General features: G+C 46.1%; 2 protein-coding genes across 2 annotated transcripts; one reads left to right on the top strand and one right to left on the bottom strand.

Annotated features, from left to right (window-relative positions):
* Window positions 1-2,394: 2,394 nt before the first annotated feature.
* LOC141058155 (uncharacterized) lies at window positions 2,395-17,176 on the bottom strand. The gene is made up of 3 exons (XM_073554301.1): window positions 16,579-17,176; window positions 16,228-16,337; window positions 2,395-2,520 (listed from the first exon to the last, which is right to left on the bottom strand). Exons 1-3 carry the CDS (start codon window positions 17,129-17,131, stop codon window positions 2,395-2,397), a joined length of 789 nt encoding a protein of 262 aa, XP_073410402.1. The 5' UTR covers window positions 17,132-17,176.
* A 41,010-nt stretch (window positions 17,177-58,186) lies between these two features.
* LOC141058429 (transmembrane protein 272-like) lies at window positions 58,187-130,175 on the top strand. Its single transcript, XM_073554681.1, has 6 exons — window positions 58,187-58,323; window positions 58,579-58,614; window positions 62,316-62,375; window positions 111,923-112,099; window positions 114,277-114,431; window positions 122,848-130,175. The coding sequence occupies exons 2-6, from the start codon at window positions 58,593-58,595 to the stop codon at window positions 122,872-122,874; spliced, it is 441 nt and encodes a 146-aa protein (XP_073410782.1). The 5' UTR covers window positions 58,187-58,323; window positions 58,579-58,592; the 3' UTR covers window positions 122,875-130,175.
* Window positions 130,176-144,179: the final 14,004 nt, after the last annotated feature.

The raw sequence follows: 144,179 nt of genomic DNA, 5'->3' as shown, positions 1-144,179 counted from the left end.
CAGAGAACCTTGAACCAGTCTGTCTCAGAGTCCTCCAAGTGATCATGAGCAAACTGTAGACGAGCCTTGACATGACGCTTTGAAAGTAAAGGTACCTTACGGGCTCGTCTGGAACGGAGACCATTGCGGTGGAGTACGTTACTTATGGTATTGACTGAACCCAATGTCCCCACTGCCATGAGATCTTCCCGGAGCTCCTTCCTTGTTGTCCTTGGGTTAGCCTCGACTCTTCGGACAAGCCTGGCCTCGGCATGGGAGGAAACTTTCAAAGGCTGTCCAGGCCGTGGAAGGCTAACAGTAGTTCCATAAGCCTTCCACTTCCGGATGATGCTCCCAACAGTGGAGACAGGTAGGCCCAACTCCTTGGAAAGGGTTTTGTACCCCTTGCCAGCCTTGTGACCCTCCACGATCTTGTCTCTGATGGCCTTGGAATGCTCCTTTGTCTTTCCCATGTTGACCATGTATGAGTGCTGTTCACAAGTTTGGGGAGGGTCTTAAATAGTCAGAAAAGGCTGGAAAAAGATAATTAATCCAAACATGTGAAGCTAATTGTTCTTTGTGCCTGAAATACTTCTTAATACTTTAGGGGAACCATACAGAATTCTGGTGGTGTGAGGGGTTGAATAATAAATGACCCTCTGAATAAACTTTTCACAATTTAAAAAAAAATTACACAAAGAAATAACATTCTTTTTTGCTGCAGTGCATTTCACACTTCCAGGCTGATCTACAGTCCAAATGTCACAATGCCAAGTTAATTCCGAATGTGTAAACCTGCTAAATCTGCAGGGGGTTGAATACTACTTGTAGGCACTGTATCATTGCTTTCTACCGCTCCATTGGGGATTCTGTCCGGATCTCATGTTCCTGGGATTCAGACGGAACCCCTAGACTTACAGGAGTATAAAAAGAAGTGTGAATGGGGCCTAAATCTGTGCAGAAACGTGTTTCTACAGAAAGGGATAAGGAGCTGCATATACAACTATATATTGGAATTTTCAAAAATGGAGGGAGCACTCAATGGGTCCAAATGAAAAATTGTGGTGTTTTGGGCACCCATCTAGGTGCAACGTTGCCGTTTCCCAACTGAAGCTTGATAAAGGTCTCAGTTGGGAAACTTGGACATTGCGCCTAGATGGGTGCCCAAAACACCACAATTTTTCACTTTGACCTTTCGAGTGCTGCTTCCATTTTTGCTTTTTCTTTATAAAGTATTTTCTTTGCTACTGCCCTACGACTGATCACACAACTGACTGAAGACTATATAGTATTGTTATATAGGGCAATAAGTTGTAGTCTTCTATTGAGTGTAGACGTTGTAGTCTTCTATTGAGAGTATACAATATGTTGAGAGTCTTCTCAACGTATACCTCCAACGTATGTCGTATACATTGAGCACGATCGTAGAGATTGAGGTCTTTAACCAATGGTCGTGGCATTCTGATTAGTCCAGGAAATACTCGATACTACTTATCATCTACATGCTTTTTTCACTGGTCTCTTGGGAATTATTGCTTGATATTGGAATATTTGGTCATTCCAGTCATCACTTTTCTTTACTTAATGTTGGCATTTAGTTTTTACAATTTTACATCATTCATGTGTCCTATCCTACTAAGTGCAGGCTAAGAATATTCACTAGGAAAGTGCTTGATGCATTGCTGATATTCGTTGATTAGAGTAGATACAGGCTTAAAGCTAAGGGTAAGGTGACTGACGTTTCTAGAAAATCTGGAATAATTCGTATAGGAAGCCTTAGAAAGGAGTAGAAGCTGCCATCGTTTAATCTGATAAAACTGGATTTTAAGTCAAAGGCAGCACAAAACATTACAATATTCAATATAATGACTGTATAAAACATCGGTGAAATGTTATTTACAAAATATTGAAGGATTTGGGAGGTCGCATATTGACTTTTAATTGCTATATATGCATGCAGATTTTATCGCGAGGGGAAGTCAGTTTTGTTTTTTGCCTATTTTTGCGCCAAAGTGTTGCACAATGTTAGATAACTTTAGTTTGTCTTTAAATCTAACTTTTCCGTCTTCAATTTTTATGTCACGCACTACTGGAGTGAAATTTGGCATCTTTTAAAAAAGACTTTTTAAAAAGTCCCTATTTCCAAATCCTAAATGGAAATAAGATTTACAAGGGCAAGTTTGTCCGCGGAGTGGCCTCCTACCCGGGCACCTCTACCAGTTGGTGATACTTTATTGCAACTTATAATTCTGGCTTCGATCTATTTGCCTTGCCCACGTTAATATCCACTTTTTAAAAGTTTGGAGAGCGGCGTAAAAGTCTCAAAAAGTTGCACGGTTTTCAGCAAAACTTTCCAAATCTGATGCAAAAGTTGGAATAATTTCTCCCCTTTGAGTCGAAATATTGACCGGTCCTTCAAGCATTTTCATCTGACAGTGAGTCCATCTGGCCAAAAAAAACTTTTGCACCCTTGTTTTCTAAGTCTGTGTATGAATTAGACACCTTTTGGGCTAGAAATCCTTTTTGTTCTAGGTTTGCGGACTGCAGAATGAGTTAACAATGAATGTGTCAGTGAATTTGTTCTGATGGCAGAGATTATACCTCTTACTTCTCTTCATTTGAACTTTGTTTTAAGCTGATTTATGACTGCATCAAAATTCTACTTTCATCCGGTCACATATTACTGACGGATTCACTATTATTAGGGTATGTGCACACAGAGTTTTGAGGCGGTTATAAACCACAATATTTTTTTTTTATGCGGAAAACGCTTCCTGAAAATTTCCTGATTTAGGGTATTTGCGAACTTAGTCTTTTTTTTCTGATCAGAAACAGAGTGGAAATTTGAGAGTTTTGATATTTGGAGTATTTCTATTCCAAATATTCCTCGAGGTCCCCCATGTTGCTAAGTTTTTGGAAGAGTTTTTTCTTTTCCTTTTGAAGAGCATTGGTATTGTTTTTCTTCCTGTTGCATTCTTTGCAGTCTTTTAATTGGAAAGAGCCTAGTTTGGAGAAGTTTCCTTCAGAATCCTCTTCAAAGAAGTGACTTTTTTCCCACTTTTTCAGGAAAAAAAACTTCCATAGTTCTCACATGAACAGCAAAGTGGATTTCCCATAGAATTGAATTGAGTTTTTGACGCAGTTTTTGAGAATAATTTTTTGGAGAGGATCCGCTCAAAAAAAAAAAAAACACCTCCTCCACAACATAAAATTATTGTGAACACAGCCTAATTGTTTCATCACCAAAATAAGAAAACTAATTCTCCATACGTTCATGTTTCAGAGTGAATTTCACTGTGCGTTCCAGTAAAATAATCATTGGCGAATTACATAAGAGCTTCTGTGACTCAATCCCCACAGCTGAGATAAGTCTGACATATCCTGATATCTGTATATACTTTTGAGGTTCACGCTCTCAGGTAGCCACTTGGATACACGTGGGATTCATATATCAAACAAAACAGCATGTAGTTTATTGTCCATCATAAACTTTACAGCTCGTTCAGTATCAATGGATAACATAAACAGTCCTTTTCTTCAGGCAAAATGAAACAACATAAATGTAGCAGCCTCACCAACGATATTCCCAGCAGCAGCTCACATTTGCATTAAATGTGTTCACCAAACACCTTTCGTTGTCTCCAGCACACTTCTCTTTGCAGAGTAGACTAACCAGCAGCTCTGCCTTTCTCCAGTCTCTACTTCTGAACTAACCCAGCTGCTGTTATTAGACCTGTAAAGCCAGGTTTGGATAATATATGTACTACGCTGGAGTGTGTATATGACATATCCTACACTCTAGTGCTCAGGAGGAGAAGCGCAGTCATGTATAACGAAGGCATGTTAGTGGTAACAGCGTATAGTAATTTTGCCTGCAGTCACTGTTTTGGGGGCACTAATACATTTAAGAAAATGGTATGCAAAAAATTAGGAGTGTCCTCTACTTCTCACATGTGCCTGTTCCTAGATAGGGCCAAAATCTAGTAACCTGTCATAAGCATACATCAACTATGTACAAGTCAGTTGATTCTCGTTCACATGGGCCGTCAAAAACTGCATAGGGGAGAACGATTGTTACTGCGATCATCCTGTCCCTCTAAAGCATTATTTAGTCGGAAGACCATTCCCCACTTTCGTGGGCAATGTGCTGCCAACAACTTTGATTTTTATGCCATTCATGAAAAAACTATCTGATCCCATGACAAAGAATTATTTTACTCGGAGATTCGCTGTATTTTTTCCACGGGCTGTTAATTGGGAACATATAAAATTGTCTTATCAGACTGCACAAAACTGAATCCCGTATGGGAAAAAAAATGGCCGCTCTAGCTTTAAATATTATTTGCCAAAAATGTATCTATGACGTATAGACTGTTAGACACAAGTCACTGTTTATCGGCGCCTTCACCAATGTGATCGAATGCTTTCTTGTGATGTGAAATACAAAGTACCAAATGATCTTCTCCATTACATAAGAATTCTAGTTTCTAAATTGTGCTCTATGAAAGAATTATTTTAATGAAATAAATGTACATTTGTTTTAATGTCGTTGTCCTTTATTTCATCATATTGTGTCAGTAGAAATAACGGTCGGCCGAAAGCGTTCCTGACTCCCGTATGCCCAAGAATGTTCGATTGAATGCTCCTTTGTTCTCTACAAGAGAGCCGCTGCCAGAGGACACTTATTCCTGGCAAACACAAGCATCACCTGTTGACATTTAACAGGACAGATCCTAACTCTACTACATAATCTGTATGAAAGTTTAAAAAGAAAAAGGGCTACATAGGCTAAGTAGTTTAATAAAAGACAAATGTGGACATATTAACCCCTTCACCCCCAAGGGTGGTTTGCACGTTCATGACCGGGCCAATTTTTACAATTCTGACCACTGTACCTTTATGAGGTCATAACTCTGGAACGCTTCCATGGATCCAGGTGATTCTGACATTGTTTTCTCGTGACATATTGTACTTCATGTTAGTGGTAAAATTTCATTCAAATAACTTGCGTTTATTTGTGAGAAAAATGGAAATTTGGCGAAACTTTTGAAAATTTCGCGATTTTCCAACTTTGAATTTTTATGCCCTTAAATCACAGAGATACGGCACACAAAAAACTTGATAACTAACATTTCCCACATGTTTACTTTACATCAGCACAATTTTGGAACCAAAATTTTTTTTTGTTAGGAAGTTATAAGGGTTAAAAGTTGACCAGCGATTTCTCATTTTTACAACACCATTTTATTTTTAGGACCACATCACATTTGAAGCCACTTTGAGGGGTCTATATGATAGAAAATACCCAAAAGTGACACCATTCTAAAAATTGCACCCCTTAAGGTGCTCAAAACCACATTCAAGAAGTTTATTAACCCTTTAGGTGCGTCACAGGAATTTTTTTGAATATTTAAAAAAAAATGAACATCTAACTTTTTTTCATAAAAAAAATACTTCAGGTTCAATTTTTTTTATTTTACCAAGGGTAACAGGAGAAATTGAACTGCAAAAGTTATTGTGCAATTTGTCCTGAGTACGCAGATACCTGATATGTGGGGGGGAACGACTGTTTCGGCGCATGGCAGAGCTCAGAAGGGAAGGAGCGCCGTTTGACTTTTTCAATGCAAAATTGGCTGGAATTCAGATTGGACGCCATGTCACGTTTGGAGAGTCCCTGATGTACCTAAACAGTGGAAACCCCCTACAAGTGACCCCATTTTGGAAACTAGACCCCCCAAGGAACTTATCTAGATATGTGGTGAGAACTTTGAACCCACAAGGGCTTTACAGAAGTTTATAACGTACAGCGGTACAATTAAAAAATCATATTTTTTCCACAAAAATGATCTTTTCACCCCAATTTTTATTTTCCCAAGGGTAACAGGACCCTAAAAGTTATTGTGCAATTTGTCCTGAGTACGCTGATACCCCACATGTGGGGGTAAACCACTATTTGGGCGCATGGCAGAGCTCGGAAGGGAAGCAGCGCCATTTGACGTTTTTGGCTGGAATTGAGATCGGACACCATGTCGCGTTTGGAAAACCCCTGATGTACCAAAACAGTGGAACCCCCCCCCACAAATGACACCATTTTGGAAACTAGACCCCCTAAGGAACTTATCTAGATGTGTGGTGAGCACTTTGACCCCCCCAGTGCTTCACAGAAGTTTATAACACCCGGACGTGAAAATAAAAAATTCGTATTTTTTCCACAAACATGATCTTTTAATCACCATTTTTTTATTTTCCCAAGGGTACCAGGAGAAATTGAACCCCAAAAGTTGTTGTCCAATTTGTCCTGAGTATGCTGATACCCCATATGTGGGAGAAAACAACTGTATGGGCACACGTCGGGGCTCGGAAGGGAAGTAGTGACATTTTGGAATGCAGACTTTGATGGAATGGTCTGCGGGTGTCATGTTGCCTTTGGAGAGCCCCTAATGTGCCTAAACAGTGGAAACCCCCCACAAATGACACCATTTTGTATACTAGACCCCCCAAGGAACTTATCTAGATGTGTGGTGAGCACTTTGAACCCCCCAGTGCTTCACAGAAGTTTACAACGCCCGGGCGTGAAAATAAAAAAATTCGTATTTTTTCCACAAACATGATCTTTTAGTCACCATTTTTATATTTTCCCAAGGGTACCAGGAGAAATTGGACCCCAAAAGTTGTTGTCCAATTTGTCCTGAGTATGCTGATACCCCATATGTGGGAGAAAACTACTGTATGGGCACACGTCGGGGCTCGGAAGGGAAGTAGTGACGTTTTGGAATGCAGACTTTGATGGAATGGTCTGCGGGTGTCATGTTGCCTTTGGAGAGCCCCTAATGTACCTAAACAGTGGAAACCCCCACAAATGACACCATTTTGTATACTAGACCCCCCAAGGAACTTATCTAGATGTGTGGTGAGCACTTTGAACCCCCCAGTGCTTCACAGAAGTTTACAACGCCCGGGCGTGAAAATAAATTTTTTTTATTTTTTCCACAAACATGATCTTTTAGTCACCATTTTTTTTATTTTCCCAAGGGTACCAGGAGAAATTGGACCCCAAAAGTTGTTGTCCAATTTGTCCTGAGTATGCTGATACCCCATATGTGGGAGAAAACTACTGTATGGGCACACGTCGGGGCTCGGAAGGGAAGTAGTGACGTTTTGGAATGCAGACTTTGATGGAATGGTCTGCGGGTGTCATGTTGCCTTTGGAGAGCCCCTAATGTACCTAAACAGTGGAAACCCCCCACAAATGACCCCATTTTGAAAACTAGACCCACTAAGGAACGTATCTAGATGTGAGGTGAGCACTTTGAACCCCCAAGGGCTTCACAGAAGTTTATAATGCCAGGGCATGAAAATAAAAAAATCGTATTTTTTCCACAAACATGATCAATTAATCCCCAATTTTTTCATTTTCCCAAGGGTAACAGGAGAAATTGGACCCCAAAAGTTGTTGTCCAATTTGTCCTGAGTACGCTGACACCCCATATGTGAGAGAAAACTACTGTATGGACACACGTCGGGGCTCGGAAGGGAAGCAGTGACGTTTTGGAATGCAGACTTTGATGGAATGGTCTGCGGGTGTCATGTTGCCTTTGGAGAGCCCCTAATGTACCTAAACAGTGGAAACCCCCACAAATGACACCATTTTGTATACTAGACCCCCCAAGGAACTTATCTAGATGTGTGATGAGCACTTTGAACCCCCCAGTGCTTCACAGAAGTTTACAATGCCCGGGCGTGAAAATAAAAAATTTTTATTTTTTCCACAAACATGATCTTTTAGTCACCATTTTTTTATTTTCCCAAGGGTACCAGGAGAAATTGGACCCCAAAAGTTGTTGTCCAATTTGTCCTGAGTATGCTGATACCCCATATGTGCGAGAAAACTACTGTATGGGCACACGTCGGGGCTCGGAAGGGAAGTAGTGACGTTTTGGAATGCAGACTTTGATGGAATTGTCTGCGGGTGTCATGTTGCCTTTGGAGAGCCCCTAATGTACCTAAACAGTGGAAACCCCCCACAAATGACCCCATTTTGAAAACTAGACCCACTAAGGAACGTATCTAGATGTGAGGTGAGCACTTTGAACCCCCAAGGGCTTCACAGAAGTTTATAATGCCAGGGCATGAAAATAAAAAAATCGTATTTTTTCCACAAACATGATCAATTAGTCCCCAATTTTTTCATTTTCCCAAGGGTAACAGGAGAAATTGGACCCCAAAAGTTGTTGTCCAATTTGTCCTGAGTACGCTGACACCCCATATGTGGGAGAAAACTACTGTATGGACACACGTCGGGGCTCGGAAGGGAAGCAGTGACGTTTTGGAATGCAGACTTTGATGGAATGGTCTGCGGGTGTCATGTGCGTTTGGAGAGCCCCTGATGTACCTAAACTATTGAAACTCCCCACAAATGACCCCATTTTGGACACTAGACCCCCCACGGAACTTATCTAGATGTGTGGTGAGCACTTTGAACCCCCAAGTGCTTCACAGAAGTTTATAACACTCGGACGTGAAAATAAAAAAATCATTTTTTTCCACAAAAATGATATTTTTGCCCCCAATTTTTTTATTTTCCTAAGGGTAACAGGAGAAATTGGACCCCAAAAATTGTTTTGCAATTTGTCCTGAGTAGGCTGATACCCTACATGTGGGGGTAAAACACTGTTTGGGCGCATAGCAGAGCTTGGAAGGGAAGGAGCACCATTTGACTTTTTCAACTCAGAATTGGCTGCAATTGAGATCAGACGCCATGTTGCATTTGGAGAGCCCCTGATGTGCCCAAACAGTGGAAACCCCCAATTCTAACTCCAACCCGAACCCCAACACGCCCCTAACCCTAACCCTAGCCCTAACCCTAGCCCTAACCCTAACCCTAGCCCTAACCCTAACCCTAGCCCTAACCCTAACCCTACCCTAACCCTAACCCTACCCCAACACACCCCTAGCCCTAACCCTAGCCCTAACCCTAATGGAAAAATGGAAATAAATATATTTTTTTAATTTTATTATTTTTCCCTAACTAAGGGGGTGATAACGGGCGGTTTGATTTACTATTTATGGCGGTTTTTATGTTTGGCGGCTGTCGCACGCTAAAAGACGCTTTTTATTGTAAAAATAGTTTTTGCATCACCACATATTGAGAGCTATAATTTTTCCGTATTTTGACCCACTGAGTCATGTGAGGTCTTATTTTTTGTGGGACAAGTTGACGTTTTTATTGGTACCATTTTCGGGCACGTGAAATTTTTTGATCGCTTTTTATTCCGATTTTTGGGACGCAGAATGAACAAAAACCAGCGTTTCATGAATTTCTTTTGGGGGGGGTGCGTTTACACCATTCCGCGTGCGGTAAAATTGATAAAGCAGTTTTATTCTTCGGGTCAGTACGGTTACAGCGATACCTCATTTAGGTCGTTTTTTATGTTTTTGTCGGTTTTATGCAATGAAAACTACTTTATATAAAAAATAATTATTTTTGCATCGCTTTATTCAGCGAGCTATAACTTTTTTATTTTTTCGCTGATTATGCTGTGTGGCGGCTCGTTTTTTGCGGGACAAGATGACGTTTTCAGCGGTACCATGGCTATTTATATGCATCTTTTTGATCGCGCGTTATTACACTTTTTGTTTGGCAGTATGATAATAAATCATTATTTTTTGCTTCGTTTTTTATTTTTATTTTTTAAGGGGTTCGCTAAAGGGGTTAACTAATGGGACAGTTTTATAGGGCGGGTCGTTACGGACGCGGCGATACCTAATATGTGTACTTTTATTGTTTGTTTTTTTTATTATTTCCAAAAAATGGATTTATTGGGGGAATATTTTTTTTTTTTTTCTAATTTATTTGGCGATTTTTTTTTAATTATTTTTACACTTTTTTTTATTTTTTTTTTTACTTTATTAAATAGTCCCAGGTGGGACATCACTGTCCTGTGACAGATCGCTGATCTGTCACATCACAGATCACTGTGACAGATCAGTGATCTGACACAGGCACTGCAGAAGGCTTCCTCATGCCTGCGCTTTGCAGGCACTGAGGAAGCCAGCTTCCGCAGGCCCCCGAAGGCCCCCGTCGCCATCTTGGATTCGGGAGCCTGGAGGGAGGGAGTCCCCCGCAGCAGCGCTGCACATTGCGCTGCCGTGGGGGGCTCAGGGAAGCAAGGAGGGAGCCCCCTCCCTGCCGATGCTTCCCTTTAACCCCCGGTACACCGCGATCGTGTTTGATCGCGGTGTGCAAGGGGTTATCGTGTCGGGGGCGGTCCGTGACCGCCCCTGACACATTGTGCCGGGTGTCAGCTGTGATAATCAGCTGACACCCGGCCGCGATCAGCGGCGCTCACCACGTGGGCGCCGCTGATCGCGCCGACGTACTATCCCGTCCCCGGTCATACGGGCCCGGGTACCGTGGACGGGATAGTACGTCGGATGGCAGGAAGGGGTTAAAGGGGATCTGTCAGTTGTTCTAAGAGCAGTATGATGTGAGGGCAAAGTCCCTGATTCCAGGGATGTATCACTTTGCTCAGCAGCTAGCTGAAGTTTCAATACAATCAGTGTTTTAGCAGCAAGAGATTATCTCTGCAGGACTAGGTGTCACATTCCAGGAAGTCCAGCTAATCTGTGTAACCGCACCCCCACCACTGATTGGCAGTTTGCTAATAATGTAGACAGGAAACTGCTAATCAGTGGTGTGGGCGAGGTTATACACAGCTCAGCATTTTGACTTCTGCTATATCTATAGCAGAGAAAACATGGATTTTATCACAGCAGCCCAGTAAGTGACAAATTGCTGGAATCAGGGTCTCAGCCCTTACATTATGCTGCTGTCAGGTTACATAGAAAACACCTGACAGATTCCCTTTAAGTAGAAAAGTGCTCATCTTGCTTGATAAAATGAGGGTATATGCAGAACTAATCCCCAAATTTCTAGGCATTGGTTGCCAGCATTGCATCAGACATACAGATCCAAATAGGCAAATCCCAGTGACTCAGGTGAGTCACAAAATGGACAAAAATTTAAAACCCATGTTTAACCCATTAATTGGTTAAATCCCGCTGTCAAAGCTGACAGCGAGCATTTAAATAGCACTTTCGGCCGCAGGGCCGGAAGTGAGCACATCACCGACCCCCGTCACGTGATCTGGGGTCGGCGACGCGTAGCCCTGACAACCAGAGGTCTCATAGGTTGCAGGTCTTTATGGTTGCAGGTCTTTATGGTTGCAGGCAGATCGCATTAAGCGCCGCCCGCTGGCCGGCGCTCAAAGCACAGCAGTAAATCTGCTACTTATGGGCGATCTGCTCATCGCCCATATGTAGCAGAGCCGATCGAATTGTGCCATGTGCCATGCCAAAAGTAAAAAAAAAAAGTTTAAAAATCAAAAATCTAAACGATCAATCCCCCCCCTTTCGCCCCAATAAAAATAAAACAATAAAAAAACCCACACATACACATATTAGCTATCGCCGCGTTCAGAATGGCCCGATCTATCAATAGAAAAAAAGCATTAACCCGATTGCTAAACGGCGTAGCGAGAAAAAAATTCAAAACGCCAGAATTACGGTTTTTTGGTCGCCGCGACATTGCATTAAAATGCAATAACGGGCGATCAAAAGAACGTATTTGCACAAAAGTAGTATCATTAAAAATGTCAGCCCGGCATGCAAAAAATAAGCCCTCACCTGACCCCAGATCACGGAAAATGAAGACGCTACGGGTCTCAGAAAATTGTGCAATTTTTTGGGGTTTTTTTAAGCAAAATTTTTAATTTTTTTTCACCACTTAGATAAAAGACAACATAGACATGTTTGGTGTCTATGAACTCGTAATAGGTATAAACTTAGCACTCAACTTAAGTGTAATCAAAGGAGATTTATTGTAGTATGAAAGTAAAACGTTTCGGTCAATTAATGACCTTCAGTTACGTGTTTATAATAGATCTCTTGCAATAGGATGTGAACCTATAAAGTAGCTCCGTGTGCTCAGGATCCTGCATCTGGAAGCACGTTTGCCCCTGCTCCACACCATACTAAGCTTACCAACCCAGTCTGAGGACAGTCTGTCCCTATATTGAGCACACCGAGCTACTTTATAGGTTCACATCCTATTGCAAGAGATCTATTATAAACACGTAACTGAAGAAGGTCATTAATTGACCGAAACGTTTTACCTTCATACTACAATAAATCTCCTTTGATTACACTTAAGTTGAGTGATAAGTTTATACCTATTATCTATATGGTTTGGGAACCTAACTTCAGCACCTCCCTCTAGTTGTGCTCACGGTGTTTTGTTTTATGAACTCGTAATGACCTGGAGAATCATAATAGCAGGTTAGATTTAGCATCTAGTGAACCTAGCAAAAAACAAGTGTGGGATTGCACTTTTTTTGCATTTTCACAGCACTTGGAATTTTTTTCCCGTTTTCGAGTACAGGACATGGTAAAAACTAATGGTGTTGTTTAAAAGTACAACTCGTCCCGCAAAAAGTAAGCCCTCACATGGCCATATTGATGAAAAAATAAAAAAGTTATGGCTCTGGAAAGAAGGAGCGAAAAATCGAAAAAAGCTCTGGGAGTGAAGGGGTTAAGGTTCCTAAGAGCACAGTGGCCTACATAATCCTTAAATGGAAGAAGTTTGGGACCACCTGAAGTTTTCCTAGACCTGGCCGCCAGCCAAACCGCGCAATCGTGGGAGAAGAGCCTTGGTGAGAGAGGTAATAATATTTATTTTTATATAGCGCTAACATATTCCGCAGCGCTTTACAGTTTGCACACATTATTATCACTGTCCCCAATGGGGCTCACAATCTAAATTCCCTGTCTTTGGAATGTGGGAGGAAACCGGAGTACCCGGAGGAAACCCACACAAACACTGGGAGAACATACAAACTCCTTGCAGATGTTGTCCTTGGTGGGATTCGAACCCAGGACTCCAGCGCTGCAAGGCAGCAGTGCCAACCACTGAGCCACCGTGCTGCCCATGAGGGGTAAAGAAGAACCCCAAGATCACTGTGGCTGAGCTCCACAGATGCAGTAGGGAGATGGAGGAAAGTTCCACAAAGTCAACTATCACTGCAGCCCTCCACCAGTCAGGCCTTTATGGCAGAGTGGCCCGACGGAAGCCTCTCCTCAGTGCAAGACATATGAAAGCCCGCATAGAGTTTGCTAAAAGAACAAATGAAGGACTCCCAGACTATGAGAAATAAGATTCTCTGGTCTGACGAGACCAAGATAGAACTTTGGTGATAATTCTAAGCGGTATGTGTGGAGAAAACCAGGCACTGCTCATCACCTGCCCAATACAATCCCAACAGTGAAACATGGTGGTGGCAGCATCATGCTATGTGGGTGTTTTTCAGCTGCAGGGACAGGACGACTGGTTGCAAGTGAAGGAAACAAGAATGCGGCCAAGTACAGAGATATCCTGGATGAAAACCTCTTCCAGAGTACGCTGGGACCTCAGACGTGGCCGAAGGTTCACCTTCCAACAAGACAATGGCCCTAAGAACACAACTAAAATAACAAAGGCGTGGCTTCAGAACAACTCTGTGACCATTCTTGACTGGCCGAGCCAGAGCCCTGACCTAAACCCAATTGAGCATCTCTGGAGAGACCTGAAAATGGCTGTCCACCAACGTTCACCATCCAACCTGACAGAACTGGAGAGGATCTGCAAGGTAGAATGGCAGAGGATCCCCAAATCCAGGTGAAAAACTTGTTGCATCATTCCCAAGAAGACTCATAGCTGTACTAGCTCAAAAGGTGCTTCTACTCAATACTGAGCAAAGGGTCTGAATACTTATAATCATGGGATAATTCAGTTTTTCTTTTTTAATAAATTTGCAAAATTTTCTACATTTCCATTTTTTTCCGGCAAGATGGGGTGCAGAGTGTACATTAATGAGAAAAAAATGAACTTTGAATTTACAAAATGTCTGCAATGAAACAAAGATTGAAAAATGTAAGGGGGTCTGAATACTTTATGCATCCACTGTATACAGAGAACTGGGTGGGCACTAGGGTGACCACAAAAAATCGACGTCGGAATTTTGTCCGTCTGGACCCCACAAAACGATTCCCCTTTCCAGATATTGAGATAGCCAAAATTTGAGCTCGATCAAACGACGTTAACCCGTGCCGCTCGTCGCTCAAAGTTTGAAAAAATCCAAATTTTTGGCCAAAAAGCTGACATATGGAGCCATAACTCCAGAACGGTAAATAATAAAAACACTCTTAATATCTCAAAAGAAAGCTAATGTTCTTCAAAATTTATATTTTATACATAATTGATGTTATTTTAAGTCAAACTGAGTTACAAGAGCTTTTAGCCCCAAGAACGTGACCTGGTACCACTAGGAGCAATGGAGCATACTTCGTATATTTTGTTATTAAGTGATAAATTTTGTTTTTTTTTGGTATATTTTTGAGTTTAAAGTAGAAATATAACAAAAAACAAGTAATACTGATAAGTCTAATGACATTTTTTATTTTAAAATAAAAAAATGAGGTATATAATACATGCAAAACAGACACAGAAAAGATACAGACGTAGTACCTACATGAGTTGATAATTTTACATAGTTATCTAATCTATTCTAGAGCTTTTGTTAAAGTAGTTTTTGAAACGTCAGAATATAATGCTCGGCATTTGCTTACAACTTGCAGGACATATTGCTTTTGTTCTTCATCTTTTGTCAGAAGGTCGTTAAAGTCGGTTATTAATTTAACACCACGCTCAGCCATATCATTAACTACTTTTAATGTTTTGACAATTTTCAATCCTTCTTGGAAGTCATTATTTTGAGGCCAGGTGTTTGGATTTTGTCTTAGGAAATCTGTTTTTATATTAAATCGGTCAAAGAATGTAAATGTTTCTTTGGTAAGTAAATTTACCAATCCTCCATCAACTACCTCTTTTAATTTTTCTTTCCTAACTTTTGGATTTACAACCCTAGCGTGCTCTGATGGTTCATCTGTGCTACTGAGCAATTTATTAGCCATTAACAACTTTTCATCGTCTGTAATGGTGGGATCAAAAAACGATAATCCCACCAACTCTGCATTCAAATACCACAAATGGTTCGAAAATTTGGTCAGGGCTATTTCTGCAATGTCGTTGTCACATTCTTTATAGTCTAACAGACTATGCAAAATACCTAAATCTTGCTTAGGCGCAAGATGAGCTTTTGGAGCATTGAACAAAGCTTTACAATAAATTTTAACTAGGAAAACAGAAATGGCACGCACAGAACTTTCTTCTTCTTTAGACATCTTAAATTGACGACGAAAAATGAACATTTTTAAGCAGTAAATAGCCTTTGCCATCCACCTAGCGTGATGAATGGCTCCTGGAGTTCTAAAACCCACAACATTGCCGTCTAGTGATCCAACAAATACGAGAACCAACTGCAACAGTTCCTTGTAGTCATCTCTGGGGTGGCTCTCAGTTAATTTGGTCTCGAATTCAGCAGTAACATTTGCAATTACTTCTGGAGTTAGCTGCTTTTGTATTAGATTGTCACTGATACCTGTGTCGTATTTTCCTTTGTCTATCTTGGGCCACGCAGTGAGGAATCTTTTGAAAATGTCTCGATGAGGTCCAGTGGTTGATCCCATTTTTGTGTCGAATACGCCTCTTAACACAATTTCCAAGATATGGTGACGGCAAGCTAGGTGTAGCAATTCTCTTCCTAACATTTGCTCCAATAGGACGCATGCTACTTTGAGTCTTCCCGTGTTCGATGCTGCAGTGTCGAAGCACATCGCCTTGACGGTGTTGGGAAGACCCCATTCCTGTAGGCAGTCATATACGGCTACGGCTTGCTCTTCTCCAGAGCTGCTTGCTGTTACAGGAACTCCCAGCAGCTGTTCCTTTTCGCCATATGAAATAGCAATAGCTATTCGCTCACATTGCTCATGTTTTAAAACACCCGGTAAAAGTTTACCATCCCAATGGACAACCACGGGCTCTTTTTCAGGAATGTTTACTTTATCTAAAAAATTTTTAGTATATTGTTCTCTGAACATTTGCCTTCTAGAATGCAATAAAGTTTTCGAGACTTTGTACTCAAGAGGGTCAAGGTTTAGTGCTTCTAGAGTAGCTATTAAAATTCTCGTGGCATTTCTGTCGGATACCTTACATCGATCTAACACAATGGATAATTTCATGTTTAAAATCTCTTTAACGCCCCTTGCAAATGAAACTTTCATCCTCTTGCTCTCAGATGGTCCTGGATCTTCTGCAGCTTCTTCAGGGATGTCCATTTCCTCCAAGCTCTCAAGTTCCTGGTAGATGATGTCCTCTTCAGTATCTTCTTCTTTTCCTTCTTCGAGCTTGTCTTCATCATCCGTCTCTAAGAAGCAACAAAAGAAAGAGATAAAAAAGACTATAAAAACTTGTCGTTTTAGCAGAATAGTAATAATACATAGGTACTAAATTACCTACTTCTAATTATCAATAGGTATTATTTTAAGAATATAAACTCAATCATAAAGATGCCAAATCATGTACAATTTTCTTTAAATTATAATGAAACTATTTACTTATTTGTTTATCTACTTTTTAGAAGAATAATAATAATAAAATAAACTCACCAATATCAAAAGTTTCTTCTTGGATTTGTCGGTTCATTTTTGCAAGTTCCTTTTGCGCCTTGATTTCTTCAGCTCGAGACAACTTGAGATCCACTCCAGCCATGGAACCTGGGCGGCCCTTCTGCCTCTGTTTCACGAGAAATGCCTTATCTTCTTCCAATTTCATCAGAGCCAAGGCATCTTGTTGAGCAATATCAAAGAGATCATTCAACTTTTCAACAAACTGTTTAAATTTGTTCTTGGCCGTTTCCGATGTTTTCTTCCGGTCTTTTTGAAGACTTCTCCACTCGGCGTGAAGTTTTTCCAGCTTAGTAATTGCATCTTGCTCATGTTTAGTCGGGATTCGAGCTTTCCCCCAAAAAATGAACACTTCTCGTATGGTCAGTTTTGCTGATTCTCTTACAGTTAATTTCACAGTACGTAAATTATAAAATAAAGCACATAAGACTTGACGATTTGAGGGTAGTTTACAACCGGTGATCTGGTGAATGGGATAGCCCACAAGAAATAATTTATCCTTGTTCCGGCTTTGTACACCTGATGTGAATGCCATTTCAGAGTCCAATAGGTAAATAACAGTTAACTAGAAAAACGAAACAAAATATATTACAAACTTTAATTTCAATAAAAAATGTCATTAGACTTATCAGTATTACTTGTTTTTTTGTTATATTTCTACTTTAAACTCAAAAATATACCAAAAAAAAACAAAATTTATCACTTAATAAGAAAATATACGAAGCATGCTCCATTGCTCCTAGTGGTACCAGGTCACGTTCTTGGGGCTAAAAGCTGTTGTAAGGCCGGTTTCACATTAGCGCTTTTTAAGCGCACGCACGGCCGTGGGTAGCTCCGCCCCCGAGCCGGCTCTCTGCCCGGCGTGCCCGCCCCTTGCTTGTAGCGCCGCCTCCTATCGCACAGCGGCGCCTGCGATCGGCGCACCCTATCTTTAGCATAGGGTGCGCAGATCGTGCGCAGGCCGTGCGCTAGTTGCGCTTTGACCTGCGCTGCGCACTTTTGACGGTGCGCCGTGCGCGCCAAAATCAAACTTCGGATTTTGGCGCGCACGGCGCACCGTCAAAAGTGCGCAGCGCAGGTCAAAGCGCAACTAGCGCACGGCCTGCGCACGATCTGCGCACCCTATGCTAAAGATAGGGTGCGCCGATCGCAGGCGCCGCTGTGCGATAGGAGGCGGCGCTACAAGCAAGGGGCGGGCACGCCGGGCAGAGAGTCGGCTCGGGGGCGGAGCTACCCCCGGCCGTGCGTGCGCTTAAAAAGCGCTAATGTGAAACCGGCCTAACTCAGTTTGACTTAAAATAACAATTATGTATAAAATATAAATTTTGAAGAACAACATTAGCTTTCTTTTGAGATATTAAGCGTGTTTTTATTATTTACCGTTCTGGAGTTATGGCTCCATATGTCAGCTTTTTGTCCAAAAATTTGGATTTTTTCAAACTTTGAGCAACGAGCGGCACGGGTTAACGTTGTTTGATCGAGCTCAAATTTTGGCTATCTCAATATCTGGAAAGGGGAATCGTTTTGTGGGGTCCAGACGAACAAGATTCCGACATTTTTTTCCCCCCATAAGAGATCCGGTCACCCTAGTGGGCACTCAGTGGACATTATCTATCTATATAAAATTGAATGTGTGTGTATCACCAACCAATCACTAAGCATCTTTAATTTCACCAGAGCTGTTTGTGATTGGTTGCTATGAGCAACAGTTTTCCCACTCAACGACAACACCTCAGCAGACACTGACCAGGTGGGAGAAATCTATCATCCCCAGGAACATAAGCTCCCAGCCATTGTTTGCCCCCAGAAAGGAGCAGAGAGCACATGACAGAAATGAATCCCCCCCCTCCCTGCCCATATACTCATCACACATCCTCCATCCCATAGGCACATCTTCCCTCTTAAAGGGATCTCCAGTAAGGAAGTTAGGGCAAATCCCTCAGCGCTCTTATTCTGACCCCAAGCCTCTCTTAAAGGGATCATTGGTGTGGAAGTCAGGGTAAATCCATCCAGCGCTTTGGCTTTGACCCCAGGCCTCTCTTAAAGGGATCCCCGATATGGAAGTTAGGACCGTTCCACTCAGTGCTGTGGTTCTGACCCCAGGGCCTCTTAAAGGGATCATTGGTATGGAAGTTAGGGCAAATCCACTCTGATTCTGACCCCAGGCCACTCTTAAAGGGATCCCCGGTAAAATGAGGGCAAATCCACTCTGTGCTTTGGTACTGCCCCAGGCCTCTCGTAAAGAGATCTCGAGTATGGAAGTCAGGGTAAATCCCTCAGTGCTCTGATTCTCACCCCAGGCTTCTATTAAAGGGATCATTGGTATGGAAGTCAGGGCAAATCCACTCAGCGTTCTGGTTCTGACCCCAGGCCTCTCTTAAAGGGATCCCCGGTATGGAAGTTTGGACCGTTCCACTCAGCGCTCTGGTTCTGACCCCAGGCTGATGGGATGATGTGGGATATTAGGGGTAGTAGTCTGGTGGCTCTGGCTGATGGGATGATGTGGGATATTAGAGGTAGTGAGAATGCCTTGGCGTGGCGGGGTGGCTCAAAAAATTGAACAATTGTTTGCTAAATGTCTCATTTTGAAATACAGTTAGAAATCAAAATGTGCATATGCATGTTATGTATTGCGTTCTGACGATAGGCAGTGCTGGCTTCTCTCTCTTTTTTATTAGAAGTAGTAGTCCGGTGGCTCTGGCTGACAGGTTGATGTGGGATATTAGGGGTAGTGTAGTAGTCCGGTGGCTCTGACGGGATGATGTGGGATATTTAGTGGTAGTAGTCCGGTGACTCTGGCTGACAAGGTGATGTTGGATATTAGGGGTAGTTGTCCGGTTGCTCTGGCTGACGGGATAATGTGGGATATTAGGGGTAGTAGTCCGGTAGTTCTGAGTGACGGGATGATGTGGGATATTGGCTATGCGGAGTGGGCAGAGCTCTACACTCACAAAGGCGGAGGTAGCGGTCCTGCTGCTGGGGTTGTGGCCCTCCTACGGCCCCCTCCACGTCTCTTGGTGTACTGGCCTGTCTCCTGGTAGCGCCTCCAGTCTCTGGACACTACGCTGACAGACACAGCAAACCTGAGCTCGCATTGATGTGCCATCCTGGATGAGCTGCACTCCCTGAGCCACTTGTGTGGGTTGTAGAGTCCGTCTCATGCTACCACGAGTGTGAAAGCACAGCCAACATTTAAAATTGACCAAAACATCAGCCAGAAAGCATTGGTACTGAGATGTGGTCTGTGGTCCCCACCTGCAGAACCACTCCTTTATTGAGGGTGCCTTGATATTTGCCAATAATTTCCATTTGTTGTCTATTCCATTTGCACAACAGCATGTGAAATTGATTGTCAATCAGTGTTGCTTCCTAAGTGGACAGTTTGATTTCACAGAAGTTTGATTCACTTGTAGTTATAGTCTGTTGTTTAAGTGTTCCCTTTATTTTCTTGAGCTGTGTATGTACCAGCCTGTTTTTTAAGCCTGTTATTTCTGCTGCTTTAATGCAGCGACCAGAGATAAGCAGGGCAGGGGTGGGCCACCGCAACTTGAGGGCCACTGCCTTGTGATTGCCCCCCAGACTGAAAAGTGCCAGCCAGCCCCTGATAACAGGTTCCCTTTAAGGTTATTAGTGTTGCTAGTGCTCAGTTGACATATGGAGTGGAAGCTGGCACTTGTTAGTGGAGGCAAATAATCAAAAGTCAGTTTACTTTTGGTCCCTTTAAAAACAGGGTGGTACATGTTAAGGAGCTGAAACTCCTAAACCCTTCATCCAATTTTAATGTGGATACCCTCAAATGAAAGCTGAAAGTCTGAACTTCAACTGCATCTTAATTGTTTTGTTTAAAATTCATTGTAATGTCTAGAACCAAAATTAGAAAAATGTTGTCTGTCCAAATATATATGGACCTAACTGTAAATGTATCAACTTACGACCAAGCGATATAATCTGCTGGTCGCCTCCGCACACATTAGATGTTGGTTCGATTCCTTCTAAATTGGCAAATTTTAACAATTTTTTATCTAAAGTGTATGAAGGTTATTTACACGGGCCGGTGATGAAGCTCTCGTAACTAGAGTTGAGCGATACCGTCCGATACTTCAAAGTATCGTATCGGATGGTATCGGCCGATCTTTAAAAAAAGTATCGGTATCGCCGATTCCGATACCGGAAGTCCCATTCAAGTCTATGGGACTTCCGGTATCGGAATAAGAAAAACCCTTTCCTGCCCTTGTACAGCCTCTCTGGGGTCTGTACGGGCCTTTCGGGGGGCTGTGCCGGCCTGCCAGGGGGTCTGTGCAGGCTCCGGTGGTCTGTGCCGGCCTGCCGGTGGTCTGTGCAGGCTCCGGGGGGCTGTGCCGGCCTGCCGGGGGGCTGTGCCGGCCTGCCGGGGGGCTGTGCCGGCTCCGGGGGGCTGTGCCGGCCTGCCGGGGGGCTGTGCAGGCTCCGGGGGTCTGTGCAGGCATCGTCCGATGGGACTACAAGTCCCATCGGGCGATGCCTGCTACCATGACAGTGATTGACACATTAGCCAATGATGGGACAGTAGTAGTCCCATCATCCGGCTAATGTGTTAAATGTAAAAAAAAAAAAAAAAAAAAAAAATTACATGCTACATACATACAACATGCATACTACATACATGCTACATTCATACTACATACTACATACATGCTACATACATACTACATATATACTACATGCATGCTACATACATACTGCATGCTACATACATACCACATACATACTACATACATACTACATATATACTACATGCATGCTACATACATACTACATGCTACATACATACCACATACATACTACATATATACTACATGCATGCTACATACATACTACATGCTACATACATACCACATATATACTACATACATACTACATATATACTGCATGCTACATACATACTACATATATACTACATGCATGCTACATACATACTACATGCTACATACATACCACATACATACTACATACATACTACATACATACTACATATATACTACATGCTACATACATACTACATATATACTACATGCATGCTACATACATACTACATGCTACATGCATGCTACATACATACTACATACATACTACATGCTACATACATACCACATATATACTACATACATACAATACATTCATACAATACATACATAGACATACAGTACATATAACATAGAGTAACATACTTACCAATACTTGTCACATTGTTCCCCGAAGCCATTGTCGTCTACGGAATAAATATTAACATAACAAACCACAAAAATACTCACCCACGATCCGAAGCAGTCCACGAGTGTGTCCCACGACGATCTTGGGTAGAGAACTGCAGCATCAGATGATGCTGCCGTTCTCTACGGGCTGCAGGAATCCAATGACGGAAGGTAGGTATCCTTCCGCACTGTATTCCTCCGCCACTTAAAAAAAAAAAGTCCCTAGTCTCACTTTATGCCATTGCTGTGTGGGAATTTCCCACACAGCAATGGCATAAAGTGAGACTAGGGACTTTTTTTTTTAAGTGGCGGAGGAATACAGTGCGGAAGGATACCTACCTTCCATCATTGGATTCCTGCAGCCCGTAGAGAACGGCAGCATCATCTGATGCTGCAGTTCTCTACCCAAGATCGTCGTGGGACACACTCGTGGACTGCTTCGGATCGTGGGTGAGTATTTTTGTGGTTTGTTATGTTAATATTTATTCCGTAGACGACAATGGCTTCGGGGAACAATGTGACAAGTATTGGTAAGTATGTTACTCTATGTTATATGTACTGTATGTCTATGTATGTATTGTATGAATGTATTGTATGTATGTAGTATATATGTGGTATGTATGTAGCATGTAGTATGTATGTAGTATGTATGTAGCATGCATGTAGCATGTAGTATGTATGTAGCATGCATGTAGTATATATGTAGTATGTATGTAGCATGCATGTAGTATATATGTAGTATGTATGTAGCATGTAGTATGTATGTAGCATGCATGTAGTATATATGTAGTATGTATGTGGTATGTATGTAGCATGCAGTATGTATGTAGCATGCATGTAGTATATATGTAGTATGTATGTAGCATGCATGTAGTATATATGTAGTATGTATGTAGCATGTAGTATGTATGTAGCATGCATGTAGTATATATGTAGTATGTATGTGGTATGTATGTAGCATGCAGTATGTATGTAGCATGCATGTAGTATGTATGTAGTATGTATGTAGTATGTATGTAGCATGCAGTATGTATGTAGTATGTATGTAGTATATATGTAGTATGTATGTAGCATGCATGTAGTATGTATGTAGCATGTATGTAGTATATATGTAGTATGTATGTAGCATGTAGTATGCATGTAGTATTTTTTTTTTTTTTTTAACATTTAACACATTAGCTGGATGATGGGACTACTACTGTCCCATCATTGGCTAATGTGTCAATCACTGTCATGGTAGCAGGCATCGCCCGATGGGACTTGTAGTCCCATCGGACGATGCTTGCACAGACCCCCGGACATCAGCACAGCCCCCCGGCAGGCCGGCACAGCCCCCCGGCAGGCCGGTACAGACCCCCACAGGGTGCACAGACCACCGGCAGGCCGGCACAGCCCCCCGGCAGGCCGGCAGAGACCCCGGGCAGTCCACACAGCCCCCCGGCAGGCCGGCACAGCCCCCCGGCAGGCCGGCAGAGACCCCCGGAAGGCCCGAAATGACGGCGCATCATGATGCGCACACACCGCGCATCATGATGACGTCAGGCCGTCAATCAACTGAACTTCCGATTCCGATGCCGAATTCCGATATTGAAAAAATATCGGAAGTCGGTATCGGAATTCCGATACAGCAAGTATCGGCCGATACCCGATACTTGCGGTATCGGAATGCTCAACACTACTCGTAACTAATCATTGCCTAGTGTAAACATGCCAAGTGACCAGCCGACCTAAAAAGCATACTCTCATTTCTAGGGTAATTGTATCCTTTATTTGCGCATAGAATTTATTGTGGGCAGCACATCCCCTTGTATAAACAAGAATCGTGCTGCCGACAATAATGCAAATTTTTGTTTCCAGACACTTTGCACAGATACTATAATTGAGATATTTATCATCCATAGGCGCCAGATACCTATGCAAGAAAAAAATTCCAAAACTCCTAGCACTTCGCTAAGTAATTAAGTGGAAACTTAGGGGGGGAAATCTTTGCATTCTTTTCCATTTACCGAAAACAGAATGACTGTTGATGTTTTCACTTTATGTAACTGAGCTTTTCCAGGCTATGGGGAGGATGTTGCCGTAAGAGAACTCTGTTTTTCCTCTCTTCATTATACTATCATTCTCCTCCCACGTCGCCACTATATCCTTGTGACGTCAGGTGTGCCGCCGAAATTCCCGCACCTGCGCTGTCGCTGCTCTTCAGTGTTCCACCCTTCTATGGGCATTGGCTTGACGTAGCTTCTGTGCGGGTATCGGAGGGTCACTGGTACTTCCACTCCTAGTGATTTTATTAAACTGGGGCATCGGCAATTACATTCTAACTCGGCAGGGAAGAAGTTGAGAGTGCACCTTTTCTGCGTGCCTGAGATCACTGGGAGCGGACGATCCAGTTACTTGCCAGTGCAGAAGCTACATAAATCCAATGCCCATAGAGGGGAACACTGAAGAGGAGCGAAGGCAGTAGGAATATGCAGGAGCGGGATTTCTAACCTCGCACTTGACGTTACAGGGACAGAGTGACAATGTGGAAGGAGAAAGATAGGATAATGAAGCGAGGAGGCAGCGTTGTCTTCCTGGCTAGGTCCAACCCATAGCCTGAAAGAGCTTATTTGCATAAAGTAATAAAAGCTGATTTTTCCATCATCATCCATGAGTCATACAGGTGTCCCTTTTTTCAGCAGTCTATAAACTGTACACCCATATTAATAGGTCAGATATCTCAGATACGGTAACATATTCCCTTTAATCTTCATAATCCAGTACTCGTAAATGTCCAGCAATGGCAAAGTTTCAGGTTGTCCAGTATTGGACAAGTGGGTCAGATGGTGTGGGTTTTTTTTCTTTACTTATACTGCATACTTCTGGTCAAATTCTGACTAGACTTGTGTGCTGCACTTACATTATATCATACCTCCCAACTTTTGAAGAAGGGAAAGAGGGGTTGCGACGCCGCTGCAAATTTTTGACCACGCCCTAACCATACCCATTTTACAACTAGTCACACCCATGCCCATGCCCAACCACACCCATTTAGCACTGTTGATCACACTGACTGGTACTGAGGGCACAGTGGCTGGCATTATGGGCACAATGGCTGGTACTCTGGGCACACTGACTGGTACTAAGGAAAAGAAAATGAAAACAGAGAGAGAGAAAAAAGAAAACAGAGAAATAAAGAACAGAGAGAAAGAAGAAAGAACAGAGAGAGAATCAAAGAGGGGAAAGAAAGAACAGAGAGCAAAATAAAGAACAGACAGAGAAAGAAAAAACAGAGAGAAAGGGGAAAGAAAGAAAACAGAAAAATAAAGAGGGGAAATAAAGAAAGAACAGTGAAAAAGAAAGAAAGAACACAGAGAGAAAGAAAGAGGGGAAAGAAAGAACAGAGAGAGATCAGATAGAAAGAAAGAACAGAGAAAGAAAGGGGAAAGAAAGAACAGAGAGAGAGAGAAAAAAAGGGGAAAGAAAGAACAGAGAGAGGGAAAGAAAGAAAGAACAGAGAGAGAAAGAAAGGGGAAAGAAAGAAAGAACAGAGAGCAAGAAAGAGGGGAAAGAAAGAACAGAGAAAAAGAAAGAAAGAACAGAGAGCGAAAGAAAGAGGGGACAGAAAAAAAGAACAGAGAAGGAAAGAGGGGAAAGAAAGAACAGAGAGAGAAAAGATAGAAAGAAAAAACAGAGAAAGAGAAAGGAAGAACAGAGAGAGAAACAAGGAGGGGAAAGAAAGAAAAAACAGAGCGAAAGAAAACAGAGAGAAAGGGGAAAGAGAGAACAGAGAGAGAGTGGGGAAAAAAAACAGAGAGAGAAAGAGGGGAAAGAAAGAACAGAGAGAAAGAGGACAGAAAAAAAGAACAGAGGTAGAGTGAAAGAACGAAAGAACAGAGAGCGAAAGAAAGAGGGGAAAGAAAGAATAGAGAGCAAGAAAGAGAAAAAAAAAAAGAGAGAAAGAAAGAAGGGAAAGAAAGAACAGAGCGATAGAGAAAGAAAGTGAGGAAAGAAAACAGAGAGAGAAAGAAAGAGAAAGAAAAGAAAAAAAGAAAGAACAGAGAGAGAAAGAGAGTAAACAAAGAAAGAGAGATAGAAAGAAAGTGGGGGAAGAACAGAGACAGAGAAAGAATATAAACTATAGGAAGAGAGCGCAATAGGGTCTTATCTGGGTAAACTTTGAAGAAAGATAAGATAAATATACTCACCCTTTGCAGGAGAGATTTACACATATAAAGTCAAAGGTCAGCCTGCTGCACGTCCAGGGCTCCACTACGTGGCCGCCGAAAACATCAGTTTTATAAGGATTAAATTTTTGGACTTTGTGCGCTGCTTGACAAATTACCACATCCAAGTTATGTCAAAGGTTTAAACATTTATATTTCCCAACGCGTTTCGAAGTGTACAACACTTCTTCCTCAGGGGATGACATCCCCTGAGGAAGAAGTGTTGTACACTTCGAAACGCGTTGGGAAATAAATGGATAAACCTTTGACATAACTTGGATATGGTAATTTGTCAAGCAGTGCACAAAGTCCAAAAATTTAATCCTTATACAGAGACAGAGAAAGAACAGAGAGAAAGAAAGAAGTAAAGAAAGAAAGAGGGGGAAAGAAGAACAGAGAGAGAAAGAAAGAACAGAGAGATAGGGGAAAAAAGAAAGATTAGAGAGAAAGAAAGAACAGAGAAAGAGAAAGAAAAAGAGAAGGAAAGAAAGAAAGAAAGATTCTGTAAAGATACTATAGCAGCCCGGCTCCTATTGTAATGCTCACCTGAGCCTCTCGGTGCAGGACATATCATGATCCGCTCACATGGCCGGCATCCCCGATTCCAAGGCGATCCTGCTATCCGCGCAGTCGGAGGAGGACATGGTGATGGATCTGAAGCATTCCTGTTTCCGTCACAATCTCCTCATGAAATTACCTAATTTCCGGTCAGCTTCCAGCACATCACTTCCGGTGGACCGTCATGTGCGAGTTTTAAAGTGCTCTTCGGGGCTCCGCCGTGTACTCCTGTGTCCGTGGGAAAAGCCCGCTTTGCATGCCTCGTACACACTTGGCTCCGCTCCGTACATCCTGTACACATATGTCTCCACTCCGTACACACACGGCTCGCTCCTCATACCCCATACACACGCGGCTCCGCTCCGTACACCAAGTACACACACAACTCCGCTCCATACACCTCATACACCCGCGGCTCCGCTCCGTACACCTCGTACACACTCGGCTCAGCTCCGTACACCTCGTACACATGCGGCTCCATTCCGTACACCTTGTATACACGCGGCTCCGCTCCATAAACCTCGTACACACACAGCTATACTCCGTACACCTCGTACACACTCGGCTCTGCTCCGTACACCTCGAACACACAGCTCTGCTACATCCACACTGTAAACCCCTCCTGACCCCACACAGAAACTTCACCTCATCCAGCAACATGACAACCAGCACAGCAGAGTCCTGCAGATATGGAGGCCCCCGATCATGTGACCCCTGACTCCTTCCCTCCTGTGTCCTCATCACAGTTCCTGTTCGTGCAGCCACAGAACAGCCCAGCCACATCATTGCAGGCTGTGGTGGCTCTCTGGGAGGGCGAGGATGGGGTCGGTGCAGGGCCGGCATTAGGGGCAGGCAGACAAGGCAGCTGCCTAGGGGCCCCCAGCTAGCGGCACATCATGCAGCCACTATGGGGCCCCTGTGAGGCAGGGGGCCCGCTTGCCCCCAGTGCTGACTCCCCCCGCCGCCACATTGACCTGTAGGTAGAGTTCACAGCAATGATGGAGGAGAGAGCGTCAGCCAAAGCTCCCTCTCCCATCATTCCCCGCTCTGCCTCTGACAGCGGGTGCGCAATGATGTCATCGTGCTCTCACTGTGTACCAGGCAGAGCAGGAGACAGGAGCCGGGAGCAGCGCAGGCCCGAGGAGAAGGTGAGGAGTGTTTTTTTTTATGCAACAGTGAATACTGTACCATGGTGCTGTGCTGGAGGGGGCTGTATACTGCTGTGCTGTGGGGGGAGCTGTATACCATGGTGCTGTGCTGGGGGAGGGGCTGTATACCATGGTGCTGTGCTGTGCAGGGGGAGCTGTATGCCATAGTGCTGTGCTGTGGGGGAGGGGGGCTGTATATTATGGTGCTGTGCTGGGGGAGGGGGGCTGTATACCATGGTGCTGTGCTAGGGGGGCTGTATACCATGGTGCTGTATACCATGGTGCTGTGCTGGGGGGAGCTGTATACCATGGTGCGGTGCTGGGGGGAGGGGGGGCTGTATACCATGGTGCTGTGCTGGGGGGGGAGGGGGACTCTATACCTTGGTGCTGTGATGTATACCATGGTGCTGTGCTGTGCTGTATACATTATATTCTATGGGGGAGGCTGTTATATAATATGGGGTGCTACATTATATTCTATGGGGAGTTGGGCTGTATTATATTCTATTCGGGGCTACATTATATTCAATGGGGGGCTGTATTATATTTATTATATTCTTTGGGGGTTATTGCATCATACTCTGAGGGGGCTACATTATACTATATGAGGAGGCTGCATTGTGTTCTATGGGGGGCTAGATTATATTGTATGGGGGGCTACATTATACTTTGAGGGGGCTACATTATATTCTATTAGGGCTGCATTATACAATATGAGGAGGGCTACATTGTATTCTATGAAGAAGCTACATTTTACTATATAAGGGGCTGCATTATATTCTATGGGGGGCTGCATTATACCCTGAGGGGGCTGTCATATATTCAATGGAGAGGCTGCATTATATTCTATGGGGAGTTACATTATATTCTGTGGGGTGGCTGCAATATGCTCTAACGGGTGGCTGCATTATACTATAAGAGGGGGGCTGCATTATATTCTATGGGGGTTACATTATATTGTATGGCGGGGCTGCATTATACTGGGTGGTTGCATTATGCTCTATGGGGTGGCTGCATTACACTATATGTGGGCTGCATTATACTGTATCGAGGACTATGGGGAATACATTAAACTATGTGAAGAACTATGGGGTGCATTATATTATGGGAAGTGAATTGTACTACATGGATGACTGACGGTGTATTATACTATAAGGAGAACTATGATGAGTGTATTATACTATATGGAGGACTGAGCAGTGTATTTTAATATATGGAGGACTGAGGAGTGTATTTTACTATATGGAGGACAGAGCAGTGTATCTTAATATATGGATGACTATGAGGAGTGAATTATATTATATGGAGAACTGAGTTTATTTTAATATATGGAGGACTATGGGGCACATTATATGGAGGACTATGGGGTGTAAACTGTAGATGTGCTGCTGATAACATGATACTGCATAGGGACAGATTGATCCATTAGTGATTGTTCTGTCCCCATTATTCTTTCTCAGATGGTGGAAAAAGGCCGGGAAACAAGTGTTGAACGACATAAATATTGTCAATCACACTCATTTAGCGTCCTGAACTCAGCGCATGTAACTACAACCGAAATGCTTCTGTGTGGTGTGCAATATGTTAGCATTTGGGCCCCATTTTAAACTTTGCCTAGGGCCCCACTTAGCCTAAGGACGTGGTCACATTGCGTTTAGCAGTCCGTTAGACGACCTGCGTTACACCGCGGTATAATGCGGTGTAACACAGTCCGTTAACGCTGCCATTGACCCCATTATGTGGCGCATCGCGACGCATGCCGTAAAGTGGCACACGTTTGCGATGTGCCGTTATTCACTGACGGAGCCTCGGACGCGGGCTGCGTCTGAGGCTCCATCACCGCTAGCGCTGATGAATCATCAGCGCTAGCGGGTAGAGCATAACACGATCGCGTTATGTTATACCGATAACGCAGCCCATCAACGCTATGCGTTGAACGCGCTGTATTAACGCAATCTGAACCTAGCCCAAAACCGGCCCTGGGTCGGTGCATGGAGGGGCGTGGCGGCTCAGTGCAGTGCGGGAAAAATAACGTCATGAGGAGGATGCGGGTGGGGGGTGTCAAAAACGGGACTGTCCCATGAGAATCAAAGAATGAAGAAAAGGAATGAAGAAAAAGAATGAACATAATAACTTATAGACCCAAAGATATGGAGAGGTATTATAGATTTCTTATGCATGTTGGATATGAAATGAGCATTAATTATAAGTAGACAATTAGGAAATGAACAAATATCACATATATACAGGTGTATACTATATTCCCTGAGCTTTAAAGGTGGGGAATGAACATGAAATACATGTAGATAATAGGGGAATGAACACATATCCCATATAAACAGGTGTATATTATATTCCCTGAGCTTTAGAGGTGGGGAATGAAGATATATGTAGATAATAGAGGAATGATCACATATCCCATATATACAGGTGTATATTATATTCCCTGTGCTTTATAGGTGGGGAATAAATATGATATATGTAGATAATAGGGGAATGAACACATATCCTATATAAACAGGTGTATATTATATTCCCTGAGCTTTGTAGGTGGGGAATGAAGATATATGTAGATAATAGGAGAATGATCACATATCCCATATATACAGGTGTATATTATTTTCCCTGAGCTTTGTAGGTGGGGAATGAAGATGAAATACATGTAGATAATAGAGGAGTGAACACATGTCCCATATAAACAGGTGTATATTATATTCCCTGAGCTTTGTAGGTGGTGAATGAACATGGAATATATGTAGATAATAGGAGAATGAACACATGTCCCATATCAACAGGTGTATATTATATTCCCTGATCTTTATAGGTGGGGAATGAATATGAAATATATGTAGATAATAGGAGAATGAACACATATTTACAGGTGTATATTATATTCCCTGAGCTTTATAGGTGGGGAATGAACATGGAATATACGTAGATAATATGGGAATGAACACATATCCCATATAAACAGTTGTATATTATAATCCCTGTGCTTTATAGGTGGGGAATGAACATGAAATATACGTAGATAATAGAGGAATGATCACATGTCCCATATCAACAGGTGTATATTATATTCCCTGAGCTTTATAGGTGGGGAATGAACATGGAATATACGTAGATAATATGGGAATGAACACATATCCAATATAAACAGTTGTATATTATAATCCCTGTGCTTTATAGGTGGGGAATGAACATGAAATATACGTAGATAATAGAGGAATGATCACATATCCCATATATACAGGTGTATATTATAATCCCTGAGCTTTATAGGTGGGGAATGAACATGAAATATACGTAGATAATAGAGGAATGAACACATATCCCATATATACAGGTGTATATTATATTCCCTGAGCTTTATAGGTGGGGAATGAACATAAAATATTTGTAGATAATAGGAGAATGAACACATGTCCCATATCAACAGGTGTATATTATATTCCCTGATCTTTATAGGTGGGGAATGAATATGAAATATATGTAGATAATAGGAGAATGAACACATATTTACAGGTGTATATTATATTCCCTGAGCTTTATAGGTGGGGAATGAACATGGAATATACGTAGAAAATATGGGAATGAACACATATCCCATATAAACTGGTGTATATTATAATCCCTGTGCTTTATAGGTGGGGAATGAACATGAAATATACGTAGATAATAGAGGAATGAACACATATTCCATATATACAGGTGTATTCAAACTAAAGGAACAAGAGAGCGCAATAGGGTCTTATCCGGGTTATTTCAGGAGAAATAAATTAAAATTTACTCACCCTTTTTAGGAGAGGTTCAAGCATGTGGGATCAGTAATCTGCTTGCTGCACGTCCAAAGGTCAGCTCTGCGACCGCTTGAAACATCAAATTTCGGAATAAATTCTTGGACTTTTTGTGCGCTGCCAGATAAATTCACTAGTCCGGTTTATGAGAAAGATTAATCCATTTATTTCCCAACGCGTTTTGAAATGTAAACCATTTCTTCTTCAGGGGATGACATGTATGATCAGATAGAACTGTCACAGAATATATACACCAAGAATTCAAAAAACGGCGCAAAAGGGTCACATGTCATCTAGTGCAAATGTCAGAGTTCAAAGTACCACAAATGAACTATTATATTAGTTAGTTAATATAAATTCATTAAAAACATATTATTTTTATTATTTCATAGATAAAAAAGGAAGAAAGAAGGAAAGAAGGAAGAAGATAAAAAAACGAAAAAATGGGGATGTATATAAAACGAACTCTTGGCATCTGGGAAAAAAATAGCACATAAAGTGTCTTAGACCACTATCCCAAGGTCAGGTCATAACTGACAAGGGAGAAGAAAAAGACTTGAAGAATGAATAAAAAATGTTTAAAAAATAATCAAATTACTATTAAAATTATATATATAATTTGTATGACAATAAAAGAAACTTACTTTTGTTTTGTAAAAATAAAAATAAAAATGTGTATGAATCACCATTAATTAATAAAAACATCAATGTGACCAATTGTAAAGATGTGGCCGAAAGAAATCAATCACTGCGATCGATTATAAGAAATTCACACGCCACTCGAGAGGGGGTGTTAATTTCATTCACAATTCATCTGAGTGCTTGATGGGAAATGTACAAAGACATCGACTATGGAGAGTTCAAGTGGCGCTTAAATGAAGAAACCAGGATCGCTCCCCGTGATGTTTCAATACGAAGAGAGAAAATGAAGGAGGAAAAGGGGAGACCGCTCATTTATAACATAATAAAACTGATATCTTTTTCTTGAAACACAATAGTATAAAAATATATAAAAAGAGATGTGCACAATAAATATTATAAAAAGTATATAAAAAAATTAGTTAAACCACATTACAGTATTACAAAGTCGCATACAAAAAAGGGGTTAACCATAAAAGATACAACAGAAATCAATCTAAATGACATATATATAAATAATTAAAAATTATTCACATGGAAAATTATTAAATTTATCTTATTTTAAAGAAAAACCTCTGTAATTTCGTTTAATCCATATGGCTTAAGTGTATTCAACCTATAAATCCAAAAAACCTCTTTTCTATTTAGTTGCCTATTCTGTCAGGAATGTTAGCAGGAATATGTTCAATTGGACTAATTTTTAGTCCACTCAGATCCTTATTATGTTTAATAGCGAAATGTCTAGAGAGACCGTGTTGTAAAAAACCCCTCTTAATGTTATATCTATGTGAATTAACCCTTAGGTGTAAGGGTTGGGTTGTTCTTCCAACATACTGTTTTTTGCATCCACATTCGATTAAATATATAACGAATTCCGTGGTACAGTTCAAATAATTTTTTATAGGAAAGATTTCATTGGTGATATATGATTTTACAGATTTTTCTCTGTGTGTAATAATATTACAACAGAGACAATTCCTCCTTCCACATTTATAAATCCCTCTTAAGGGGGCATGAATAGGATTCAATATAGATTCAGTTTTTAGTCGACTAGGGGCCACCAATCCCTTAATAGTTGGTGCCCTTCTAAAAGTTATTCCTGGATTGCTAGGTAAAAATTTCTGTAAAATAGGATCACTCAAAAGTATATGCCAATTATTACATAAAATTTTGCGTATTCTTGTATGTTCAGCACAATATTGGGTGATAAAATTAGTCATGAATTTTTTATTATCTGGTTTAACTATTTTTTGTTCATTGATGAGTGTGTCTTGTGATATATTGGCACACCTATTGTAGGCACTTTTGATTAGATTATTAGGGTATTTTTTATCAATAAACCTATTTTTTAGAATATCAGCTTGGTCCTTAAAGTCCTCAAAACTAGAACAATTTTTTCTAATCCTTCTAAATTGATTCTCTGGAATATTCCTCAGCCATTTTCCAAAATGTCCACTATTGAAAGGAATATAACTATTAATATCAACATTTTTAAAAAAGGTTTTAGTTAAAATAATATTGTCCTTAATAAAAACAGTTATATCTAAAAAGTTGATACTATTCTGTTCATATACTGAGGAGAATGATAAACCCCAATTATTAGTATTAATATCATGAATAAAATTATCAACGTTACTATCAGAGTTATCCCAAATAAAAAAAAGGTCATCAATGAATCTCTTGTACATGATCAAATTATTGCACCACTTAGAATTAAAAATATAAAAATCTTCGAAAACCCCCATAAAAATATTTGCATAGGTTGGTGCGACCTTTGAACCCATCGCGGTCCCGAGCTTCTGATGGTATAAATGTCCATCAAATGTAAAATAATTATTTCTCAGAATAAAATCCATACCTTTCAATAAAAACTTCTTTTGATCTTTAGACAACCTATTGTCTCTTATTAGAATTTTATTAAAACAGGCTAAACCCAAATTGTGTGGTATATTTGAATATAATGAAGATACATCCATAGTGAGTAGTAAATAGCTCGATTTCCATTCGAATTGTTGTAAAAATTGAATAAGATGAGTGGAGTCTCTAATGTAACTTTTTAAAAGCGGAACATTGGTAACCATAATCCTATCAATGTAGTGGGATAGGTTACTCGTTAGTGAGCCTATACCTGAGATAATCGATCTCCCTGGGGGGTTTATTAAGTTCTTATGAATTTTTGGTAGATGATAAAAGAAAGGAATTCGTGGATTCTGAATAGTGAGGAATTTTAGTTCCTTTTTATTAAAGATGGTAACTTAATTAATATATTAATAGTTATATTCCTTTCAATAGTGGACATTTTGGAAAATGGCTGAGGAATATTCCAGAGAATCAATTTAGAAGGATTAGAAAAAATTGTTCTAGTTTTGAGGACTTTAAGGACCAAGCTGATATTCTAAAAAATAGGTTTATTGATAAAAAATACCCTAATAATCTAATCAAAAGTGCCTACAATAGGTGTGCCAATATATCACAAGACACACTCATCAATGAACAAAAAATAGTTAAACCAGATAATAAAAAATTCATGACAAATTTTATCACCCAATATTGTGCTGAACATACAAGAATACGCAAAATTTTATGTAATAATTGGCATATACTTTTGAGTGATCCTATTTTACAGAAATTTTTACCTAGCAATCCAGGAATAACTTTTAGAAGGGCACCAACTATTAAGGGATTGGTGGCCCCTAGTCGACTAAAAACTGAATCTATATTGAATCCTATTCATGCCCCCTTAAGAGGGATTTATAAATGTGGAAGGAGGAATTGTCTCTGTTGTAATATTATTACACACAGAGAAAAATCTGTAAAATCATATATCACCAATGAAATCTTTCCTATAAAAAATTATTTGAACTGTACCACGGAATTCGTTATATATTTAATCGAATGTGGATGCAAAAAACAGTATGTTGGAAGAACAACCCAACCCTTACACCTAAGGGTTAATTCACATAGATATAACATTAAGAGGGGTTTTTTACAACACGGTCTCTCTAGACATTTCGCTATTAAACATAATAAGGATCTGAGTGGAGTAAAAATTAGTCCAATTGAACATATTCCTGCTAACATTCCTGACAGAATAGGCAACTAAATAGAAAAGAGGTTTTTTGGATTTATAGGTTGAATACACTTAAGCCATATGGATTAAACGAAATTACAGAGGTTTTTCTTTAAAATAAGATAAATTTAATAATTTTCCTTGTGAATAATTTTTAATTATTTATATATATGTCATTTAGATTGATTTCTGTTGTATCTTTTATGGTTAACCCCTTTTTTGTATGCGACTTTGTAATACTGTAATGTGGTTTAACTAATTTTTTTATATACTTTTTATAATATTTATTGTGCACATCTCTTTTTATATATTTTTATACTATTGTGTTTCAAGAAAAAGATATCAGTTTTATTATGTTATAAATGAGCGGTCTCCCCTTTTCCTCCTTCATTTTCTCTCTTCGTATTGAAACATCACGGGGAGCGATCCTGGTTTCTTCATTTAAGCGCCACTTGAACTCTCCATAGTCGATGTCTTTGTACATTTCCCATCAAGCACTCTGATGAATTGTGAATGAAATTAACACCCCCTCTCGAGTGGCGTGTGAATTTCTTATAATCGATCGCAGTGATTGATTTCTTTCGGCCACATCTTTACAATTGGTCACATTGATGTTTTTATTAATTAACGGTGATTCATGCACATTTTTATTTTTATTTTTACAAAACAAAAGTAAGTTTCTTTTATTGTCATACAAATTATATATATAATTTTAATAGTAATTTGATTATTTTTTAAACATTTTTTATTCATTCTTCAAGTCTTTTTCTTCTCCCTTGTCAGTTATGACCTGACCTTGGGATAGTGGTCTAAGACACTTTATGTGCTATTTTTTTCCCAGATGCCAAGAGTTCGTTTTATATACATCCCCATTTTTTCGTTTTTTTATCTTCTTCCTTCTTTCCTTCTTTCTTCCTTTTTTATCTATGAAATAATAAAAATAATATGTTTTTAATGAATTTATATTAACTAACTAATATAATAGTTCATTTGTGGTACTTTGAACTCTGACATTTGCACTAGATGACATGTGACCCTTTTGCGCCGTTTTTTGAATTCTTGGTGTATATATTCTGTGACAGTTCTATCTGATCATACATGTCATCCCCTGAAGAAGAAATGGTTTACATTTCAAAACGCGTTGGGAAATAAATGGATTAATCTTTCTCATAAACCGGACTAGTGAATTTATCTGGCAGCGCACAAAAAGTCCAAGAATTTATTCCGAAATTTGATATATACAGGTGTATATTATATTCCCTGAGCTTTATAGGTGGGGAATGAATATGAAATATATGTAGATAATAGGAGAATGAACACATGTCCCATATCAACAGGTGTATATTATATTCCCTGAGCTTTATAGGTGGGGAATGAATATGAAATATATGTAGATAATAGGAGAATGAACACATATTTACAGGTGTATATTATATTCCCTGAGCTTTATAGATGGGGAATGAACATGGAATATACGTAGATAATATGGGAATGAACACATATCCCATATAAACAGGTGTATATTATATTCCCTGTGCTTTACAGGTGGGGAATGAACATGATATATATGTAGATAATAGAGGAATGAACACATATCCCATATATACAGTTGTGGCCAAAAGTATTTACACCCCTGCAATTTTGTCAGATAATACTCAGTTTCTTCCTGAAAATGATTGCAAACACACATTCTTCAATGTAGTACACACAAGGACACAGGACAGAGGTTGAGTCAACTTTAATCCATGTCAACTGGCTGCAAGTGTGATTTAGTTATTGCCAACACCTGTTAGGTGCCACAGGTAAGTTACAGGTGCTGTTAATTACACAAATTAGAGAAGCATCACATGATTTTTCGAACAGTGCCAATACTTTTGTCCACCCTCTTTTTTATGTTTCGGTGTGGAATTATATCCAATTTGGCTTTAGGACAATTCTTTTTGTGTTTTTTCATTTAAGACAAATTAAATGAAGATAATAGTACCAAAGAATTTGTGTTTGCAATCATTTTCAGGAAGAAACTGATTATTATCTGACAGAATTGCAGGGGTGTCAATACTTTTGGCCACAACTGTATGGCCGCATTTAAAAAATCCCCTATATGAGAGCCATGTAGAATTTTGTGAGAAAAGTATTACTGGTTACCATACTAGGGGATAATTTATCTGCCAAAGTAGGAGCCCGCTTGGCTATATATTGAACTCTGTTATTCTGTAGGACATTGCAGAGTTTTTTATCCTTGTATAAGAGTGGCACATATTTCTTAATAATATTTGTGATGGTGTGATACTGTGGAGAGAATTCTGTAGAGAAAACTATATTACCACATTGTCTTCCTGAAAATTGTGCTCCTTTATTTTTGTTAGATTCTAAAAGTACTTTCCAGTCCATTTTTTCAACAATTTTTTTGCCCTTTGTAAGCTCCAATTAGGATATCCCCTAGATTGCAACCTAGATAGAGTTTTTTTTCGCTTCTGTTTCAAACAATTCAGGTCTAGAACAATTTCTCTTAACCCTAATCATTTCTCCTACGGGTATATTCTTAGTTACATGTATTGGGTGATATGATGAGGCCTCTAAGATGGAATTTGAATCCGTTTCTTTCCTATATGGATAAATTTCAATGGTCTCATTGTTGCCCACTAAAGTCACATCAAGATAGTTAATTTTATTTTTTTCGTGGCAGAAAGTGAAAGACAAATTGAAAGGATTATCATTCAGATAATTAACAAAGTTTGTAACTTCCGTGTCACTACCTTTCCAGATAAAAATCTGCTCATCTATATACTGTCCATAAAAATAAATTTTATCTTTCAAAATATTGTTTTCATTAAAGATAAATTTTTCCTAAAAAACTGACACTACCAAATTGGCTAGCGAGGGGGAAATTTTCCCCCACATACTAACTCCCCGTTTCTGTGAGTAATATTTGCCATCAAATTTGAAATAGTTGTGCGTCAATAGATAATATATGGCTGACAGTAGAAAAATTCTCAAATTTACAGGGTATGAGCTGTGTTTTGACATGTAGCTCTGTAATATTTCCATAGCAATGTGGTGGGGAATAGATGGATATAGTGCTACTATGTCACATGTCAACCATGAATAGTTGGAATTCCAGGAAAGTTCAGTTATATCTGTGATAAGGGCTTTAGTGTCTTTAATATACCCTGGTAGCTGCCTAACAAGTGGTTGCAAATGAAAATCTTTCTCCACTACGCTATAATTTTTCTCGGGATGAGTTTCCTGCTTAGGTAGGTGACCGGATGTTCCTCCCCGTCCACTTCCTGCGACAAGACCACTCCTAGGCCTACGTTAGATACATCTGTCTGTACAATTAAGCATTTCTGGAAGTCGGGGCTAATGAGGAAGAACTGTCCGCACAGCGCCACATTCATGGATTGGTACGTTTCCTCCGCCTGGGGGTTCCACCGAACAATGACCGACTTTTTCCCCTTGAGGAGATCAGTTAGGGGTGTTGTTCTCCCTGAAAACTTAGATATGAACCTCCGGTAATACCAGATAATACCGAGAAACGCTCTCACCTGTTTGGTGGTCACAGGTCGGGGCTAGTTCTAAATGGCACACTTCTTGGGATTCACCATCAAGCCCACGGCTCTAAGCAAATCTACTACCGCTTGCACCTGGGATAAGTGGGTATGCCAGTCAGTACTAAAGATGATAATGTCATCCAAATACGCTGATGCATACTTCCAATGGGGTTCCAGCACTGTGTCCATTAGCCCCTGGAATGTGGCTGGGGCCCCATGTAGTCCAAAGGGCAGGACAATATGATGGTACAGTCCCTCCGGTGTTATGAATGCCATATTTTCCTTTGCAGACTCCGTAAGAAGCACCTGCCAATAACCCTTGGTCAGATCGAGCGTGGTAAGATACTGAGCCTGACCCAGTCGCTCAATCAGCTCGTCCACCCTGGGCATTGGGGAGAGGTCAAACTTTGACACTTCATTTAACTTACAGAAGTCATTACAGAACCATAACGACCCGTCCGGCTTTGAGATTAGCACAATCGGACGAGCCGAGTCACCCCGGGATTACTCAATTATATCCTGCAGGAGCATTTGTTTACCTCATTCGCGATGGCTTGTCTCCAGACTTCGGGCACACGGTTTGGTTTCATTCGTACCCTTACGTGAGGCTCGGTGACAATGTCATGCTGGATGACAGCAGTACGACCAGGTAGACCCGAAAATACATCAGGATTCCCTTCTATGAATTTCCGCACCTCTCGCCACTCCTATTTTTACCTCTCCCTCTGCCTCTGTCCGGGCCGATATCAGAGGGTCCCCAGAGGGTATTTTGGGAGTCACCTGCGTAAGCATACATTTCCCATCCTTCCATGCTTTAAACAGATTCACGTGATACAATTGTCCGGGCTTTCTTTTTGTGGGCTGGTAAACTTGGTAGTTTACTTCGCCCAGTTTATCCCAAACGTCATACGGCCCTTGCCACCTGGCCATGAGCTTGCTTTCGGCAGTAGGCACCAAAATCAACACCCGATCTCCTACATTAAAGGAGTAAACTGCGGCCTTTTTGCTATACACGTGGCTCTGTACTGCCTAAGCATCCAGTAAATGCTCCTTCACTGTAGGCCTGACCGCCGCGATTCAGTCCTGCATGTTGGCTACGTGCTCATTTACAATCTTATGCGGCATAGGTTCCTGCTCCCACATCTTTTTGGCTACGTCAAGCAGACCCCTAGGATGCCTGCCATATAGTAGCTCAAAAGGTGAAAACCCCGTGGAAGCCTGCATTACCTCCCTAATGGCGAACATCAAGTAGGGCACCAACATGTCCCAATCCCTTCCATCCTTAGATACTACCTTCTTCAACATGGATTTTAAGGTTTTGCTGAAGCGCCCGACTAACCCATCGGTCTGGGGGTGATTCACCGATGTGCGCAACTATTTTATTTTTAGAAGATTCCACAGTTCCTTTGTCACCTTGGACATAAAAGGAGTCCCTTGATCAGTGAGGATCTTCTTTGGTAGCCCAAGGCAACAGAACAATGCAAACTCCCAGGTGATAAGTTTAGCTGAGGTGTGCCACAGCGGAATGGTCTCCTGGTACCGGGTGGCATCACCTACAACCACCAGTAAGTGTTAGTTTCCCCTGGCAGATTTTACTATCGGCCCCACGAAATCCATTGCAATCCACTCAAAGAGTACCTCTATGATGGGCAGAGGTACCAAGGGAATCCGGTAGTTCGTGATGGGTGAGGTCAGTTGGAACTCTGGACACGTGTCACAGTACCTCTGGACCCCTGCTTAGACACCAGGCAAAAAAAAAAACGCTGCAGAATGCGTTCCTGCGTCTTTTTGGCCCCCAAGTGCCCTCTCAGCATGTGGGTGTGAGCCATTTATAGCACTGAGCGATGGTAGGGTTGAGGCACTACCAGCTGTTCTACCACCTCATCCCGGATTTTGTCATACAATAGGTCTTGGTTGACAGCCATGCGGGGAAAGACCGTTTCTGCACCCGGTTGCTGAGCCACTCCATTAACCTCTATCACCCTTTCTCTTGCCCGATCAAGTGTGGGATTCTGGAGCTGAGCTATCTCGAACTTACCAGGGGACACTTCCAGCTAGGGTATCAGTGAGGTCTCCTCCACCTCTCCTACCAATACCTCTAAGGGAAACCTATCGAGGTTACACTTTAACCCTATGTCGGCGACCCCTACGGCAGGTATCAATGACTCGGGATCTTCGGGTTCTGCGTCCGGAATATCATATATCTTGGGAGGGTTAACTCTGGTCTCCCACAGGGACCAGAACAGGGGTAAGTCTCTTCCCAATATAGTCCCATATGGAAGAGTCTTCTCCACTCCCACCACATGACTTATCTCACCACACGGGGTGGAAAACGTAACCTTCACGGTTGGGTACTCTTGGAGATCCCCATGTATGCATACCACCCCCACTTTCCATCCATTGAGGCTTTCCACAGCAACCAGGGACCTGTGTACCAAAGTCACTAAGCTCCCCGAGTCCAAGAGAGCGTCCGTCTGATACCCATAAATGAGTACCTTGCGCAGCTGGGCTTCGGTACTGGCAGGGTCTGTAGCTGCAATGCATACTGGCTGGGCATACATAGATACATGGCGGGTATACCCACAGTTAATAGGTTCTGCTTTCAGGGGGCAGTTGGCAGCCACATGTCCAGGCAGTTGGCAGCCACATGTCCAGGCCCTTGGTATCGCCAACACTTAATAACTGCGACACGAGGAGACCTTGGGGCTGATTTAGGGGACATGGGTCTGTTGTCACTCTCCTTCCGGGAAATCCCCTCAGTACAGGCACAGTCCGTATTGGCCCCAGTGGTGAGTCATGGACTTTTCCCAGACCCCGAGGGTTTGTGGGGCCTTTTGCAACCGCCGAAGTGGAGCAGTGTCCCGTTTAAAGTCCTGAGTGGCTGTATACCGCTCCATTAGTCCAATCACCTGGTCCAGAGTGCCTGGGTCTCCTTGCCCCATCCAATGCTGTATGGCTGTTGGCAGAGCCCTCACCAGTCGGTTGACCACCACCATCTTTACCATCTGGAAGGGACTTAAGGTCTCAGGCTGAAGCCATTTTTTAACCAACTGCAGCAAGTCATATGCCTGAGACGTGGCAGGACGGGACTCCACAAAAGTCCACTGGAATACCTGTTGAGCCCGTACATAAGTATTAACCCCCAGTCGGGCAAGGATCTCACCTTTTAGCTTCCCATAGTCCAGGGCATCATCCCGACTGAGGTCCTGGTAGGCCTTTTGGGCATTTCCTGTCAGGATTGGGGCTACGACTTTAGCCCACTGGGAAAACGGCAAGCTCTACCGCTCTGCTGTGTGCTTGAACACAGTAAAGAAAGCCTCCATATCATCCTCAGGACTCATCTTCCTCAGTGCCGAACAGATTTTGTACCGGGCCTCAGAACGGATTGAGGTCGTTGGTGAGGACGTCTCTCGCAGAGCTGCAATCCGTTGCAGAATCAAATCTTGGTTTGCTGCTGCTCCTGTAGCTACTGCTGAAGACACACTTGCAACTTCTGCTGTGGCACTTGAGAAACAGCCAACTGTCTTAGTATTTCCTCCATCTTGTCAGCCGGCTTGAGCTGCAGCGCTGCAGGCCTAATAACTTACATGCAGCACGCTTTGTGGTATGCCTCAGTTCACACTGCCCGCATTCTCCAACCATTTGTAGTACAGCGGGGATGGTTTTAGTGTGACAGACAGTGACCACAGGAACAGTTCACAGCAAACGTGCCTTAATGTTCACACTCACATAAGGTACATAAATTATTATTATTATTATTATTTATTGTTATAGCGCCATTTATTCCATGGCGCTTTACATGTGAGGAGGGGTATACATAAAAACAAGTACAATAATCTTAAACAATACAAGTCATAACTGGTACAGGAGGAGAGAGGACCCTGCCCGCGAGGGCTCACAATCTTCAAGGGATGGGTGATAATACAGTAGGCGAGGGTAGAGCTGGTCGTGCAGCGGTTTGGTCGATCGGTGGTTACTGCAGGTTATAGGCTTGTCGGAAGAGGTGGGTCTTCAGGCTCTTTTTGAAGGTTTCGATGGTAGGTGAGAGTCTGATATGATGTGGTAGAGAGTTCCAGAGTAGGGGTGATGCGCGAGAGAAATCTTGTATGCGATTGTGGGAAGAGGAGATAAGAGGGGAGTAGAGTAAATCAGATAGATATGATTTGCCTAGTAAATAGGTACTTCCAAAAATCACATAGAAAACCGAAGAAAAAACTGGAAGCTTTTTACCATAAAATTAATCCAAAATTTATTTAAATCAATATATGCAACAATGCAAAAAAATGTAGAAAGAGGGGACAACAAATACAAAAAACCGCCGCAGAAAATTCATAGTGTAGATAGACAGAGTATATTCATTGCACAAAATATCATATAAAGGCCCAATAGTAAAATAGACAATGATTTTAAGGTGCAAAAAAATGCCTCCTGATCATATATTTATAGGCCTAAAGAGGAATGGCTGTGGATTATAACACTGGATTTCCCTTAGTATGGTATATAAGGTGCAAATGCAACAATAGAAGAGATTCTCATAGATCAATGAAATGCATATGCAACAATAGGAGAAATTCTCAAAAAAATAAAACAATAAAGTGCACGTGCAATAATGAGAGAAATTCTCAGAAAGGAATCAATTGAGGGGTTAATCTCCTTTTCTTAGAAATGTTTATATCAAATTTAAATAAAGTGCATATGCAAAAAAAGGTGGGAGAATATCCCAAAGGTATCCAGTGCAACATTAATTAAGGGTTTAATCCCTTATAGAAATGCTAATGCAGAAACAAACATTAGTAACTCAAAGAGTTAATGTGCTAAACTGAAAATCTATGTCTATACCTGAGAGCAGCAGGCACCCCAACGCGCGTTTCGCACTTGGATTTGTCCAGGGGAGGTGTATGTTGTCCCCTCTTTCTACATTTTTTTGCATTGTTGCATATATTGATTTAAATAAATTTTGGATTAATTTTATGGTAAAAAGCTTCCAGTTTTTTCTTCGGTTTTCACAAAAGGTACAGCATATGGCAACCTCCGGATCGCAGCCGGGAAACAACAACAGTTTGTGGGAGTCGGCTTGCCGAGGGCGACGACATCACCGTATCACACTGTGGGGTGTCAGTAGTTCACTCCTTTGGCTCTATGCTATCTCACACAGATGGAGCTCTGCAAATAATAATAATAATTTTATTTCTATTGTGCCGAGATATTCCGCAGCACTTTATATTTTAGAGGGGTTACAATCTATGAGGAAAAAGGGGAGACACGAAAGGTGGATGGTAACAATTGCTTTTGATGTTCGGACCAGCCAAAGTGTAAGAATCGGGAGTTCATGTAACGCTGCATGAACCGGTTATCAGCCTAAGTATGTAACAATACAGACACAGAGGGCTATTAAATGCATAAATCATGTGAGAACATGATGCAAGGAACCTGGTTATGGTAAAAAAATGTTGAATGGGCAACACAAGGATAGTTAGGTTAGTGCATTGAGATAGTAGGCCAGTCTGAACAAATGCGTTTTTAGGGCACACTTAAAACTGTGGGGATTGGGAATTAATCGTATTAACCTGGGTAGTGCATTCCAAAGAATTGACGCAGCACGTGAAGTGTCTTGGAGATGAGAGTGGGAGGTTCTGATTATTGAGGATGTTAACCTCAGGTCATTAGCAGAACTGAGCAACAAATATGAACCTAGCACCGGCCATGGACACCGCATCTGGAGGCACGTTTGCCCCTCTCCTATATACTGACAAGCTCATTACCTTAGAGAGATCATTCTCCTCAATGCCTAAAGCACCATCGTCCTTTCTGATAGATGCCTATAAGCTCTACACAATCTATATACCACACGTAACTGAAGAAGGTCACATTGACCGAAACGTCTTTTTTCGTGTACTACAATAAACCGCCTTACAAATACCTTTAAGTTGAGTGCTAGGTTCATATTTGTTGCTTTAACGGTTTGGGAACCTAACCTTAGCACCATCTTTAGTTGTGCTCACGGTGTTCTTTCTATTAGCAGAACTGAGGAAACGGGTAGGGTGGTAGACTGAGACAAGATGTAGGGTGGTGCTGAGCCATGGAGTGTTTTGTGGGTGAGGGTAATAAGTTTGTACTGGATTCTGGAGTGGATGGGTAACCAGTATAATGACTGGCACAAGGGAGAGGCATCTGTGTAAAGGTTGGTGAGGAATACGATCCTGGCTGCAGCATTCAAGACAGATTGGAGAGGGGTGAGTTTGGTAAGAGGGAGACCGATTAGTAGAGAGTTGCATAGTCCAGATGAGAATGAATAAGAGAAACAGTAAGAGTTTTTGCAGAGTCGAAAGTAAGAAAGGATCGAATTCTAGAAATGTTTTTGAGGTGCAGATAACAAGGGCGAGCCAGTGATCTGATGTGGGGTGTGAATGAAAGTTTGGAATCAAGTATGACCCCAAGACAGCGGGCATGTTGCTGTGGAGTAATGGTGGAGTCACACATGGAAATGGCAATGTCGTGCATAGGTAGGTTAGTAGAGGGAGGAAACACAAGGAGTTCAGTTTTTGACAGGTTCAATTTCAGATATAGTGAGGACATGATGTTAGAGACAGAAAAAGACAATAACTGGTGTTTTCTAAAAAGGCAGGCGTGATATCAGAAGAAGACGTGTATAATTGGGTGTCATCAGCATAGAGATGGTACTGGAAACCAAATCTACTGATTGTATACTGCCCCTATTGGTCAAACAAAGAGAAGAGAAGGGGGCCTAGAACCGATCCTTGAGGAACTCCAAAAGTAAGGGGAAGATGAGAGGAGGAGCCAGTGGTCATTTCTCTATTATCTACATATATATCATGTTCATTTTTCAATTATAAAGCTCAGGGAGTATAATATTCACCTGTTTATATGGGATATGTGTTCATTCCCCTCATATCTACAGAAATAATGCCTGAAAAATAACTCCCTGCTATAGATGCTTCATTATTATTATTGCGATGCTTCACTATTACTATCAATCTGACAATCGATCTGCTTCATCCTCAGGTATGTGTCCTGACTGCAATACCTTCATCACCCATCTCTCCTAAACCCCAATTAATCACCCCTGTATCTGTTCCTATCAATGCTTTATCTGTCCTTTTAGATCTGACCATTTGCATTTTTTGTTTTGTTTTTTTCTGAGTTCTAATTAATTGTCCCTTCTGTCTGTCCAGTCTCTCTACTGCTGCTCCCTCCTTCTGATCACACCTGGCTTGTTTGATGTGCAATTGACTTCTTATGAATTCAGACTCAGAGGTCTGTCATGACCTCAGTCCGTCATTCCAAGGATGTCTTCTAAGGATAAAATCTGAAATATGCCTGAATGCCTGAAGTGACCAGAAGGTACGACTAAATGCTGCGTTTAAATGTACTAAATTTCTTTTGCCTTCTAAATTACTCTCACCATGCTGACATACGCTCTAACAGTTTTGGTTTATTTAACCCTCACTCTCCTTCACTATCCGCAAACCCCAGCATCCGCTAACCAAATAATAATCTCTCCTTCCCTCTTGCCTCCCCACCTGACCTCCTCTGCTGACCTGCTCCTCAACCTCAGAGCTCTCCTAATAAAATACAAAACAAGCCACCGACTCTCCTTCTCCCACATGCTCTCCCTCTCTCTGCTTCTCACTGCTGGCGACATATCTCCCAACCCTGGACCCCCACAGCTCATACCTCCCATTACTACCCCTTCAATCGTTCCCAAACCATCACAAACATCAGAAACCTTTCCCACCTCAAATCTGTGCCCCTGTCAACCACCACCCTGCTCCCACTCTCTGGATCACTCTGGAATGCTCACTCCATCTGCAATAAACTCCATGTGATTCACAACCTCTTTACCTCTTGTAACTTTTCCTTCCTTGGCCTCACCGAAACATGGCTGACACCCTCCGATTCCGTCTCCACTGCTGCGCTATGTTACATCGGCCTCCACTTCACCCACACTCCTCGCTCTGGCAAAAGACATGGCGGGGGAGTGGGCCTTCTCCTTTCTTCCAACTGCAGCTTCAACACAATCCCACCTCTTCCCTCCCTTATCCTCCCCTCTTTTGAAGTCCACTCTGTCCGCATCTATTCTCCCTCCAACCTTCAAGTGGCCATCATATACCGACCTCTGGGCCCGACCACTGCCTTCATTGACCAATTCTCTACCTGGCTCCTTCACTTTCTCTCTGCTGACTTTCCCACCATCATCATGGGTGACTTCAACATCCCCATTGACACCCACCAGTGGGCAGCCTCCAAACTCCTGTCCCTTACTTCATCCTTTGGACTTACTCAGTGGTCCTCCTCAGCCACCCATGCAGACGGACATACACTATACCTGGTCTTCACCCGCTCTGCTCTTTTTCTAACTTCACCACCTCCCCTCTCCCTCTATCTGACCACTATCTACTCACTTTCTTATCCCTGTCCTCCTCACCTGTCACCCATGTCCAGCAGCATGCGCACCCCCCGCAGAAACCTCGCACATCTAGACACTCGCACACTCTTTGACTCTATTCTACCACTGTCCTCCATAGCTTCACTCCACGACACTGCCACTAGTTTCTACAATGCCACTCTTGCATCAGCCATCGACTCAGTCTCCCCTGTCATGCATAACAGAGTGCGACGAATCAATAGACATCCCTGGCACAATAACACCACTAAAAAGCTTCGGCAAGCATCCAGAATTGCAGAACGGCGCTGGAAGAAAACGCATTCGCAAGACGACTTCACTGCACTCAAACAAGCAACACTTGCATTCAAGTCATCTCTCACCTCTGCTAAACAGGCCTTCTTTACATCCGTTGTATCTTCCTTATCCCACAACCCCAAACAGTTGTTCAATACTTTTAACTCCCTCCTCCGACCACCACTGCCCCCTCCGACTTCCCTAATCTCTGCCGAGGACTTTGCCGCACACTTCAAAAACAAGATAGACCAAACACGGCAAGTCTTTATTGCTCAACCACCACAACCCCTTTGTATACCAGACCAATGCCCAAACCCCATAACCTCCTTATCTAACATCACTGAAGGGGAGCTTGTTCATCTTCTCTCCAAATCACACCTCATCACTTGTGCACTTGACCCTATCCCATCCCACCTCCTCCCCAACATCACCACCACTCTTATCCTGTCCTTAACCCACCTCTTCAACCTACCACTAACTTCTGGTACCTTCCCTTCTGCTTTCAAACATGCCACAATCACGCCTATCCTTAAAAAGCCAACCCTCGATCCAACAGCCACGTCCAGCTATCGCCCAATATTGCTGCTCCCATTCGCTTCTAAACTCCTGGAGCAGCATGTCCACACTGAACTTTCCTCCCACCTCTCATCTATCTTGCTCTTTGACAATCTACAATCTGGTTTCCACCCCCATCATTCCACTGAGACAGCCCTGACCAAAATTACCAACGACCTACATACTCCCAAAGCTAATGGACAATACTCTATACTCCTGCTTCTAGACCTGTCCTCTGCTTTCGACACAGTTGACCACTGCCTCCTACTACAGATCCTATCCTCCTTTGGCATCAAAGACCTCAATATATCCTGGATCTCCTCATACCTTTCCAACCGCACATTCAGCGTCTCCCACTCCCACACTACCTCCTCATCCCACCCTCTCTCTGTTGGAGTCCCCAAGGCTCTGTTCTAAGACCCCTACTCTTCTCAATCTACACACTTGGCCTGGGGAAACTCATAAATTCCCATGGATTCCAGTACCACCTTTATGCCGATGATACTCAGATCTACCTCTCTGACCCAGACATCACCTCTCTGCTCTCCAGAATCCCAGAGTGTCTATCATCCATATCCTCCTTCTTCTCCTCTCGCTTCCTCAAACTCAATGTGGACAAATCTGAACTGATCATCTTCCCCCCATCTCACAGATCTTCCTTACCCGACCTATAACAATTGACAACATCACGCTTTCCCCCGTACCGGAGGTCCGCTGCCTCGGAGTAACCCTTGACTCTGCCCTGTCCTTCAAACCGCACATCCAAGTTCTCTCCACCTCCTGTCGCCTCCGGCTCAAAAATATTTCCAGAATCCGTCCCTTCCTCAACCCTCAATCTACTAAAATGCTTGTGCATGCCCTCATCATCTCCCGCCTCGACTACTGCAACATTCTTTTCTGTGGCCTCCCTGCTAACACCCTTGCACCTCTCCAGTCCATCCTCAACTCTGCCACCTGACTAATTCATCTCTCTCCTCGCTACGCCTCCACTTCTCCCCTGTGCAAATCTTTTCACTGGCTCCCATTTCCTCAGCGTATCCAATTCAAATGACTAATACTGACCTACAAGGCCATCTACAACCTGTCTCCTCCATACATCTCTGAACTAATCTCCCAATACTTTCCGTCATGTAATCTCCGGTCCTCCCAAGACCTCCCTCTCTCCTCCACACTTATTCGCTCCTCACCCAACCGCCTCCAAGACTTCTCCCGAATAGCCCCCATCCTCTGGAATTCCCTGCCCCAACACGTCCGGCTATCAACCACACTTGGATACTTCAGACGGAACCTGAAAACCCACCTCTTCAGGAAAGCCTACAGCCTGCAATGATCCCCGCTGACTCTTCACCACTACTGGAGCTACCGCCTCACCATCACTGGAGCTGCTGCAACCCCCCAACCTACTGTCTCCTTCCCCACCATCCTGTAGCATGTACGCCCAAAGGGCAGGGTCCTCTCTCCCCTCTATATCAGTCTGTTTTTGTTACTTTGTTTACTGTGATATCTGTAATTTGTATGTAACCCCTTCTCAAGTACAGCACCATGGAATCAATGGTGCTTTATAAATAAATAATAATAATATATTTGATGCTCATTCCCCACCTATAAAGCTCAGGGAATATAATATACACCGGTTTATATGGGATATGTGTTCATTCCCCTATTATCTACATATATTTCACGTTCATTCCCCCACCTATAAAGCACATGGAATATAATATACACCTGTATATATGGGATATGTGTTCATTCCCCTATTATCTACATATATTTCATCTTCATTTCCCACCTATAAAGCACATGGAATATAATATACACCTGTTTATATGGGATATGTGTTCATTCCTCTATTATCTACATATATTTCATGTTCATTCCCCACCTATAAAGCTCAGGGAATATAATAAACACCTGTTTATATGGGATATGTGTTCATTCCTGTCATGCCGCCGAATACTCACCCTGCCGCCGCTCCCGCATCGCAGCCTCTTGCCGCATGGCAGCCGCGGCGGTCTCTCCGGGTCCGTGGACGACGGCATCTCAGCATGCTATGCGCATGAGCCGTAGGCCGCGGCCACGCCTCCTCCCCGTCTCTTGTGCTCCGGCGGTGCCCTGACCTGGAAGCACCGCTGGACCAATGGAAGACTAGGCTGGGGCATATCAGGCCGCCCTCCTGTATTGGAGGCGCCTGATCGTCGTTTCATACCTCATACTAGGCCCCTCTCCCGCTACCGCTGCTTTTTACCTTGCTACACTTGTCTCCCACAGTCCTACTCTGGTCCTGTGTTCCGTGTCCCTGTTCCGTCCTGCTGTCCGTGATCCAGTCCTACAGTCCTACTCTGGTCTTGTCCTCCGTGTTCCTGCTCCGTCCTGCTGTCCATGGTCCAGTCCTGCAGTCCTACTCTGGTCCTGTCCTCCGTGTCCTTGCTCCGTCCTGCTGTCTGTGGTCCAGTCCTGCTATCCCTCTGTACTTCCGTGGTCTTACTCCAGTCTATTCTGAACCGCCCCTCTTGGTACCGGCTATCGTGATAACTGAACCCCTGGGCCTGCTCCTAACAATCCCTGTATAGGGGTCGGCTCCACCTGGCGGCTTGCCCGGGGCCCCTCGGTACCACGATCCAGAGGGTCCACTCCTGGAGACTTTCTCACCTGACCAGACCCTTAACAGTACGATCAGGCCATGGACTCCGCCGGTACTCCTGTTGCCACACAAAAGGAGTTGCTCTTTTTGTGGGAGAACCAGGGATGCATAATGTCCGTCATGAAGTCCTTGGAATCCCGATTGTCGGCCCTGCAGGCGGCTGATCAAGGAAATGCTACTCAGTTGTCCAGTCTTCAGCAGGAACTGGGTCAGCAACGGGATACTCAAGCCCATATTTTAAGTTATGTGGCCTCTGTTGATAGCCGTTTGGGGGTCCTCCAGTCTGCCGCCACGGTCTCGACTCCGCCCCCTGTCTCGGCTGCTTTTCCATCGCCCCGCCAAGCCGCCCTGGTTTAGTGGCGACCCCAAACTTTGTAGGGGGTTCTTAAACCAGTGTAGCCTCCATTTTGAATGGTTGCCTCAGCAATATTCCTCTGATCGGGCCAAAGTAGCCTTCATTATGTCCCATCTGGAGTGAGAGGCCCTGTCCTGGCTGAACCCTCTCTGGGAACGGGACAACCCCGTTGTCCTGAACCTTCCCGTCTTCTTGGATACATTTCGCAGGGTCTTTGACGATCCTGGTCGGTTAGCCTCTCTCACTGAGTCCCTTTTCAACCTTCACCAGGGTCCCCTCACGGTTGGGCAGTATGCCATCCGCTTTCGTACCCTCTCCTTGGAGCTTGGATGGAATAACGCGGCATTGGTAGGGGCATTTTGGCACGGTCTCTCGTGCAGGATATAGGATGAACTCGTGGGTCGGGATACCCTGACCACTCTGGAAGACCTTATCTTGCTGGCCACACATATAGACCTGCGGTTCCAGGAACGCGCACGGGAGTTTGCGAGAGACAGGAGACCCACTAGACCAGCCATCCTTCCCAATCAGTCCGCTAGTCCTCGTCTACCCGGGCCCTCTTCTTCCTCCTCTGTCAAACCCATGCAGGTGGATCGAACCAAGTGGGCTGAGTTACGTCGGAGGAAGAGACGGGCGCAAGGTCTATGCCTCTATTGCGGAGGTTCTTCGCATTTTGTCCGCACCTGTTCAGAAAGACCGGGAAACTCCTCCACCTAGGCCAGGAAAGAGAGGCCTCCCTAGGTGCTAATGATTCCTATCAACCTTTTACCATGACTGTTCTTGCAGTTTCAGGGCAGAGATGTGGGTCTGAGGTGGCCTACGTGGATTCAAGCTCGGCAGGTAACTTTACCCGGGGTAAAGAGGTGGACAAGTATCAAATTCCCATGGTTCCCTATGTAATCCTCGCCTGATTGCTGCAGTAGATGGCAAACCGCTACAGGAGACCGTCACCTTGGTCACGGAGGAAGTGGAGTTGCAAGTCGGAGCGTTACATCAAGAAAAGATAGCCTTTTAAGTCTTGCCAAAGCTGTCCCATGCGATTCTACTTGGTCTTCCCTGGTTACGGACACATCAGCCGGTCCTCGACTGGTCTTCTGGGGAGGTACTCTGCTGGGGGCACTCGTGCCAGGATCGTTGCCTGTCTCCTATCCAGCTTTCTGCCGCCCTCGGCCACTCCCTAATCTTGCGGGTCTCCCTTCAGCCTACAGTTCCTACGCAGATGTCTTCGATAAGAGGGAGGCGGAGGTTCTTCCCCCACACCGGCTCCTTGACTTCCCAATTGAACTAATCACAGCTCAACTCCTCCAAGGGGCAGAATCTACCCACTGTCTCCCGCTGAGACCTTAGAGATGTCCGAAAACGTCCGGGAGAACCTCGCCAAAGGGTTCATACGGAAATCCTCGCCGCCCGCGGGAGCTGGGTTTTTCTTCGTCATGAAGAAGGACGGAACTCTGTGGCCATGCATTGACCATAGGGACTTGAATGAGATCACCATCAAGAACAGGTATCCTCTTCCACTCATTTAGTTGTTTGACCATCTTAGAGGGGCCCGGGTTTTCTCCAAGTTGGATCTTAGGGGAGCCTATAATTTGATCCGTATCTGCGCAGGGGATGAGTGGAAGACTGCGTTCAACACTCGAGACGGCCATTACGAGTACCTGGTTATGCCCTTTGGTCTTTGCAATGCTCCCGCCGTGTTTCAAGAGTTCGTCAATGAGATCTTCCGGGACCTCTTGTACTCCTGCATGATGGTTTACTTGGACTATATCCTTGTCTTCTCGCCGGATCTGGCATCCCACAGAAAGAGTGTTCGCCTGGTGTTACAGCGTCTTCGGGAGAATCGCTTGTACGCTAACATAGAGAAATATCTCTTTGAGCAAACCTCTCTGCCGTTTCTGGGCTACATTATTTCTGACACTGGATTAAGGATGGATCCCGAGAAACTGACTGCTATCCTCAAATGGCCTCGTCCCGTCGGGGTAAAAGCTATACAACGGTTTCTTGGATTTGCCAATTACTACAGGCAATTTATTCCACTTTTTTCCACAATAATTAAACCTATTTCTGCTCTCACCCGAAAGGGGATGAGTCCCAATTCATGGACAACGAAGGCGGAGGAGGCCTTTCAGACTCTAAAACGGGCTTTCTCAGCCGCCCCGGTGTTGCACCGCCCCGAAAATTACCGACCCTTTGTGCTTGAGATGGATGCTTCTTCAACAGGGGCCGGGACAGTACTGTCCCAGAGATTCGCCTCTGGCCGACTACGTCCCTGTGGCTTCTTTTCGAAGGCCTTCTCTCCATCCGAGTGCAACTACTCGATCGGCGACCGCGAACTGCTGGCCATAAAATTGGCCCTGGAAGAATGGCGTCATCTTCTGGAGGGGGCTGTCCACCCCTTTGCAATCTTCTCTGACCACAAAAACTTGGCCTATCTCTAGTCTGCCCAGAGTCTCAACCCTCGACAGGCCAGGTAGTCCTTATTTTTCACCCGATTTGATTTCGAGCTCCGTTTTTGCCCTGGCAACAGGAACACTAAAGCCGACGCCTTATCCAGAGCTTTCCAGTCGACTGAGACAGTGGAGGAACCTTCGCACATTATTGAGCCCTCTAGAATCATCACTGTGGCTCCAGTAAATTGGCTTTCTCCACCACCAGGCAAGACCCTTGTGCCTGAGAGTCTCAAGAGAGAGGTTCTACTCTGGGGTCATTCCTCCAAACTGGCTGGTCATGCCGGAACCAAGAAGATCCTTGCCCTCATCACGCGTCACTACTGGTGGCCTATGCTTCGCCGAGATGTGGATTTCGTGGCCTCTTGTCCCTACTGCGCTAAGAACAAAGTACCACAACGACTGCCATCCGGCCTGTTGCTTCCTTTGCCAGTTCCTGCGGTTCCTTGGGAACACATCGCCATGGATTTTATCACCGACTTGCCCCGGTCTTCCGGTTGTACTGCAATCCTGGTGGTGGTGGACCACTTCACCAAGATGGCCCATTTCATCCCGCTGTCCGGTCTCCCCTTGGCTCCAGAGTTTGCCAAAGTTTTCATCCATCAGATTTTCAGACTCCATGGACTACATCTACGTATCGTGTCTGACCGGGGGGGGTCCAGTTCACCTCCAAGTTCTGGCGGGCACTGTGTAAGCTCATGAACGTTTCCCTCGACTTCTCTGCTTACCATCCGCAGTCTAACGGACAGGTAGAGCGAACCAACCAGACATTAACTGGGTGCCTACACTATTTTTACAACGCTCACCAAAACGACTGGGTTGATCTGCTTCCCTGCGCAGAATTCACCTATAACAACCATACGGGCGAATCCTCGACTAAGTCTCTGTTTTTTATTGTCTTTGGCAGACATCCCAGTGTTCCGCTTCCTGTAATCCCTGCCTCCGAGGTACCCGCGGCCAATGCCTTGTCCTCGGAATTTTCCAAGATCTGGGCCGAGACCAACACGTCACTCAAGAAGGCCGGTGATCGGATGAAAAATTATGCCGACAAAAAGAGATTGGATCCTCCACCATATCGTACCGGGGACAAAGTCTGGCTCTCGTCCAAATATATCCGACTGAAATTGTCCTTACAAGTTGGGTCCGTGGTACATCGGTCCTTTTGAGATTCTTGGTCGTGTCAATGAAGTCGCCTACAAGTTGAGATTGCCTGCTTCGCTCCGAGTCCCGAACACCTTCCATGTCTCTCTCCTGAAACCTGTGGTGCTGAATCGCTTCCACTCTGTGCCTGAGCCTGTTTCACAATCGGTTGGTACCGACAATATCTTTGAAGTGGAGGATATCCTCTCCATGAAAAAGGTTAGAGGTAGGATCCTTTTTCTTATTGATTGGAGGGGCTTTGGTCCTGAGGAGAGGTCTTGGGAACCTCGGGAGATTTTTTGCAAATCTCAGGGGAGGGCGACTTAAGGGAGGGGGTACTGTCAGCCGCCGAAAACTCACCCTGCCGCCGCTCCCGCATTGTAGCCTCTTGCCGCCTGGCAGCCATGGCGGTCTCTCCATCTCCGGGTCCGCGGCCAATGGCATCTCGGCATGCTATGCACATGCGCCGTAGGCCGTGCCTCCTCCCCGTCTCTTGTGCTCCGGCGGTGCCCTGACCCGGAAGCACCGCCGCACCAATGGGAGACTAGGCTGGGGCATATCAGCCCGCCCTCCTGTATTGGAGGCGCCTGATAGTCGTGTCATACAGCACACTAGGCCCCTCTCCCGCTACCGCTGCTTCTTACCTTGCTACACTTGTCTCCCACAGTCCTACTCCGGTCCTGTCCTCCGTGTCCCTGCTCCATCCCGCTGTCTGTGGTCCAGTCCTGCAGTCCTACTCCGGTCCTATCCTCCGTGTCCTTGTTCCGTCCTGCTGTCCGTGATCCAGTCCTGCAGTCCTACTCCGGTCCTGTCCTTCGTGTCCCTGCTCCGTCCTGCTGTCTGTGGTCCAGTCCTTCAGTCCTACTCCGATCCTGTCCTCCGTGTCCCTGCTCCGTCCTGCTGTCTGTGGTCCAGTCCTGCAGTCCTACTCTGGTCCAGTCCTCCGTGTCCCTGCTCCATCCTGCTGTCTGTGGTCCAGTCCTGCAGTCCTACTCTTCCTGTCCTCCGTGTTCCTGTTCCGTCCTGCTGTCCGTGAGCTAGTCCTGCAGTCCTACTCTGGTCTTGTCCTCTATGTTCCTGCTCCGTCCTGCTGTCCCTGGTCCAGTCCTGTAGTCCTACTCCGGTCCTGTCCTCCGTGTCCTTGCTCCGTCCTGCTGTCTGTGGTCCAGTCCTGCTATCCCTCTGTACTTCCATGGTCTTACTCCAGTCTATTCTGAGCCGCCCCTCTTTGTACCTGCTATCGTGGTACCCAAACCCCTGGGCCTGCTCCTAACGATCCCTGTATAGGGGTCGGCTCCACCTGGCGGCTCGCCCAGGGCCCCTCGGTGCCACTATCCAGAGGGTCCACTCCTAGAGACTTTCTCACCTGACCAGACCATTATCAATTCCCCTATTATCTACATATATTTCATGTTCATTCCCCACCTATAAAGTTCAGGGAATATAATATACACCTGTTTAAATGGGATATGTGTTCATTCTCCTATTATCTACATATATTATATGTTCATTCCCCACCTATAACGCTCAGGGAATATAATATACACCTGTTTTTATGGGATATGTGATCATTTACTCCCACCTTACCCATTACCTCTCCACTCACTCCCTCCTAGACCCTTCACAGTCCGACTTCCGCCCCCCTACATTTGACTAAAACTGTGAAAGTGACCAATGACTTCTGAGCAAAACGTAACGGTGAACACTCTCTGCTCATTCTTCTTGACCTATCTGCAGCTTTCGACACTGTTGACCACCATCTCCTACTCTCTAGGCTCCAGTCAATAGGCATTAAGGACACTGCTCTCTCCTGGTTCTCTTCCTATCTTTCTGACCGCTCCTTCAGTGTTTTGTTTCTGGCTCCACGTCATCTCCTCTTCCTCTTGCAGTCGGGGTAACCTCAGGGCTCAGTCCTTGGCCCCCTTCTCTTCTCTGTCTACACAGCCCCAATTGGACAGACTATCAGCAGATTTGGCTTTCAGTACCATCTTTATGCTGATGACACACAACTATATATGTCATTCCCCGACCTTACCCCCGCTGTACTACAGAACGCCAGTGACTGTCTGTCCGCAGTCTCCAACATCATGTCCGCTCTCTATCTGAAACTCAACCTCTCCAAAACTGAACTACTTCTGCTCCCGCCGTCTACTAGCCTCCCTAAATCTGACATTTTCCTCTCCGTGGGTGGTACCACAATAACACCCCGGCAGCAGTCGCGCTGTCTGGGTGTTATGTTTGACACCAATCTCTCCTTCACATCCCACATACAATCTCTTGCCCGCTCTTGCCGCTTACACCTAAAGAACATCTCTAGAATCTGCCCTTTTCTCACCATGGAAACAACAAAAACCCTCACTGTAGCATTGATCCACTCCCGCCTGGACTACTGCAATGCTCTATTAATTGGCCTCCCCGTCCCTCGACTATCCCCTCTCCAGTCTATACTTAATGCAGCAGCCAGGGTCATCCATCTGGCTAATCGGTACTCGGACGTGTCCGCTCTTCACCAGTCCTTACATTGGCTGCCCATTCATTATAGGATCCAATTCAAAGTACTTGTTCTCACCCACAAAGCTCTCCACAGTGCAGCACCCCCCTACATCTCCTCCCTCATTTCTGTCTGTCGGCCTAACCAACTGCTGCGCTCTGCAAAAGACTTTCGACTAACCTCTGCACTAATCCGTACCTCCCACTCCCGACTCCAAGACTTCTCCCGTGCTGCTCCTATCCTCTTGAATGCTCTACCCCAAGAAATCAGGACTATCCACAATTTGCATAGCTTCAGGCGCTCCCTCAAAACACATTTGTTCAGAGCGGCCTATCACGTTCACTAATCAAAGTCATTCTATGTGTAAGTGTGCATGTGTAGCCCATTCACTATCTCCTTCCATCCCTCACTCCCTCAAGATGGCTGGACCTTCATTATATATACAACATTGTAAATACACACCTGTACTTTGTATCTCCCCCACCTCATTGTAGATTGTAAGCTCTCACGAGCAGGGTCGTCTTATGTGTTTATGTGGGACCTGTGTGGATTTCTTAATTTTCTACATAAAATTCAAGTTCATTTCATATCCAAGATCCATTACAAATCTATAATACCTCTCCATATCTTTGGACCTATAAGTTATTATGTTCATTCTTTTTCTTCATTCCTTTTGTTCATTCTTTTTAGTCCGTCCATGCATATACTTGTAGTTACGCACATGACGCCGGCATCGGAGAATCCTCACAGTCTGCAATGCACGTGAGATGTGAGGATTCACAAGTCTGCAGTCACATAGAGCAGAGCGACTGCAGACTTGTATCCTAAGACAGAACAGCCCCTTTTTCTTTTTTTTTTTTCCTTTTTTTTTCCTCTGGGCCATAAGTGCATATTAGTAGATAGAAACCACCTTTCTAGTTGACAATCCGTGCTTTTCCTCTTGCCCCTTTGCCAGGCCTGCAGAGTAATCGCACATTACGTATTTTAGATTACATTTTTTTTTTTTCATGCAGATTATAGATATTTCTCCACTTTTACCTTCAGGGCTGTTAGTAGCTGCATCCTTAATCCGGTACATGGCAGAGGCTGCAGGGTAAAGTAAGTGAGAAACATGTGTTGTCGGTCTGTTCTTTTCTCTTTTGGATCGTCATGAAAGGTTTCTTCTGATTTCTTGGATTGAAGGAAACACGAACTGCAGGTGAGACAGAATTGTTGCTTAGATCAATGTTTGCAGCAAAGAATCTGAACTTTCCATTGTGTTGCATTTGTCGTACATGAGATTACTATGGTTGCTGTTTTGCGGCTCTCAGACTTTGCTTAACAGACAAAAGTTAAGGGATTAGCCTTATAAGTTAAATAAACTTTTTTTTGTCTTAAAGTATGATTCAAGAGATTATTTTGTGTAAAACAGTTTATGGTGTTTGTAGAATAAAAAGTTGTCATTATATTTTAGGGTGTCATATAATCATGGGAGTCACATTTAGTGGAGGTAAGGAATCTTCTTTTTATGTGATACGTTAGTGATATGATGTATGATGTGATATGTTAGTTTAAAATATTCCTTAGTTTTTATTCTTTAAAGGAAACCTGTCATGTAAAATAACTCTATTAATCAGGAGATATGGGGTTAATCTGTAGATTAAAATGGCGTTCTGACACCTGTAGGGGTTGTACTCACTTGGGTGCGATGGGAAGAAAACAGGAGGCACGTTCCTTTAAACGTTCATGTGGGTTTATTGCTTCATAAACCCCAGAAGTACCAACAGAAAGTAAACAGCCAAAACAAAGTACCGTATTTTTCGGACTATAAGACGCACCGGACCATAAGACGCACCCCAATTTTCAGAAGGAAAATAGGGAAAAAAATAATAATGTGTCAAATGGGGGTCCGTCTTACAGTCCGAATTCAGCTTACCTGGGAAGGGATCCGGCACAGGTGGAGGAGTGGTCACAGGGGTCATTCAGTGGTCCAGGCTCGTGCGGTGGTGGCTCTGTGCTGGGGCAGGTTGGTTGTGCTGGAGCAGCTGGGCTGTACTGGGGCAGCTGGGCTGGGCTGTGAAGGGGCAAGTGGGCTGTGCTGGGGCTGTGGCAGCTGTGCTGGGGAAGCTGGGCTGTGGCAGCTGTGCTGGGGAAGCTGGGCTGGGGCAGCTGTTCTGGGGCTGGGGCAGCTAGGCTGGGGCAGCTGTGCTGGGGCAGCTTGTTGGGGCTGGGGCAGCTGTGCTGTGCTGGGGCAGGGGCAGCTGTGCTCTGCTGGGGCAGCTGGGCTGGGGCTGGGACAGCTGGGCTGTGCTCCGGTGCAGGGGCGGTGGCTCCGCCGGCATTTCCTCCAAGCCCGGAGGCCCCCGCACATTCCTTGCTGGCCGCCGCCATGTTGCGGTGGCCTCCGGGAGTATGGACGCTGGAAAGATGGCCACCGGTGCATGCGCAGGTTCAGATCTCGTCCCGAGATATCGGGGGACGAGATTCAAATCTCGGCAACGAGATCTCGGGACGAGATCTGAACCTGCGCATGCGCCGTCCCCGGACCGGCGGCCATCTTTCCGGCGTCCATGCTCCCGGAGGCCACCGCAACATGGTGGCAGCCAGCAAGGGATGTGCGGGGGCCTGTGGGCTTGGAGGAAATGCCGGCGGAGCCGCCGCCCCTGCACCGGAGCACAGAGAGCCGCTACCCCTGCACCGGAGCACAGCCCGCTGCCACCACCGCACTACAGAGCCCTGCTGCACCCGCACCAGCCTCGGAGGTAGGAACATTGCGACCATAAGACGCACCCCCACTTTCCCCCAACATTTTTGGGGAAAAAAGTGCGTCTTATGGTCCAAAAAATACGGTAATAATGTCCATAGCAGGGCTCCGCTCTGTCAGGCCTGTGGTCACACAGGCTTAGTTAGTGTCCAGTATTCAGGCTTGATCTAGAGCCAACACAAAGTAGGCCTTCTCACTCCCAACACACAGACCATGTATCAAACAACAGCCTCCATTATATGGAGAGGTGAGGTATGTGGGTAGCCAGACCTGTCCGTCTCTCATAGCTACCCACAACCCGGACACAGGTGCACCAAACGAACCTCTCAGTGCTTATGTGCACTAAAGAAGATATTCTGGGTTACATCACAGAGACAAGCCATCTCTGTAACACATACCTCCCATAGACTATGCAACATTAGCCACACTACACAACGTGCAGTGCCGGGACTGAGAGCCCCACTGCTGGGAGGAAATTAACTTTATTCCCCCCTGGCAGCATCGCTCTGTGAGTCAAGGGCATTGTTTCAGTCACCGGTCAAAGCATAGAGAATGGTGGCTGTAACCACGCGCCTAGCATAGACTGACAGAAGCTCATCATTAGGACCAGCTGTCAGTTATTGCCGGCGCCACCTCTATGACTGGAAGTTGAACACTGGTCGTAGGAAAAAAGTTCATTTCCTCCAGAAAAGATGGGTTCTCAGTGCTGGAGGTGCAGTGCCAGATAGCTATTAACCCCATATCTGCAAGTCAATAAGATTATTTTACATGACAGGGTCCCTTTAAATCTCATTTTCTTACAGGGAATCTGTCATCATGACTTATGCGCAAAAACTGTTTCCGTGATCATATTGCTCTCTGAAAGATAATATCATCCACAACTTTACTTATGCAGTCTATTGCTCCATTACTGCAAAATTGCTGTTTTAATCCACATGTAAATTAGGCTTAAGTGCTCTGGGACTGTTAAAGGGAATCTGTCACCTACTTTTGACGGGCGCTGAAAATGAGGTCGGTCTGGTCCGATGGGCGGTATTCCCGATGTGTGCCGCCTCCCCATCCTTGGCCACCGTCCGCAGTTTTTCGAGGAATAGGAGTCGGTGTCCTCCATTTTTTGCGCGTGCGCTAAGCATTCTTGGCTAGCGCACGCGCAGTATGCTTTGCTGCGGGCAAAGCCGAAAAGCCTGACTGCACATGCGCCGGTTAACTAAGCCCCGAAACACAGCAAAATACTTCCGGGACTTAGTTAACCGGCGCATGCGCAGTCAGGCTTTTCGGCTTTGGCTGAAGTTGGGCAAAGCATACTGCGCGTGCGCTAGCCAAGAATGCTTACCGCACGCGCAAAAAATGCCGGAACCTACTCCTATTCCTCAAAAAACTGCGGACGGCGGCCAAGGATGGGGAGGTGGCACACGTCGGGAACACCGCCCATCGGACCGGACCGACCTCATTTTCATCGCCTGCCAAAAGTAGGTGAGATTCCCTTTAAAGCACTTCCCAAGTCTTTGCCTCCTTAGGTTTATTCCCCGCCCAGCCCCACCTTCCTAAGCTTACCTGATAGCTCATTGACATGACTACACAGTTAAGCAGAAGAATGTGTGGATAGGTAGAGAATCAAACTGGAAAGGCAGAGGCTTGGGAAGGGCTTTGACACTCCCAGAGCACTTAAGTTTCATTTGCATTATAATTAAAACAGCGATTTTTCAGATAGCATTAATAAAGGTGTGGGTGAGATTATATCCTTCAAGAGGACCTGACATATAAACAGTAAGGGGAGGGGTGAATGGTGCTGACGAATTCCCTTTAATGTTTCTTAAAATTTGTGTCCCAAATGCTGTTTCTGTAAAGAAGATTTTGATCAATATGCTGATGAATATGTTAGACAAGGGGCAATTTAATGGGGTTGTTCGGGAAATAAAAAAATATTTTCAAAAGGTTTCAGACTGGTATAAAAATAAACCGGTCTGTAACATGACTGATACAGGGACCCTCAGTGGGTTCTCAGCTGCCATGACAGCACCATCGACACACTGAGGTTGCGTCATGGAGGGAGGAGGGCATTGGATTGGTAGAGGGGATGGTATACACTATGGAATCTAAGAGGGGGACTGGCTGTCATCACAGTAGACAGAGTCTGGTGCGTAGAACATAGCCAGGAACCCACAGCAGCGAAATAGGGAAGGGTTCTTTAAAGTTAGGGCATTCCACAGACTGACTGTTCTATCACAAGAGGTAGTAATGGCAGACACTATAACAGCTTTTAAAAAAGGTCTTTTTCTCCCAACAATTGGCATTGTGGGTCATAAATAGTCTAGATAATGTATAACTGGCTTAGAAAGGTTGAATTTAATGGAGCCAAGTCTTTTTTTTTCAACCTATGTAACTATGATTGTATTGTTATTTGTTTTATTATTAATTAATCATAGTATTATTTTTCTTCTTTTAAGGAGTTCAGATATTTATTTTGCTGGTGTGGCTTGTGTTAAGCATTGCTATGATCACAATAGGTAAAGTATGAATCCCACTATGATTATCCATCGGTGTGTCTTAATGAGAGGGGATAACAGTAATGTATGGAAGGATCAAGGAAGCTTTTTGGGTGTTTTTTTTACCTATTTCACAGAAGAAATTTAATGGTTTTTCAGTATCAAACAATTCCGAGTACAGTCCTTTATATAACTCATAGGGGAGTAGTAACTATGATCAGCGCAGAGATGGCGCCACGTGCCCTGGCACCTAACGGGATTCATGGTCTCTGTTAAACATTAGAAGCCACCAGTATAATAATTGGAATATTGTAGGTGAGAGGTCCCGGTATAGATATTGCTTTGTGGCCAGCAGCCTCGTTTCGCCTGGAGCATTTTCCGTCATGTAGTAATTAGTTTCTCAAAGGGCTCTTGCAGATGAGCGTATTTTTGGTCTGAGTCTGATCTGACAAAACATCGGATCACATCTGGAAAAATGTTAGTCTATGAGGCCATGCACAGGTCAGATTTTGCCCTCAGACATAGACTGTCCGAAGAAAACTTTGCTACCTGTCTTAGTTTGATCCGACATTCAGAATGCACTTGGCCATGCAAGTCAATGAGTGCATGGAAACCATCTGACTGCACTCGGATGACAACTGAGTGCAGTCCGATTGACAGAATGGAGAGGATGAAGTCATTTTTTTTCTCTATCTTCTCCTCAAGCCTAGATAATCGGATCACACTATGCTGACACTCTGATGTGAGTTTGATCAGAGTGTCATTTGCATCATCAGCTCGACTCTCTCGGATGAGAAAATCTACGGCCGTCTGCACCTGCCCTAATCCAAACCAGTACCAATGTACAGCAAACTCCGCAGTGCGGAGATTAGAGTCTATTCTCCTGGGTGGGATTGTTTTGATTTTATGTATATTATGGATAATGGCAAGACAAATTCTTGAGTATGATTAATGAACGAAATGAGTTCTAAACACAAGGTGCGCCCATGTTCAACAGAAATATACATTAAGTATATATATAAGATAGCAAAGAAAGACATTTACTGTAAGTTGAACTTTTTTGGGTCACTGCCTCATTGCCTTTCAATATTGTAAGACAGCGACTTTCACGTCCGTGCGGCAATCAGGAGTGACCCAAGAAAGATCAAAGGAAATGTCTTTCTTTTCTAACTTACAAAATAAATCCAAACTTTATCATCCAGTTCGCCGCCGGAACGTCTGTATCAGTCCTTTGCCGTTGGCGACTGCACCACTGTATAACTCACGGGTGCGGTATGTCTTTTCTGTAATCTCTGGCTCTGGTCTGTGCTCAATTTCACACAGACATTCATACACAGAGCCTCCATCTCTGCTGCTTGCAAATCAACACTGACTCACCCATCCCTTACCTGAAAGTTTAAATGGGAATTGTGGACATGGGCTGGAGGGAGAGATCCGTCCCACTACCTTCCTACAGATTTCTCCAAAAATAAAAGCCAATGTCAGGTTTTCCTAAGCTTGACCAAGTTCACACTCACTTTTATTTTGCCTTGTAACCACAGCTGTGGCTGTAATTATAATGCTCTCCAGTGGGTTCAGTATGTTTCCTATGCACATCCTGGGGGAAATGTAACAACCCTCGTATATGGTTCCCCACACTGCCTCACAATATAAATTAATAATTTATTTTATATAACCTCACACTAAAGCAAAAGGGAATGAACAAAGGAGAAATCTAAATCAAATCATTGTTTGCTAAAAACAGCATCAAACTATCAATTCTTCTAGGCACTTGCACGCAGTTGTGGAAGAAATTTGGCAAGGAGTTTTTCCGAACATCTTGGAGAACTAACCACAGATCCTCTAAGAATGTTGCTTGCACAAATCTAAGTCTTTTTATGTAATCCCAGACAGACTGGGTGATGTGAGATCAGGTCTCTGTGGGGTCCATATCATTACTTCCAGAACTTTTTTTTATGCGGTGCTTACCAACAAGGGTTTTGCCACCATGTATTAAGTCTTATTTGCCAGAAGGATCAATTTCACATCAGCTATTTCCTCATCAGCTAAAGATGGTTCTTAATGACATTGGCTGTATGTCTGGGGTCGTTGTCCTGCTGCAGAATATACACTGCTCAAAAATATAAAGGGAACACTAAAATACAACATCCTAGATATCTCTGAATTAAATTTTCCAGTTGCAAATTTTTATTCATTGCATAGTGGAATGTTTCAGAACAATAAAACAAAACAATTATCAATGTAATTCAAAATGAATATCCCATGGATGTCTGGATTTGGAATGATACTCAAAATCAAAGTGGAAAATCAAATTACAGGCTGATCCAACTTCAGTGGAAATGCCTCATGACAAGGAAAAGATGCTCAGTAGTGTGTGTGGCCACCACGTGCCTGTACGACCTCTCTACTGTACAATGCCTGGGCATGCTCCTGATGAGTCAGCAGATGTAGTCATGAGGGATCTCCTCCCAGACCTGGACTAAAGCATCCGCCAACTCCTGGACAGTCTGTGGTGCAAAGTGGTGGATGGAGCGAGACATGATGTCCCAGATGTGCTCAATCGGATTCAGGTCTTAGGAATGGGCGGGCCAGTCCATAGTTTCAATGCCTTAATCTTGCAGGAACTGCTGACACACTCCAGCCACATGAGGTCTGGCATTGTTCTGCATTAGGAGGAACCCAGGGCCAACCGCACCAGCATATGGTCTCACAAGTGGTCTGAGGATCCCATCTCGGTACCTAATGGCAGTCAGGCTACCTCTGGCGAGCACATGGAGGGCTGTGCAGCCCTCCAAAGAAATGCCACTCCACACCATTACTGACCCACTGCTAAACCGGTCATGCTGAAGGATGTTGCAGGCAGCAGATCGCTCTCCATGGCATCTCCAGATTCTGTCACGTCTGTCACATGTGCTCAGTGTGAACCTGCTTTCATCTGTGAAGAGCACAGGGCGTCAGTGGCGAAGTTGCCAATCCTGGTGTTCTGTGGTAAGTGCCAAGCATCCTGCATGGTGTTGGGCGGTGTGCACAAACCCCATTTGTGGATGTCAGGCCCTCAGACCATACTCAAGGGGGTGGTTTCTAACAGTTTGTGCAGACACATGCACATTTGTGGCCTGCTGGAGGTCATCTTGCAGGGCTCTGGCAGTGTTCCTCCTTGCACAAAGGCGGAGGTAGCAGTCCTGCTGCTGGGTTGTTGCCCTCCTATGGCCCCCTCCACGTCTCCTGGTGTACTGGCCTGTCTCCTGGTAGCGCCTCCAGCCTCTGGACACTACACTGACATAGCAAACCTTCTTGCCACAGTTCGCATTGATGTGCCATCCTGGATGAGCTGCACTACCTGGGCCACTTGTGCGGGTTGTAGAGTCCGTCTCATGCTACTATGAGTGTGAAAGCACAACCAACATTCAACAGTGACCAAAACATTAGCCAGAAAGCATTGGTACTGAGATGTGGTCTGTGGTACCCACCTGCAGAACCACTCATTTATTGAGGGTGTCTTGATAATTGCCAATAATTTCCATCTGTTGTCTTTTCCATTTGCACAACAGCATGTGAAATTGATTGTCAGTTAGTGTTGCTTCCTAAGTGGACAGTTTGATTTCACAGAAGTTTGATTTACTTGGAGTTATGGTCTGTTGTTTAAGTGTCAGGCTGGGGTCACACTGGCGATTAAATCGGACGAATGCAATGTGATAAGAAATCGCATTGCATTCATCCCAATGTTATTCTATGGGGCAGCTCCCATCATGCGATTTTTGATCGGATCCGATCCTCGGACCGAGACAATCGCAGCATGCTGCGATTGTCACCGATTTTCGGATCGGATTCGACAATGCAAGTCTATGGGGGCGAGAAAAAATGGGACTAAAAACAGACCAGATGTGTGACTTGCGATAAAATCGCACACAGTGTCCTTTACCTAAAGCCGGCAATTCTTCCAATACAGTAAAATCACAGTGACCGGTAAAATAAAGAAATGAATGAATAGATCTAGACACATGTGTGTGTATATATATATATATATATTATACATGTGATAGAGACACATTTATATATATATTTCACATTCATACTGTTCATGATAGCAGAATAGGCGCAGAAACATTTGCCGGTCTTTGTATAATTATTCTCCTGCCCGACATGAAATGACACATGGTTTACATACAGTCATATGTAAAAGTTTGGGCACCCCTATTAATGTTAACCTTTTTTCTTTATAACAATTTTGGTTTTTGCAACAGGTATTTCAGTTTCATATATCTAATAACTGATGGACTCAGTTATATTTCTGGATTCAAATGAGGTTTATTGTACTAACAGAAAATGTGCAATCTGCATTTAAACAAAATTTGACCGGTGCAAAAGTATGGTCACCCTTATCATTTTCTTGATTTGAACACTCCTAACTACTTTTTACTGACTTCCTGAAGCACTAAATTGGTTTTGTAACCTCATTGAGCTTTGAACTTCATAGCCAGGTGTATCAAATCATGAGAAAAGGTATTTAAAGTGGCCACTTGCAAGTAGTTCTCCTATTTGATTCTCCTATGAAGACTGGCATCATGGGCTCCTCAAAACAACTCTCAAATGATCTGAAAACAAAGATTATTCAACATAGCTTTTCAGGGGGAAGGATACAAAAAGTTGTCTCAGAGATTTAACCTGTCAGTTTCCACTGTGAGGAACATAGTATGGAAATGGAAGAACACAGGTACAGTTCTTGTTAAGCCCAGAAGTGGCAGGCCAAGAAAAATATCAGAAAGGCAGAGAGGAAGAATGGTGAGAACAGTCAAGGACAATCCACAGACCACCTCCAAAGACCTGCAGCATCATCTTGCTGCAGATGGTGTCACTGTGCATCGGTCAACAATACTACGCACATTGCACAAGGAGAAGCTGTATGGGAGAGTGATGCGAAAGAAGCCGTTTCTGCAAGCACGCCACAAACAGTCACCTGAGGTATGCAAAAGCACATTTGGACAAGCCAGTTACATTTTGGAAGAAGGTCCTGTGGACTGATGAAACAAAGATTGAGTTGTTTGGTCATACAAAAAGGCGTTATGCATGCGCTGTATTGTTGACCGATGCACAGTGACACCATCTGCAGCAAGATGATGCTGCCGGTCTTTGGAGGTGGTCTGTGGATTGTCCTTGACTGTTCTCACCATTCTTCTTCTCTGCCTTTCTGATATTTTTCTTGGCCTGCCACTTCTGGGCTTAACAAGAACTGTACCTGTGTTCTTCCATTTCCTTATTATGTTCCTCACAGTGGAAACTGACAGGTTAAATCTCTGAGACAACTTTTTGTATCCTTCCCCTGAAAAGCTATGTTGACTAATCTTTGTTTTCAGATCATTTGAGGGTTGTTTTGAGGAGCCCATGATGCCACTCTTCATAGGAGAATCAAATAGGAGAACTACTTGCAAGTGGCCACTTTAAATACCTTTTCTCATGATTTGATACACCTGGCTATGAAGTTCAAAGCTCAATGAGGTTACAAAACCAATTTAGTGCTTCAGGAAGTCAGTAAAAAGTAGTTAGGAGTGTTCAAATCAAGAAAATGATAAGGGTGCCCATACTTTTGCACCGGTCAAATTTTGTTTAAATGCAGATTGCACATTTTCTGTTAGTACAATAAACCTCATTTGAATCCAGAAATATAACTGAGTCCATCAGTTATTAGATATATGAAACTGAAATAGCTGTTGCAAAAACCAAAATTGTTATAAAGAAAAAAGGTTAACATTAATAGGGGTGCCCAAACTTTTACATATGACTGTATAGTTATCCATTTCATTTCATGTTTTTTTTGTTATCTCTATCACTATTAATTAGATGAGGGTTTGTGGGTAAAATTTTGGACTTGTAGGGGTTAATTTAAGGGGTTAATTTGTTGTATGAAATTACGGGGACTCCCTGCAGCTCAGTGACGTCAGGAGTCCCTGCAATTTAAGACAACGAATTAACCCCTTAAATTAACCCCTACAAGTCCAAAAATTTACCCACAAACCCTCATCTAATTAATAGTGATAGACATAACAAAAAAAAACATGAAATGAAATGGTTAACTATATGTAAACCATGTGTCATTGTGTCATTTCACGTCGGGCAGGAGAATAATTATACAAAAGCCGGCAAATGTTTCTGCGGCTATTCTGCTATGGTGAACTGTATGAATGTGCAATATATGTATAAATGTGTCTCTATCACATGTATAAAAAAAAAAAAAAAAAATATGTATAATGTGTCTACATCTATTCATTCTTTGTGTGGGGAAACCTGTCATTGGGCTCCATTATATGTCCAGTTTGCTATCCTGCGAGAAAATCTCGCCAGACGGATGTCAAACGGATCCTTACATGCGATTAAAATTGCATCAATGAAGAAAAATCGCATCAAAACCGGATCACTGGTTAAGATACCTTTGTGCGATTTCAGACCGTTAAAATGGGACCGATTTTTTATTCGTTGTGTGTGACTCCAGCCTCACACTGATACACTGCTCCAAAAAATAAAGGTATTTGGGACCAATTAGATGCTTCCCTGATGGTATTGCATGATGGATAAGGGTCTGCCTGTTTTTCTTCATCATTGAGGACATCAAGAAATGGGCAACGTTGAGAATGTTAAATGCAGAGGTTGACCACAGAAACGTTGAAAGACACATCATTTTTACTTCCCTTTGAAATAGGAAGATGTTCAGCAGTGCCATCATCTCTAAACTGGTAGCAACAATAGGGGGACCCAGTTACACGGTTTTATTGTTCAAAGAAGTCTCGCCAGAAGTGGTCTTCATGGAAGAATTGCATCCAAAAACCAGACCTTCCACACAGAAACAAAGCAAAGTGATTTAACTATGCATGAAAATATAGGAACGGAGCAGAAAAATGGCAAAAGGTGCTCTGGTTTGATGTGTTAAAATGGGAAATATTTAGCTGTATCAGAAGGCAGTTTGTGCTTTAACCCCTTCACAACCAATGACGCCACATAGGCGTCATGAAAACCTGTGCCAATCCGACCAGTGACGCCTATGTGGTGTCATGACTTTAAAGCCCCCCTGCGGGTCGGGTGACCAGGGTCACTAAAAGGTCACCCGATGCGCAGATACAGGGGGCTTTGTTCTTCACCACATAGGGAGGTGGCTTCACCCCCACATGGCTACGATCGCTCTGATTGGCTGTTAAAAGTGAAACAGCCAATCAGAGCGATAGTAATATTTCATCAATGAAAATTGATGAAATATTACAATCCAGCCATGGCCGATGCTGCAGTAGCATCGGACATGGCTGGTGACACCAATCCGAGCCCCCCACCGGTTAACGAGGGAAATCTGCCCCCCGCCACTGAATGACAGCGGCGATGTGCCGCCGCTATTATTATCTGCTCCCCCCGCCATCCCTCCACTCCCTCCTGCCTTCCATCCAATTTCTCCTGTTACCCTTGTGAAAATAAAAAATTGCGCACTAAAAAATAAATTTTTGAGGAAAAAAAATATTTTTTATTTTCACGGCTCTGCATTGTAAACTTCTGTGAAGCACCTGGCAGTTAAAAATGCTCACCACACATCTAGATAAGTTCCTTAGGGGGTCTAGTTTCCAAAATGGGGTCATTTGTGGGGGAGCTCCAAAGTTTAGGCACACAGGGGCTCTCCAAACAAGACATGGTGTCTGCTAATGATTAGAGGTAATTTTCATTTTAAAAAGTCAAATGGCGCTCCTTCCCTTCTGAGCCCTGCCGTGCGCCCAAACAGTGGTTTATGACCACATATGAGGTATCAGTGTACTCAGGAGAAATTTCCCAACAAATTTTAGGATCCGTTTTATCATGTGGTTCCCCCTCACATATGGGGTACCAGCGTACTCAGGACAAACTGGACAACAACTTATGTGGTCCAATTTCTCCAGTTAGCCATGTGAAAATAAAAAATAGCATGCTAAAAAATCATTTTTGAGGAAAAAAAATGATTTTTTATTTTCACTGCTCTGCGTTATAAACTTTTGTGAAGCACTTGGGGGTTCAAAGTGCTCACTACACATCTAGATAAGTTCCATAAGGGGTCTAGTTTCCAAAATGGGGTCACCTGTGGGGGGTTTTCACTGTTTAGGCACACAGGGGCTCTCCAAACGTGACATGGTGTCCGATAACGATTGGAGCTAATTTTCCATTCAAAAAGTCAAATAGCGCTCCTTCCCTTCCGGACCCTGCCGTGCGCCCAAACAGTGGCTTATGACCACATATGAGGTATCGGTGTACTCAGGAGAAATTGCCCAACAAATTTTAGGATCCATTTTATCCAGTTGCCCATGTGAAAATGAAAAAACTGAGGCTAAAACAAAATTTTTGTGAAAAAAAAGTACTTTTTTTTACGGATCAATTTGTGAAGCACCTGGGGGTTCAAAGTGATCACTATGCATCTAGATAAGTTTGTTGGGGGGTCTAGTTTCCAAAATGGGGTCACTTGTGGAGGAGCTCCAATGTTTAGGCACACAGGGGCTCTCCAATCGCGACATGGCAACCGCTAAATATTCCAGCATATTTTCCATTCAAAAAGTCAAATGGCGCTCCTTCCCTTCTGAGCCCTGCCGTGCGCCCAAGCAGTGGTTTATGACCACATATGAGGTATCAGTATACTCAGGAGAAATTGCCCAACAAATTTTAGGATCCGTTTTATCCTGTTGCCTATATGAAAATGAAAAAATTGATGCTAAAAGAAAATTTTTGTTGGAAAAATTAAAATGTCCATTTTTTCTTTCCATGTTGCTTTAGTTACTGTGAAACACCTGAAGGCTTAATAATCTTCTTGAATGTAGTTTTGAGTATCTTGAGGGGTGAAGTTTTAAGAATTGTGTCACTTCTGGCCTTTTTCTGCCATATGGACCCCTCAAAGTGGCTTCAAATGTGAGGTGGTCCCTAAAAAATGGTTTTGTAAATTTTGTTGTAAAAATGAGAAATCACTGGTCAAATTTTAACCCTTATAACTTCCTGTAACGAATGGCGGTGGTGATCCCACCGCTGCCACCAATATGTGACAAACAGCCCACCGCTGTTCGCCACTTACGGACAACTGACGGGGGTCCCGCTGCCTCCAAAACGCGACGGACAGCGGATCCTGTGTCACCACTATGTCACAGTCCCACCACTGACACGGGTGTATCAGCGGATAGAGGGACGAGACACACTGCCGGCACACGGCTATCACAGGCACAGTGGGGGCTTATCTTAGTTATCCCACCACTGGCACCATGTGACCAAAAATATCCAGCAAGCTAATCTCGCTCTACAATTTGACGCAGGGGGTATTTTGGGTGCCCCACCACTGCTATCAATCTTCTAAGTACTGCGGGGATTTCTGTACATCCCACTTTCTCAGTTCCACTTCGGAACTCGCAGCTCTCCGGCGCCCCCTTTACCCTCAGGTCAGTCAGGGAACTGCACCTAGGATAATTAGTCGCCGGACGGGCTGCCTGTTGTGAACCGGCAATTAGGCTTCTGCAGTAAGGGAATTATCAATGCTGTGGCCGCAGCCCCTCACTCAGCAATATAAGACCCTTCTGTACTGCCAGCAAGCCGCAATAGCCGTACACAACGCGCTGCGCTGCCACCAGCTCCTGGTTTCTCCTCTTAAGCTATAGACTCAAGGGAGGGGTTCGAAGCCAACCCGACAAATTAGTAGCGATTATCTAACAAAGGCGTATAGTTCGATTCTTAGAGCATGGAGGCAGACTAAATATCAAATCATTTATTTTACGAAAGAGGACAGTGATTACAGATAAAAGTTGCTATAAAGTTGAGACATTAATTATGTACAGTTACAAATATAAAATAAAACATGGATGAACATAGAAAGTACACTCACGGTTGTTCATGGCTCTTTAGGCCAAACCATGCGGCGGAGAAAGAAGGCGGAGCCACACATCTCCACTCATCTGGAGTTCTTGTCAGCACGGACTGCGGCTGCTCTCTCCGCTGGTTTTGCCAAGGGAATGCCTTATAGACTCTGCGATGTGACATCACGGAGAGGTGCATTCTGGGTTAATCCCACCTCTCTCATCCAAGTTATAATTTGGCTACAAAACTTAGATTAGCTATAACTTTATGGGAGAAGCTGGTATGGACTCATCAGTGGTATCATGTTTCCCAGCGTAATGAGCCCATCAAGAAAACATCAAACATCTATGCGATATGACCGTCCATTTGGGAGCAAATCATATCTCAGGGTCTGGACATGTTAGAACTGCGGAAGTGACACTGTAGCGGAGCTGGGACCGCTCAGATTACAAAAATATGATTTTTATATTTCTGCTGGGTATGGTTTTCGCGGGACAATCCCTTATTGTTTTATTCAAACTCCTGGTTTCAGACAAAGAGTTTTTTCCCTCTCTTTTTTCCCTCAGCTGTGGAGAGGAACCAAATGGTTGTAACAGCAGGGGGTCTCCTATTACTAGTGCGAACACAGGCTGTAAAGGAGGGGGATGACACTGCTCTGTGTGTGTGAAGGGAGGAGGGGTGAAGCTGCAGAGCTAGCAGCCTGCATTGTCATATAGTGCTGGATCTTTCTGGAAAGTTGCAACAGAAAACATCATATTTTTGTAGACAAAACCCCGTACCTCACAGACATTGTATATCACACCTCCCCCCCTTAAGAGGGCGCTAAGGAGGCATTACTTCTCGGTAATCGGCCATGCGCACCTCAGCGGGTTCACTCCGGCGGGACAACCCATCGGCATTGCCGTTTTCACTGCCCTTCCTGTGTTTTACAGTAAAGTCGTACTGTTGAAGGGCAAGGCTCCAGCGGAGCAACCTTCCATTGGTTCCGGACACTGTGTGGAACCAGCTCAGAGGGTAGTGGTCGGTTACCACCGTGAAGGCGCGCCCGTACAGGTAGGGCTGCAAACGTTGCAGTGCCCACACCATGGCCAGACACTCCTTCTCGATGGTCGAGTATGCCACTTCCCTCGGCAAAAGTTTCCAGCTCAGGTACAACACAGGGTGCTCTTGGTCCCCCGAGTCGACCTGGCTAAGCACAGCACCGAGGCCAAACTCACTGGCATCGGTCTGTACCAGAAACGGGCGACTGCTGTCGACTGCTCTCAACACTGGAGAGTTGCACAGGGCTGCTTTTAAAGCTTGGAAAGCCGCCTCACAGTCATCTGTCCAGTTGACTGTTTGGGGTAGCTTCTGCTTGGTGAGGTCCTTCAAGGGTTTTGCAATGGCGCTATAGTCCTGTACGAATTGCCTATAGTACCCTGCAGTGCCCAAGAAGGACTTCACCTGTTTCTTGGTCCTGGGGTGGGCCAGGACACGATTGCGTCCACTTTTCCTGGCTCCGGACTCATGAAACCCCCGCCTACCTGGTGCCCCAGGTAGTGGACCTTGTGCATGCCTATCTGGCACTTCCCTGGCTTGATGGTCAGGCCTGCCTGGTGAAGACGCTTGAGCACCTCCTGGAGGTGCTGAAGGTGTTCCTCCCAGGTGGAACTGAAGACGGCAATATCGTCTAAGTACGCCACCGTGTACTCCTCCAGTCCCCGAAGCAGGTGGCTGACCATCCGCTGGAAAGTGGCAGGGGCATTTTTCATGCCGAAGGGCATGACTGTGGACTCGTACAGTCCAAAGGGGGTGATAAAGGCGGATTTCTCCTGCGCCTCAGGGCTCATGGGGATCTGCCAGTATCCCCGACTCAAATCCATGATGGATATGTACTTGGCGTTTGCCAACCGCTCAAGTAGATCCTTGATGCGCGGCATCGGGTGGGCACCAGAGGTTGTGATGGCGTTGAGCCCCCTGTAGTCCACGCAGAACTGGGTGGTTCGATCCGTTTTAGGCACGAGGACTACAGGTGAAGCCCATGCGCTTTTTGACCGTCGAATCACCCCCAGCCTTAACATCTCATCGATCTCTTGGCGCATGACTTGTTGCACCGTTTCAGAGATCCGATAAGGTGTTCGCCGTAATGGGGCGTGATTCCCGGTGTCCACCTCATGAACCGCTAACTCCGTCCTCCCAGGACGGTTGGTGAACACGGCCCGGAAGGGTTCCAGGGTTTCCACCAACTGCAACCGCTGGGACACGGTTAGCGAACCACTTATCTCCATGTCCTCAATGGACCCATCAGCCTTGGCTTGGGCCAGCATGTCCAGGAGGGGATCTCTTCCTCCCCATCCTCGGGCAGATTGCAGACCGGTAGGATGCAAGCTTCACGCTCGTAGTGCGCCTTCAGCATGTTGACGTGAAAGGCCTTGCGCCTAATCCCAAGTATGGTCAAGTGTGACCACGTAGGTGACCGGGTTGAGCTGTTGGTGGACGACGTACGGGCCTTCCCAGGCTGTCTGAAGCTTATCCGTTGGTACGGGGACCAGCACCCACACCTTTTGACCCACCTGGTAGGTCCACTCCCGGGCGTTCTGGTCGTACCAGCGCTTCTGGCCAGCCTGAGCCTGCGTCATGTTGTCATGCACCAACTGCGTCAAGGTCTGCATCTTGTCACGGAAGCACATGACATAATCCACGATGGACACTTCTGTGGGGTTTGGCTCATCTTCCCAGGATTCTCTTATCAACCCAAGGGGTCCCCGGACTCGCCTGCCGTACAGGAGCTCGAAGGGGGAGAACCCGGTCGAGGCCTGTGGAACTTCTCTGTAAGCGAACAACAGGTGTGGGAGGTACCGCTCCCAGTCGCGCCCGTGGGTCTCAACCAGCATGCTGAGCATCTGCTTGAGGGTACCGTTGAAGCGTTCACACAAACCATTAGTCTGTGGGTGATACGGACTCGATACCAGGTGCGTCACCTGCATTTTCTCACAGAGAGCCTCCATTAGGCGAGACATGAATTGGGGCCCTTGATCGGTAAGCATCTCCCTGGGAAATCCTACTCTTGAAAAGATGGTCACCAGTGCGTCAGCCACCTTATCTGCCCTGGTTGAAGACAGAGCTACTGCCTCTGGGTACCGGGTAGCGTAGTCTACCACGGTGAGAATATATCGCTTTCCAGAGCTGCTGGGGACGGACAGCGGTCCTACAATGTCCACCGCGATTCTCTGGAAAGGCTCCTCTATCACCGGCAAAGGAATAAGGGGAGCCTTACGAGCAGGCCCTGCCTTACCCACTTTTTGACAGGTGGCACAGGAGCGGCAGTAGTGTGTTACATCTGTCCCCATCTTGGGCCAATAGAAGTGTTGAGACAGCCGTGCCTTTGTTTTGCTGATCCCCAAGTGTCCAGCGAGTGGAATCTCATGGGCAATCCGCAACAACTCTGTTCTGAACTGATAGGGGACGACCAGCTGTCTTTCCCTCAACCACTCCTTTTTAGGATCTCCGGGTACTGTCTCCCGGTACAACCTTCCTCGTTCCCAGAACACCCTCTCCTTATCAGACTTGGAGGTGGGCGTCTTGGCGAGACCTCTCAATTTCTCCAGACTCGCATCTGAGTGCAGAGCAGCCTGGAACTCCTTGCTGGAGGCTGCCAGAAGTGACGTCAGGGTACCTTCTTTACCGGGACCCTCTGGAACCGGCTCTGGGTTCACCTCTGGTTCAGTCTCTCCTGTAGCAGCAGAGGGTCCAGAAGACAGTGCGTTACCTGCGATCTGGGCACTCTGACTGCGTGTGACAGCTGCTATGTATGCTGTCTCCCTGGGGATTTCTACAGACCCACCAATCGCGGCTGCCGTGTGTTCTACCTCCCCATCCACCCCCAACACTGCAGGAGCAGTGCTACTTATGGGCCAGTTACCTTCCTCGGTGGCACTGGTCAGCTGCATGGCATTACCTTCCTCATGGTCCCCATGCACCTCCCCATTTCCTTGAGCACCGTTGCTTGCTCCTGCCAGGGGTTCCTCAGCCGTCTCACTCCGCAGAGTGACGGGACTGAGCACTTCGGTACCTGTGGACACATCTACTGTTTCAAAAAAAGGGTTAGCAGGTTCAGTCGGCACAGATACATCATCATCATTATCATTATCATCATTCCTAAGAAAAGGTTATCAGATTGCTTTGGTACATTCACATCACCATCAGCATCATACCTGGGGAAAGAATGGTTGTTAGTTGCATCATTACTCATCAAGGCGTTAGCAGGTAACACATTCAGTTTCCCATCATCATCATCATCATCATCATCAGGGTTAACGTTACCCTTATTATCAGTTTGGGGAAGGGTGTCAGGGACGTAGTATGCAACCATCCGCCCCATGTCAGTCCCCAATAAAACATCAGTGGGCAAATTTTCAGACACTCCCACCTCCCTCAACCCGCTCCCAGCACCCCAATCAAGATAAACTCGGGCCACTGGCAAGGGGCAACGGGTGCCTCCAATCCCGGTGACAGTCAGGGTTTTCCCCTCGACAAACTCTTCAGGGGCCGCCAGTCCAGGACGGATGAGGGTTCGTTCAGCCCTGGTGTCCTTGAGGCCTGTAGCAAGACGGGCCCCCACCTGAACAGGTTGAATGTTGTCGTCAGCCCTCCCAACCACACCTCCCACCAAAAGAACAGAGGCGTTGGGCCCGGGGGCCTTGGCTGGGGGACTCTTCGGCTTTTCCGGACAGGCGTGACGGAAGTGACCAGTCCGATTGCAGGTGAAACACAGGCGACTGTCAGTAGCCGGCCTGCTGTTGGCAACAGGGACTGGGCCTCCAGAGGGAGGGCTAGCTGGGGCACTGGGGTTGGTTGCAGGCTTACCCCCTTTCCAGCTGGTGGCGACTGGCCTCTGCGTCTCGGGCTTCCGGTTGGCCTCGTAGTTGTCGGCGATCTGCGCCGCTTTGTCCGCGTTCGTTGGTTCGCGGTCCAGGATGAACTGTCGGACCTCAGCTGGGCAGAGATGCAGGAACTGGTCTTTGATCATCAGGTCCCGTAGCTGCTCAAAGGATTCAACGGACAGTCCATGGATCCACTGGTCAAAGTGGGTCCTGAGTCCTTGCACCACATCACTGTAGCAATCATGTGGGCCACGTTGGAGGTGTCGGAACTTCTTTCGGTATACCTCAGGTGTCAGCCGATATTTGGCGATCAGCGCCTCCTTTATGGCGCGATAGTCATCATCATGCGCTTGCGGAAGAGAAGCAAACACCTCCAGAGCTTTGCCTTTTAGCCCTGGGGTCAAGTACCTGGCCCATTGGTCTTCGGGCAGTCGGTACTGTCTGCAGGCTTTCTCAAAGGCTCGCAGAAACGTGTCCAAGTCCCCGTCCTTTTCCATCACGGGAAAATGCTCTGGCCGGGGTTTAGGAGTCTGGACGCTGCTGGACTCACCGCTTTGGGCTGTGGGGGCATTCCCACCCCGCTGGAGTACCTCCAGTTCATGGGCCCTCTGTGCCTGGCGCTCGGCTCTCTCAGCCTCAGCCTGGCACTCACGTTCGGCTCGGGCCTCCTGCCGATATTGCTGGATCAGTGCCAGACGTCCATCACGGTGTTCGGCAGGAAGTGCATCCAAGGCCGCTTGTAGGTAGGGGTGCAGCGTGCTCTGATTGAATGTGGGGCCAGCGCTCATGAGTGGAGCCTCTGCTGCAGCCCCATTGCCACTTGGGCCAACGTTTGCACCCGCTGGATTCTGGTCATTGTCCAGCTGCACTAGAGCCGTGATCATTTGATCTTTGGTTCCGCTTGCGGCGTCTATGCCTCAGTACGTGCATAACCCCGCAAGGGTGTCCTTCTTCTGCTGCTATACCACTCCACTGTCATCGCCGCCATGGTTGCCAAATAAAAGATAGAAAAGAAAAACAAAGAAACGGGAGGGGATACTTGCACGTACACAAAAAATGTCTCAGGACTAGTAACCACTGAGTCTGTTCTCCAAAACCTATGATGCAGGATTCCCGCAGGAACCGTGCAGGTCTTTAGTGAGAGGAATGATTGCTCAAACCAAATCACTAATGCTCTAGGATGATCCCACCACTGCCACCAATATGTGACGAACGGCGGTGGTGACCCCGCCGCTGCCACCAATATGTGACGAACAATCCACCGCTGTTCGCCACTTACGGACGACTGACGGGGTCCCGCTGCCTCCAAAACGCGACGGACAGCGGACCCTGTGTCACCACTATGTCACAGTCCCACCACTGACACGGGTGTATCAGCGGATGGAGGGACGAGACACACTGCCGGCACACGGCTATCACAGGCACAGTGGGGGCTTATCTTAGTTATCCCACCACTGGCACCATGTGACCAAAAATATCCAGCAAGCTAATCTCGCTCTACAATTTGACGCAGGGAGTATTTTGGGTGCCCCACCACTGCTATCAATCTTCTAAGTACTGCGGGGATTTCTGTACATCCCACTTTCTCAGTTCCACTTCGGAACTCGCAGCTCTCCGGCGCCCCCCTTACCCTCAGGTCAGTCAGGGAACTGCACCTAGGATAATTAGTCGCCGGACGGGCTGCCTGTTGTGAACCGGCAAATAGGCTTCTGCAGTAAGGGAATTATCAATGCTGTGGCCGCAGCCCCTCACTCAGCAATATAAGACCCTTCTGTACTGCCAGCAAGCCGCAATAGCCATACACAACGCGCTGCGTTGCCACCAGCTCCTGGTTTCTCCGCTTAAGTTATAGACTCAAGGGAGGGGTTCGAAGCCAACCCGACAAATTAGTAGCGATTATCTAACAAAGGCGTATAGTTCGATTCTTAGAGCATGGAGGCAGACTAAATATCAAATCATTTATTTTCCGAAAGACGACAGTGATTACAGATAAAAGTTGCTATAAAGTTGAGACATTAATTATGTACAGTTACAAATATAAAATAAAAGATGGATGAACATAGAAAGTACACTCACGGTTGTTCATGGCTCTTTAGGCCAAACCATGCGGCGGAGAAAGAAGGCGGAGCCACACATCTCCACTCATCTGGAGTTCTTGTCAGCACGGACTGCGGCTGCTCTCTCCGCTGGTTTTGCCAAGGGAATGCCTTATAGACTCTGCGATGTGACATCACGGAGAGGTGCATTCTGGGTTAATCCCACCTCTCTCATCCAAGTTATAATTTGGCTACAAAACTTAGATTAGCTATAACTTTATAGGAGAAGCTGGTATGGACTCATCAGTGGTATCATGTTTCCCAGCGTAATGAGCCCATCAAGAAAACATCAAACATCTATGCGATATGACCGTCCATTTGGGAGCAAATCATATCTCAGGGTCTGGACATGTTAGAACTGCGGAAGTGACACTGTAGCGTAGCTGGGACCGCTCAGATTACAAAAATATGATTTTTATATTTCTGCTGGGTATGGTTTTCGCGGGACAATCCCTTATTGTTTTATTCAAACTCCTGGTTTCAGACAAAGAGTTTTTTCCCTCTCTTTTTTCCCTCAGCTGTGGAGAGGAACCAAATGGTTGTAACAGCAGGGGGTCTCCTATTACTAGTGTGAACACAGGCTGTAAACGAGGGGGATGACACTGCTCTGTGTGTGTGAAGGGAGGAGGGGTGAAGCTGCAGATCTAGCAGCCTGCATTGTCATATAGTGCTGGATCTTTCTGGAAAGTTACAACAGAAAACATCATATTTTTGTAGACAAAACCCCATAACTCACAGACATTGTATATCACACCTCCCCCCCTTAAGAGGGCGCTAAGGAGGCATTACTTCTCTGTAATCGGCCATGCGCACCTCAGCGGGTTCACCCCGGCGGGACAACCCATCGGCATTGCCGTTTTCACTGCCCTTCCTGTGTTTTACAGTAAAGTCGTACTGTTGAAGGGCAAGGCTCCAGCGGAGCAACCTTCCATTGGTTCCGGACACTGTGTGGAACCAGCTCAGAGGGTAGTGGTCGGTTACCACCGTGAAGGCGTGCCCGTACAGGTAGGGCTGCAAACGTTGCAGTGCCCACACCATGGCCAGACACTAGATCTCGATGGTCGAGTATGCCACTTCCCTCGGCAAAAGTTTCCGGCTCAGGTACAACACAGGGTGCTCTTGGTCCCCAGAGTCGACCTGGCTAAGCACAGCACCGAGGCCAAACTCACTGGCATCGGTCTGTACCAGAAATGGGCGACTGCTGTCGACTGCTCTCAACACTGGAGAGTTGCACAGGGCTGCTTTTAAAGCTTGGAAAGCCACCTCACAGTCATCTGTCCAGTTGACTGTTTGGGGTAGCCTCTGCTTGGTGAGGTCCATCAAGGGTTTTGCAATGGCGCTATAGTCCTGTTCGAATCGCCTATAGTACCCTGCAGTGCCCAAGAAGGACTTCACCTGTTTCTTGGTCCTGGGGGTGGGCCAGGACACGATTGCATCCACTTTTCCTGGCTCCGGACTCATGAAACCCCCGCCTACCTGGTGCCCCAGGTAGTGGACCTTGTGCATGCCTATCTGGCACTTCCCCGGCTTGATGGTCAGGCCTGCCTGGTGAAGTCGCTTGAGCACCTCCTGGAGGTGCTGAAGGTGTTCCTCCCAGGTGGAACTGAAGACGGCAATATCGTCTAAGTACGCCACCGCGTACTCCTCCAGTCCCCGAAGCAGGTGGCTGACCATCCGCTGGAAAGTGGCAGGGGCATTTTTCATGCCGAAGGGCATGACTGTGGACTCGTACAGTCCAAAGGGGGTGATAAAGGCGGATTTCTCCTGCGCCTCAGGGCTCAGGGGGATCTGCCAGTATCCCCGACTCAAATCCATGATGGATATGTACTTGGCATTTGCCAACCGCTCAAGCAGATCCTCGATGCGCGGCATCGGGTGGGCACCAGAGGTTGTGATGGCGTTGAGCCCCCTGTAGTCCACGCAGAACTGGGTGGTTCGATCCATTTTAGGCACGAGGACTACAGGTGAAGCCCATGCGCTTTTTGACCGTCGAATCACCCCCAGCCTTAACATCTCATCGATCTCTTGGCACATGACTTGTTGCACCGTTTCAGAGATCCGATAAGGTGTTCGCTGTAATGGGGCGTGATTCCCGGTGTCCACCTCATGAACCGCTATCTCCGTCCTCCCAGGACGGTTGGTGAACACGTCCCGGAAGGGTTCCAGGGTTTCCACCAACTCCAACTGCTGGGACACGGTTAGCGAATCACTTATCTCCATGTCCTCAATGGACCCATCAGCCTTGGCTTGGGCCAGCATGTCCAGGAGGGGATCTTCCTCCCCATCCTCGGGCAGATTGCAGACCGGTAGGACGCAAGCTTCACGCTCGTAGTGAGCCTTCAGCATGTTGACGTGAAAGGCCTTGCGCCTAATCCCAAGTATGGTCAAGTGTGACCACGTAGGTGACCGGGTTGAGCTGTTGGTGGACGACGTGCGGGCCTTCCCAGGCTGTCTGAAGCTTATCCGTTGGTACGGGGACCAGCACCCACACCTTTTGACCCACCTGGTAGGTCCGCTCCCGGGCGTTCTGGTCGTACCAGCGCTTCTGGTCAGCCTGAGCCTGCGTCATGTTGTCATGCACCAACTGCGTCAAGGTCTGCATCTTGTCACGGAAGCGCATGACATAATCCACGATGGACACTTCTGTGGGGTTTGGCTCATCTTCCCAGGATTCTCTTATCAACCCAAGGGGTCCCCAGACTCGCCTGCCGTACAGGAGCTCGAAGGGGGAGAACCCGGTCGAGGCCTGTGGAACTTCTCTGTAAGCGAACAACAGGTGTGGGAGGTACCGCTCCCAGTCGCGCCCGTGGGTCTCAACCAGCATGCTGAGCATCTGCTTGAGGGTACCGTTGAAGCGTTCACACAAACCATTAGTCTGTGGGTGATACGGACTCGATACCAGGTGCGTCACCTGCATTTTCTCACAGAGAGCCTCCATTAGGCGAGACATGAATTGGGGCCCTTGATCGGTAAGCATCTCCCTGGGAAATCCTACTCTTGAAAAGATGGTCACCAGTGCGTCAGCCACCTTATCTGCCCTGGTTGAAGACAGAGCTACTGCCTCTGGGTACCGGGTAGCGTAGTCTACCACGGTGAGAATATATCGCTTTCCGGAGCTGCTGGGGACGGACAGCGGTCCTACAATGTCCACCGCGATTCTCTGGAAAGGCTCCTCTATCACCGGCAAAGGAATAAGGGGAGCCTTACGACCAGGCCCCGCCTTACCCACTTTTTGACAGGTGGCACAGGAGCGGCAGTAGTGTGTTACATCTGTCCCCATCTTGGGCCAATAGAAGTGTTGAGACAGCCGTGCCTTTGTTTTGCTGATCCCCAAGTGTCCAGCGAGTGGAATCTCATGGGCAATCCGCAACAACTCTGTTCTGAACTGATAGGGGACGACCAGCTGTCTTTCCCTCAACCACTCCTTTTTAGGATCTCCGGGTACTGTCTCCCGGTACAACCTTCCTCATTCCCAGAACACCCTCTCCTTATCAGACTTGGAGGTGGGCGTCTTGGCGAGACCTCTCAATTTCTCCAGACTCGCATCTGAGTGCAGAGCAGCCTGGAACTCCTTGCTGGAGGCTGCCAGAAGTGACGTCAGGGTACCTTCTTTACCGGGACCCTCTGGAACCGGCTCTGGGTTCACCTCTGGTTCAGTCTCTCCTGTAGCAGCAGAGGGTCCAGAAGACAGTGCGTTACCTGCGATCTGGGCACTCTGACTGCGTGTGACAGCTGCTATGTATGCTGTCTCCCTGGGGATTTCTACAGACCCACCAATCGCCGCTGCCGTGGGCTCTACCTCCCCATCCACCCCCAACACTCCAGGAGCAGTGCTACTTATGGGCCAGTTACCTTCCTCGGTGGCACTGGTCAGCTGCATGGCATTACCTTCCTCATGGTCCCCATGCACCTCCCCATTTCCTTGAGCACCGTTGCTTGCTCCTGCCAGGGGTTCCTCAGCCGTCTCACTCCGCAGAGTGACGGGACTGAGCACTTCGGTACCTGTGGACACATCTACTGTTTCAAAAAAAGGGTTAGCAGGTTCAGTCGGCACAGATACATCATCATCATTATCATCATTCCTAAGAAAAGAATGGTTATCAGATTGCTTTGGTACATTCACATCACCATCAGCATCATACCTGGGGAAAGAATGGTTGTTAGTTGCATCATTACTCATCAAGGCGTTAGCAGGTAACACATTCAGTTTCCCATCATCATCATCATCATCATCATCAGGGTTAACGTTACCCTTATTATCAGTTTGGGGAAGGGTGTCAGGGACGTAGTATGCAACCATCCGCCCCATGTCAGTCCCCAATAAAACATCAGTGGGCAAATTTTCAGACACTCCCACCTCCCTCAACCCGCTCCCAGCACCCCAATCAAGATAAACTCGGGCCACTGGCAAGGGACAACGGGTGCCTCCAATCCCGGTGACAGTCAGGGTTTTCCCCTCGACAAACTCTTCAGGGGCCGCCAGTCCAGGACGGATGAGGGTTCGTTCAGCCCCGGTGTCCTTGAGGCCTGTAGCAAGACGGGCCCCCACCTGAACAGGTTGAACGTTGTCGTCAGCCCTCCCAACCACACCTCCCACCAAAAGAACAGAGGCGTTGGGCCCGGGGGCCTTGGCTGGGGGACTCTTCGGCTTTTCAGGACAGGCGTGAGGGAAGTGACCAGTCCGATTGCAGGTGAAACACAGGCGACTGTCAGTAGCCGGCCTGCTGTTGGCAAAAGGGACTGGGCCTCCAGAGGGAGGGCTAGCTGGGGCACTGGGGTTGGTTGCAGGCTTACCCCCTTTCCAGCTGGTGGCGACTGGCCTCTGCGTCTCGGGCTTCCGGTTGGCCTCGTAGTTGTCGGCGATCTGCGCCGCTTTGTCCGCGTTCGTTGGTTCGCGGTCCAGGATGAACTGTCGGACCTCAGCTGGGCAGAGATGCAGGAACTGGTCTTTGATCATCAGGTCCCATAGCTGCTCAAAGGATTCAACGGACAGTCCATGGATCCACTGGTCAAAGTGGGTCCTGAGTCCTTGCACCACATCACTGTAGCTATCATGTGGGCCACGTTGGAGGTGTCGGAACTTCTTTCGGTATACCTCAGGTGTCAGCCGATATTTGGCGATCAGCGCCTCCTTTATGGCGCGATAGTCATCATCATGCGCTTGTGGAAGAGAAGCAAACACCTCCAGAGCTTTGCCTTTTAGCCCTGGGGTCAAGTACCTGGCCCATTGGTCTTCAGGCAGTCGGTACTGACTGCAGGCTTTCTCAAAGGCTCGCAGAAACGTGTCCAAGTCCCCGTCCTTTTCCATCACGGGAAAATGCTCTGGCCGGGGTTTAGGAGTCTGGACGCTGCTGGGCTCACCGCTTCGGGCTGTGGGGGCATTCCCACCCCGCTGGAGTACCTCCAGTTCATGGGCCCTCTGTGCCTGGCACTCGGCTCTCTCAGCCTCAGCCTGGCGCTCACGTTCGGCTCGGGCCTCCTGCCGATATTGCTGGATCAGTGCCAGACGTCCATCACGGTGTTCGGCAGGGAGTGCATCCAAGGCCGCTTGTAGGTAGGGGTGCAGCGTGCTCTGATTGAATGTGGGGCCAGCGCTCATGAGTGGAGCCTCTGCTGCAGCCCCATTGCCACTTGGGCCAACGTCTGCACCCGCTGGATTCAGGTCATTGTCCAGCTGCACTAGAGCCGTGATCATTTGATCTTTGGTTCCGCTTGCGGCGTCTATGCCTCAGTACGTGCATAACCCCGCAAGGGTGTCCTTCTTCTGCTGCTATACCACTCCACTGTCATCACCGCCATGGTTGCCAAATAAAAGATAGAAAAGAAAAACGAAGAAACGGGAGGGGATACTTGCACGTACACAAAAAATGTCTCAGGACTAGTAACCACTGAGTCTGTTCTCCAAAACCTATGATGCAGGATTCCCGCAGGAACCGTGCAGGTCTTTAGTGAGAGGAATAATTGCTCAAACCAAATCACTAATGCTCTAGGATGATCCCACCGCTGCCACCAATATGTGACGAACGGCGGTGGTGACCCTGGCGCTGCCACCAATATGTGACGAACAATCCACCGCTGTTCGCCACTTACTGACGACTGACGGGGTCCCGCTGCCTCCAAAACGCGACGGACAGCGGACCCTGTGTCACCACTATGTCACAGTCCCACCACTGACACGGGTGTATCAGCGGACGGAGGGACGAGACACACTGCCGGCACACGGCTATCACAGGCACAGTGGGGCTTATCTTAGTTATCCCACCACTGGCACCATGTGACCAAAAATATCCAGCAAGCTAATCTTGCTCTACAATTTGACGCAGGGGGTATTTTGGGTGCCCCACCACTGCTATCAATCTTCTAAGTACTGCTGGGATTTCTGAACATCCCACTTTCTCAGTTCCACTTCGGAACTCGCAGCTCTCCGGCGCCCCCCTTACCCTCAGGTCAGTCAGGGAACTGCACCTAGGATAATTAGTCGCCGGACGGGCTGCCTGTTGTGAACCGACAAATAGGCTTCTGCAGTAAGGGAATTATCAATGCTGTGGCCGCAGCCCCTCACTCAGCAATATAAGACCCTTCTGTACTGCCAGCAAGCCGCAATAGCTATACACAACGCGCTGCGTTGCCACCAGCTTTTGGTTTCTCCGCTTAAGTTATAGACTCAAGGGAGGGGTTCGAAGCCAACCCGACAAATTATTAGCGATTATCTAACAAAGGCGTATAGTTCGATTCTTAGAGCATGGAGGCAGACTAAATATCAAATCATTTATTTTCCGAAAGAGGACAGTGATTACAGATAAAAGTTGCTATAAAGTTGAGACATTAATTATGTACAGTTACAAATATAAAATAAAACATGGATGAACATAGAAAGTACACTCACGGTTGTTCATGGCTCTTTAGGCCAAACCATGCGGCGGAGAAAGAAGGCGGAGCCACACATCTCCACTCATCTGGAGTTCTTGTCAGCACGGACTGCGGCTGCTCTCTCCGCTGGTTTTGCCAAGGGAATGCCTTATAGACTCTGCGATGTGACATCACGGAGAGGTGCATTCTGGGTTAATCCCACCTCTCTCATCCAAGTTATAATTTGGCTACAAAACTCAGATTAGCTATAACTTTATGGGAGAAGCTGGTATGGACTCATCAGTGGTATCATGTTTCCCAGCGTAATGAGCCCATCAAGAAAACATCAAACATCTATGCGATATGACCGTCCATTTGGGAGCAAATCATATCTCAGGGTCTGGACATGTTAGAACTGCGGAAGTGACACTGTAGCGTAGCTGGGACCGCTCAGATTACAAAAATATGATTTTTAGATTTCTGCTGGGTATGGTTTTCGCGGGACAATCCCTTATTGTTTTATTCAAACTCCTGGTTTCAGACAAAGAGTTTTTTCCCTCTCTTTTTTCTCTCAGCTGTGGAGAGGAACCAAATGGTTGTAACAACAGGGGGTCTCCTATTACTAGTGGGAACACAGGCTGAAAAGGAGGGGGGTGACACTGCTCTGTGTGTGTGAAGGGAGGAGGGGTGAAGCTGCAGAGCTAGCAGCCTGCATTGTCATATAGTGCTGGATCTTTCTGGAAAGTTACAACAGAAAACATCATATTTTTGTAGACAAAACTCTGTACCTCACAGACATTGTATATCACACTTCCTAACAAAAACAATTGTTTCCAAAATTGTGCTGATGTAAAGTAGACATGTGGGAAATGTTATTTAGTAACTATTTTGTGTCACATAACTCTCTGGTTTAACAGAATAAAAATTCAAAATGTGAAAATTGCAAAATTTTCAAAATCTTCGCCAAATTTCTGATTTTTTCCACAAATAAACGCAAAAATTATCGACCTAAATTTACTACTAACATGAAGCCCAATATGTTGCGAAAAAAGAGTCTCAGATTCGCTAGGATCCGTTGAAGCGTTCTAGAGTTATTATCTCATAAAGGGACACTGGTCAGAATTGCAAAAAATGGCCTGGTCATTAAGGTCAAAATAGGCTTGGTCATGAAGGGGTTAAAGGGCTGGAAAGCAGCACAATAATGAGTGTCTGCATGCAACAGTGTCACGCTTACCGCGGCTCCCGTGCCCGCCGCCTCCTTCGCGTCCGCGGCTCCTGCCGCTGCTCCCGTTCCTGGTCCCGCGCTGGCCACGGCCTCCAGGCGCGTCCGCCGCTCCCCGCATGCTCCTGCGGCAGGCGCACGTCCTCCGGCTTTCATGCGCCCTTCTTCGCGGTCTGTCCGCCGCTCCCAGTGTGCTCTGTAACAGGCGCGCGCGCGCCCGCTCTCTTGCGTCCTGCCCCGTGGTCAGCTTCTCTGACCAGCCCAGGACGCATGCGCGCCTCACCCCAGACCTCAGCACAGTCTGGCTCAGCCCATCTCTCCGCCCCCGTGACCCTGGAGGTCTGACCTGGAAGTCCTGCCCCTATAAAAGGGAGCTGCCCTTTCAGACCCGTGCCTGATTATCTATTGTGTTCCACGACAGATTCTCGGGTCCCCCGGCTCCTGCGTTTTCTCTCGCTAGCACCCAGCCTTGTGCCTTTCCCGCCTTGTGTATTCTACTGATCTCTCTCCATCTTGCATTCCCTTCCAGAGTCCGCCATTCCTGTCTGTTCCTGCCTACACCCGTGTGTGCCTTCCTGATCCGCTCCTGCCTACTCCGGTTCCTCCTGCCTGCTCTCCGTTCAGTCCTGCAGCCGTCTCTCCTGTGTTCGCCAGCCTGCCGGCCAGCTCGGTGTTCGCCTGTCTACTCCTCCAGTTGTCCCCAAGTACCAGCTTCCGCGGCGATAGTCTCCTCCGGGCCTGCCCCTAACACTCCCTGTATAGGGGGTGGTACACCTGGCCTGCTCGCCTGGGGTTAGGTTCGTCGTCGCGGTCCTGTGGGTTCACCTTTGGAGTCTCCACAGCTTCACAGAATAATCAGGCCATGGACCCCGCTGGTACCCCGACCCCGACTCAAAAGGAACTTTTGTTCCTACGGGAAAATCAGGCGAGGATCATGTCTTTCCTCAAATCCATGGAGTCCCGTTTGTCTTCGCTACAGGCCTCGGATCCGGGGAGTGCCTCCCAGATCGCCGGTCTCCAACAGGAGCTCGCCCAGCAGCGTGACACTCAGGCCCACATTTTGAATTACATGGCCTCGGTAGATAACCGCCTGCTAGCTCTCCAGACCGCAGCCGCAACTCCGGTTCAGCCTGTGCCCCCGCTTCCCAGTCCTCGACTGGCGAAGCCCCCGCGATACAGTGGCGACCCCAAGTCGTGTAGGGGCTTCTTAAATCAATGTCAACTACACTTTGAGTTGCTGCCGCAACAGTATCCCACCGATCGAGCCAAGGAGGCCTTTATTGTGTCCCACTTAGAAGGGGAGGCTCTGGCTTGGGTTAACCCCCTCTGGGAACGTGATGACCCCTTAGTCTCCCAACTCTCCTTTTTCCTGGATACCTTCCGTAAGGTGTTTGATGAGCCGGGTCGTTTGGCTTCCACCACCGAATCTCTATTCAATCTGCACCAGGGCTCGCTTTCGGTAGGCCAGTACGCCATTCGGTTTCGCACCCTGTCCTCGGAGTTGGGTTGGAACAATGAGGCCTTGGTGGGAGCCCTTTGGCGGGGCCTTTCTAGTCGAATCAAGGATGAGTTGGCGGGTCGAGATACTCCCACCTCCCTGGAGGATCTGATCTCTTTGGCCACCCGCATCGACCTACGCTTTCAGGAACGATCCCGAGAGGTCGCTAGAGAGAGAAGACCTTCTCGCGCTCCTTTGGCCACCCGTAGTCCGCCCCGCTCCCACCCAGTGACAGCATCTGCGGCCCCGATACCGGAGCCCATGCAAGTGGATCGTCTCAAGCCGGTGGAGGAGCACCGGAGAGAGAGGGTCGAACAGAGGCTCTGCTTCTATTGTGGGAGTGCTGCCCACTTCCTTCGTTCCTGTCCTATACGTCCGGGAAACGCCTCCGCCTAGGACAGATAAGAGAGGTCTTCCTAGGTAATTTTGACCCCTCTCTACCCTTGACTCTTTCCGTCCTGTTGCATCTAGGTTCTAAACGTTTTTCCGAATGGGCTTATATTGATTCTGGGGCGGCTGGTAACTTTATCCAACTCGAGGCAGTTAGGAGGCTTCGGATTCCTGTCAGATCCCTGGAGACCCCAGATTGCGTCGGTCGACGGCCAACCCCTCCGGGAGTCCGTTACTCAGGTCACCGAGGAAGTAGAACTTCAGATTGGAGCCTTACACCGGGAGAAGATTGTTTTCTACGTACTGCCTTCGTTATCTCATACCATTCTTTTGGGCCTTCCTTGGCTAAGAACACACGAGCCTACTCTTGACTGGCATTCCGGTGACGTTCTGCGATGGGGCCAGCCTTGCCAAAATAAGTGTCTGCTCACCGTACAGCCGCAGAGTTTTCCACGTTCAACATCAACAGAGTTACCTTCCGCCTACTGGGCTTTTTTGGACGTCTTTGACAAGAAGGAGGCCGAGAGCCTGCCTCCGCATCGGCCATATGATTGTCCCATCAACCTTGTCTCCGGTTCCACTCCGCCCCGAGGTCGGATTTATCCGCTTTCTCCCGCTGAGACTCAGGCTATGTCCGAGTATGTTCAGGAGAACCTGGCCAGAGGCTTTATTCGCAAGTCTTCCTCGCCCGCCGGGGCCGGGTTCTTTTTTGTGAAGAAGAAGGATGGGTCCCTCCGTCCCTGTATTGACCACAGAGGTCTCAACGATATCACCATTAAGAACAAATACCCCCTTCCTCTCATTCCAGAGCTATTTGACCATCTACGGGGAGCACGGATCTTCACTAAGTTGGACCTTCGGGGGGCCTATAATCTGGTCCGGATTCGCTCTGGTGACGAATGGAAGACTGCTTTCAACACCCGTGACGGCCACTATGAGTACCTCGTTATGCCCTTCGGGTTGTGCAATGCTCCCGCAGTGTTCCAAGAGTTTGTAAATGACATATTCCGAGATCTACTCTACTCCTGCGTGGTGGTATACTTGGATGACATCCTGGTGTTTTCTCCGGATCTGTCTACGCACCGAAAAGACGTCCGCCAAGTCTTGCTTCATCTGAGAGAACATCGTCTCTATGCCAAGCTGGAGAAATGTGCCTTTGAACAGTCGTCACTGCCGTTCTTGGGGTACATAATTTCTGACTCTGGCTTGCGCATGGACCCGGGAAAAGTGTCCGCGGTACTCAACTGGCCGCGTCCCCAGGGAATTAAGGCAATCCAGCGCTTCCTGGGGTTTGCCAACTACTACCGGCAGTTTATCCCACACTTTTCATCTTTGACCGCTCCTATCTCCGCTTTGATCCACAAAGGAGCCAACCCCCACCGCTGGTCTCCTGAAGCCGAGAACGCCTTCCAAGCCCTGAGGCAAGCTTTCACCACAGCTCCCGTACTTCACCGTCCAGAGGCTAACAAGCCATTCACCCTGGAGGTGGATGCCTCCGCCACCGGAGCAGGAGCGGTCCTCTCTCAAAGATCCTCCTCCGGACGACTGGTTACCTGCGGCTTCTTCTCCAAAACATTTTCTCCTTCGGAGAGGAACTATACCATTGGGGACAGAGAGTTACTCGCCATCAAACTAGCTTTGGAAGAGTGGCGGTATCTTCTGGAGGGCGCTGTACATCCACTCCAGATCTACACCGACCACAAGAATTTAGCGTATATCCAGTCTGCACAAAGGCTAAACCCCCGGCAAGCTAGGTGGTCCTTGTTCTTTACCCGATTCGACTTTGAGCTTCATTTTCGTCCTGGTGACAAAAACCTTAAAGCGGATGCCTTATCCCGGTCATTTCTGGTCACCGATACCGAAGAGGAACATTCACACATAGTGGAGCCTAGCAAGCTCATCGTGGTCGCTCCAGTGAGCATGACTTCCTTACCTCCTGGGAAGACTTTTGTTCGAGAGGATGACAGGAGGCGAGATCTCTACTGGGGTCATGCCTCCAAGCTAGCAGGTCATGTTGGCCTCAAGAAAACACTTTCCTTCATCTCCCGTTTTTATTGGTGGCCCTCCCTGCCTCAAGATGTCCGAAACTTCGTCGCTTCATGCCCATCTTGTGCCAAGAACAAGGTCCCTCGACACCAACCCTCCGGTCTCTTGCATCCACTTCCGGTGCCCTCAGCTCCGTGGCAGCATGTCGCGATGGACTTTATTACGGATCTACCTCAGTCTTCGGGCCACACAGTCATTTTTGTGGTCGTAGACCGCTTCTCCAAAATGGCCCATTTCATCCCTCTGCCCGGACTACCTTCCGCCCCCGAACTGGCGCGGATTTTCATCTCTCATGTCTTTCGGATTCATGGCTTCCCCAAGCACATTGTCTCGGATAGAGGGGTTCAGTTTACCTCGAGATTCTGGAGGGCCCTATGCAAGCTGATGGAGGTAACATTGGACTTTTCCTCCGCCTACCATCCTCAATCTAACGGGCAAGCAGAACATACAAACCAAATTCTCATAACGTACCTCCGACATTTTTCTAACGCCCACCAGAACGATTGGTCCAGCCTACTCCCGTGGGCCGAATTCGCCTACAACAATCATACCAGTGAATCCTATGCCAAGTCGCCCTTCTTTATTGTTTACGGACAACATCCTGGTGTACCTCTGCCGGTACTTCCGGCTTCGGGTGTGCCGGCGGCCGATCTTCTAGCAGGGGAGTTCTCCAGGGTCTGGCAGGAGACCAAAGCCGCACTTGAACGGGCACGTGACAGTTTTAAGAAACATGCTGATAAAAAACGCTTGGATGCCCCGTTGTACCACCCTGGAGATAAAGTCTGGCTATTTTCAAAATTTGTCCGCCTCAAAGTTCCCTCGTGCAAACTGGGTCCCCGGTACATCGGTCCCTTTGAGATTTTAGCTCGTATCAACGATGTTGTTAGGCGTCGGATTCCTGGCACTGCACAGCAGGAATCCAGAACCAGACATCCTGCGGTCTCCCATTCTTCCTTGACCGCTCCGGGTGTTGCTCAGCAAACACGGCGAGCCAGGCTTGCTGCTCAGACTCGCTCTGGCAGCCTGGATGTTGCTGCCACCTCTGGTGCAGCAATGGCAGCGCAACCTGCTTTGCAGGGAACCGCTCCTGAGGCTAAGTCCTCATGCCGTGCTACTGGGCATGCCCGCAACTTGACCTCTCACTGGAGAGCAGGGGTCACATGCTCAGGTCCTGCGTCGGATCTGATTGGTCCTTCCCAAGCTAATGGAAGGTTCCGGAAGCGCATCGCTATAAAAAGCCCGCAGGGCGGCTCGGCGATGCGCTAGTGTAGACTTATCTTGCTATGTGTGTGAATGGTGACGGATGCATGGACTGGTGGCTGACTCATTATGAAACCCCTTCCCTCGGATAATACGATTGGTGACAGAGTGTGTTCTTAGGTCAGCACCAGGTAGAGGCAAGCTACGCCACAGTGCTCCTTCGCCTACACTAGCGTCCGTCGGTGCCCGGTCCTCGGCGCCGACGCTTGCGGCTATAGTTGCCGCTGCGCTGCATTAACAGCAGCTATTGGTGTTCGCGGCTGCGACGCCACACGCTGACTCCTGTGACGATAACAGGGCCAGCACCTTTGTATATATTTCTGGCAAGCGACTCTGTGTCTGAACAGAGCCGCTCCTAGCGTTCGGGTGATGTTAACCCGTGCGCACTACTTCAACTTCTGGTGCATCTGCCATTGCCCAGCAGCGGTCTTACCAACTACCGCACGGTGGACCCCGGGCGGCGAACGCACCTCTTATTATTTTATATCTGGTGCGTTCCGCCGACCATAACATTACACTAGCGCCAGGGTCTGGCTGGCAATGGCAGATGTGCAGCAGCTGCAGCGCTACATTCGGCAGCTGGAGAGCAGGTTGGCGGCTATCGAGAGCACCAACTCAGCTGCGAATGCTGCGCTAGCTGCCGCCCAGACGGTCGCTGAGGCCGTCTCACGTGTACCCACACTCTTGCCCTCGCCGACAATCTCTTCCCTCCCGCTCCCCGATAAGTTTTCGGGTGAAAGCGCCACCTGTAGGGGATTCGTCAGTCAGTGCTCCATTCACCTGGAGTTGCTGGCTGCACGGTTTCCTACAGGGCGGGCTAAGGTGGGCTTCATTGTCTCCTTATTGTCTGGCCGGGCATTGCAGTGGGCCACGCCATTGTGGGAACGTGATGATCCTGTGGTTCAGCGGCCTGCTCAGTTCCTCGCGGCTCTGAAGCAGGTCTTCTTAGGACCACGGGTCACGCACGATACGGCTCTCCAACTGTTGTCGTTAACACAAGGGTCACTCTCGGTTAGCCATTATGCTGTCCGGTTTCGGACATTGGCTTCCGAATTGGAGTGGCCGGACAAAGTATTAGTCCCAGTGTTCTGGAGAAGCCTAGCTGAGCACGTCAAGGATGCTCTAGCTACCTGAGATACTCCCACAACTCTGGAGGAATTGATCGCCGTCTCCACCCGTATTGATCTCCGGTTCACGGAGTGCGGGTTGGAGAGGACTCTATCCAGACGTAAAATTAACCTGGCTCCCACCTTTACCGAACCGCTGAGCCATTCCGCACAGGAGTCTCCCTCAACCGAGCCCATGGAGGTATCTCGCACCGGCACTAAGCCACATCAGGTGCGGGGCTCCGTGCGCTGTTATCACTGCCAACACTTTGGCCACACGGCTGGCACATGTCCTCAGCGGCCGAAGGGACGACCCCGTTCCATGGTTGTAGGTGGTGGCCAGTCCCAGATGGAGTCCTTTTCGCCTAAGCCGGTATTCCGGGGTACCCTAGATAACGGTTCCTTCACCTGGGAGGCAGAGGTCACTCTGGATTCCGGGGCCGAGGGGAACTTTGTCCTCGAGTTTTGCCCAGTCACACTATCCCTCTGGTATTACTCCCACAACCTCTGACCATCAGGGTGGTGGATGGGGCACCATTGCCGTCTCGAGTGACCCATCAGACGGTCCCACTCGGTCTCGCCATGTCCCCCTCACATTGGGAGACCCTGTCCTTGCTTATTATGCCTCATGGCATCGATCAGGTACTCCTTGGGGTTCCCTGGCTTCGTTGTCACTCCCCTCACATTGATTGGGCTTCGGGGAGAATATTGGGCTGGAGCAAGGACTGCGAGGGTAGGTGTCTCAGGGACAGTCTTCAGGTAGCGTCTACGGAGCTGCCTACAGACCTCTCCACGCTCCCTGAACCTTACCATCAATATGCGGACGTCTTCTCTAAGAAGTCCGCGGAGACACTCCCGCCGCACCGTCCCTATGACTGCCCGATTGACCTCCTGCCAGGCACAGAACCTCCTCGAGGTTGTGTTTACCCATTATCTCTCCCGGAGATGGAGGCAATGTCCCAATACATCCGGGAGAACCTGGCACGGGGCTTTATCAGGAAGTCGGTGTCACCGGCCGGGGCAGGCTTCTTCGTTCAGAAGAAGAGCGGAGAGTTACGCCCTTGCATCGACTACCGGGGTCTCAATGCCATCACGGTAAAGAATAAGTACCCTCTCCCGTTGATCTCCGAGTTGTTCGACAGGTTGCGTGGGGCGCGACTCTTTACTAAGCTAGATCTACGAGGGGCATACAACCTGATCCGTATTCGCGAGGGAGACGAGTGGAAGACAACTTTTAATACTCGGGATGGCCATTATGAATATCTGGTCATGCCCTTCGGCCTTTGTAATGCGCCCGCTGTCTTCCAGGACTTCGTCAACGACGTCTTCCGTGACATGCTTTCTACCTCAGTGGTGGTCTATCTGGATGACATCCTCATCTTTTCGCCAGATTTTCCCACCCACCGGAAAGATGTCTGCAGGGTATTTGACCGCCTACGGGCGAATTCCCTGTTCGCCAAGCTGGAGAAGTGTCAGTTCGAGCAGGAGTCCTTGCCATTTCTGGGCTACGTCATCTCGGCCCAGGGGTTGGCTATGGATCCGGCCAAGCTGCAAGCGGTTATGGACTGGCAGGAACCCCATTCTCTTTTTTCGGTGCAGCGCTTTTTAAAGTTCGTTAACTATTATCGCCAGTTTATACCCCACTTTTCCACCCTGGTAGCTCCTTTGGTTGCTCTCACGAAAAAAGGAGCTAATCCTAAGGCGTGGACCGAACAGGTTTCTAAGGCCTTTTCCTCCGTAAAGTCCCACTTTGCAGGCGCTCCCATTTTACACCGTCCCAATGTGGATAAGCCGTTTATCCTTGAGGTAGACGCTTCTTCCGTCGGTGCAGGAGCAGTCCTTTACCAAAAGGATGCTCAAGGTCGGAAGCATCCCTGCTTCTTCTATTCTAAGACCTTTTCACCGGCGGAGAAAAATTACTCCATCGGCGACAGGGAGCTGCTGGCCATGAAATTGGCTTTTTCCGAGTGGAGACATCTCCTGGAGGGAGCCTGGTTCCCCTTTCAGGTCTTCACGGACCATAAAAACCTGGTCTATCTTCAGACAGCCCAACACCTGAATTCCCGTCAGGCCAGGTGGTCGCTCTTCTTTTCTCGCTTCCGCTTCACCCTACACTACCTCTCCGGGGAGAAGAACGTCCGAGCAGATGCCCTCTCACGCTCGGTGGTCTCAGCGGAGGAGGGAGAAGCGGAGCCTCGGTTAATTCTCCCTCCGGAGAGTTTTACGACCGTGGCTCCTATCGCTCTCGAGTCGGTACCGCAGGCAAGACCTTAGTGCCCCCTCGGCTACGGCCAGAAGTTCTTGCCTGGGCACATGCCTCCAGGCTAGGTGGCCATTTTGGTAATAAACGGACCACCGAACTCCTGGCAAGGTCATATTGGTGGCCGCATATGGCTCGAGACGTCAAGGCATACGTGAAAGCATGCGTCTCGTGTGCCCGGAACAGGCCCTCTAGACAGAGGCCGGCGGGGCTCTTGTTTCCCCTGCCAGTAGCGGATAGACCATGGGAAATGGTGGGCATGGACTTTATAGTTGGCCTGCCCAAGTCCAATGGCAGTACGGTCATCTGGGTGGTTACCGACCATTTTTCCAAAATGGTACATCTGGTGCCACTCGCACGCCTACCCTCCGCCCGAGGTCTGGCCGTCCTGTTCATTAAGCATGTATTCCGTTTACATGGTATGCCGGACAAAATCGTAAGTGACCGAGGTCCCCAGTTTGCGTCTCGTTTTTGGAGGGAGCTCTGCAGCTTACTCAGCATCGCGCTAAATCTGTCTTCCGCCTACCATCCCGAGACGAATGGCTTGGTCGAAAGGGCCAATCAGACCTTGGTCACCTATCTACGACATTTTGTCTCTGCCAGGCAGGATGACTGGGCATCCTTGCTGCCTTGGGCTGAGTTTGCCCTAAACAATGCGGTGGCCGATTCCACTGGTCAGACGCCCTTTCTCCTAAATTATGGTCAACACCCTCGCGTCCCTGTCCCAAAGCCGGTGTCCTCCATTGACTCCAGGGTGGCAGACTGGGCAGTGGAGGCCCGGGACATTTGGGATCGCACGCAGGATGCTATCCGGGCATCTAAAGAAAGGATGAGGGCGTCCGCTGACACGCATCGGCGACCCGCACCAAGCTTCTCCCCTGGCGACATGGTGTGGCTCTCCACCCGGAATATCAAACTGCGGGTCGAGTCTCCCAAATTCGCACCACGTTACATTGGACCGTTCAAGGTCCTCGAGCGACTTAGCTCAGTGGTCTACCGCCTGGCTCTTCCTCCACATTTGGCCATATCAGACATGTTTCATGTGTCCCTCCTCAAACCAGTTCACATGGTCCGGTTTTCTGAACCATCCACCGGGCATCAGACTTATCGTCTGACGAGTTTGAGGTTAACGCCATCGTGGGGCGCAGGTTTGTCCGTGGCAAAAAGTTTTATTTGGTGGACTGGAAGGGTCATGGTCCCGAGGCTCGGACCTGGGAGCCGGTGGAGGACATTCATGCACCGCTCCTGATCACGACTTTTGAGCGCAGTGAGGCTCAGAGGGGAGGGGGCCCTGGGAGGGGGGGTAATGTTAGGCGTCGGATTCCTGGCACTGCACAGCAGGAATCCAGACCCAGACATCCTGCGGTCTCCCATTCTTCCTCGACCGCTCCGGGTGTTGCTCAGCAAACACGGCGAGCCAGGCTTGCTGCTCAGACTCGCTCTGGCAGCCTGGATGTTGCTGCCACCTCTGGTGCAGCAATGGCAGCGCAACCTGCTTTGCAGGGAACCGCTCCTGAGGCTAAGTCCTCATGCCGTGCTACTGGGCATGCCCGCAACTTGACCTCTCACTGGAGAGCAGGGGTCACATGCTCAGGTCCTGCGTCGGATCTGATTGGTCCTTCCCAAGCTAATGGAAGGTTCCGGAAGCGCATCGCTATAAAATGCCCGCAGGGCGGCTCGGCGATGCGCTAGTGTAGACTTATCTTGCTATGTGTGTGAATGGTGACGGATGCATGGACTGGTGGCTGACTCATTATGAAACCCCTTCCCTCGGATAATACGATTGGTGACAGAGTGTGTTCTTAGGTCAGCACCAGGTAGAGGCAAGCTACGCCACAGTGCTCCTTCGCCTACACTAGCGTCCGTCGGTGCCCGGTCCTCGGCGCCGACGCTTGCGGCTATAGTTGCCGCTGCGCTGCATTAACAGCAGCTATTGGTGTTCGCGGCTGCGACGCCACACGCTGACTCCTGTGACGATAACAGGGCCAGCACCTTTGTATATATTTCTGGCAAGCGACTCTGTGTCTGAACAGAGCCGCTCCTAGCGTTCGGGTGACGTTAACCCGTGCGCACTACTTCACCTTCTGGTGCATCTGCCATTGCCCAGCAGCGGTCTTACCAACTACCACACGGTGAACCCCGGGCGGGGAACACACCTCTTATTATTTTATATCTGGTGCGTTCTGCCGACCATAACAGATGTGGCTTACAAATTAAAACTCCCGGCCTCGTTACGAATCCCTAATTCGTTCCACGTTTCCCTCTTGAAACCTGTTGTGCTTAACCACTTTCATACTTCTGCTGGTCGCTCTCCAGCGCCCGTTTCCACGCAAGATGTCTTTGAAGTTAAGGACATTCTTGCCATGAAGAGATCTAGAGGTAAAACCTTTTTCTTAATCGATTGGAAAGGTTTTGGCCCAGAGGAGAGATCTTGGGAGCCCCGGGAGAACATTCAGGCTCCTCAGATTTTGGCAAAGTTCCTGTCCGGCCTTAAGAGGAGGGGGCGTAAGAAGGGGGGTACTGTCACGCTTACCGCGGCTCCCGTGCCCGCCGCCTCCTTCGTGTCTGCGGCTCCTGCCGCTGCTCCCGTTCCTGGTCCCGCGCTGGCCACGGCCTCCAGGCGCGTCCGCCGCTCCCCGCGCGCTCCTGCGGCAGGCACGCGTCCTCCGCCTTTCCTGCGCCCTGCTTCGCGGTCTGTCCGCCGCTCCCGGTGTGCTCTGTAACAGGCGCGCGCGCCCGCTCTCTTGCGTCCTGCCCCGTGGTCAGCTTCTCTGACCAGCCCAGGACGCATGCGCGCCTCACCCCAGACCTCAGCACAGTCTGGCTCAGCCCATCTCTCCTCCCCCGTGACCCTGGAGGTCTGACCTGGAAGTCCTGCCCCTATAAAAGGGAGCTGCCCTTTCAGACCCGTGCCTGATTATCTATTGTGTTCCACGACAGATTCTCGGGTCCCCCGGCTCCTGCGTTTTCTCTCGCTAGCACCCAGCCTTGTGCCTTTCCCGCCTTGTGTATTCTACTGATCTCTCTCCATCTTGCATTCCCTTCCAGAGTCCGCCATTCCTGTCCGTTCCTGCCTACACCCGTGTGTGCCTTCCTGATCCGCTCCTGCCTACTCCGGTTCCTCCTGCCTGCTCTCCGTTCAGTCCTGCAGCCGTCTCTCCTGTGTTCGCCAGCCTGCCGGCCAGCCCACTGTTCGCCTGTCTACTCCTCCAGTTGTCCCCAAGTACCAGCTTCCGCGGCGATAGTCTCCTCCGGGCCTGCCCCTAACACTCCCTGTATAGGGGGTGGTACATCTGGCCTGCTCGCCCGGGGGTAGGTTCGTCGTCGCGGTCCTGTGGGTTCACCTTTGGAGTCTCCACAGCTTCACAAACAGTAAAGCCAATAGAGTAGAAGATTAGGTGAAGGTTAATGGTGTCTTCAATGGGGAGAAATACAGGCAGATACTTATCCATCAGGGAAGAATCTGATTGGCTCAAAATTTATTCTGCAGCAAGACAACAAACCCAAACAAACAGCCAATGAAAAATAGAAGCAACTGCCATATTTTTAAGGATGACATGAGCCATATGACAAAAATACAACTTTGTGAAGAAAATGCTCACCAGCATTTTATATTTGTTATTGACCTGAAAAGTTGATACTAACAGACTGCAAATATTGGCATGACCGACAATCCCATCGCGGTCCCTGATAGTTGATGTTGATACTATCGTCTAAACCTTGTGCGACAATATAAAATTTGAAGTTTATATGGACAGTAAAAACTCCTCCAGTAAACAGGTGATGAGCTCCTGATAACATGATGATCTTTGTGCACATAATGATCATATTACCTATCTTTCTGTGTGCATAGGATTGTGGCCAAGCTGTCTAAACAGAGCATTAATGACTGCTGATTGGCTTGTAAGTTGCCTGAGATTACATGACACCTGTTGCTGTCTTTCAATGGATTTATGTATTATAGATAGGTAAAAAGTACTAATACATGGCATCTCAATGTATTAACAGGGAGAAATTTCTCACCAGTCTTCTAGAATACTGTACATATCAATGTTAAAACAAATTGTTTTATGATGTGAAGCGAAAACCCGGGGTGGAACAATCAATCACTCGATGTGAGGATGATGATGAGACTGTAGACTTGTAGCTTAAGGTCAGACATCCCCTTTAAGCACGTTAAAAAATGAATTTTTATACTAAAGATATTAATCCTTTCAAAAGACTAATTTATGTACTTGAAAAAAACACCAGTAAATTCCCAGGTTGTGAAAGCAGTTTGAATTTAGACTTAATTTTTGATTTACCACCCCAAAAATGTCCTCATTGAACGTTCTCCAGCACTATCGGGTCTTCCCACTCCCTTAGGATTTCAGACACAGATCTATCAAACCTTTTTGCTCATCTAATAAAAAACTAGGGCTCAAACTAAAACCTCATGCCTGATAATTGAAAGGAAACTACCAGAGTTTGGGATGGGGCCAATCTGAGTTTTATGATTCCTGTATACACCCATGAGAGTTCAGGTAATCCTCTGTAAGGGCTAATTCATTTTATTCACACCGATCGTCATTGTCCCATTCTAAAAGGACAAAAGAGTGATTAGTACAGCTCATGTGTTACACTCAAGAAACTACCTCAACTGGATACAATTCTAGGAATCTCTCTATTTTAGGTATGCGGGAATTTGCATTTTAGGTATGTGAGAATATCATTTCCCATTCAGGAACATTGTTGAGAATTTTCAAGGATCTTGAAAATGAAGAGAAACTAAATAATATGATGTTCTAAAAAGATATTAGCACATTTTTATTGTTATAAATGTCTATCTAACGTCCCCCCTTCCTAAATCTCCAATATTGGGATAGAAAGGACATTATTTGTAATTTCGAAGTTATATTGGCTGCTAAATAATTGTTGGCACATTTGACACGCTAAACTTGTTAGACTTGTGTCTAGAAGCCTCATTAATTATGTAAGTATTTGATGTAGATGGAAAGGAATGCATCGAGACAAATTAACATAGTGGCCATACCATTAGGAATCAACTGGAGCAGTACTATATATATACTGTGTATGTACAAACTGAAACCATCAGCATATGTACATACATAACAATGGCGTCATAATTGAAACCAAAAGAACAATGGGGGAGATTTACTACTGCTTGTGCACTATGCAGGTGGTGTGGTGTATCCCTCCCTACTGCTTGTGCACTATGCAGGTGGTACGGTGTATCCCTCCCTACTGGTGCACTATGCAGGTGGTGCAGTGTATCCCTCCCTACTGCTTGTGCACTATGCAGGTGGTGTGGTGCATCCCTCCCTACTGCTTGTGCACTATGCAGGTAGTGTGGGGTATCCCTTCCAACTTCTTGTGCGCTATGCAGGTGGTGTGTATCCCTCCCAACTTCTTGTACACTATGCAGGTGGTGCTGTATATCTCTCCCAACTTCTTGTGCACTATGCAGGTGGTGTGGTGTATCCCTCCCAACTGCTTGTGCACTATGCAGGTGGTGCAGTGTATCCCTCCCTACTGCTTGTGCACGATGCAGGTGGTGCGGTGTATCCCTCCCTACTGCTTGTGCACTATGCAGGTGGTGCGGTGTATCCCTCCCTAGTGCTTGTGCACTATGCAGGTGATGCAGGTGGTGCAGTGTATCCCTCCCTACTGCTTGTGCACTATGCAGGTGGTGCGGGGTATCCCTTCCAACTTCTTGTGCACTATGCAGGTGGTGCTGTATATCTCTCCCAACTTCTTGTGCACTATGCAGGTGGTGTGGTGTATCCCTCCCCACTGCTTGTGCGCTATGCAGGTGGTGCAGTGTATCCCTTCCAACTTCTTGTGCGCTATGCAGGTGGTGTGGTGTATCCCTCCCAACTTCTTGTGCACTATGCAGGTGGTGTGGTGTATGCCTCCCCACTGCTTGTGCGCTATGCAGGTGGTGCAGTGTATCCCTCCCTACTGCTTGTGCACTATGCAGGTGGTGCGGTGTATCCCTCCCTACTGCTTGTGCACTATGCAGGTGGTGCGGTGTATCCCTCCCTAGTGCTTGTGCACTATGCAGGTGATGCAGGTGGTGCAGTGTATCCCTCCCTACTGCTTGTGCACTATGCAGGTGGTGCGGGGTATCCCTTCCAACTTCTTGTGCACTATGCAGGTGGTGCTGTATATCTCTCCCAACTTCTTGTGCACTATGCAGGTGGTGTGGTGTATCCCTCCCCACTGCTTGTGCGCTATGCAGGTGGTGCAGTGTATCCCTTCCAACTTCTTGTGCGCTATGCAGGTGGTGTGGTGTATCCCTCCCAACTTCTTGTGCACTATGCAGGTGGTGTGGTGTATGCCTCCCCACTGCTTGTGCGCTATGCAGGTGGTGCAGTGTATCCCTCCCTACTGCTTGTGCACTATGCCGGTGGTGCGGTGTATCCCTCCCTACTGCTTGTGCACTATGCAGGTGGTGCAGTGTATCCCTCCCTACTGCTTATGCGCTTCGCAGGTGGTGCAGTGCATCCCTCCCAACTGCTTGTGCACTATGCAGGTGGTGCGGTGTATCCCTCCCAACTGCTTGTGCACTATGCAGGTGATGCTTTGTATCCCTCCCTACTGCTTATGCACGTCGCAGGTGGTGCAGTGTATCCCTCCCAACTGCTTGTGCACTATGCAGGTGGTATGGTGTATACCTCCCAACTTCTTGTGCACTATGCAGGTGGTGTGGTGTATCCCTCCCTACTGCTTGTGCGCTACAGTCATGGCCAAAAGTATCGACACCCCTGCAATTCTGTCAGATAATACTCAGTTTCTTCCTGAAAATGATTGCAAACACAAATTCTTTGGTATTATTATCTTCATTTAATTTGTCTTAAATGAAAAAACACAAAAGAGAATGAAGCAAAAAGCAAAACATTGATCATTTCACACAAAACTCCAAAAATGGGCCGGACAAAAGTATTGGCACCCTCAGCCTAATACTTGATTGCACAACCTTTAGCCAAAATAACTGCGACCAACCGCTTCCGGTAACCATCAATGAGTTTCTTACAATGCTCTGCTGGAATTTTAGACCATTCTTCTTTGGCAAACTACTCCAGGTCCCTGATATTTGAAGGGTGCCTTCTCCAAACTGCCATTTTTAGATCTCTCCACAGGTGTTCTATGGGATTCAGGTCTGGACTCATTGCTGGCCACCTTAGAAGTCTCCAGTGCTTTCTCTCAAACCATTTTCTAGTGCTTTTTGAAGTGTGTTTTGGGTTATTGTCCTGCTAGAAGAACCATGACCTCTGAGGTAGACCCAGCTTTCTCACACTGGGCTCTAAATTATGCTGCAAAATTTGTTGGTAGTCTTCTGACTTCATAATGCCATGCACACGGTCAAGCAGTCCAGTGCCAGAGACAGCAAAGCAACCCCAAAACATCAGGGAACCTCCGCCATGTTTGACTGTAGGGACCGTGTACTTTTCTTTGAATGCCTCTTTTTCTCCTGTAAACTCTATGTTTATGCTTTTGCCCTAAAAGCTCTACTTTTGTCTCATCTGACCAGAGAACATTCTTCCAAAATGTTTTAGGCTTTTTCAGGTAAGTTTTGGCAAACTCCAGCCTGGCTTTTTTATGTCTCGGGGTAAGAAGTGGGGTCTTCCTGGGTCTCCTACCATACAGTCCCTTTTCATTAAGACGCCAACGGATAGTAAGGGTTGACACTGTTGTACCCTCGGACTGCAGGGCAGCTTGAACTTAGTTGAGGTTCTTTATCCAACATCCGCACAATCTTGCGTTGAAATCTCTTGTCAATTTTTCTTTTCCGGCCACATCTAGGGAGGTTAGCCACAGTGCCATGGGCTTTAAACTTCTTGATGACACTGCGCACGGTAGACACAGGAACATTCAGGTCTTTGAAGATGGACTTGTAGCCTTGAGATTGCTCATGCTTTCTCACAATTTGGTTTCTCAAGTCCTCAAGACAGTTCTTTGGTCTTCTTTCTTTTCTCCATGCTCAATGTGGTACACACAAGGACACAGGACAGAGGTTGAGTCAACTTTAATCCATGGCTGCAAGAGTGATTTAGTTATTGCCAACACCTGTTAGGTGCCACAGGTAAGTTACAGGTGCTGTTAATTACACAAATTAGAGAAGCATCATGTGATTTTTCGAACAGTGCCAATACTTTTGTCCACCCTCTTTTTTATGTTTGGTGTGGAATTATATTCAATTTGGCTTTAGGACAATTCTTTTTGTGTTTTTTCATTTAAGACAAATTAAATGAAGATAATAATACCAAAGAATTTGTGTTTGCAATCATTTTCAAGAAGAAACTGAGTATTATCTGACAGAATTGCAGGGGTGTCAATACTTTTGGCCATGACTGTATGCAGGTGGTGCGGTGTATCCCTCTCTACTGCTTGTGCACTATGATGGTGGCGCTGTGTATCCTTCCCAACTGCTTGTGCGCTATGTAGGTGGTGTGGTGTATCCCTCCCTACTGCTTGGGCGCTATGATGGTGGTGCTGTGTATCCCTCTCAACTGCTTGTGCGCTATACAGGTGGTGCGATGTATTCCTCCCTAGTGCTTGTGCGCTACGCAGGTGATGCTGTATATCCCACCCAACTGCTTGTGCGCCATGATGGTGGTGCTGTGTATCCCTCCCTACTGCTTGTGTGCTATGCAGGTGATGCTGTATATCCCTCCCAACTGCTTGTGTGCTATGCAGGTGCTGCGGTGTATCCCTCCCTACTGCTTGTGCGCTATGCAGGTGGTGCGGTGTATCCCTCCCTAGGCTTGGGCGCTATGCAGGTGGTGCGATGTATCCCACTCTAGTGCTTGTGCGCTATGCAGGTGATGCTGTGTATCCCTCCCTAGGCTTGGCCGCTATGCAGCTGGTGCATTGTATCCCTCCCTTCTGCTGGTGCGCTATGCAGGTACTGCTGTATATCCCTCCCAACTGCTTGTGCGCTATGCAGGTGGTGCGGTGTATCCAAATCTGCAGTTCAGAGCTCAATCCACACTATTGTTATATACAGGCAGAGTCGGACTGAGATGCAAAGGACCCACGAGTAACATCAACTCCAGGGACTCACTTTTCCGATACATGCAAATATGACTTTATTCTCATTCACAAATTAGTATAGCAATAAACTGGGCTGATTGTTGAAAACAAAAGGTGGTGCCTTTGTCTGTACATAGTGAATTAAGTGTATTGTGCCAATACTGTTCATATAAGAGGGTGGTGGCCCATTCCTGCATGGGGGCCCATCGGAAGATTCTCCTGTGGGCCAGTCCGAGCCTTTATACTTGTATGTACAGTTGTGGCCAAAAGTATTGACACCCCTGCAATTCTGTCAGATAATACTCAGTTTCTTCCTGAAAATGATTGCAAACACAAATTCTTTGGTATTATTATCTTCATTTAATTTGTCTTAAATGAAAAAACACTAAAAGAATTGTCCTAAAGCCAAACTGGATATAATTCCACACCAAACATAAAAAAGAGGGTGGACAAAAGTATTGGCACTGTTCGAAAAATCATGTAATGCTTCTCTAATTTGTGTAATTAACAGCACCTGTAACTTACCTGTGGCACCTAACAGGTGTTGGCAATAACTAAATCACACTTGCAGCCAGTTGACATGGATTAAAGTTGACTCAACCTCTGTCCTGTGTCCTTGTGTGTACCACATTGAGCATGGAGAAAAGAAAGAAGACCAAAGAACTGTCTGAGGACTTGAGAAACCAAATTGTGAGGAAGCATGAGCAATCTCAAGGCTACAAGTCCATCTCCAAAGACCTGAATATTCCTGTGTCTACCGTGCGCAGTGTCATCAAGAAGTTTAAAGCCCATGGCACTGTGGCTAACCTCCCTAGATGTGGACGGAAAAGAAAAATTGACAAGAGATTTCAACGTAAGATTGTGCGGATGTTGGATAAAGAACCTCGACTAACATCCCAACAAGTTCAAGCTGCCCTGCAGTCCGAGGGTACAACAGTGTCAACCCGTACTATCAGTCGGCGTCTGAATGAAAAGGGACTGTATGGTAGGAGAACCAGGAAGACCCCACTTCTTACCCCGAGACATAAAAAAGCCAGGCTGGAGTTTGCCAAAACTTACCTGAAAAAGCCTAAAACGTTTTGGAAGAATGTTCTCTGGTCAGATGAGACAAAAGTAGAGCTTTTTGGACAAACACTTCAACATAGAGTTTACAGGAGAAAAAAAGAGGCATTCAAAGAAAAGAACACGGTCCCTACAGTCAAACATGGCGGAGGTTCCCTGATGTTTTGGGGTTGCTTTGCTGCCTCTGGCACTGGACTGCTTGACCGTGTGCATGGCATTATGAAGTCTGAAGACTACCAACAAATTTTGCAGCATAATGTAGGGCCCAGTGTGAGAAAGCTGGGTCTCCCTCAGAGGTCATGGGTCTTCCAGCAGGACAATGACCCAAAACACACTTCAAAAAGCACTAGAAAATGGTTTGAGAGAAAGCACTGGAGACTTCTAAGGTGGCCAGCAATGAGTCCAGACCTGAATCCCATAGAACACCTGTGGAGAGATCTAAAAATGGCAGTTTGGAGAAGGCACCCTTCTAATATCAGGGACCTGGAGTAGTTTAGGAAAAAGCAATTAGTTCCAGCTGCGTGTAAAAAATTTCTTCTTTATTTCAACATTAAAATTATGTCATCTTCATAGTAAATGCCATACACACGGACACGGCAACGCGTTTCGATCTGTAAGATCTTTGTCAGAGCCATAGAGATACACTGATCTCAGCTGCATATATACTACATTTGATCCAATGACATGCACAAATACAATCACATGACAATTTACTCATTAAAATTACATAACAATGTACAAAATAAATTAAAACACATGTTGCAAAAGAGAAATATTTACCTTTTCAACAATAATGAAGCATTAGGTCATTTCGTTTATTTAAACCATTCGGGGATCGGACATCTAGGTGATAAATCCAAAAAGCCTCTCTTGTTAACAGGCGTCGCTTTGAATCTCCGCCGCGGAAAGGAATTTTAACCTGTTCTATTCCTTGCACTTTGAAACTCGAGGTATTTCTAGCATGGTGCCTAATGAAATGCTGCGACACAGCTGATATATTACGATTCATGTTATTCGTATTCTCAATATCATGTAGATGTTCCCTAATGCGCATCTTCATTTTTCTAGATGTGCACCCTATATATGATAATTTGCAAATAGTGCAATCTATCTTGTATATTACATTAGTTGAATTACAATTGATATATTGTTTTATGGTATATTGCACTTTATTTGCCGCATCAGAAATTTTTTTTGTGACATTTGCATATCTACATGTTTTGCATTTTGTAGCTCCACATCTGAAAAAACCACTGCAGGTTAACCAGGTTTTATTAGTTTTATTATTGAGAGAAAATAAATTAGGTGATAATTTGTCTCCCAATGTAGGAGCTCTTCTCGATACTATATTAATACCTGGCTTTAATATATCTGCCAATTTACTATCTTCATATAAAATGGGCAAATATCTATTAATGATTCCCTTGATTTGTGGAAATTGGTGACTAAACTGAAAACAAATATACGGTTTTTTTCCAATAACTGTCTCATTTGCATTGCCACCAGAAAAAAATCATTTTATTGCGTTTTTTATTTTTTACTATTTGTTGTGCTCGATTTAAAGACCAATCCGGATACATGCGATGTTTTAATTTTTTCTTTACATGTTCCAGTTCACTATCTAGATTACTCTCTTCACTACAATTACGTTTAACCCTTGTGAGTTCTCCTACTGGTATTGCTTTGAGGGTATGTTTATTGTGACTGCTAGTCGCATGTAAGATGGTATTCCCACTATAGGGTTTATGATGTGTTTTCGTAGAGATTATTTCCCCCTCAACACCAAATAAATCCAAATCCAAAAAAGATATATGTTCCATATTATGTTCATGCGTAAATTTAATATTGTATTGGTTAGAGTTTAGATATAGCATAAAGGCAGGTATGGCAGATACATCTCCATCCCAAATTAATAGGGTATCATCGATATATCTGCCATACCATGCCACCTGTCCATAAAAAGGATTGGAATCTGAGAAAATATTGGGAATATGAATTTATTTTCTCAGATTCCAATCCTTTTTATGGACAGGTGGCATGGTATGGCAGATATATCGATGATACCCTATTAATTTGGGATGGAGATGTATCTGCCATACCTGCCTTTATGCTATATCTAAACTCTAACCAATACAATATTAAATTTACGCATGAACATAATATGGAACATATATCTTTTTTGGATTTGGATTTATTTGGTGTTGAGGGGGAAATAATCTCTACGAAAACACATCATAAACCCTATAGTGGGAATACCATCTTACATGCGACTAGCAGTCACAATAAACATACCCTCAAAGCAATACCAGTAGGAGAACTCACAAGGGTTAAACGTAATTGTAGTGAAGAGAGTAATCTAGATAGTGAACTGGAACATGTAAAGAAAAAATTAAAAAATCGCATGTATCCGGATTGGTCTTTAAATCGAGCACAACAAATAGTAAAAAATAAAAAACGCAATAAAATGATTTTTTCTGGTGGCAATGCAAATGAGACAGTTATTGGAAAAAAAACGTATATTTGTTTTCAGTTTAGTCGCCAATTTCCACAAATCAAGGGAATCATTAATAGATATTTGCCCATTTTATATGAAGATAGTAAATTGGCAGATATATTAAAGCCAGGTATTAATATAGTATCGAGAAGAGTTCCTACATTGGGAGACAAATTATCACCTAATTTATTTTCTCTCAATAATAAAACTAATAAAACCTGGTTAACCTGCAGTGGTTTTTTCAGATGTGGAGCTACAAAATGCAAAACATGTAGATATGCAAATGTCACAAAAAAATGTTCTGATGCGGCAAATAAAGTGCAATATACCATAAAACAATATATCAATTGTAATTCAACTAATGTAATATACAAGATAGATTGCACTATTTGCAAATTATCATATATAGGGTGCACATCTAGAAAAATGAAGATGCGCATTAGGGAACATCTACATGATATTGAGAATACGAATAACATGAATCGTAATATATCAGCTGTGTCGCAGCATTTCATTAGGCACCATGCTAGAAATACCTCGAGTTTCAAAGTGCAAGGAATAGAACAGGCTAAAATTCCTTTCCGCGGCGGAGATTCAAAGCGACGCCTGTTAACAAGAGAGGCTTTTTGGATTTATCACCTAGATGTCCGATCCCCGAATGGTTTAAATAAACGAAATGACCTAATGCTTCATTATTGTTGAAAAGATAAATATTTCTCTTTTGCAACATGTGTTTTAATTTATTTTGTACATTGTTATGTAATTTTAATGAGTTAATTGTCATGTGATTGTATTTGTGCATGTCATTGGATCAAATGTAGTATATATGCAGCTGAGATCAGTGTATCTCTATGGCTCTGACAAAGATCTTACAGATCGAAACGCGTTGCCGTGTCCGTGTGTATGGCATTTACTATGAAGATGACATAATTTTAATGTTGAAATAAAGAAGAAATTTTTTACACGCAGCTGGAACTAATTGCTTTTTCCTATTGATTACACGTCAGTCCAGACGGAGCTCTGAGGTCTGCGGTGAACACTTGGTGAGCTGGCTTTTGTTTGTTTTCATGACCTGGAGTAGTTTGCCAAAGAAGAGTGGACTAAAATTCCAGCAGAGCATTGTAAGAAACTCATTGATGGTTACTGGAAGCGGTTGGTCGCAGTTATTTTGGCTAAAGGTTGTGCAACCAAGTATTAGGCTGAGGGTGCCAATACTTTTGTCTGGCCCATTTTTGGAGTTTTGTGTGAAATGATCAATGTTTTGCTTTTTGCTTCATTCTCTTTTGTGTTTTTTCATTTAAAACAAATTAAATGAAGATAATAATACCAAAGAATTTGTGTTTGCAATCATTTTCAGGAAGAAACTGAGTATTATCTGACAGAATTGCAGGGATGTCAATACTTTTGGCCACAACTGTACACACAACCAAACCCATGGCAACTTTATATTCATTCCTAGGGAAGTTCTTAATTACCATACAGTGTGGCCTCTTTACAAGGTCACATACTGGGCATTAGGGTGCAGTTTTAGGCCATTGTCACACTTTCAGTATTTGGTCAGTATTTTACATCAGTATTTATAAGCCAAAACCAGGAGAGGAACAATCAGAGGAAAAGGTAACAGAAACACGTCACCACTTCTGTATTTATCACCCACACCTGGTTTTGGCTTACAAATACGGACCAAATACGGAACGTGTGAACGTGGCCTTACAGTGTAAAACCTTCCATACAGGTGAAAGCTGTTGTGGCTGCAAAGTGACCGACTTCATATTAATGCAGGCTTGGACTGGCCCACAGGAGAACAGGAGAATCCTCCGGTGGGCCACCACCCTCTTACATGAGCAGTAATTGGCACTAATATACTTGAATTAATATGAACAGACAAAGACTGTATCTTAATAAAATTAAAAATGTCTGCGCTGAATAATCCTCACAAATCCAGAAAATACCCTAATTTTAGGGCTATAGAACGACAAAATAGCTTACAAATAAGTGGGAACATCTCAAATAATAAAAAAAAAAAAAAACCCTCTTAAAAAAATTTTTCAAAAAAAATTCCTTACAAAACATATATGTTCTGAGAATGCCGCAATCCCAGAGTTCCAATTAAGGCTGTGAAACAACACCATACAGAATTAAACTGCAAATGAATGAGTAAATCTCTAAAAAAAATAAAAATCAACCATATGCAATAGGCATGTAGATATTAAGCATGTAGATATATATACCTCAGGTGCATACAAGGAGGCAATTACGGCCACACAAAAGAGCCCGGAGTGTAGCGATTATATGGGAGCTGGTGAAGTTAGAGTTCCATCGCTACAATAGTCATAAGGTGCTATGCCCTGCACATACGGTGCCTAAGGACAGGGTGATAAAATGTTCCTTCCAGCAGTTACTACTTAGAGAACTGGTTTTGGAACCGGTTTCGGATGAAGGAAGCCGTGCACTTCCGAAACCGGTAGGAAGGAACTGGTCCGCACCACTCGCTGGATTTAACCACGTGACCTTTTGACGTCACGAAGGTCCTGCAACTTCTCTGCAAGCGGCGGCACCGCACTGTGAAAAACGCTGGCGCACCGAGGGAGCAGCGAACGGTGAGTAATTAAGAGACTGTCACCGGCCGGGACAGTTCTCTAAGTAGTAACTGCTGGAAGGAACATTTTATTACCCGGTCCTTAGGCACCGTATGTGCAGGGCATAGCACCTTATGACTATTGTAGCGATGGAACTCTAACTTCACCAGCTCCCATATAATCACTACACTCCGGGCTCTTTTGTGTGGCCGTAATTGCCTCCTTGTATGCACCTGAGGTATATATATCTACATGCTTAATATCTACATGCCTATTGCATATGGTTGATTTTTATTTTTTTTTATAGATTTACTCATTCATTTGCAGTTTAATTCTGTATGGTGTTGTTTCACAGCCTTAATTGGAACTCTGGGATTGCGGCATTCTCAGAACATATATGTTTTGTAAGGAAATTATTATTTTTTTTTTTTTTTAATTTTTAAGATGGTTTTTTTTTTTCTTTTTGATTATTTGAGATGTTCCCACTTATTTGTAAGCTATTTTGTCGTTCTATAGCCCTAAAATTAGGGTATTTTCTGGATTTGTGAGGATTATTCAGCGCAGACATTTTTAATTTTATTTGCATTTTAATCAACGACTTGGTGGTGTGTTGTTTGTCGTGCAGCGGATATTCCTCTTGTAGTACTAGCGCCCCCAATATATATATCAAAGACTGTATCTTATTCATATAACAATCTGCCCCGTTCATTTTTATATAAATTTGTGATTGGGGATAATGTCACATTATCATGTAGCTGAAAAGTGGGGCCCTGGAGTTTGCAACTGGTGGGTCCTTGGCACCCCAGTCCAACACTGTGTCTATGGATGTAGAATAGGAGGTCATGAAAACTCCTATGGACATAATGTGAGCCTATTATGTCCATATAGTGTATTTTTGTAAGCATATTCCATTATGTAAATTGTTTAGTAAAATAATTAACAAATAATGTTTTTTTTCTAAATTAATGTTCCAACAGGTGTATTGTACAAGAATGAATGTCCTCTGAAACCTCTGATTCCAATTTACTTAATAGTGGCTGGAGCCAGTTACATACTGACCATCCTACTGCTGCCATTAAGATATTCATGCCGCCAGTTATGTGCAGTATTGGAGGTTTTTCTATTAATATTCATCATTTGTTGGCTAATTACTGGTAAGTATCAAAGCAATTTCACCCCAAGTACTGATACTTACCATTTTGTGACTTTCTCCTCTGAACAGTACAACCTTTATATTCAGTAGTCAGTCTGGGTTTTGAGGCTTAGGAGCCTATTTTAGATAATGCCTGTACTTTCACTATACAAATTGCCAACAATAAGAAAAGTATTCCTTAGACTTGATAAGGCTGGTGTACTTACTATGCAAGTCCTGGTTGAAAATGGCTCTGTATTCTGTTTTGAAAATTTAAACTCAATCTCTGCTCACCGAGCCTGATGGACAGGTCCTCACTGTCCCTCCTCCCTGCTGACATATCACACTGCTCAGTACAAGCTGCAGCTGTCGGTCAGGCTAAGTGAGTGGATACTGTATATATTTAAACTCATGAGCTCCCTATTCTATAGCTGGACTATTAAAATGCTTATTTTGGCATCAGAATTATTCATTCTAGTGTCTCATCAGGACAGAGATCTATTTAATCATGTATGCCATTTCCATGGTGGAATCTGGTGACACATCTGCTGAAGGTTGGAGGTGTGAAGCATTTGTAAAGCATGTTTCATTCTTACCAGTTTATACTTGTATTTTGGCAAAGTAGTATTTGCAGTTTTGACATCTGCATGGACGTGGTGCAAGAGCATTATAGGGGTTGTACGGCTTCCACATTAGTCGGTGATAGGCGCTGTCGGGGCGTATGCACAATTAAACTCGTCACGATTATGAGACAGGCATGATACCTGTCGATTGTGCGCGCATTATGGCAGGTAGGAAGTGTGAATATCTGATGACACATGCATGATATCTGATGACACAATCACTCTTGTCTAGACTATTGTAACTCTCTTCTAATCGGTCTCCCTCTTACCAAACTCTCCCCCCTCCATTCTGTCTTGAATGCTGCAGCCAGGATCATATTCCTTGCCAATCGTTACACCGATGCCTCTACCTTGTGCCAGTCATTACACTGGCTACCCATCCACTCCAGAATCCAGTACAAACTTATTACCCTCACCCACAAAGCTCTCCATGGCTCAGCACCACCCTACATCTCCTCCCTTGTTTCAGTATACCACCCTACCCATGCCCTCCATTCTGCTGATGACCTGAGGTTAGCATCCTCAATAATCAGAACCTCCCACTCCTGTCTCTAAGACTTTACACGTGCTGCGCCAATTCTTTGGAATACACTTCCCAGGTCAATACGATTAGTCCCCAATTCCTACAATTTTAAGCGTGCCCTGAAAACGCATTTATTCAGACTGGCCTACCGCCTCAACACATTAACCTAATCTATCCCTTTGTGGTGCAGCCAAAAGTTTTAACATAACCTGGTTCCCCGCATCATGTTCCCACATGCTTTATGCATCCATTAACCCTCTGTGTCTGTACTGTTACACACTTTACATTATGGCTGGTCCGAACAATGAAGACAACTGTTACCACCCACCTTTTATGTCTACCTTTTTTCCTCATAGATTGTAAGCTTGTGAGCAGGGCCCTCATTCCTCTTGTGCTGCGGAATAAGTCGTCGCTATAGAAATAAAATTTATTATTATTATTATGATACCTGTTGATTGTGCGCGCATCCTGGCAGGTAGGAAGTGTGAATATCTGATGACACATGCATGATACCTGTCGATTGTGCGCTCGTCCTGGTGGGTTGGAAGTGTGAATATCTGATGACACATGCATGATACCTATTGATTGTACATGCGTCCTGGCAGGTAGGAAGTGTGAATATCGGTTGACACGTGCATGATACCTGTCAATTGTGGGTGCGTCCTGGCAGGTAGGAAGTGTGAATATCTGAAGACACATGCATGATACCTGTCGATTGTGCGCTCGTCCTGGTCGGTTGGAAGTGTGAATATCTGATGACACATGCATGATACCTATTGATTGTATATGCGTCCTGGCAGGTAGGAAGTGTGAATATCGGTTGACACGTGCATGATACCTGTCAACTGTGGGCGCATCCTGGCAGGTAGGATGTGTGAATATCTGATGACACATGCAGGATACCTGTCGATTGTGCGCGCATTCTGGCAGGTAGGAAGTGTGAATATCTGATAACACATGTATGATACCTGTTGACTGCGCACTCATCCTGGCTGGTAGAAAGTGTGAATATTTGATTATTTCCTAACCATGGTTTCCCTCTTTATATTTCAGGTAGCGTTTGGGTATTTTCCATTCATCTGGTATATCCCCTCCTTTGCAATACTGTCCTCTATCAGTTTTCATTTGGCGTTCTGGTGTTCCAGTATATATACATTGTTATAGTCTCTGTTACATTGGTGCTTGTTATCTGTTTTACTGGATTCAAGGTGAGTTATTTGCACTCATTTTGAAGGAGTTGCCCACTACTCTATGACTTGCAGCTCCAGACAAGCATATTTGTCAATGCCTTTTAGTATATTGCATGCGTCCAAGCCGGGATACGGTTTTCTTCCGGTGACTTTCCTTCCGTTACGCCTTTCTTTTGAGCTTTGGATTTGGACAGGCTGTAACGGGGTCTACCAAGCTGGGGTACCTCTTTCAGTACCACCCCGTGTTTTCGGAGGTCCGCTCTGCGTTGGCTGGAGTCTGAATGAATGACGCTGGCTGGAATTCCTTGGTTACATGGGCGCATATAAAAGATCACTGCTTCTCCACGTATTTCCAGTCTAACAACCCTTTACTCACAGGACACAGAATATATCACACAGATACAGAGGGCAGGCCAATAGAAAAGTGGCAGGCCAGACATACATTACAAAAGCCGCAGGTGGCCGGAGCCTGCCGATATTTACTGTGGGAATTACAAAGGTGGGGGGAGGGCGGACAAAAGGAGAATATCGTGTCCCCTCCGCCCAGGGGCGCAGCCTGTGGGCTGATCTATTAGGGACATGCATCTCACATGGAACCTATTATACATACATATAACTGCACAACATATTCTGGGTGCTGAGTGGTTCTGTAACACGTAACACGGCTCCCTTTTTCAGCGACGCGATCGGCATACACAGTCTGATCCTCAACGGATCAGTTTGGGGATGACCGAAGTTTATGGGGTTGGTACAAGTTCCGTTTGTCGACTTAGTCCATCGGCGTTACCGTTTTGTTTGCCGGGTCTGTGGTGGATGGTGATGTCCAGAGGTTGTACGGCTAAACTCCACCGCAGCAATCTGGCATTGTCTCCGGAGACCCGATTAAGCCAGACTAGGGGATTATGGTCCGTTGTCATCCATACAAATATGGTTGCAAATTCTTGAGTGCCCATACTACCGCCAGGCACTCCTTCTTGATGGCCGCCTAGCTTACTTCACGGGGCAGTAGTTTCCGACTCAGGTAAGCTACCGGGTGTTCTTGGCCATCCGGCCCGACTTGGCTCAGTACTGCCCCCAATCCAAACATAGAAGCGTCTGTGTGAACAAGGAAACGTTTAGTTGGATCGGGTGCGGCCAATACAGGGGTATTAGTGAGGGCGTCCTTTAGTTGGCGGAAGGCTTCCTCACACTCTGAGGTCCAGGTTATGTGGCGGGGTTGGTTCTTACGGGTCAGATCAGTGAGGGGCTTAGCTACGCTGCTGTAATTGGGAACGAATTTCCTGTAATACCACGCTGTCCCTAGAAACGCCATGACCTGGGTTTTAGTGCGTGGGATGGGCCATTTGGCTATGGCCTCAATCTTGGCTGGTTCTGGTCGCTGTTTCCCACTTCCCACCCAATGCCCTAAATACTGAACCTCTGCTTTGCCCACGTGACACTTGTTTGGGTTCAGGGTGATTCCGGCCTGGTGGATCCTGTCCAATACTGTCTCTAGGTGATTTATATGCTCTTCCCATGTCGCACTGTAGATGGCGATGTTGTCCAAGTAGGCACAAGCATAGTCCTGGAGACCATCCAGAAGCCGGTCAGCCAGCCTTTGGAAGGTCACCGGGGCATTCTTCATCCCGAATGGCATAACTCGAAACTGGAATAAGCCAAACGGGGTGACAAATGCCGACTTGGGAATAGCATCAGGACTAAGGGGAATCTGCCAGTAGCCTTTGCATTGATCGATGGTGGTCAAATGCTTTGCCCCCGCCAGCCGGTCTAACAACTCATCCACACGCGGCATGGGGTATGCATCCGTCACTGTTTTCTCATTGAGCTTACGATAGTCTACACAAAACCGTGTAGTCCCATCCTTCTTGGGCACTAACACTACGGGGGATGCCCAGGGACTATCTGACTCTTCAGTGACCCCTAAACGCAGCATCTCTTGTATCTCTTGTCGTATCCCCTCTCATACAGACTCAGGGACGCGGAAGGGGCTTTTTCACAGGGGGGTCTGATCCTGGGTCTCAACCTTGTGTTGTGCCAGGCGAGTGTACCATGGTCTCCCAGAAAACATCCTCTGTTGCTGCCTCAACAACTCCTCTGCCTACTGTCTCTCCCGGGGGCCTAGGTCTTCACCCAAGCGTACCTGGTCCCATGTTTTAGACTGAGTCCTTTCCCCTAAGACATTCGGCAAGGGAAGTCCAGCTAAATCCTCTGCTTCAGGTGCACAGATGGCCACTACCTCTTCAGGGCGCTCCCGGTAGGGCTTCAGCATATTCACGTGGAACATGCGGATAACCCTGGGGTCGTCACAATCAGCGATATTATAGGTTGTGTCGGCTATTTTCCCCACTACCTGGTAGGGCCCCTGCCATGCAGCTTGAAACTTATTCTGCTTAGTGGGCTCTAACACCAGGACCTTCTGTCCTATTTCCAAAGTGCGCTCTCTGGCCCTTCTATCGTACCATACGCGCTGGCGCCGCTGGGTTGCCTGCATGTTCTCACGTACCAGCCTGGGTCAGCTCCTGTAGGCGGTCCCGGAATTCCAGCACATAGGGTACAATAGGTACCCCTTCTATGAGGCCCTCCCCTTCCCAGTGTTCCAGCACTAAGTCTAGGGGTCCCCTTACCCGTCTTCCGTACACCAGCTCGAACGGGGAGAACCCTGTGGATTCTTGGGGCACCTCCCGATATGCAAACACGAGGTGTGGCAAGAATTTCTCCCAGTCCCTGTAGGTCCTGGTAAAAGTCCCAATGAGCTGTTTTAATGTCCCGTTAAAGCGTTCACACAACCCATTGGTTTGCGGGTGGTACGGGGCGCTTCTAATGCTTTTTACGCCGCACAGCTTCCACAGTTGGTTGGTCACCTCTGCTGTAAACTGGGTACCCTGGTCCGAGATAATCTCCCGGGGAAATCCAACCCGTGAGAAAACCTGGAGTAGGGCGGCCGCCACCGTCTCTGCCAGTATGTTAGGTAACGCAACCGCCTCTGGATACCGTGTGGCATAATCTACCACTGTCAATATATACCTTTTCCCGGACGGACTGGGTTTGGCTAACAGCCCTATCAGATCGACCGCTACTCGGCTAAATGGTTCCTCCACAATGGGGAGGGGGCGTAATATGGCCTTGCATCAATCCCCCCCTCTTGCCAATGCGCTGGCAACTGTCACAGGTCTGGCAGTACTGACGAACATCATAGGTTACCCCCGGCCAAAAGAAGTTTTGTGTCAGACGATGCCTGGTGCAACTGACGCCGAAGTACCCGGCCAAGGGTATATCATGAGAGATTCGCAGTAACTCCTGCCTATACTTCTTGGGAACTACCAGCTGTCATTTTATAGTGGGGCTCGTCCCTGTGTGGTGCTGCTCTGTGATCCGGTAGAGGAGTCCCTGCTTCCATACAAACTGTTCCCCTTCCATTATCCCTCTCCCCTCCTGTGCCTTCCCACGATATCCCTCTAATGAAGGATCCTCAAGTAACTCCCTCTTAAATTCATCTGGGGTGGCCCAAGAAATGTGTCTGGCTATGGGAATATGTGTAGGGCTGGGATGTCTTACCTGGGCCTCCTCTGAGTGTGATTCCGCCTCCGCAGCTCGAGCTGGTCTCCGGGTGGTCATAGGATATGTCTCAGCCAGAGGGGCCACCGAGAATGCAGACAACCTGGGCCCCAAGTCATTTCCCAGCAAGACGTCTGCAGGCAAATCCTCCATCAAGCCGACCTCAACAAGGCCATCCCCGACTCCCCAGTTCAGGTGAATCCTGGCAGTGGGCAGTCGATGTATAGCTCCCCCTGCTACACGGACTGCCACTGTCCGGTCCGTCTTCTCTTGGTCCCGGACGAGATGAGGCTTCACAAGGGTCAAAGTTGCCCCGGAATCTCTTAGTCCCTGCATACGTTTCCCATTAACCCACACGACCTGTCGATGCTGTTGTCGATTATCTGCCCGGGCTGCCTGCACGGGGTCTACTTCATGCAGCACTTCCTCCATCTCTTCCACCCCTTGGTTAGTTGTAGCCCCCAATGCCGGGTCAGCTTCGCCTTGGTAGCAGTGTACAGCAGCCCGGCTGAAAGTAGCTGTTCCCGCCTTTGGCCACTGGGTATGCTGAGTCCGTTTGGGACATTGTCTTTGCAGGTGGCCCAGCTGACGGCTTGCTGGCCAGAATCTGAACCCGTTCCTCCGGCTTCACTTGATGAAGAGCACACTGCCGCTCAAAGTCCTGCAGACAGCCATCAATGTCTTCCTCTCCCCCAACTGTCGGAAGGCATTATACTGAATCTTTTTGTGGCTTACTGTTGAAGGTACCTGGTCGAAGGCCAGAGCTCCCCCTGCTCGCTGACTCTCCTCTCTCGCTCTGCCATCTCCATCTTGGCCAGCTCCACTTTGGTCCTCTCTGCCATCTCCATCTTGGCTAGCTCTATCCTGGTGCGCTCGGCCATCTTTTCCTTCAGATCAGTACGCACATCAGCCATCACCTCTCGTATGATCTCTACTGCAGGGTTTGGGCCATAGAACGCCAGTCTGTTCTTTACCTCCCTCTGGAATTCGGTCTCCTCCACGTTCACATTGGGGGGCGCTGCACTGTCGTGTTCCATGATGGCTGCTATCAAATCTGCTTTTGTTTTGTTGCTGGCGATCAACCCTCGGGCTTCCACCAGATCTTTTAATGTAGTCCTCTTTAACTTCTGGTAGTTGTTTTCCATTCATTCCTTTCCTCCTGTAGAAGAGGTATCATATCCCGCTGTCTGCCACCAGTGTAACGGGGTCTACCAAGCTGGGGTACCTCTTTCAGTACCACCCAGTGTTTTTGGAGGTCCGCTCTGCGTTGGCTGGAGTCTGAATGAATAACGCTGGCTGGAATTCCTTGGTTACATGGGCGCACATAAAAGATCACTGCTTCTCCACATATTTCCAGTCTAACAACCCTTTACTCACAGGACACAGAATATATCACACAGATACAGACGGCAGGCCAATAGGAAAGCGGCAGGCCAGACATACATTACAAAAGCCGCAGGGGGCCGGAGCCTGCCGATATTTACTGTGGGAATTACAAAGGTGGGGGGAGGGCGGACAAAAGGAGAATATCGTGTCCCCTCTGCCCAGGGGCGCAGCCTGTGGGCTGATGCATTAGGGACATGCATCTCACATGGAACCTATTATACATACATATAACTGCACAACATATTCTGGGTGCTGAGTGGTTCTGTAACACGTAACACAGGCGATCAACAACTCTTCGCACACTCTACTTGGAAAGGTGTGTGGTGATGATCCAGCTAAATCCGGAGGGACTGATGGAACAGAAAGTCACTTTAGCTATTGTTTCCTTTCAACACGTTGTGCAATCAATAATTAAGCATAATAAAGATGTAGAGACTGAAAAATGAGATAAAACAAAAAATATGGCTTACTTTTGATACATAAATAAGTCAAAATCAAACCAAGTTTTGGTGTTACTGCTCAGTGAAATAAAGCTTGGGAACATCAGTAGGAAGGGCCGGGGTTAGGGCTCATTCAGACCCCAAAGCTTTCGTAGGTGAGTTCTATCCATGGTTTTCCCAGATCAAACTCCTACCTATTGTATTTTATGTAGCTGTTCACAAGTCCTTGTTTTTTTTGCATAATTCACTAAGTCATCCATTTTGATCCGAGTCTTCGCTCAAACTCACCAATGTAAGTCTATGGGTCCTTGATAAAAAAACAAACCTGGTGTATAACTTGGCTTGAGATTAGAAGCCGCACATGATATAATGTGATAATTTAGTTTACAAATATTAAAGCATGCCATTAAAAATTACTGTAATGAGAAGAGGGAAAATCTTACAAACCTGCTTTCCTGCTGGAACGCACACAAAGTAGTATTGAGGGGTGTCCTAATCTAAATTTCAAAAATTAATAGAGACAAGATTGATACTTTACAAAACTTAATTAGGAATAAAGAGTTAGCCATAGCAAATAATCCCTCGCCTTGTCCTCCTTCTCAGTCTGAACTTTCCACACTCAGACAAGATCGTAAGGCTACAATTTTTTCCCTTCTACGATTCGGCACTTAAGACATCTCAAGTCAAACAATACACAAATCTTAATCGACCCTCTAGGTATATATCCAATAGAATTAAGAAACTCAAATTGAGAAACATGACTGACCAAATTCTCTCCCCAAATGGCGATTCTTTATCCCACCCGCAAGATATTGTTAATGCATTTGCAAAATATTATCAGGATTTGTATAATATCAACCAGGAGAATCCCCAGAACCAACCAAATAAATTAGATATAGAATTCTTTTTATCATCTATGAAACTCCCTAGATTGAGTGAAGGAGACATCAGCTTTCTTTCTTCTCCTTTTACTAGTGAAGAAATATTAGACACTATTAACCATCTGAAATCCTTCAAGCCTCCAGGCCCTGACGGCTTCAATAATGACTATTATAAAGCTTTTGGAAACTTATTAGCCCCTCATTGAATGAACATTTTTAATGTTGCTTCAAAAATTGGCCATGTCCCCAATGAAATGTTCAAAGCAACTATTGTTCTGATACCAAAGCCTTCTACAGACCCAACCCAACTGAAAAATGATAGACCTAATTTCTTAATCAGTACAGATTTGAAAATATATGCAAAATTCCTAGCAAACAGATTAAATCAATTTCTTCCAAAATCAATATTAAATGATCAGATCAGATTCATCAAGAACAGACAAGCTCTCGATGGTACAAGGAGACTTATCAATCTGATAAAAATGATAAATTCAAAAAAGACTAAAGCAACAATAATTTCCCTAGATGCAGAAAAGGCATTCAACCTCCTCAATTGGCAATACTTACAAGCTGCCCTTCAAAAATGTGACATTCATTTACACTTCCTGTCTACCTTTATGGCATTATATTCCAATCCTAGAGTGAAAGTATATGCCAATAATCATCTCTCTAATCCTTTTAAAATTTCAAATGGAACAAGACAGGGATGCCCATTATCTCCCTTACTTTTTGTTCTAGCTATACAACCTTTAGCTCAGCTAATTAGGGAGGATTCAGGAATTCATGGGATTAGCACAGGATCCAGAGAGTTTAAAGGCCCTTTTACACTTAGCGATGTACCAGCGATCCGACCAGCGATATGACCCGGTCAGGATCGCTGGTGCATCGCTAAATGATCGCAAGTGAGCTGTCACACAGACAGATCTCACAGCGATGCAGCAGCGACGCAGCGGACGATACTTACCTTTCACAAGCGGCGATCCAGACGTCCTCCCGCCCGCCTCCACGCGTCGCTCGTCGGCGCCAGCAGGAAGCCCAGCAGGAAGCGCCTGACGAGAAATGGAGCCGGACATTCTTGCATGATCAGCGATGGACAGCGGGGGAGCCGGTCGGAGGTAAGTATCACACATAGCGATATCGCTATAACGTCACAAAATCGGTGACGTTATAGTGATATTGCTAGCGATATCGCTATGTGTAAAACCCCCTTTAGACTGGTCTTTTTGCTGACGACATCATTTTGTCTTTAGCCCTTATGATTCTTTAAAGGGAATCTGTCACCTATTTTTTCGCATATAAGCTGCGGCCACCGCCATCAGGGGCTTATCTACAGCATTCTGATAGATATGTAGATACAGAGTCTTTCCATTCTAAAAGACGCCTGAAAAATCACTTGAAAAACCCCACCTATTAATTAATATAGTAAAACCACATTGCCGTTCATACGTTCAGTTTAAAAAAAAACAAAAAAACGCCTGACCGGAGAAAAGAAAGTGGAGGTTCTTTCTCTAAAGCGGCTCCGAACTTGGTACTGTCCAATCAAAAGGCTTCAAAAACACCACGGGACAAAACTTTCTAAAAACTTTGCAAAGAAGAAGAATTTTCGGAAGCAGATTTCATTTGAAAACTCATCCATTTTGACCATCCTAAAAAAAACTCTGTGTGCACATACTCGTTCCATTTTGTACGTCCGCCTTAATAAGGAGCGTGCAAAAATAAAATGCACCAAATTCATTAAGAGCCGCACGCAACTTAATCAATTTGGCGCATCTTATCAGTAGTGTCTGCCTCACCGCCAGAAATGCAAATCTGGCCAGTAATCCCATCAAAAGTGGGGCAACTTACGAAAAAAATGTACACTTTGACTGATTACAGTCGTTTCTAAAGTAATGTTTACGAAGACACGTACAGTAGTTTAATTATATAGAAAGATTTACATAACATAAACCGTGATCCACGCGATTTGTGTTACCAGATTAAAAGGGAGACCGGACCAGAGACTTTCTCAAGGAGCAGTAATATCAAATACTCCGACTTTCTCAAGGACCAGTAATATCAAATACTCCGACTTTCTCAAGGACCAGTATCAAATACTCGGGTTTTCAATGCTGATTGATGAATTTGCTGTATCTGATTTAATCAGTAATCGGGCTGTTTTTTCAATATTTGCAGAGCCTTACTAAAGCCTCTCTCATCTGAGTACATGAAGAAAGAAGAAGCAAGACTGCTTGTCATCTCATCCCGTCGCAGGAAGAATGTTCCATGGAGATACATTCTGTATAAATACATAAATCACCATAATGCAATAAAGCTTTCCTGGTCATTATGTGCTTCGAACGTGATCTCCCTATTTTTTTTTTTTTACAAATTAGATAGAATACAATGTATTTGATGTGCTGGATATGTGCACACAACACCTTTGTTCCCTCCTGTTGAGTTTTTCTAGGCGATGTCACTTTGGCAAAACTCCAAAGGTCTTTAGTAGTGTTGAGCGATACCGTTCGATACCCAAAAATATCGTATCGGATGGTATCGCCCGATACGAAAAAAATATCGGGTATCGCCGATTCCGATACCGGAAGTCCCATTCAAGTCAATGGGACTTCCGGTATCGGAATTAAAAAAAGCCCTTTATTTCCTTGTTGGCTAATTCTACATAATTGAAAACAAATAAGAATCATGTAGAATGCATTGTGGGAGGTGGAGGAGACATTAAAAGCATAGTGGTTTATTCAAATCACATGGCATAGCATTAATTCCAATTTTTTTTTTCAGTACGTTCAGAGTTAAAAAGATATTGACTATGTTAACCTTTTTTATATTTTGTCAGATATGTATGTTTCACAACTTCCATGCTCTTCACGTTCTTTTGTACTTCTCCCACACTTTCTCCTTCATGATCCGCAGCAGTAGCATTTTTTTCATCAACTTTTTCTTCACCTTATTCATCTTCTTCTTCTTCATCTTCTTCCCATTAATTTTTTTTTCCATTCTTCATATTCTTCTTATTCAGCTAATATCAATTTTAATATGCTATTTCTTCATCTTCTTCCTATTCTTCTTTGTCTTCATTTTCTTATGGTGACAGGCATTCCTGTAGTACTTATCTATAAAAGTTATAAGATTACACCTTACGTTCTGCCTGTCACTAAAGATTTACAACAGGATTTGTCCGCGTTCAGTTTGTCCTGCAGCAGCAGGCATTTTCCAGGGGCACCACGAGGAGGAACGGACTCACCCCCATTTACTGCTTAGTCTTCTTCTGCTTATAATTTTGATTTCTTCTATGCTGATTTTTAGTCTTATGCTTAATGTTCTTCTGCTTTCTGTTCTTCTGCTTTTGCTTCTTCTGCTTCTTGTTCTTCTGTCTTTTGTTCTGTATCTTGGTGGTTGTCTTCATGTTCTTTGTCCTCTTGGTCTTATTATTTAGGGTCTGTAAGAGAATGGTCAGTCATAATATACTGAGCGGCCATGTTGTCTCTAGCAGCCATTTTGTTGAAAGTTAGAGAAGATTCAACTTTTACAAAAGAGCTGATAAAATGTATTAAATGGAGGATGGAAAATGAGATCATGTCTCCTAGCAACCTCAGCCGATGTGCGTAGAGGAAGATTGGATCAATCAATAGGGTCACAGGTTACCAAATATATGGTCAGTATGCTTATACGTGATAGTGTGGTAGCGAAGAGTAGAGTAGTTAAAATGTCAGGATGTAAGAATTTAGGGACCTAGACTGGAGACAATGATAAGATTTTAGGACAGTAGCCATAGATACCAATGACTTATGGGTTTTAGTGTTGCTTGAAGAAATGTTAATTAATATCTTCGTATTATGTCATTATATTCTCTTTTCTAAACCACGTTTCTGTAGATTACCATGAAAACGCCTTAGAATTATAATGTTAACGCCCTCTGCGGCAAAATGCAGTTTTCTTTGTTCTGATAATGTATAAGAAGCCCCTGTTACTGTCGATCGGGGCCATTCCATCGCCATCATGCCACTGTGCCTCACCATGGCCAGGGCACAGAGCCTTACCATCGCCAGACCTCCTAGCAAATCTCTGCCTGTCTGAATTCCTGTTTTTGCCCGCATATTCCAGCTCCTCTGTTATTCTGTATCTGTCTTGCTGTGTATCTCCGAATAAACCTTCAACCTCAGCTTGATAAGAGATCGTCTGTGGAACTTCTTCCCGACTCTTCCAGCTCTCAGTAGGACTTTTTCTTACAAGTGGCGAGCCAGCCAGGAGGAGGTCTTCCATTCGAGAGAGGTGTGAGTATCTAACTTTGCTTAAATTGCATTTGTTGATACTAGGACAGAGTAAAACTCGTCCTTGTAGACCACTGTAAATATGGAGTGGTTACGGAAGCAGGCAGAGAAATATGCTGGCACACCCCAGCTGGAGGGGGTTAATGTGGAAACCACGTGGTTAAATTGTATGCGATGGTTTACCACAGAGAACAGGGAACTAGATAGAAAAAATTCGCTAGGTTAAGCTAATAGCCAAGTAGTGGCTTTGTGTAAGACAGTCATAACTTTTGATCAGGCTCTTGAAAGGTAGCTTACACAGCAATATGTTAACATGATCACCCGGGGAGGGGCAGCGTATAGGGAGAGATCAGAACAGCTGAGCGAGATGCTGGAGCTAGCAGCGAAGCACAGAGAGGAGGGGTGCGAGCAGCAGCAGCTGAGAGCAGTTATGTCACAGATGGACACTGCAGCTTCGAAACACAGTGCTGATGTAAATACACTTGTAGACTGGAGAAGAGTTAGGAGAATGAGTGAAGTAGTACATAACAAGATATAGTGTCCCAACAGCTCCAGCTTATGCAGATACAGTTGAGGAAAGATATATTGTCCCAACAGCTCCAGCACATGCAGACCCTAGGTTAGGTGTGAAGCTGCTTCAACCCCGAGAAAAATATCCCTGACCAAATGTTCCTGATCCATCTTAAATTTATAAAAAAATTTGCCTAATTGGGAGGAAAGTGTTTTGTTAGGACGATGCAGTCCGAGGTGAAGGGTGATGAGTCCAATGTTTTTGCATGCCATTCACCTCGGGGTGTATCTGTTGATTAGGGGAGGACAGGAGTTCCGGGGGGGGTATGCGCAGCTGCCGAGAATGGGCAGGTCCCGTTCGGCAGAGCCCCCACAGGATCCTATGAGAGGTCCCCCCTTGTGTTATTTTCGTGGACATTTAGGACATGTTAGGCGTTTTTGTCCCAACCTTGAGCCAGGGATTGTACCCCGAGAACCCCGGGCACCATTTAACCCCCAACAGACCCGGGAGTTCTCTAGACCACCTTTCGGAGTTAGACCTCCGTATCCAGCAGTGAATGACCCTAGGCAGTATCAGCAGTACAACGGTCTTCAAATGGTTAACCCAGTCTCACAGGAGCCTTCTGCTCCTGCTCCCTCCCCAATAGCTTTCACTCATCCGCTCCCGGAGGTCCATGCTATTCAGGGAGGGGTCACTCCTCCTCGTCCCTATGCTCCGCTGATTAAGGAGCTGCGGGAACATGAGGACCGGACCCTGACCAGGGATCTCTTTGGGGCAGAGGTGGCAGCTGTTGGACGGAAGCCGTGTCCAGATGGGGATGATGGATTTTTCGGACTTCCCACGGCAGGTAACACTGATTGATGGAGTGCTCCCCCTGTTCCCCTTACCCTCCTTGCCCCCCTTTCCCTGGGCAAGGACGGTAGACCTTATGTCAGAGGGAGAATGGAGGGGCTGTCTTGGGAAGACATCCTCATCGATACAGGAGCCTCAGTTTCAATAACACGACACAAATTGCAGTCACCCCCTGGACTGCCTGAGACTACACTTTTGTAGAATTTGAGGACTCCTGTATTCAAGCAGTAAAAAGTCGTCCAGTAAACCTGAGATTTCAGGACACAGGGGGATCGAAGCAAAGGGGTCTTCGATGCGCTTTTTGGGTAAACCCACAGTTACGGTACACTATTTTGGGAACTGATATTTTGGGAGCAATGGGAATTGTTGTTGATTTATGTAACAAAGTCTTGTGGCGGAAGAAAGAAGCCACTATCTGTTCTGTAATTGTCCCTGTAGAGGAGGAGGAGAGTCATAAATTACCCATTGCTAGCTTCGGATTAGGTGCTAATGAAAATGTTGAAAACACTGACAATGAGGCTTTAAAGAATGAATTGAAGCAAAAGTTCCCTGAATTGTGGATCTCAAAGAAAACTGATTGTGGGTTAATGCAAACTCAGGTTAAAATTGATGGTGAAAAACTGCCACCTTTCCAGCGTCAGTACCGTATTCCGGAGGACGTAATCCCTTACATAAGGGTAGCAGTCAGTGAATTGGAGAAACAAGGTGTTGTTGTGAAAGGTAATTCTCCATGTAACAGTCCTATTCTACCTGTAAAAAAGGAAGATGGCAGTTTTCGAATGGTAGTAGACCTGAGACTTGTAAATAAGTACACTCCCTCAGCTGCTCACCTTGTGGCATCTGTCCCTGAAGTTATGTCACAGCTGAGGAGTGATTGTAAGGTATTTTCTTGTTTGGATATTGCAAATGGCTTTTTCTCAGTACCCCTAACACCTGAATCTGCACTCCGCTTCGCACGCGGTTGCCCATGGGATTTCACAGTTCTCCTGTGTATTTCCATCAGGCATTAGATCAGATGTTAGAGCCCCTGGGTTACGGAGACAAAGTCTTGCAGTATGTTGATTATTTATTGATTCAAACTGTCGATGAATGTGAACACAGAGAAACCCTTGAAAATGTTTGTCAGGCTTTACAAAATGCAGGACTCAAAATGAGTCTGGATAAAGTACAATTGATGAAATCAGAGGTTAAATTTCTGGGTGTGTCTGTCTCAGCAGAAGGAAAGACACCCATGCATGATAGGGTTAAAGCTATTCAGGCTGTCCCCATACCAACTAATATTACAAAACTCAGAAAATTTTTGGGTCTTATTAATTTTTCTAGAGAATTCATTGAAGATTTTGCTTATTTGGCTAAACCACTGTATGATTTATTGAAAAATGTTGATAATGACCTTGACCCTGTTAATGTAGAGGGAACCGCCTTACAGGCTTTTGAGTGATTGAAGCGCGCCCTTACGGCAGCTGCTGCATTGATTAACCCTGACCCTTCCCAGCCTTTCTACATTCAGACTCACACCGGTGATATCTCTATTTCTTCAGTGCTCCTACAAAAATGGCCCAAAGAAAGCCCCGAGGTATCTAGTCAGTTGTATGCCTTAGGTTATTATTCTAGGTTGCTTACCCCCGTGGAAAAAGGATTCACTCAGTGCATGAAGCACCTACTGGGCGTGCACTGGACTATGAATCAAGTGAAGCATATAGTGGGATTCGCTCCCTTAATTCTACAAACCCCGCATGTCACTTTAAAAACTTTGCTGAAGGGAAAAGCTTCAGGTATCAATTCACAGAGAATGGCCCAATGGATCATTGATTTTGAGACTAGAGACTTACAAGTTGAGGTGGGTGAGAAATATCACTTAGCCCAGATGATGCAGTATGCAGGAAAAAGTCACAATTGTCAAATTGAACAGGCTAATGTTACTCCCTCTCCCTTCCGAGCAGATTTTCAAGAGGGAATCCCCTGTGCCTATATTGACGGAGCTCGCTATTGGCATGAGGGGCATTACGTCACAGGCTTCGCTGTGTGGTTTCCAGCTAAGCCATTGCTGCTGCAGTATAAACTCCCTGGTCATTTCTCCGCTCAAAGAGCTGAGTTGGAAGCAGCTCTACAGGTCATTCTCGTGTGTCCAGAGCCAATGAATATCTTCAGTGATAGCGCATATGTCGTGTCGTCACTCACTCTATATCTTAATGTATGGGCCCTTAGGGGGATGGTTGATTCTCAGAACAAGCCCTTGCAGCATGTAGACATTCTAAAACAAATTGAGCAACGGGGTAAAGAATTTCCAAAATTATGGTCCTTCTGTAAAATCAAGGGACACCAGAGGTTGATTCCTGACCCCCACATCCTTGGCAATGCATATGTAGATCACGCGGCCAAGGAGGCTGCACTCACAGGCGATGACAAATATCCTCAAGAAGTCATCGCTGCAGTTACTAAAAAAAAAAACCCCGAGAGCCCCCCCCCTTGTTTATTGTTCTCTTCAAGATCTCATAAAGGCACAGGAGAAGGATGGAGACTCATCTCTGTTCAATTCCCTTGAGTCCCTGCCCATTGAGGGGGAGTGCTTGTACTACTAACGGGTTAATGATAGACTAGTGCTTTACATCCCAACAACAATGGTTAAGTCTTTGCTCAAATTTTCAAGCTAAAAAGGTGATTAAAATGGTTCATATCAATCAGTATAGACTTCTTAATTATTTTACTGAGATTTCTGGTAAGGACTGATACTCCACTCTTTTTTTCTATTTTCTCCAGGTCCGCTGAAGATTTTCATATTCGACTCCTGGGACCATGAACCTATTGGATGATCAGGAGAAGATGTTTCACACTATACAGTGGGACTCTGATAGTGTGAGAGGGGGAGAAGATAAGGAAAATCCAGAAGACAAAGAATGAGAAGAAAAAGACCAAAAGAATTGAAAAGACCAAAAGACTTGACTATTTGTGCAACTTATTTTTTCGGGACTATTTGAATTATTTTTTTATTATGTGTTTGTTTTATTTTTAGGGACATTTGCCTTACACACACACGTGCATAAAGTGCTGAATTACCTCAATATTCTTATTTTCAGTAATTCACCAATGAATATTACAGTCCTGTATGTTGTACTCTGGATAGAGTACAAGAGGGGGACTTGTAAGAGAATGGTCAGTCATAATATACTGAGCGGCCATGTTGTCTCTAGCAGCCATTTTGTTGAAAGTTAGAGAAGATTCAACTTTTACAAAAGAGCTGATAAAATGTATTAAATGGAGGATGGAAAATGAGATCATGTCTCCTAGCAACCTCAGCCGATGTGCGTAGAGGAAAATTGGATCAATCAATAGGGTCACAGGTTACCAAATATATGGTCAGTATGCTTATACGTGATAGTGTGGTAGCGAAGAGTAGAGTAGTTAAAATGTCAGGATGTAAGAATTTAGGGACCTAGACTGGAGACAATGATAAGATTTTAGGACAGTAGCCATAGATACCAATGACTTATGGGTTTTAGTGTTGCTTGAAGAAATGTTAATTAATATCTTCGTATTATGTCATTATATTCTCTTTTCTAAACCACGTTTCTGTAGATTACCATGAAAACGCCTTAGAATTATAATGTTAACGCCCTCTGCGGCAAAATGCAGTTTTCTTTGTTCTGATAATGTATAAGAAGCCCCTGTTACTGTCGATCGGGGCCATTCCATCGCCATCATGCCACTGTGCCTCACCATGGCCAGGGCACAGAGCCTTACCATCGCCAGACCTCCTAGCAAATCTCTGCCTGTCTGAATTCCTGTTTTTGCCCGCATATTCCAGCTCCTCTGTTATTCTGTATCTGTCTTGCTGTGTATCTCCGAATAAACCTTCAACCTCAGCTTGATAAGAGATCGTCTGTGGAACTTCTTCCCGACTCTTCCAGCTCTCAGTAGGACTTTTTCTTACAGGGTCATATTTCTGGTCTTCTTTGGTGTGGTCTTCAGGGTCGTCGTCATCAGGGTCGTCGTCATGGAGATCAATAAGGATTACCAAAGACAATTTCAAAAAGCTTGATCTTGGAAATGTAGCAGAAGGTACAAGAAGGCTGAGAAACTGGCAAGAACCAGCAGACAGTGCTGGCACCCGGATGGGTAGCAGAAGGAACAAGAGCCAATGGCACTACCCAGGACCAACTGACGGTGCTGGACCACGGTTACTAAGCAGAAGATACCTGTGCTAAAAAGCACTACCAAGGACCAGCTGACGGTGCTGGACCTCGGATACCGAGATGGAGGCACCTAGGCCAAAGGCTGTGGCGAGAACCAGCAGACAGTGCTGGCACCCGGATGGGTAGCAGAAGGAACAAGAGCTAATGGCACTACCGAGGACCAACTGACAGTGCTGGACCACGGTTACTAAGCAGAAGGTACCTGTGCTAAAAAGCACTACCAAGGACCAGCTGACGGTGCTGGACCTCGGATACCGAGATGGAGGCACCTAGGCCCAAAGGCTGTGGCGAGAACCAGCAGACAGTGCTGGCACCCGGATGGGTAGCAGAAGGTACCCATTGAAAGCAAAGTAGCCAGGCCGCAAGCCGGCCGCAGTTACCGAAACCCACAGTCCTAGAGGGGGTCCATGTCCCATTGGCACTACGGATCCAGCCTTCAGTGCCAGTTCCCGCAGCCCACATAGGAGTCACCTAAACTGCAGGCACCGTAGAGTCTGCTAACCCGGCCGCAAGACGACAGGACAACGGATTGGTGGCATAGTGACCTTGACACTACCCGGAAACAGCAGGCGTGCTGGAACCAGGCTGGGCAACAGGGAGTCCCCATGCCTAAGGCAATGCCGAGCACCAACTGGCGTTGTTGGAGCCCAGGGACAATCATGGTGTAGGCCGAGGCCTACTTGGTGGTAGTTTTAGATTTTTTGTAGGCTACAACAGACTGTCAGCGTGCTCCAATTAGGCATCTGTCTCCACTCTGTTTCCAGGATTTCACGTGACCACCAACACCGCCAGTTTATGCGTACAGCAGCCGTCTGCCCAATCCACACGTGTTGCTGTGTTACTGGGATTCTGTAATGTCAGCAGATCCCCTGATGTGTGTCTGCCACTGTCTCCTGCTCTGTCCACTTTCCCACCGCTTGCAGTGGGAAGGTGGACAGCACAGGAGACAGTGGCGGACACATATTGGGGGATCTGCTGACGTTACAGAACCCCAGTAACACAGGAACACGTGTGGAATGCGTGGACTGCAACTGTGAGCAGGAACTGGCGGTGTTGGAGGTCAGGGGAAATACAAGAGACAGAGTGGAGACAGAGGCCAAATCAGAGAATGTTTAAATCTGAAGTAGTTACAATTTGGAGGCAGCAGCAGTTTGCCCTCCACACAGCAGGGGATCAGCTGACGTTACCGAACCCCACTTTCACATGAACGAGTGTGTTTTTCTGTGTGGACAGCACTTCCGAGCACCAACTTGCGTTGCTGGAGCCCAGGGACAATCATGGTGCAGGCCGAGGCCTATTAGGAGCCAGGTGTAAAGCTGAGGTATTTTGACTTTGGAGGGAGCAAGACACTTTGCCCTCCACACAGCAGGGGATCAGCCGACATTACCGAACCCCACTTTCACATGAACGAGTGTGTTTTTCTGTGTGGACAGCACTTCCGAGCACCAACTGGCGTTGTTGGAGCCCAGGGACAATCATGGTGCAGGCCGAGGCCTATTAGGAGCCAGGTGTAAAGCTGAGGTATTTTGACTTTGGAGGGAGCAGGACACTTTGCCCTCCACACAGCAGGGGATTAGCTGACATTACCGAACCCCACTTTCACATGAACGAGTGTGTTTTTCTGTGTGGACAGCACTTCCGAGCACCAACTAGCATTGTTGGAGCCCAGGGAGAACCAGGGTGCAGGCCGAGGCCTACTTGGTGGCAGTTTTAGATTGTTTGTAGGCTACAACAGACTGTCAACGTGCTCCAATTAGGCATCTGTCTCCACTCTGTTTCCAGGATTTCACGTGACTACCAACACCGCCAGTTTATGTGTACAGTAGCCGTCTGCCCAATCCACACGTGTTCCTGTGTTACTGGTGTTCTGTAATGTCAGTAGATCCCCTGATGTTTGTCTGCCAATGTCTCCTGCTCTGTCCACATTCCCACCACTTGCAGTGGGAAGCTGGACAGCGCAGGAGACAGTGCCGGACACACATTGGGGGATCAGCTCACGTTACAGAACACCAGGAACACAGGAACAAGTGTGGAATGCGTGGACGGCAACTGTGAGCAGGAACTGGCGGTGTTGGAGGTCAGGGGAAATACTAGAGACAGAGTGGAGACAGAGGCCAAATCAGAGAATGTTTAAATCTGAAGTAGTTACAATTTGGAGGCAGCAGCAGTTTGCCCTCCACACAGCAGGGGATCAGCTGACATTACCGAACCCCAATTTCACATGAACGAGTGTGTTTTTCTGTGTGGACAGCACTTCCGAGCACCAACTAGCGTTGTTGGAACCCAGGGACAATCAAGGTGCAGGCCGAGGCCTACTAGGAGCCAGGTGTAAAGCTGAGGTATTTTGACTTTGGAGGGAGCAGGACACTTTGCCCTCCACACAGCAGGGGATCAGCTGACGTTACCGAACCCCACTTTCACATGAACGAGTGTGTTTTTCTGTGTGGACGGCACTTCCGAGCAACAACTGACGATCTTGGAGCCCAGGGATAGTCATTTTGTAGGCTGAGGCCTACTTGGAGGCAGTTTAAGATAAGACGTTGTTTGAATTTGGAGGCAGCAGCAGTTTGCCCTCCACACAGCAGGGGATCAGCTGACATTACTGACCCCCCCCTTTCACATGAACGAGTGTGTTTTTCTGTGTGGACAGCACTTCCGAGCACCAACTAGCGTTGTTCGAGCCCAGGGAGAACCAGGGTGCAGGCCGAGGCCTACTTGGTGGCAGTTTTAGATTGTTTGTAGGCTACAACAGACTGTCAACGTGCTCCAATTAGGCATCTGTCTCCACTCTGTTTCCAGGATTTCACGTGACCACCAACACCGCCAGTTTATGCGTACAGTAGCCGTCTGCCCAATCCACACGTGTTCCTGTGTTACTGGGATTCTGTAATGTCAGCAGATCCCCTGATGTGTGTCTGCCACTGTCTCCTGCTCTGTCCACATTCCCACCGCTTGCAGTGGGAAGGTGGACAGCGCAGGAGACAGTGGCGGACACACATTGGGGGATCTGCTGACGTAACAGAACCCCAGTAACACAGGAACACGTGTGGAATGCGTGGACGGAAACTGTGAGCAGGAACTGGCGGTGTTGGAGGTCAGGGGAAATACTAGAGACAGAGAGGAGACAGAGGCCAAATCAGAGAATGTTTAAATCTGAAGTAGCTAAAATTTGGAGGCAGCAGCAGTTTGCCCTCCACACAGCAGGGGATTATCTGACGTTACCGAACCCCACTTTCACATGAACGAGTGTGTTTTTCTGTGTGGACAGCACTTCCGAGCACCAACTGGCGTTGTCGGAGCCCAGGGAAAATGAGGTAGTAGGCCGAGGCCTACTTGGAGCCAGGTGTAAATCTGAGGTTGTTTGACTGTGGAGGGAGCAGGACACTTTGCCATACACACAGCAGGGGATCAGCTGACGTTACCGAACCCCACTTACACATGAGCGAGTGTTTTGTCTGTGCGGACAGCACTTCTGAGCACCAACTGGCGGTGTCGGAGCCCAGGGAAAATCAGGTAGTAGGCCGAGGCCTACTTGGTGGCAGTTTGCGATTGTTTCTAGACTACTACTAACTGTCAACGTACTCCAATTAGGCCTCTGTCTTCACTCTGTTTCGAGTATTTCCTCTGGCTTCCAACCACGCCAGTTGCTGCTCTGAAATGCCGTCTGCACAACCCACACTTGTTCCTGTGTTACTGGGGTTCTGTAACAGCAGCTTCTCCCTAGAGGTGAGTCAGGCAATGTCTCCTGCTCTGTCCACATTTCCACTACAAGTAGTGGGAATGTAGACAAAGCAGGAGACATTGCCGTGCTCAACTCTGGAGACGAGCAGATGTTACAGGACCCAGGTACCACAGGAACAAGTGTGGATTGTGCAGACGGCACTTGAGAGCAGAAACAGGCGGTGTTGTAGGCCGGAAGAAATACTCAAAACAGAGTGGAGACAGAGGGCAAATCAGAGAACATATTAAATCAGAGGTAGTCAGAAGTTGTAGGCAGCAGGAGAGTTTGCCGTACACACAGCAGGGGATCAGCTGACGTTACCGAACCCCACTTACATATGAGCGAGTGTTTTGTCTGTGCGCACAGCACTTCTGAGCACCAACTGGCGGTGTCGGAGCCCAGGGAAAATCAGGTAGTAGGCCGAGGCCTACTTGGAGCCAGGTGTAAATCTGAGGTTGTTTGACTGTGGAGGGAGCAGGACACTTTGCCATACACACAGCAGGGGATCAGCTGACGTTACCGAACCCCACTTACACATGAGCGAGTGTTTTGTCTGTGCGGACAGCACTTCTGAGCACCAACTGGCGGTGTCGGAGCCCAGGAAATAAAGTTCAGGTCATAGAAACATGAACACAACAGGAGACCTGGATCCTGTTGCCAGCCAATTATTTATTCTGGAAGAGGACTGGCAAATTCAGGTGAGATCCAGGCCTTGTTCATTTTCACAAAAGTAAGCCGGTCAACATTATCGGCGGATAGTCGCGTGCGACGGTCTGTTACCACACCACCTGCAGCACTAAAGACACGTTCCGATAATACACTGGCAGCAGGGCAAGCCAGCACCTCCAATGCATACTGGCTAAGCTCTGGCCATGTATCCAGCTTAGAGACCCAATACTTGAACGGGGAAGAGCCGTCTGGGAGAACACTAACAGGGCACGACAAGTAGTCTGTCACCATCTGACGGAAACGTTGCCTCCTGCTGACTGGAGCCGTCTGTGATGGTGTAGCCGTTTGTGGCGGTCCCACAAAACTTTTCCACATTTGGGCCATACTGGCCTTGCCTTGTCCTGCGGCACTGCCTCTGCTACCTCTTTGTGCAGAGCTTCCTCCACTGCCTCTACCCACATGGCTGCTTTGAAAAGCACTACCAGCAACACTTGTGGGGGGAATGGAGAACATGATGGCCTGCACAAGTGTTTCTTGGTACTCCCGCATTTTTCGCTCCCGGTTCAACTGTTGTATGAGGCTTTGTAAGTTGTCCCGGTAGCGAGGATCTAAGAGGGTGTACACCCAATAATCAGCCGTGTGGAGAATGTTGGCGATGCGGCGGTCATTTAACAAGCACTGCAGCATGAAATCAACCATGTGCTGCAGACTGCCAACTGGACCGGAAACGCTGTCCCCAGCTTGAGGCAGCATCTCTGCCTGCTCAGCATCACCCCACCCTCGCTGTACACACTGACTACTAGAGCCTTGTTTACCTCCCTCCTCTGGAGAGATGTATTCCTCCTCCTCCATTGACTCCTCGTCATCCTCCTCACTAAGTGTCCCCTGCCTGGGCCTTTGTGTGGAAGCACGTTGCGCAGACTTGCCAGAAGCAGATGGCATTTCTGACTGCTCATCCTCGACCTCTTCAAAAACCTCCTCACTTAGTGCTTGTAAGGTTATTGAAGCAGACAGATGAGGGGGACAGTCATGCTGATTAGTGCATCATCTGCACTGGCCATCCGCGTGGAGTCATCGAAGGCACGCAAAACTTGGCAGATGTCCCTCATAGTGGCCCACTCAGTGGTGGTGAAGTGTGTCCGGCGCACAGTGCGACTTGTTTGCGCCTGATGCAGCTGGTACTCCATTACTGCTGCCTGCTGCTCACACAACCGCTCCAACATATGTAACGTTGAATTCCACCTGGTGGGGAGGTCACATATGATGCGATGTTCTGGCAGGCGGAATCGGCGTTGCAGAGATGCAATGCGCGATCTTGCCATGCTGGAACGCCGCAAGTGAGCACACTCTAGGCGAACCTTGTGCAGCAGTGCATCAAGATCCGGATAGTCCCTCAGAAAGCTCTGCACGACCAAATTGAGCACGTGTGCCAGACATGGTATGTGAGTGAGGTTGCCTTGGCCCAGAGCTGCCACTAGATTTCGGCCATTGTCACTCACTACCAAACCTGGCTGGAGATCCGCTGGCACAAACCACACATCGCTCTCCTGCTTGATGGCATTCCAGAGCTCCTGTGCTGTGTGGCTCCGATTCCCCAAAGAAATTAATTTAAGGATGGCCTGTTGACGTTTGGCCACACCTGTGCTCATATCTGGCCTAACAGGCTCACGCAGTGCTGATTCCGAGGAACTAGAGTAGGAGGAGGACTCAATATGTACAGACTGCATTCCTGCAATCCTTGGAGTTGGCAGAATACGTACAGAGCCACTCTCCAGATCTGTACCCGGCTCCACAACATTGACCCAATGGGCAGTGAGGGAAAGGTATCGTCCCTGTCCATGGCTACTGGTCCACGCATCGGTGGTCAGGTGGACCTTGCTACTGACGGCATTTAGTAGCGCATTTTTAATTTTTCCCTCCACATGCTTTTGCAGGGCAGGGACAGCTTGCCTGCTGAAATAAAAGCGGCTGGGCACATTGTATTGTGGAACTGCCAATGACATAAAGTTCCGGAAGGTGTCAGTCTCCACCAGCCTGAATGACAGCATCTCAAGGGCCAGTAGTTTGGCAATGCCGGCATTCAGAGCCAGTGCTCGGGGATGGTTTGCCGAGTATGGCCGCTTTTTCTCCCATGCCTGTGCTACCGATTGCTGGTGAGTGGCCTGGGAGTGTGCTGATGACTGCGAACGTGGTTCAGTGGGTGGAATTTCACTGGGTCTCTGGACAACAGTGGCAGTGGTTCTTCCATGGCGTTCCAGTGAGGAAGCCGAACCAGCTGTGTGTGAGCTGGAGGAAGAGGCCCCAACACGAGCTGAAGAGGTGGTACGTGCTGCTGAAGGTTGGCCTACATCTTCAGTGTGTCTGTGTAACTCCACCTCATGCTTGGTACGCACATGTTTCCACATATTTGTGGTATTGAGGTTGATCACATTTTTCCCTCGTTTCACTTTCTGATGACACAGCTTGCATTTGACAAAGCAAATGTCATCTGCAACTGTGTCAAAAAAAGACCACGCACTGCAAGTCCTGGGAGCGCCCATTTTGTGTTTTGGAAGAGGATTGCTCCTCACGGGTGCCAAAGTGGAGGCTACAGGCAACCAAGTCTGCCCCCGCCCTCTCCCTCCTCTTTTTGCCGTTCGGGTAATCTCTTCCTCAGAGCTGCTCCCACCACCTTCCTGTGGCTGACGCCATGATGGGTCAAGGACCTCATCATCTCCACTCCCCTCTTCAAGCACCGGCTGGTCCTGGGTTGTTTCGCCAGCACCGTACGCACCAGAAATTGGCAACTGAGTCTCATCATCATCTGATGCATACTGAGGTGTGCTGACCATAGGCACTGGCCCATCCGCCTCTTCAGATTCAGAGGGACAAAGCAGTTGCGCATCACTGCATACTCCCTCTTCTTCACGCTCTAGAATGCTGCTTGGCTGGCCACCTCTTTCCAAGCAACAGATTCTGAGAACAGAAGTAAAGATTGAGATGGCTCCTGTCCAGGGCTCTCAGACTGCCTGGGCAATTTGGCAGGTGGTGAAGAGACAGATGGTTGCTCTTCAGTGCTCTGGCCTTGGGAGGATGCGGAAGTCATTGAAGTGGATGCGTTAGCTGCCATCCATCCGACAACGGCTTCAATTTGTTCGTCACGCAGCAGTGGGGTACGGCGAGGTCCTACAAAGCTGCGCATGAAGGACTGTTGCCTGGTAAAAGTGGGGGATGCCGGGTCACTGGTGGCCGCAGCAGACACCGAATCCCCACGTCCTCTCCCTGCTGAATCCCCCCGTCCTCTCCCTGCTGAAACTCCACGGCCACGACCACGTGCCTTACTCCCTGCCTTCTTCATCTTGGTAGACTGATAAAGATAGGCAGAAAAGTAAAAAAGGGGTGGTTTAGTGTTCTTATTCCTGAACACCTGCTAACCAGTATAAGAAACACTAACTTGTCTAAGAGTGTGTGTACTACACTTTAATATGATCTAATGTGGCCTAGACAACTGTAAAGTGGAGTGTTTGGTGAACTTTATTTCCTTTTTTTTGGGTGGGGGAAAGGAAAGGATGTGACCAAAGTTTGAAAGCTATAGTATCACAAACTTTTTGGAGCGATTACAATGCAGGAAGCTAACCTACAATGCAATTGATGAGGCTCCAAAAAATAGGGTGATACTAGCCTGGCTGGCCCTGAAGGGCACAAGCCAGCAAAAAGGCTCCTCTATCTAATCCTATATAGTGTTTGCAACCAACCAATGACAATGGATGCGGTTGGAAGCACACTAATATAGGAGCAAAAATCTGGCTAAATTAGCTGCAAAAAAAGGACTATGTATGAGGCAGTGACGCACGCTGAGCGGACTACAGCTAGCGGTGGCTGTAGAACACACTGCAACGTGAGCTGCACTCACACACAGAGAGACCTATCAGACAGCCAAAAACAGTGCAGAGAAATGGGCTATAGCACTGAAAGGCTGCTGAAAGGCTCCGCTGTCCACTCCTTTAGTGTTTGCAACCAACGTATATGGATACGTATGGAAGCAAATTATACAGGAGAAAAAAAAAGCAGCAATAAAAGAAAAATGTGTATGAGGCAGAGACACACGCTGGCCGGCCTACAAGCAGACGTGCCTGCAGGACACACTACACAGCGTGGGTCTGCACTCACACAGCCCTTGCAGACAGCTGTGAAAACAGCGCTGCTAGGGAAAAGCAAGCTACAGTGGTGGTTTATGTAGCCTGGGTTAAGCACTATATGTTTTGTGGAATCGCTATTTCTAACTGTCCCTCACAGTCTTCAACAGCAGCCTGTCCCTAACTGAATTCACAGCAGAGTGACCAGAAATGGCGGCTGCAGCGCTTTTTATAGTGCATCATGACATCATTTCAGCAGCCAATCACAGCCATGCCAGTAGTTAACATGCCTACATGCCTAACAGGATATGCCCACACTTCTGAGGATCCCCATTGGCTGAATCAAATCGAGCGGGCTCCTAGCATTATGGGAACTTCCGTTTCCGGTATTCGATATGAAAAAAGTATCGGAACTAAGTATCGGAATTCCGATACAGCTAATATCGGCCGATACCCGATACTTGCGGTATCGGAATGCTCAACACTAGTCTTTAGATAAAGACTTGACACTTTTTGCACTTTCACAACTTTAAGACAATTCTTACCGAGAACGCACAATAAGATTTACATAGCACCAACATCTAATGGGTAAACATAAAGCCCCCATATATTTTAGAATATTAGACAGCTGTTGGCCACTCGTTCAACCAGCAGCTATCTCACCCAATTTTGCCATAAACAGGAACACTCGCTCAGCCAACCGCTTTTGTGTTCTCTATGAGAAAGCCGCTGACAGTCATCTCTGGCGGCAGCTTATATCTACGACAACAAAAGGATCTGCAGTCCTAAATTGGACCTATCGGATATTTATCTCTCTTCATTATGTTAGGGGAAGCTATCAGGGGCCCCCACACATATTAGTCTGTCGGACAAACTCATTGATATCGACAGATTCGGTCGACGTTAGTCTTATCTATATGGGGGCCTTAAGGCAGAACAGTGCAGCACCATCTGAAGGGGTATTCCCATGTCCAGGATCTTATCCCAATATTTAGTAGGTGTTAGGGCTGGCTGAACGCATCAAATAATAAAAAGATGGTAATAAGGTGCTTTCGCAGGCCGGGGTCCACCGTGCAGAGATGGTAAACTGTTGCCCGGTAATGGCGGATGCTATATGGTGGTATAAAGAAAGGTATATAAATGATATGATTATTGTTTCGGCGGGGGAGACTTCAGAGATTAAAAAAATTATTTTTTATTTAAATGATAATCAGTTCAATCTCTATTTCACATGTAGTCATCACCGTGAGAAAATCACTTTTTTGTCTCACTTTGTCTCTGCATGTACTTGACCGTAATCCAAACAGCAGATATACGATACTGTTTGAGAAGCGGACAGCTCTATACGGTGTATGTATGGAAAAATTAAAATCTCCGTCTTTTTTTTTTTTACGGAGTCTCACACACACACGCTGTCTCTGTATAGATTTGACTGCAATAAAAACAATAGATATACGATACTATTTGAGAAGCGGACAGCTCTATACGGTGTATGTATGGAAAAATTAAAATCTCCATCTTTTTTTTTTTACGGAGTCTCACACACACACGCTGTCTCTGTATAGATTTGATCTCAATCCAAAAAGCAGATATACGATACTGTTTGAGAAGTGGACAGCTCTATACGGTGTATGTATGGAAAAATGTATTTCCTTCTATTTTTTTACCGAGTCTCACACACACACACGCTGTCTCTGTATAGATTTGACCGCAATCAAAACAATAGATATACGATACTATTTGAGAAGCGGACAGCTCTATATGGTGTATCTATGGAAAAATTAAAATCTCCGTCTATTTTTTTACGGAGTCTCACACACACACGCTGTCTCTGTAAAGATTTGACCGCAATCCAAACAGCAGATATACAATACTGTTTGAGAAGCGGACAGCTCTATACGGTGTATGTATGGAAAAATTAAAAAAAAATTTTTAACGGAGTCTCACACACACACACGCTGTCTCTGTATAGATTTGACCGCAATCCAAACAGCAGATATACGATACTGTTTGAGAAGCAGACAGCTCTATACGGTGTATGTATGGAAAAATTAAAATCTCCGTCTATTTTTTTACGGAGTCTCACACACACGCTGTCTCTGTAAAGATTTGACCGCAATCCAAACAGCAGATATACAATACTGTTTGAGGAGCATACAGCTCCATACGGTGTATGTATGGAAAAATTAAAATCTCCGTCTATTTTTTTACGGAGTCTCACACACACACACGCTGTCTCTGTATAGATTTGACCGCAATCCAAACAGCTGATATACGATACTGTTTGAGAAGCGGACAGTTCTATACGGTGTATGTATGGAAAAATTTAAATCTCCGTCTTTTTTTTTACGGAGTCACACACAGATAGCATGTATTTGTCCGTGATACCAGCCTGTACATGGTAGTGTGTGAGGAGCGTACGGCTCTATACGGTGTATGTTTGGAAAATTTTAATTCTCCGTCTATTTTTTAATGGAGTCACACACACACACGCTGTCTCTGTATTGATTTGACCGTAATCCAAACAGCAGCTATACAATACTGTTTGACAAGCGGACAGCTCTATACGGTGTATGTAAAATTGAAATTTCCGTATATGTATTTACGGAGTTTCACACACACACACGCTGTCTCTGTATAGATTTGACCGCAATCCAAACAGCAGATATACGATACTGTTTGGGAGCGTACACCTCTATACGGTGTGTGCAAAAATGAATGCTCACTAACTGTGCAGACAAAAGGAATAAAATTATTTTTGCTTTGAAAAAAGCAGTCTGCGCAGCAGTGTGCAAACAGCCATGCAGCTATCATGTAGCTTTATAAGGCAGCCTAATAACCACCAGAGCTGCTGCACTCAAAAATATCCTCCCCTGTCACTGCACACTAAGTGTTGTGTTGTACAGTGAAAATTGCTATCAGCAGAAGCACAGTTTTTTTTCCTGCCTAAACACTCTCTTTATTGAGAACGAGCAGCAGCAACCTCTCCCTATGCTAAGATCGGCAAAAGTAAGATGGCTGGTGTTCCGGGCTTTTATAACCACTGTGACGCCACACAAAGCCAGCCAATCACTGCAATACCCTTCTCTAAGATGGTGGTGGCCGCTCCCCATGTCATCGCGTTGCCCACAGTGTGCGTCCTTGATCATTGGCTGAGAAAAGGCGCTGGAAGCATTATTGGAAACGCGACTTTGGCACTCGAGTCGGCGACCTCATGGCCGACCTCACGCTATGGCCGGGTTTCGATTGGTGAAACTCGACTTTAGCGAAAGTCGGCGACTTTTGAATTTGACCGACCCGTTTCGCTCAACTCTAATTGGAATTGCTTCCACAAGCACTCTGTCCTCGTGATGCCCTACAAAATTATATATCATGTTAAGAAAAAAATGCAAATGAAACAGTTTAGAGCAGGGGTGGGTAATTTTGCCGAGGGGCCACATGAGACCGTGACTGTTGTGGATGGCCAAACTAATAGGCTGAAATGATTTATAATTACCATATTTTCCGCTTTGTAAAATGCACTTTTATTTCCCCCAATTTGGGGGGGAAATGGGGGTGCATCTTACAATCGGAATATTGAAAAAAAAGGGATTTTTCTTACTTTTATGGCGGCGGCGGAGCGGGCGGGCGGCTGTGGAGCGGACGGGCGGTCTGGGCTGGATAGCTGGACGAAAGCAGGGCCATCAGTGGGGCAGTGCAGGTGCTGGGGGAGGCAGCGCGGCTTCTCCGGTGTTCGGGCGGTACAGTGCAGGCCGGCGCCATTGCACTTCCAGTATCCGGAGTTTCCGGTTTCCGGAATAAGCGCCAGTGCCTGTGCTGTACCAGGACTTCAAGAAAATGGCCGCCGAGCCAGCACATGTGCAGATGGAGCTCGGTGGGAGCTCTCGGTCACAGCGCTCGATCTACGTATGCGCTGACTATCTCAATGAGCTGGCAGCAGGCAGGATTCTGGGCTCCGCTGCACACGGAGCCTAAAGCAGAGGAGGGAGAGAAGCATGTTTCTCCTCCTCTGCAAGAATGGATAGTGATTGGTGGAGGGAACTGTTGCTGAGCTGCCTCCACCAATCAGTTATCTGTCCCTGTACAATATTACTGTTGCACTACATTATTTCCACAAGCACCAGACCCTTGGGAGAGGTGAGCACACATTGAAGGGAAGCACAACCCCATCATCTTTCAGAGCATAGTGTGGCAATGGGTGAATTCTGACGGATGATGGGGGTTGTAGCCATATTTGGTGTAACCCCAATAACTCCATCATCCACAGATCCCCCATAACAGTTTGTCACCACAAATCCCCATAACAGTGCGTCACCACATTCCCCATAACAGTGCGTCACCACAGATCCTCATAATAGTGAGTCATCCACAGATCCTCATAAAAGTGCGTCACCACAGATCCCCATAACAGTGCGTCACCACATTCCCCATAACAGTGCGTCACCACAATCCCCATAACAGTGCGTCACCACATTCCCCATAAGTGTGTCACCACAGATCCTCATAACAGTGCGTCACCACAGATCCTTATAACAGTGCGTCACCACAGATTCCCCTTAACAGTGTGTCACCACAGATTCCCCTTAACAGTGTGTCACCACAGATCCCCATAACAGTGTGTCATCACAAATCCCCATAACAGTGTGTCACCACAAATCCCCATAACAGTGCGTCACCACAGATCCCCATAACAGTGCGTCACCACATTCCCCATAACAGTGCGTCACCACAATCCCCATAACAGTGCGTCACCACATTCCCCATAACAGTGTGTCACCACAGATTCCCCATAACAGTGTGTCACCACAGATTCCCCATAACAGTGTGTCATCACAGATCACCCATAACAGTGCATCATCCGCAGATCCCCCCATAAGTGTGTACCCTGCAGATCCCCCATAACAATGTTTTTCTGCATCACAGGTGTAGAGAAAGACATGGGCCACCCATCTAAAGTCCTAAGTTCATCTAATGCCACTTACGGTAGGCAAAATTAAACTGAACATGAGGTTCTTAGTTTAACATTCTACCGTAATTACGGTAGACTGTATGAAGCTGCTAGCACATGACGGCAAACCTCTTAGTGAGCAAAAATAGGCGGAACCCCTCTTGCAGTCTACAGCCTTGCAGCATGGGTACTGTGGGGCACCAGGTACCCACCCTGCTGGTTCATTGTAG

This window comes from Dendrobates tinctorius, unplaced genomic scaffold (genome assembly GCF_039654945.1).
Source record: "Dendrobates tinctorius isolate UK_male_01 unplaced genomic scaffold, ASM3965494v1 ptg000211l, whole genome shotgun sequence".
Classification (NCBI taxonomy): domain Eukaryota; kingdom Metazoa; phylum Chordata; class Amphibia; order Anura; family Dendrobatidae; genus Dendrobates; species Dendrobates tinctorius.
Note: the sequence above shows the minus strand (reverse complement) of the source record. Positions and strands in the feature narration are given on the sequence as shown.

Excerpts from the sequence above, each read along its gene's own strand:
- LOC141058155 (XM_073554301.1), bottom strand. The coding sequence starts at position 17,131 with ATGGCATTCACATCAGGTGTACAAAGCCGGAACAAGGATAAATTATTT. Across the intron at positions 16,338-16,578 it reads AGAAGAAACTTTTGATATTG|AGACGGATGATGAAGACAAG; the intron begins GTGAGTTTATTT and ends GTTGCTTCTTAG. Across the intron at positions 2,521-16,227 it reads TGGACATCCCTGAAGAAGCT|TCCGCAAACCTAGAACAAAA; the intron begins GCAGAAGATCCA and ends CTCATTCTGCAG.
- LOC141058429 (XM_073554681.1), top strand. The coding sequence starts at position 58,593 with ATGGGAGTCACATTTAGTGGAG. Across the intron at positions 62,376-111,922 it reads CATTGCTATGATCACAATAG|GTGTATTGTACAAGAATGAA; the intron begins GTAAAGTATGAA and ends ATGTTCCAACAG. Across the intron at positions 112,100-114,276 it reads CATTTGTTGGCTAATTACTG|GTAGCGTTTGGGTATTTTCC; the intron begins GTAAGTATCAAA and ends TTTATATTTCAG.